This window comes from Amblyomma americanum, chromosome 3, assembly GCF_052857255.1.
Source record: "Amblyomma americanum isolate KBUSLIRL-KWMA chromosome 3, ASM5285725v1, whole genome shotgun sequence".
In the NCBI taxonomy this organism is placed as follows: domain Eukaryota; kingdom Metazoa; phylum Arthropoda; class Arachnida; order Ixodida; family Ixodidae; genus Amblyomma; species Amblyomma americanum.
In genome coordinates this window covers 59,683,696-59,827,874 of record NC_135499.1, presented here as the reverse complement: position 1 = coordinate 59,827,874, position 144,179 = coordinate 59,683,696, and the positions used below count along the sequence as shown (strand labels likewise).

Below are 144,179 nucleotides of genomic sequence, written 5' to 3'. Positions count from 1 at the left end.
AACAACAACAACAACAACAACAACAACAACAACAACAACAACGACTGATCTGGGCTCTGGGCCGTTTTCTACCAGCTTTCATCCATGAAGTTCTCACCTGTATTAAAATCATTTCATCTGCTACATTTTGTGCTAGGTGCTGGGTGAAAACGTCCTGGATTCGCCAGTACCCCGTCGCATCCACCGTGTAGCAGGTTTGCCAGCTTTATCGCCTCACTAGTTCCTTCTAATTGCTACAACGCAAGCGACGCAAACACAGGAATAGCGGGCTAAAGAAGAGACGACCTTGCACCATCTTCGAGAGCCGCATGCATTCTACGGCGAGACCGAAGAGGATGTTGAATAATGGCTCCGACATTGTGAAAGGGGCAGGAAGTACAACCGTTGGAACTCTACCACCCGCCTGTACAACGCTGTTTTGTTCATTGCTGACACTGCTCTGACTTGGTTTGACAACTACGAGGAAACTCTCACGACTTAGAGCCGGTTTGTAGAAGAAATCACTAAGTCCTCTGGAGACCCTCTTGCGAAGAAGGTACGCGTTGAACATCAACTTTCTCAGAAGCCCAGCTGCCCGGTAAAACATGCACGCGATACATCGACGAAGTATTCACATTTTTTCGCATTGTCAACCGGCATATGCTAGAAGATAGGGTAGGCCACATTCTCAAGGGGATTCCTGTGGACGTGTATAAGTTCCTCATTTCACGACACACCCTTGCATAAAGCAGTGCCGTGCATCTGAGGCGCTTAAAGCGCGCCGGATAGCGCCCAAATTCGGCTGCCTTTCCAATATGACAACCGTCGCCAGCATCGACATCCCCGAGCCAGAAGACATCGCTTCTATAGTCAGGATTGTACGCGAGGACTTGGCTGCTCAGCGACAACGTACAAATTTTGATCTACCGTACGAACAGGCATCGAGGTCTGTGCCATAATGGGAGCAGCGTACGGCGTGGACTCCACCAAATAACGACGAACCATCTTACAACTCCGGTATTGAGCGCTCCGAGCACCTGCATAAAATGTAGCGGATGAAATGGTTTCAATACAGGTGAGAGCTCGACGGATCATAGCTGGTTGCAAACGGCTCAGAGCCCCGATCCAGCCTGCGCACGCCCCTCCTTTCTCTTCTTCCTAGAATTCCTCAGTAAGACGCGGCTTAATGAAGAATTTCGAGGAAGAAGAGAGAGGCATGCGCAGGCTGATCGGGGCTCTGAGCCGTTTGCAACCAGCTATGATCCGTCGAGCTCCTCCTACCTGTATTAAAGCCATTTCATCCACTATAATATTGCAGGTTTTTTCGACCTGAAGTGACCTAAAGGTGAACTACAAGTCGCAGCTATCGTTCGTTTGATGAAACTGGAACCGAATCCGTTCGAGAGAACAAATCAAACTGCAAATTATTTAGTGGCGATGGGCGAATACCACGCGGTGATCGATGCATTTTAATGTCTAACGCATCTTTTGAATGAAGAAAATGCGCAGCTAAAATTAGGTCTCCGTAGTCCATGAAACCTATAGGGTCCAGGACAGGTACATTTAAGCCGATCATGGGAGAGGATGCAGTGATATATATTGACACTTAGACTGTTTTTATGTATTCTTTGATCTTTTTGCCAACCGTGAGAACAAATTGGCGTGGCTAGGCATTTAGAATTTTTTTGCTTAATTCTTCATATCTTCCGAAAATGAAACGCTTTTGAAATCTCAAACATTAATTCGAACATAAAGACAGTCATTGTCGGTTTTTGAGCTATAGCGGTTTATTCTTGGAAATTTAAAAATTTCCTAGATTAATCCTTTCTAGCTCGAAATCTAGAGCGCAGGTAACGTGTTCTGTTACTTTTCTTTTACCTATAAAACTGCATTCCCCACTGATCCCATACTTCATTCCTTCACCACTTTTTAATGCGAAAGCGTTACTAGGCTATGTCGACAAGGTCGTGTCCGCTAAACGTGTCCTCAGCAGTTGTGAGGAACTTATAGGAGATAGCGCCAAATGAACGGTTGTAATTAAAACACAATGATGTGAGGTTGATGTCCAAACAACAATTATGTCGATAAATTGCTTAGTTAATTAATTAGAGAAAAATGTCAAAAAGTGGGCGGAGCCAAAGCAACGTGTGGCACTAAACTTGAAAATGAAGCGTGGCGCCAAATTTGAAAACTCAAAATCGGCAATTGATGGAACTTAAGACAATTCATTGTGGCAATTGAGAAAGTGGATGGATTTACATCAGTGATTAACCGAGTAAATGTGGGGAGAAGGGACAAGTGAAGCAAAGAGAGGTGCGAGTGAAGCAAAGAGAGGCAAATAGAGACAAAGAGAGACAAGCGCAACAAGCTTTCGCATTTCTCCAATGCGGGTTACAGCAGTGACTTGAAACATTTTTGAAAACTGCTGTATCCGCTTCTATGCCTTGCTTTTTAAGAAATCGATCGGTGAAAGGCTTTAAAGAAAATGTTTCTTAAGCCGCGACGGCTCTTTTCTGCGGGGAAAGCTCGAATATGGGCGTTTTTCTCCATTACGGTTTTCTTCCTACATTTTACAGCAGTGTTATTCGTAACTGTTTTTTCTAGTTTGACTCCGGTTGTTTTGTTGCACTCCTAGAGCCGTTGTGCAGACAAAGACTTTTCTTGTTTTTCAGATTAATCAAATTTAAGTTTCTTGTATCAAATTTTCTTCTTGCTATCGGTGTCTCAATGGACACTGCATCACACACACACAAAAAAAATTCAACATCAAATTTTTGCTTCGCGAAGAATTCTGTCTTGACCTGTAGCACGCTACTTGCAACGCTAAGTTTGTTAAACCGACCTTCTGCCAGATCTTTTTTTTACTCTGCGGCCTTTTCACAAAACTGAGAGGAAAAATAGATATCAGAAAAAATTACCTGAAGATATAACAGTGAAACATGTGTAGAGTAGTCATAAAAGTGTGTCTTAAATCCTGAAAATAATTTTATGTAAATACATAAAATATAACAAGTTTTTGGTGAAACTCCGCCCTTAAAAGCTCCGTTTTCTGCGAAAGTAAAATATTTGTCGTTAGAACGTGGTATTATATCGGCACAAGTCATGTTCTATTAGTTCCTAGTCTTGTATCATCATCAGTCGTCATCACCATCGTAAGCCTGATGATCCCCACTGGAGGGCAAAGGCCTCTCCCACGTCTCTCCAATCAACCCTCTCCCGTGCCAGCTGCGACCAAAGTATCTCCGCAATCTTCTTAATCTCATCCGCCCACTTAAACTCCTGCCTCCCCCGCTGCACTTGCCTTCTCTTGGAATCCACTCCGTTGCCCTTAAGGACCAGCGGTTACCTTACCTTCGCATTACATGCCCCGGCCAAGCCAATTTCTTCCTCTTGATTTCGACTAGGATGTCATTAACCCGCGTTTGTTCCTTCAACCACTCTTCCCTCTTCCGGTCTCTTAAAGTTGCACCGCTCATTTTTATTGCGAAGCAATGCTACTTTAGGTCGCACTTCAGCCCGTTCCGTGGAGAGACGGTGGTAGGCACCATTGACCTTTAGCGTGACCTCGCTGCGTGACGTCACACCACGTGACCTAGAGTGACGTCACACCAGCTGTGTAAAAACGGGGCCCCATCTCACGCCGTCGCGAGGCTAGGCGGTAGCCACCAACGGCGGCCTAACTCCCGCTCCTCTCACCAGGGGCGCTACGGTCAGAGTGACGTCACACCAGCTGTATAAAACAACTCCGCTCCTCTCGCCAAGGCAGTCATACAGCCAGATGTTACGATGGTGCCAACGAGCAAGGCAGCTCGGCAGAATGCAAAGAGGAAGCATCAGCGAGCTACGGAGACGGAAGAAGAACGACTTTCTAAGCGGCGTGCCCAGTATGCAGCTCGGCGACAACGTGCAACCTCCTCTGTGGAAACAGCAGAAGCAAAGGAAGAAATTATGAGTTTGCCCGACAGTGAGTCTCCTTCTACTAGTTCAGAACGCTGGAACGCGACTAAACGGCAGAGGCGTGTCCAAGAAACCCCGGAACAGCGGCAGCAGCGGCTCGAGAAGGAACGTGCGTTTCGAGAGAAGGAAAACGAAAAGCGAAGAAAACAGCGTGCACAAGAAACACCCCAGCAGAGACGAGAGCGTTCGAAGAAAAGACAGGAGAAATCTCTCACCAAGGCTGGTCTTCGAAGCTTCCCAAACATATACGCCAGCTTCTGGTCATTCCTCCACTACCTCGGAACATGCACCCAGATTTCCACGCTGAACGTCGTACAGAGAGAGCCAAATCATTAGGCAAACGCTTTATTAATGATACCTCTGTGGTATATGTAGATGCGTCAGATTCTTCGGCTGACAAGATGGTAGCTGTGGTCACCACGGAACGTGGTACACTCATAACTGGGGGCACTATACGCACTCAGCACACACATGTTGGAGAAGAAACAGCCATCGCTCTAGCCATTTTGGGATCCTCGGCAGAAACCATTGTCAGCGACTCAAAATTGGCTATACGTAACTACACGTTTGGAAGAATCTCCCCACAAGCAGCACGGATTCTGCTAAAGTATCCGCCCACGCGGCGCATTCGCCTAATCTGGACGCCTGCTCATGCTTCCCTTGCTGGTAATGAGGCGGCTCATAACCTAGCTCGAGAACTGTCCCCCCGAGCTGGGTCGTGCAGCCCACCCGCCCTATACTCTGGCAAGGACAGGTTGTTTTCTTACAGAGAAATCCTGCAGCACTACAGGCTTGCAAGACTCAGATTCCCCCCAGCAGATAAAACGCTCTCCAAGCAACAGGCCAAAGCCTGGCGTAAACTTCAAACTAACACCTATCCAAATCCCCAATTGTGTAGCTTCTATTCGGAAGGACTCTACTCAAACAAATGCAAAAATTGTGATGCGAAAGCCGATCTAAATCATATGATCTGGAACTGCCCGCAGTCCCTACCCGCGAGTCACTTCATTACCGACTCTGCTCATTGGGAGGCTCTATTGCTCAGCCCCGACCCGGGGATACAGATCAAGCTCCTCCAGCTGGCTGAAGACGCCGCCGCTGCCCAAGGGATAGCGGCCGCCGTTTAAGCCGGGGGCGACTTCGTGTCGCTCCTCTATATCCGCTGGAAATAAAGTTTCACAACCAATCACCAAGGCTGGCCCTGCTTCGCAACAATCACCAGGCTTAACCAAGCTAAGCCACGGCCATTTTTCTTTCCATGGCTCGCTGAGTTCTCCTTAAATTAAGCTGTACCCTTTTCGTAAATCCCCCTTAAGATCTGATGAATGTAAGGTCATATATATATATATATATATATATATATATATATATATATATATATATATATATATATATATATATATATATATATATATATATATATATATATATATGGTGGAGCAAGTACAACCGTTGGGACTCTACCGCCCGCCTGTACAATGTCGTTTTCTTCCTTGCTGGCACGGCTCTGACTTGGTTTGACAACCACGAGGAAATTCTCACTACCTGGAGCGGATTTGTAGAAGAAATCAGTAAGTCCTTCGTAGACTCTTGCGAAGAGCAGCGGCATTCTCGGAGAGCTGAGTTCTCCTTAAATTAAGCTGTACCCTTTTCGTAAATCCCCCTTAAGATCTGATGAATGTAAGGTCATATATATATAGTGAGTAAACAGAGATACCAACGTTTGAAAACAATGTAATTTGACGTTTCGGCCGTTGAACGGCCTTCATCAGAATAACAGAATAGGAACGGAGGACACAGAATATGACGGAGGGTGCAAAAAAAAAGTACAAACATATAATGCACAGAAGATTAAAAACATATCACACACGGGACTAGAACGCGAATGTGGGTCACAATGGCTGAACAGGAGGGCTACATTGCGAAATTTAGAGCGTTAACACTCTTAGCTACAGAATGTGATGACAGATGATTAAACGTGTCATGCTTACAGTGCAAAGAAGAGAAACCAGAATAACTGGACAGCAAAATTTTAAGAAGCCAGAAGCTGTACACTCTAAAAACACTAAAATATACCGCCACTAAAAAACACAGGTCACGATAAAGCAGCATAAACGGTAACAGTATTAGCTTTTATTACATCCTGACAAAATAACTCATGACGCTATCTGCCTGTTCTGTCTGAGCACAAGAAAAGAATAAATATGAAGCATACCCGTGCGGTGAGGTAAAAAGATAAACATAGAGAAATTTTAGCTATATGATGGAGCAGCAAGTTAAACATACAGGCGCGATTAAACGATAACGCGGGGTGCGATATACATGAAGAAAGAGCACGAACAGAATAGCACTTAACATCGGTGGATATCAGGATGTTTGAACTGGTAGGACGCTCAATTTCCCCGTGCTTTCGTTCAAACCAGAAGATCCTGTATTAAACTTGTAGATCAGGAAAGACTCTCTAATTTCTCGGTCGTGATTAGATTTAAATGCAGATGCCAGAATAGTAGCTGTAATGTGATCAAATGAATGGCCTGGGAGCTGAACATGCCTTGATAGGGGTAGGTTTGGGAGGGATTTAACATGTCCTCTGTGGTTATTGAAGCGTAATCTAAAGGGGGTTTCTGTCTGGCCTGCATACTGAAGGTTACATATCGTACACTGGAGTAGGTAAATGACGTTCGCACTATCGAAGGTGAAGTCACCCTGAGTTTTTAAATGAAAGTTAGAACCCGTACTGCTAATGCTCTGAGACATAGTCATATGCGGACAAACTACAGCGGCTCTTGTTGCAAGGGTGGCAGCCTGTGGGTTGTGAAGGACTAGTTTTTGAAGAAGTTGGTATGTCCCGTATATTTCTCGATCTTCTATAAACAGCCCTTGGTGGCTCTACGAATATTTCCTTCAGGCGAACACTTTGCATGGGAATATTATAGTGTTTTTTTAAGATTGCCGGAACTTTTGGTGCGGATGCACAATGAGTGAGGAAAAGGTTGGTATTCGAGTGGGAAGTATCTGGTTTTTCTTTAGCGAGTAGAATCCTTCAGGATTGTGTATTTGCGTGCTCTATGGCGTCATCGGTCAGCTGAGGGGGGTAATTTTGTTTAATGAGTGCGCTACGATGTGTGGCGCAGTTGCTTTTAAAGTCAGATTGTTTCGAGCAGATACGTTTGAACCGAAGTGTTTGACTGTAGGGGATGCTTGTTTTAACATGTTTGACATGACTACTAAATGTGCAAATATTGCTCGCGGTCAGTAGCTTTTCGGTACACCGTTGTAGCCAATCTGTCTTCGTGAAGCGAAACGGTGACGTCAAGAAAATTAACTTTACATCTAGAGTACGTATAAGAAAATGATATAGAATGATGCAGGTTGTTGAAATCGGCTATAAATGAAAGCAGCTCGTTTTCTCCATGGGGCCAAATAAGAAATATGTCATCAATGTAACGCCTATAGTAAAATGGTACTAATGACCGGCTTTTCAAAAATTCGGTTTCCAACAAACCCATAAATATGTTTGCATAATTAGGCCCAATGCGCGTGCCCATAGAAGTGCCACTGGTTTGAACATAATGCTTTCCCTCAAACTCAAAGTTGTTAAGTTCTAATATCAGTTTAAGTAAGGTGGCCAGTGTACCACCGTCCACTATCTTTTCAATGCGAGCTTCATTGTAGACGGCCACGACTGCCCGGATACCATCTGCATGCGTAATGTTCGCATAGAGTGAAGTGACGTCGAGGGTGACCAGCAAAGAACCCTGAGGAATGACAAGATCAACGATATCGGACAGGAAGTTAGTAGTGTCCTTTATGTAGGACGGAAATGTGGGCGGAATTCTATTAATTAGCGTATCGACTTAGCGGAATTGATTTTCCGTAACAGTGCCGACACCAGAAACGATGGGTCGACCCGGAATGTTTAATTTATGGATTTTTGGTAACAAGTACAATCTACCAGCAACCGGGCTAAGCGGCATGATTGAGCGAAAAACGTTTTCTGTAATTTGGTTATCATTATAAAGGTCTAGCAACGTATTCTTGAGAATTTCTTTGAACTGATTTGTGGGGTCATAATCTAGAAATCGATAAACAGAACTGTCTGCTAGCTGCCTCTATGCCTCTGCGACATAATCACTCTTGTTCATTACAACCACACCCTCACCCTTGTCAGCAGGCTTAACGATGATTTCTTTACGAGATGCTAACTGTTCCATTGATCTAGTTTCGCGAACTGAAAGATTACGGTGGAAAGGTACCTTACTCTTGTACAGTTGTAGAATCTCTTTTTGCACAGCACCAATATACAACTCTAGGCACTTGTCCCGCTGTGTTGGGGGAGCGCAGTGCTTGTAAGACGGCAATGAATTTCGCTGGGCGTTAGAATTAGCTTTGTCGTAAAAAAAATTCTCGCAGGCGCAGGTTGCGGGCAAAATTGTCCAAATCTCTGAGCAGCTGGAACTTGCTGTAGCCGCCTATAGAGGGGCAAAAACTAAGGCCACGGGACAACACGTTGTTTTCTTCCAAGGTGAATTTGTAAACAGAGAGATTCATTACGGTCGAATTATTTTGACTATACTAAGACTTTTTGTTGATGGCGGGCACTTCCGAGAAAGCAGAGGGCCAATCTGTGGCTCTTGAATGAGGACCGAATTCATAACAATTAAGTTGTTGCTGGGTAAAAGAGCACTCCACGTTGTCACGAATCAACTTTCTTGTTTTAGTACTCTTTGTTAACAAGCACTTTGTTGAAAGCGGCATAGTGCTCTAAGACAACACTGGTTAGCTCAAGTTAAGCGGTCACAAGTATTGTGTCCCACTTTGCTTTATTTCTGACGGACATTTCACGTATAGCTGGTTTTACTGTTAACCGAAGGCTCTTCGGGGCGATTGAAGCTGCCAAGTAGGCGCTAAGGGTGGAAATATGCAAATCATGATTAATACGTTTTTCGGCAAGTTTTCTAAGCTTTCGAAATCCGAGTGAAAAAGATGTAGGTTCACAGTTACGGGAAACTAGCGTGGCTGGTCAGTCATGCTTCCCAGGCCAGGAAGAGTTCCGATTGGTACTGCGGAGGTTGTGGTGGCTACCTTGGGATGTAGCAGTGGTAGTCCGACGTGCTGCCGCGGAGCGTGGCTTAAGCTTAGAAGTGGTCGACGAACCACTTGAGGCTGAAATAGGTCCTACACTTGCACTTAGTGGGCCAGTCGGAGGCGCACTCGTTAACAGTAGTATGCCAGACGTGGAGTTCCTTGAGCGTGGGGCGCTCTGGGCTGAGGAAGCTACTGCATTTTTATTGTGTGGCTGAAGTGGTGTCTTGTTTGTCGACGTTAGGTTGCTAGTGCGGCAAGTGGATGGGCGGTTGCTGCTACTTGTAGCAGCAGGAGTAGCAGTTGTGGCGGCAGGCAGGTGGTTGGGAAGATGCTTTACGGAAACAGTGGACGCTAATGTAGGCCATTCGTTGATGCTGGACGGAGGAGCAGGAGGCTGGTGTTTTAAGGAAGGACCACTAGAAGTGCTGCGCGATGAAAGACTGTGGCTTTGCGGCTGGTTACGTGGAAGAGGAGTTTCAGCACCTGAAATTTCGGCGCACGGTTGAGGTGCAGGTGCGCAGTCATTTGAGGAAGGTGAAGATTTGTTGTAGAACGGCTTTTTACTATAGGCGTTACATTGATGACATATTTCTTATTTGGCCCCATGGAGAAAACGAGCTGCTTTCATTTATAGCCGATTTCAACAACCTGCATCATTCTATATCATTTTCTTATACGTACTCTAGATGTAAAGTTAATTTTCTTGACGTCACCGTTTCGCTTCACGAAGACAGATTGACTACAATGGTGTCCCGAAAAGCTACTGACCGCGAGCAATATTTGCACATTTAGTAGTCATGTCAAACATGTTAAAACAAGCATCCCCTACAGTCAAACACTTCGGTTCAAACGTATCTGCTCGAAACAATCCGACTTTAAAACCAACTGCGCCACACTTCGTAGCGCACTCATTAAACCAAATTACCCCCCTCAGCTGATCGATGACGCCATTGAGCACGCAAATACACAATCCTAAAGGATTCTGCTCGCTAAAGAAAAACCAGATACTTCCCACTCGAATACCAACCTTGTTCTCACTCATTGTGCATCCGCACCAAAAGTTCCGGCAATCTTCAAAAACACTATAATATCCCCATGCAAAGTGTTCGCCTGAAGGAAATATTCGTACAGCCACCAAGGGCTGTTTATAGAAGATCGAGAAATCTGCGGGACATACTAACTTCTTCAAAAACTAGTCCTCCACAACCCACTGGCTGCCACCCTTGCAACAAGAGCCGCTGTAAAGTTTGTCCGCATATGACTACGTCTCAGAGCGTTAGCAGTACGGCTTCTAACTTTCATTTAAAAATGCAGGGTGACTTCACCTGCGATAGTGCGAACGTCTTTACCTACTCCAGTGTACGATATGTAACCTTCAGTATGTAGGCCAGACACAAACCCCCTTTAGATTACGCTTCAAACCCCACCGAGGCCATGTTAAATCCCTCCCAAACCTGCCGCTATCAAGACATGTTCAGCTCCCAGGTCATTCAGTTGATCATATTACAGCTACTATTCTGGAATCTGCATTTAAATCTAATCACGACCAAGAAATTAGAGAGTCTTTCCTGATCTATAAGTTTATTACAGTATCTTCTGGTTTGAACGAAAGCACGGGGAAATTGAGAACCCTACCAGTTCATACACCCTGATATCCACCGATGTTAAGTGCTATTCTGTTCGTGCTCTTTCTTCATGTATATCGCACCCCGCGTTTGCGTTTAATCGCGCCTGTATGTTGAACTTGCTGCTCCATCATATAGCTAAAATTTCGCTACGTTTAACTTTTTACATCACCGCACGGGTATGCTTCATATTTATTATTTTCTTGTGCTCGGACAGGGATGTAATAAAAGCTAATACTGTTACCGTTTATGCTGCTTTATCGTGAGCTGTGTTTTTTAGTGACGGTATATTTTAGTGTTTTTAGAGTGTAAAGCTTCTGGCTTCTTAAGATTTTTCTGTCCAGTAATTCTGGTTTCTCATCTTTGCACTGTAAGCATGACACGTTTAATCATCTGTCATCGCATTCTGTAGCTAAGAGTGTTAAAGCACTAAATTTCGCAACGTAGCCCTCCTGTTCAGCCATTGTGACCCACATTCGCGTTCTAGTCACGTGTGTGATATGTTTTTAATCTTCTGTGCATTATATGTTTGTACTTTTTTTGCACCCTCCGTCGTATTCTGTGTCCTCCGTTCCTATTCTGTTTTTGTGGTGAAGGCCGTTCAACGGCCGAAACGTCAAATTACATTGTTTTCAAACGTTGGTCTCTGTTTATTCACTACTACTGACCGTGCCAAGAAGTCTTTTTCGCTGAATTATTGGCAAACAATGGACCACGGGAAGACCACGTTGAAACTTATTTTGTGGAAATTTCCAAAGAGTGAAGCCTCGACAACCATCGTCGGTGATTCCCAGACGAAACACCTTCATCACCACTTTTACCCACTACTAAGTGGCACAACCGCTTTCGTTTCGCAGTGCGGTGCGGTTATCGATGATGTACGGGCACTCCTGGATTTCGTGCCTCTGACGACAACAACGTTGATCTTCATGTCGGCACTAACGATATTACGTCAAGATCCGGAACAACAGCGTTCAAAAGGTATAGCGCCCTACTTGGTTACATCTCAAGAGAGCGCCCAGAAATAACCCGAATATATGCGAGCCTCATCTTATCAAGGACGTCAAACCGTCGTCGAGGGAACCAAAATGGCGCGTTCGTGCACCGTTGCAACCAAGAAGCCAGCCACTTCAATCACCTTCTGCAACACTACTGTCGGTGTTCTCAACTCGTCTCCTTCCTACAGCACGGCTTCGAATGGCTGCCGACGGCCCGTTTTCTAGCAGCTGACAGCCTGCACCAAAATTTAGAAGGCGTTGCACTACTTGCTGGTCATCTCGGAGAGATCTGTTTCAAGCCGTTCTACGACAAATCTTCACCTTCCTGGAATGACTGCGCACCTGCACCTCAACCGTGCAGCGAAATTTCAGGTGCTGAAACTCCTCTTCCACGTAACCAACCGCAAAGCCACAGTCTTTCATCGAGCCGCACTTCTAGTGGTCCTTCCTTAAAAAACCAGCCTCCTGCTCCTCCGTCCAGCATCAACGAATGGCCTACATTAGCGTCCACTGTTTCCGTGAAGCATTTTCCCAACCACCTGCCTGCCGCCACAACTGCTACTCCTGCTGCTACAAGTAGCAGCAACCGCCCATCCACTAGCCGCACTAGCAACCTAACGTCGACGAACAAGACACCACTTCAGCCACACAATAAAAATGCAGTAGCTTCTTCAGCCCAGAGCGCCCCACGCTGAAGGAACTCCACGTCTGGCATACTACTGTCAACGAGTGCGCCTCCGACTGGCCCACTAAGTGCAAGTGTAGGACCTATTTCAGCCTAAAGCGGTTCGTCGACCACATCTAAGCCTAAGCCACGCTCCGCGGCAGCACGTCGGACTACCACTGCTACATCCGAAGGTAGCCACCACAACCTCCGCAGTACCAATCGGAAGTCTTCCCGGCCTGGGAAGCATGACTGACTAGCCACGCCAGTTTCCCGTAACTGTGAACCATCTTTTTCACTCGGATTTCTAAAGCTTAGAAAACTTGCCGAAAAACGTATTCGTCATGATTTGCATATTTCCACCCTTAGCACCTACTTGGCAGCTTCAGTCGCCCCGAAGAGCCTTCGGTTAACAGTAAAACCAGCTATACGTGAAATGTCCGTCAGAAATAAAACAAAGTGGGACACAATACTAGTGACCGCTTTACTTGAACTAACCAGTGTTGTCTTAGAGCACTACGCCTCCTCCAAGAAAGTGCTTGTTAACAAAGAATACCAAATGCGCTCTCACTACAAACTCTTGTGTGTCGAATCAGCTGCATTAGAAAAATATGAACCCAAAAACTAAATGAACTTAGCGCTTTAAAAACAAGAAAGTTACTTCGTGACAACGTGGAGGGCTCTTTTACCCAGCAACAACTTAATGGTTATGAATTCGGTCCTCATTCAAGAGCCACAGATTGGCCCTCTGCTTTCTCGGAAGTGCCCGCCATCAACAAAAAACTTAGTAGTCAAGATACTTCGACCGTAATGAATCTCTCTGTTTACAAATTAACCTTGGAAGAAAACAACGTGTTGTCCCGTGGCCTTAGTTTTTGCCCCTCTATAGGCGGCTACAGCGAGTTCCAGCTGCTGAGAGATTTGGACAATCTTGCCCGCAACTTGCGCCTGCGAGAATTTTTCTACGACAAAGCTAATTCTAACGCCCCGCGAAATTCATTGCCGTCTTACAAGCACTGGGCTCCCCCAACACAGCGGGACAAGTGCCTAGAGTTGTATATTGGTGCTGTGCAAAAAGATATTCAACAACTGTAGAAGAGTAAGGTACCTTTCCACCGTAATCATTCATTTCGCGAGACTAGAGCAATGGAACAGTTAGCATCTCGTAATGAAATCATCATTAAGCCTGCTGACAAGGGTCGAGCTGTGGTTGTAATGAACAAGAGTGATTATGTCGCAGAGGCATACATGCAGCTAGCAGACAACGTTGCCCTCCTGTTCAGCCATTGTGACCCACATTCGCGTTCTAGTCACGTGTGTGATACGTTTTTAATCTTCTGTGCATTATATGTTTGTACTTTTTTTTAGCACCCTCCGTCATTTTCTGTGTCCTCCGTTCCTATTCTGTTATTCTGATGAAGGCCGATCCACGGCCGGAACGTCAAATTACATTGTTTTCAAACGTTGATCTCTGTTTATTCACTACTACTTACCTTGCCAAGAAGTCTTTTTCCCTGAATTATATATATATATATATATATATATATATATATATATATTAAGGTTCCAGCCACGTTGGCCGAAGGGGCACCGCCTATAGCAGGCTGCGAGGGGCGCAGCGGGGTTTACGGAGGTTCTCCCAAGCGGACACCCCTAAAGAAAGCCGGGCGCCAGGGGTCGGGGGCCGCTTGTACCCATTTTTACCGTTTCACTGCACCGAGAACTCTGATCTGAGCTTTCAGACACAGTAAGACCACGCTATAGTTTCAGAACGAGATAACCGTTCTCACCTTCTTTCTCAATTAAACGATTTCAATGTGAAGTTGCGTCATTGCTTCCAAGATGTCTCAAAGATCACCACTTACGGTCTTCGTTCCGTCAAAATCTGGTCACACCTCCACAACACAAGGTCCATATATAACAATGCAAACCTTGTTCATTGAAAACCACGCATTAGTTTCATGACCTATAAAGCGAAGAGTGTAAACTCACAAAACGGCTTCTTTCGGCCATAGTGCACGGGAAATGTGCGCCCGATCACTCTGGTGCGCTAGCGAAACACTGGGGCAGCTTTTGCTCACAAGGGAGTGACACCATACAAACTGGCGGAGGCTTTGAAGGCCAACCCGTACGAAAACTAAAAATGGCAGGGTTTTAACATAGGTGAGCCGAGTAGACGTTTTAAAGTGCGTGCTTTGTCTTATTGGCTCATGGTCTTGCTTTCCTGGGTCGTTGACACGCCTGGCGACGATATTAGACTCTGATCAAAGTCTGATCAGATCTGTTCGCCCCGCCGATGGAAGTTGCTGAAGACGACGATGCCAAATGCAGAGCGCGAGAGCTTGTCGCAGTTTGACACGAGGTATAGTGTGTATAGTGTGGGTATGTGCCATCTTTTGATAGGCTAACAACAACAACACTAGGTGAGATCGGCTGCGGCGATGGCATAGTGCTCTCGCGCAGTGGCCTGCGAAGCGGATCTGTTCGCGCAGCCACTGGTTCGAATCCCAGTCGAGGAATTATTTATTTCTTTACTCAAATTTAAGGCTTCAGCGATGAATTGGCTATTGCAGGTTTTGTGATCGAGTAGATTCAACACGATTGCAATGTGGGCGAGTTGGTGATACATATTTAAAAATTAACAGCGCGGAAAACGGGGACTTCACCCTTTCTGCCATTGAAGTCCCCGTTTCCCTCGCTGTTATTTTTTAAATATCGTCATGTAGTGGTGACGGCAGTCGAAGCAGCGATGAAGACGGACAAAAGGGTCTTCTAAAAGAACTGTTTATTGGGCTGACTTGCACCCAAAATAGACTGAATCACTCGGCGGCGGCGAAACGAGAACAGTGCTCGGCGGTCGTCGAACAGAATGCCCGCCGCTGTCGGCCGTGCTCAATTTAAAGCTCATAGCGAACTTTCGAGATAAAGCGTGCGAAGTTTGTAGAACATTTCGGAACAACTTAAAATCAGCTCTGCCTGGCTGCGATCAATCGAGATAAATCTAGTCGTGTGTTGCGTCGCAAACAAAGCGATAAAGTGGTGTGGCGGCAGATTTGAAAAGCGAACAAACACTGCAAATATTTGCGGCAATACGATCAAGTAGAGCTTTTCCTCTAAAAATATCTGCGTTCGGGAGCTCAGACAGACAGAAAATAAGTGGAAAATAGCAAAGAAAGCGATTGACATGCCAACGCTCCTCGTGTTGAAATGTCAAATCACGTGCAGTAACTGCTTTTCATTTGGCCTACGCCGCCTTTTCGAAGGAAAAACATTTTTGGACATGTTTATGACCCTGTGAGTGACCTTTTACTGTCTTAGAAAAAACGTGAACGGTTCCCCTTTACTTCTTGATAGTGTCTACGTGCCAGTATTTATTCCTAAATACGGAGCAGCTTCACACGGACAAGCTATTTAATAATGACTAATTTTGCACTTGACCAGCTCCTTCATTTAACATTCTTAAAATATAGTAGTTGCCTCAACGGAGTGTACATTTTGTCAAGTGACATTGTTATGTCGGACTATGACCAGTCTAAAATACATACACAAGACTAAGGAAGTCAGCAATCTAGTGCTACGAAATAGTGCCCTTTATAAAAAACAGACGACACGTCACACGGTAAACCTGCGGGTTATGGTAAGTCCGCAGCAAAACTACGGCCAAATCGTCTTGTGCCTAAATCATATATACCATGCAACCTACTTAGCATTAAAGTAATTCTGCCATAGTCTAGTTGTGCAACTCCGGCAGTTGTCCCTTTTCATTTTTTACTGCACGAACCCAACGCTTTTTTGTTTTGTTTCGTTTCTGTCATTCGCGCGGGGTTTTGCCTCTAGTACGAGTAAACTTCTTAAATGTAAGAAAGCATTTAAACAATTTTTAAGCATCTGTGTAGGAAACAATAATTTTCGATAATTTTAACATAACCATGAGATTAATAGCCAAGAGATATCACATGGGGTAATAATTAAACTGAAGATTGAAACGAGATAAATTAGCGAAGAAAGGAAAAACTGCGCTAAATGACGACGATGAAAGGCCAAGGAACAAACAGAACACCACGGGCCATCTTTTGATAGGTTAACAACAACAGAACACCACGGGCACAAAATCTGTGTTCGTTGCCTTGCCTTTCGTCCTCGTCATTTTTCGCAGTTTTTACTTTCTTCGAAAATGAACCAACTAGCCCGAGGGAACGTCATCTCAGATAAATTACGTTAGTAAATATTTTGCAAACAGTTCCCAAATGCTGTTTACTTGTTCACAGCATTCTTCGTTTTTTTATTCCTGTAATTGGAAAGATGCTTCCGTTAGCATTCATTCGCTTTAGGTACAATGAAAAGCGAAAGAAGGAAGACGCTGAATGGTGGCCTCCGTGAAGGTCTTGCCCTGCTAATCTCCCGTCGACAAACAAACCGACATCAAGCGCCCACTCTCTCCTGCGCTCTGTGCCGTCTCTGTCGTGAGCGAAATGACCTCAGTGGGCAGACTCCTTGCTTTGCCTTCTACTTTCACTAACGGGTTTTAAATGGCGTCCCTGAGTCATCTCCGCTTGCGCTGGAGCTGCCGTTGCCCAAACGACCTCCGGCTACTCCGTGCCGCCCTTTGCAACCGCGGAAAAAGACGTCGTGCCAGCGGTCGTGCTTAGCCATTTCCTTTTCAGGATACCCGCAACCGTCTTGTGTGTGTGTGTGTGTGTGTGCACTTGAGGCGGTTCATGCAGTTGCTTTTGTTTTGAAGGTGACTGCGGTGGAACGGTCACCAAGCTCTACACATCACCATTCCAGACAAAACGCCTCGTAAACCGTGCTGCAGGCGCGGCTAGTGATGAGTGAGAAAAGCGCCAGCGGACGTCCCTAGTGTCTTAGTGGAGTCAGGTAAAAACGTTTTCTTCTTATGACTGTTCTCGACCTAGTAAGAAACGCGAACCAGGCCAGGGCCCCGTGCGCCTTAGATTCAAAGGGAGCTTTCGGCGGCATACTAAACAGCCTTTACTCGGCGTCCTTTCCTCTTTCTAAAGTCACACTAAGAGCACACCATATATTCCCTGAAGGAGCTCCTTACTGCGTGCTTCGAGTACAGCCTTTGTGATTGATAGGTAGCTCGCAGTAAACAGGAAACATCTCACGGCACACGACCATATGAGAACGAAGGGAAGAGTACTAAGAAGAAAAGAAGAAAAGCAGAAATAATTCTTATCACTGTTTACTTTGATTAAACAAGGAAAGCAATTTTGTGGTGGCTTTCGATAGGAGATAATTCGACTGAGCAGAAGGGCGAACATGCCGCCGGTGGGAGGCGAACCGCTGAACTCTGTATGTCACGTATTCAACTACCAGGGACGTGTTTCAAAAGACAGTTTCAGAGGAACAAGAGGTGATTAAAAGTTAGTGGCGGAAGACTCAAAGCTCTGAGAGTAGTACCTGGCGGATTCTGAAAACGGCGTGGTTGAAGGTCAGAGTGCCTCGAAATAACGTCACGATTGCCGTGTTCCGATCACTGTAGCAAGAAAGCAGCTTAACGTGTTACTCGTGGTTCAGGACGGCTGCATTTTTGTTCGCAAAGCGCGGAATTATATTCGGCTCTGGTCGATGTATTCGTTCAGTGTACAGCTCCCGTGGGAATGTAAGAAAGCGGGTTCCCGAAGGCTGTAAAAAACCACTGAAACAGAAAAGAATAAAAAGCGTGTGGCATTTAAGAAGTTATGAACAAGCGCAAGTTTCTCAAAAAATGTTAGCATACTGCTCAACCGTTGTCATCGATCGTATTGCAAATTTAATCCACATTTATGCATTGAATGTTTAATTCCGCGACCCAGCCATATTCTTTGAGCACTGGGTGAGGGTAAGAGGTGGCGCTGGCGATTTTTAGACTTGCCGTGCAGTTATTTTACGGGAAAACAAGCGCCTCGCGTAGGCGTGATAATAAATAATGCAGCTAGTTTAACTATATACATTTTTAAATCTATCCAGGCGCATTTTTTTTCCAACTTTTTCAGCTAAGAAAGCGCAAGGTGCTGCAGGTCCGTATTCCATCGAGCTCAACATCCAGATTTTGAATCCAAGCTGATGATTGCCATCTTGACCTAATCAATAATTATTCAACTTAATGCCATTTAGGGATCCGTTGAATTCAGCGCATTCAGAGAGACCGAGCCGCTCGGACGCATCTTGCACCGTAGCGTCAGGCGTAGCCAGCACCGTGAGAGAGACAAACTTCCTCGTCCTCGCGTGCACCGTAGTTTCGGCGCATTCCGGCAGCGAAAACGGTTACAACTGACACACTACAGCCATTTTGTTTTTACAAAATATGATAGAGGTGAGGCTAAAAACTGCCTTTAGTCGCTTGACGGAACCTAGTCCCCTGCACACAACAGTCGGTAGCGCATGACATCCTGTGGCAAGTGTTACCAAACTGTTTAATAAAAAAAAACCTGAACAATACAGACAGGTAGACAGAATGATAAAAAACAATTTTTAAGCATTGACGAAAATAACTCGGTAACTAGAGCACTTACATCAACAGCCAAACGAGGATTATCCCACTTATCTATACAAAACATCACAGAGGCAAAGAAGGGCACAAAAAAACTCAAATGAAGGATAATTATAATAGCCCGTAACACACTTCAAACATACACACAAAAAAACAGAAAAAACTCTCTTATAGTAACATGTCGCACTAACTTAATGAATCCTGAAATTATTCTCTAAAAGTGGATAGAATTCAGGTTTATTCCGGGAGGAATTAGAAGCGCGAGGGACAACTGCGCCTCTCGTGTATTCCGGTTTATCGGCCAATCAACTGTGCCATCCGACAATCGGTGAACGGCTGACTTCACTGCTGCAGCCCGCTACAACAGCGGTGTCATTTGTCCTTCAAGGCGGGCAAGCTACGTAGGCTATGCTATTCGTGCCGTTTAGGGCACTATTTCGCAGATACAGGAGCCAAACCAGCATTTTATCGAGGCGTCCCATATCGTCACGTGCTGCTTCTCAGCGTAGGGCATGCAACTGTGCTTTTTCTACCATCAACACCGCTTTTCAATTTCGTGAACAGCTGACACAAGAACAAACTAAGGACCTACCAAATAACGAAGAACAGTGCCATGCGCGTAAGCCAACTAACTTTAGACTCATTTCATTGTCAGTATTCCCTCATTCAGGAGCTTCTTATGTAAGCATCAGTAGGGCTCGCCACTTTTCTCTCTTCGATTTCTAATTTGTGTATTTCTTTTGGTCTTTCTTTAGGAGAAAACGTATTTATTGTGCGGGTTCCTTAGAATAAAGTCACCTTAGACTTATCGCTGGTGTTGTGCCCTTGACTCGACCATCGTTTGTGCGAAATAGTCATTTTCAAGCACGAAACGAACAAGGCCGATTAGCCTTCCTCATGAAGATAAACTCGTTAATGCGATTAAAAATCCTACATGGCCTCCATTTCACTGTTTTTCCGCGCACGCGCACACACACACACACACACACACGCACACACAAATATTAGAATTTTCGCCACAGTCCTCATTGTCCCGAATGGCAATACAATGACCTATTATCCGAGCGACAAGAGAGGTGGCCAGTAAGTTTTAAAAGAGAAAGATATATCTGCAGCTGTTATGGGCCAGATAGCGAGCAACGCTGCAGCTGTTTCCATATAGTTAGACACTTTTCGAAAACACGTGAGACGTGCGTCATGGTTGTATAGAGGCGCTTCGTGTTTTGCTGTTACGCTCGGCAGAGTTGCGGCTGAACCCTGGGCATAACCGCAATCAAGTTGCGGAGCGAAAGGCTGCCACAGCAAGCCATGATGACACGGCGTGCAGCCTTCGTCATAACGAAGTTATGAGTGGCCTATCTCATATTAGAACCTCTTGTGAGACGTCAGTGGCAGCTCAAGCTAACCTGACGCAAGCTTTTGATGCCATAAAAGCCAGTCAAGAGTCCTCAGCGAAGAGTCTGACTAACCTTGATGCACGACTCGCTTCCTTTGAAAATAAAGTCAGTGCCGTTGGTAGTTTGGAATAAGAACGAGTTAACAATTGAAACAATTATAACGTGAGCCAACAAAACAGTGCCCCTCTTTTCCGCAGCAGTATTATTGAGGATAAGTCCCGCAGAAATAATTTAATACATTATGCGTCCCTGGTGATAATGAAACCTGTCAAGAAGCAAGAAAAAGTAGTTAATTTGCTTTCCTTCAATATTGGCACTGAATTGAATTTCGAAACAAAAGAACTAGCCCACCGCCTTGGTGGCTTCTTTTCTGGACTCCCAACAAGCTTTCAGGGACGGACTCTCAACAATCCTGCAGGGATTACCGTGCTGGAAAAACTCATGGAAGGGTGAGCACCACTATTAGGCACACTCTCTCTCTAACACTGAATAGCATGGACACCTGGTCACGATAGCCTTGGTGGAAACGTGGTAGCGAATGATCTAGCTCGAGCTAGATCCCTACATCCCTACCCCACCCCTCTCCTAGAACCGTATGGTGGCAGGCTGTAACGCCTTAGGCTAGAAAGACGACATTTCTCACCGCCACACAAACAATTAACTGTCCTCTCCAGATGCCATTGACTGGACGAGAATACAAACACATATCCAAGTCTTCACACCTTACACAAGATCCGACACACACAATACCCAAGTTAGTGTCCTTGGTGCTGAAGAAGCCCCACGCTTTACCATACATCTTGGAAATGCCATGACAAACCGAAGAAAAAATTAATAGTGCCACACCCTACACACGAGCAGTGGGAGGAGGCCCTGACCAGCGACAACCTGGACCAGCAAGCCTGAAGAATCCAGCTAGTCCGCAAGTCAGCTGCCACCAGCGGAGCCCTGGACTAGGGGCCCCAACCACGCTGCTCCTGCGAATTAATCACCTAGATAAAAGTTTCCTCACTCTCTCTCTCTCTTTGCCCAAGAAAACCGCCGACCTGTGACAATCAAATTTTCTAATTTCAAAGCTAAAGCATATGTGAGGGCACATCTCTGAAGACTACTGTTCCGTAAAAAAGGCTCGTTTGCAAGAACCTAGTTGCTTTCGCAGAATCGTTGCCTGATTCCCCAACTATTAAGCTTCGCTGCGATATAAGCTCGCTCTGAATCAAAAGCTCTATATTTATGACCACAGCACTGTCCACCGGCTGCCCCCGCCGCATCACCATTTTCTTTCTGATAGCGCAACTCGTGGTTGAGGGCCACGCGCAACGCCCCCTGTATTCGAGACTTCTGATGCATACGCGGCGCGTAGCACCTCGAGTTCAAAACGCGCGTGTCACAACTATAGCAGTCAGCGAGGGTCAGTGGTTATCGACGCCCTGCATCTGTTCTCTACACTAACATTCGGAGCGTCTTAGCAAAAAGAGACCGCTTCAGCGCAGCTATCGGCACGTGGTATGCCTACTTCGTAGCACTCACCGAAACATGTTTAAGTGATCGTGTATGTGGCTGCGAAATTTTTACTCACACGAAGCATTTCAGTGTCTATCGTTGCGACAGGGATGGAAGACAAGGAGGTGGAACATTGCTCGACGTTCCTGCCAGTCTAACGTCGTTCCCCATTAATATTCTATGTAATATTGAATTTATCTCGTGCGGTGTCATGTGGAACAATAAAACATACATATTCGGAGTATGTCATATCGTCCACCTAATGTTAACATCATTTTCGTGTATGAATCACATGACGCGAATAATGCATCATAATCCGGCACCCATCATACCCAGTAACTTTTCTAGGCGGTTTTAATTATCTGAGAATAAATAGGACATCAACACCACCATATTGCACACCGTAGTTTTCACATTACCTAGACTTTATTGATACTTGTACTCTAATCAATTTTTCTCAAGTCGTCAATGGTGCCACGAGTGTTCTCTGCAGTTAGAAGAATCTTTTTGACCTAATTTCGAACAATAACCTCGATATGGTAGGCACAATAGACTTTTCGCCTGGACGCAGTGGGCACTGTTCAGTTAATTTGTTCTTAGCTTCATTACATTCCCAGCAACGAGAAACCAAAAGGTTACATTTGATGAAAATAACGCAAACTTCAAAAAGGTCAATACAGAACTCTCGATTTTTCTAGATGACTGTCCTCCAGGCTTTGAACATCATTCTGTTGAGTAAAAATGGGACCTATTCGCAAGCCAAATTTGAAGTCTGAAACAGGATTACGTTTTCAAACAAATAATACGAATAACTTCACAAGCAACATGGTATAATACATTTAAATCGACTTCCTAACAAAAATAAACAAGTTATTTTGGAAAGCAAAATTGAGGCAAACCGAGCAATAGTGGCATGCGTGCACTGTCGCGTCCAACAATTGTGCTCAAACTGCCTCTGCTGTGAAATATAATTTTGTGGAAAATATGCTCCCATCTACGCTCACAAGCATCCCTCGAAAATTTTGGAACACTATAGCTAACTCGCAGAAAAACACATAGATCGGCAGGGTACACCAGGAAAGCTTACCTGTGCCTAGTCAGGAGTGCGCATCAATTTTAAACGATGTGTTTGGTCTGAATTGTTCTTACAAAACTAATATTCCATTGCCATTGCATATGTCCTTGGACTTCGTCAATATGCAGCCAATAGTAATAGAAGCGGCCGGGATTGTAAAAGTTATTGACGCACTTAAACCTTCATGTTCCTCTGGGGTTGACAATGCACATGAAAGATTCCTCAAAGAAACTAAGATGTATTCTTCTCTTTTGTCAAAAAATGTTTCAATAATGCTTAACTATTAGAGTTCTTCACGGGCAATGGAAGGTGGTGAGGGTGATTTCACTTTATAAATCTAGTAATAAGCAATCGCCCTTTAATTATCAGCCAATTTCTCATATTAGCATAACATGTAAAATTCTTGCATACATCATCTACTCACCCCTTGCTAGTTTTCTTGAATTTTTTTTTAATTCAGCACCGCAAGGTTTCAGGAAGTCGTACTCTTGCGAGACTCAGCTAATATGTTTCACTCACTGCATGTTAACCGCCATTGACTGTCATTTTTTGGCTTGAAGTGTCTTCTTAAATTTCTCTAAAGCATTTGACTAAATTAATTATAGCCTTGTACTCAGACTCGTGCCTAAATACTGACACAAATCTCCTCCACTGGATAGATTTTTTTGTGAAGACGATCACAGTTCATGTTTGTTAACAATAATAATTCCCCGTTATCTTCTGTCGCGCTTAGTGTACCACATTGTTCCGTTCTGGCCACTTTTATTTTCTTAGTTTTTTTTTCATAGCGTTCATTGATTACGAGAAGGCATTTGACTCAGCAGTAAGCTCAGCAGTCATAGAGGCATGTCGGAATCAGTGTGTAGAAGAGCCTTATGTCAGAATACGAAGATATAGTATATAGCAACTGCAGAGCTATCATAGTCCTCCATAAACCCAGCAATAAAATTCCATAAAGGAAGGGCGTCCGGCAAGGACACACGATCTCGCCAATGCTATTCACCGCCTGTTTACAGGAGGTCTGAATTGGTATTTAATAGAGAATAAGAGTTAATGTAGAATACCTAAATAACCTGCGATTCGCAGATTTCGCTGCCTTGCTGAGTCACTCAGGAGGTGAACTGCAAATCGTGACCAATGAGTTAGATAGGCAGAGAAGAACAGTGGGTCTAAAAATTAACATGCAGGAAACCAAAATGTTCAACAGTCTAGGTAGGAAACAGCAGTTCACGCTTGGTAGCGAGGTGCTGGAAGTGGTAAAAGAATACGTCTACTTCGGGCAGGTAATGCCAGCTGATCGGGATCATGAGAGGGAAATAACTAGAAGGATAATAAAATGATGTGGAAAGCATATGCAGGTTTTCTCAGATGGCAGCTTAACAATATTCCCCAAGAGAAAAGTGTACAACAGCTGCGTGTTGCCGTTACTCACCTACGGGACAGAAACGTCGAGGCTAACGAAAAGGGTTCAGCTCAAGTTAAGCACACGCAGCGAGCTATGGAAAGAAAAATGATAGGTGTCACGTTAAGAGAGTGGAAGCGGGCAGAGTGGGTGAAGGAACAAACGCGGGTTAATGACACGCTAGTAGAAATGAAGAGGAAGAAATGGGTTTGGGCGGGGCATGTAATGTGAAGGCACGATAACCGCTTGTTCTGAAAGGTAACAAGTGTATTCCAAGAGAAGGCAAGCGTAGCAGGGGGCGGCAGAAAGTTAGGTGGGCGAATAAGATTAGGAATCTTGCAGACATAGGGTGGGCGCAGCTGGCAAAGGATAGGGTTAATTGGAGAGACATGGCAGAGGCCTTTGCCCTTCAGTGGGTGCAGTCAGGCTGATGATGATGATGATTTTCTTAGTTTATGTTAACAACCTCCATAACTATGTGACTCCCTCTATCCACTTGTTAGGGATCGACAGCGTTATTTGCTGCGAAACCCTAGAGATGTTTCTGCATTACAAACTCACCTAAACACAACCTAGCTGAACGGTGTAACACGTGGGCCATGCATTTAAACGTTAAAATATTTCATGTTATGCGACTGTCACGTACCACAATCACCCCTGCTTGCTATGAATTTAATAACATTTCTTTGGACCCCACAACTTCTTATAAATACTGAGGTTGGCATATTTATTGATTTATTCATTTCCCAAATACTGCAGGCCCCTACAACGGGCCCTAGCATGAGGGGCAAGAAGAATGCAATATTGCACAATACAAATTATTCGCAATGAGAGCACGAAACTTAAGTAAAGACTCATTTGCAATGGACAGCAACAAGAGAAAATTTATTCAAATGCGAAACATCATGACATTGTATAATAAGTAATCAATTTGCCAAAAGATTCAATGCTCAAAATTACATCAGGAGACAGTTTGTTCCATTCCTCAATTGTGCGTGGATAAAAAGAGTACCTAAAGGCGTTTATTTTGGCGTGGTATGGAGTTAGAGATTGAGCATGATGATACCTTGTATGTTGAGTAGTAAGGGGCATAAGATAAGTTTGAGGACTCATAGAAACTTCGTTGTTTTTGAACAAAAATAGAAATTTTATTCTGGATTTTCCTTTGTGCTGGCATTGATGGGATGACATGTTTTTTCATTGAAATCGACGGAGAGTCGGTAGTGCAATATTTCGAAAAGATGAAACGTATGGCATTTCACTCGATTGACTCCAGTGCCTCGATGTTTCGTTGGGTGTCGGGGTCCCAGACCGTACAAACATACTGTAGTTTTGATCTGATGAGGCTTTAGTATAGAATGACTTAACTTGGAAGGAACGTTTATAGGTTGGTGGCGAAGTAGTTCAAGTTTCCGATAGGAGGACGAGCAAATATTGGCAATATGACTATTCCAGCTTAGACATTTGTTATAGGAACACTGAGATACTTACATTCATTAACTTCTATAAGGGGACGCAATGAAGGGTGTATGGAAAGAAATGCACATATTTTTCTGTTTCTTCGGCAAAAGCTGCATATCCCGATTCCTGCACCATGTGTCAATTTCCTGGAGGTTTGAATGATTGGAACCTTGACCACTAGGGCTTTTATTTTTTTTAAACAAAATGCAGTCATGGGCGAGCTGCTTAATTTCAATCGGTTCGATTATAAGCACTAATGATATCATTTATATATATATCGGAAATAACAACGGGCCTAGTACAGTTTTTTATGTAACACCTGTAGCGACTTGTAAACTGCTTGAATGATAACCGTCATTGTTAGCAAACTGTGTACTGTTGGTGAGATGTGACGAAACTCACGTCACTACAAATTTATTAAGAACAATTAGTTCAAGCTTATATATTAATTTAGCATATTATACATCGAATGTTTTTCTTCAATATAAAAAAATGGCTTTGACCTGTCCTGAGCGGATAAGGATTGTTGCAAAGCTATATATAACAGATGTGAGTTAGGTCACAGTGGATAACGTATTTCTAAATCCGCGCTGAACAGGTGAGCTGGTTGAACAGGTGTTTAAACACAATCATCTAGTAATGTGTCTATATAATTCGATTAAGTACGCTCTGCTTATTTACAACATATGGAAGTGAGCGAAATAGGACTGTAGTTAGAAACAAGCTCCTTGTCACAATTTTTTTTTTTGCACAGGCAGAACGCAAGCTGTCCTCCAGTAATAAAGTAGCCTTCCGGTGGCAAATGAGGTTTCAAAAATTATTGCATGAAATTTGGATACAATTTCAGCAAAAAGGCGCCGCAAAAACGTGTTCGGAATTTTATTTATGACAGGAAATGATTTTGTTTTGAGATCAAACAACATTGAAGCTAATCTTGGCAGGGATACAATCCCAGGGTGAGGAAAACAAAACGCGTCGCTGCAAAATGTGCATGGACTCGGAGTTCAGAAAACACTATGGAAATGCCTATTAAACTGTTCAACTATGGTAGCTTTGTTCACGATGAGTGCGCCCTCGTGCATAATTCGGATAAAAGGCTCTTTGTTTTCCGCTAAGTAGTTAAAAAATTAAAGTCTGGCAGTGTGTGCTTAAAATACTACCATTTTGCGCTCTTTATTGCTTCACCAAGGTTCGATTGCTGTTTGGAATTATGCATAGCCTGACTCCTTATCGTTTTAACCTGTTAATTTTTCTACTGAGGTGCACTATTTCTCGACTTATGCAAGGATTTCTTTTACATGTTTTCTTAATTTTTGACAGCACGAAATTTTCTATGCAGTGAAAGCAAAAGTTCTTAAACTTTTCCCATAACTAAAAAACGCCAGCACTATTAAAACTGTCAAGGAATACTGAAAATCTAGCACACTTTCTGATTTTGCATGCGAAAAATCCTTGAACGAAACTGTCTTAGTGCTGGGTTTTTCTTCATGTCACTGACAGGAAATGAAGTTTAGACAATGCTGTGATAAGACAAACGATATTCAACAGATACTGATAAATGTCTAATGGAACGACATAAAAATGCAATGACAAGCACAGACGCAATGTCAATCACATTGTACACGTGTTGGTTCTCTGACAATTTGTCGCAAGCCGTGACAAGGCATTATGTCACTTAACTTATCAGCATGCAAGCCAAAGCCGTAAAAAGGAGATGGACAGAGATGACTTTATCTGTCCTAAATCTAGACTCATGATCAGCGGGATCATTTAAGAATACTAATGGTGAGTCTGGAGGTCTATAATCTGCAAAAATGAGAAAAGAGTGATCGCAGCATGATGCTTTTAAAGCAATAGCTCCGTTACCGACGATTCTTTTTAACCTGTTAGCGTCACAGCAGGTTTTTACAAGAACCGAAACCTCGCCCCCTCGAGAAGTTCCATCACAACCAAGTACTTGATAGCTGGTATGGTACTTGGTAGCTGATATAACTAATGATCTTAGCTGGACGCAACATACTAGTTAGTTTATTATTAACAGTTATCCTATGCTTGACTACCTCCCCCGAAGATTTCTAAGCCACCTTTCTCTGCTAAATTGACTCTCTATAAGATTGAAGTACGCTCTAAATTATAATATGTTTCCGCAATTTGGGACCCCGGTTCTGCCAACATAACAGCCTCATTCGAGATGTTTCAGAATGATTCGGCATGCTTCACTCTTTCCAATTACAACAGCACAAGAAGCATTACTTCAATCAAACTAATGCTGTCACTACCATCTCCTGAGATCCGTATTAAATGGTGGCGCGTTACCCTTTTTCACAAAAATTATCTTCATAGCCAGTTGAAGCATGCATTCACTTTGCAGGAATCTTTGCGCTCGTCCTGCTTTGACCACAACAAATGTCACTTGTAAAACCAATGCCCTTTATCACTCGTTTTTTTCTTCTTTAAATCCGCCATTCAAAACCAAATTCGGACCAACCTCCTCCGCCTTTGGGCTTGGGACATTTCGGACGAGGCCGAAAACATCAACATAATGGGCTGTGGGGTATGAGCGGGGACGTATTTCAGCAGTAGTTTCACGCATTCTTTCACGCCTGTATCCGGATTAATGTTTTCACTCAAGCTATTATGTAGGGTGCCTGCTGACGTGACACCGAGTCCAACCACAAGATGTGACAGCGCGATGAAAGCACAACTTATTTCGCAGCGTGCGAAACGTCCTGACTGATTAGCAGGGCAGTGCGCCCTGATGAAGGCATGATAGACTTCTTTTTCGAAAGCTATAGACCCGAATTCTGACATCGAAAGTTTTCAAGCCTACCTGCAACATTTCGCATGTGCGACGGAATCGGCGGCTCTGTGTAGTGTTTGATGGAGAAAGCAGGTGAAGGCCTGCGATTAAATTTTCGATAACATTCGCGGGAGAGGAAAGCGGTCGTCGGCGATCCCACAGAGACCAGAGCGGAGTTCACGTTTTTCCCCTCTTAAGCACGACATGGAGGCACACACAAGCAAGCTATCCGAGGATTGCGAAATCAAAGCAGTCCATCGGGGTCCTTGTAAATAGACAAAAGCGTTCGGTACCGTCTCGACAGGGAGGCCCATTGAGCGTTACCGGCTGGTTGCATGCGCCAGTGGCAAGAACGCCCGACGTATCTCGGAAAACCACCCACTAAGCGCAGTGGCCGATTGCACCACGTCCGCTAGAGATTTCAGACGGCGCGGCCAGTCGAATGTACCGCTGGGTCTCATTAGAATTTGTTTAAGAAAACTGTTTCTTTTTTTAGAAATATTTCCTTGCACGAAAAGTATGTCAGACGGATGCCTCACAAGAACATGCTGTCTTACAGGCCAGAACGATGGCACATAACACAGGCACCTAAGAAAACATTAATGCTGAATTGAAATTGACGCTGAATTGAAATTAATGCTGAATTGAAAATGAATTAATGCTGATTAAGCACTCCGTCAAGCAACCCCTGAGTTATTTATTTCTGTAAGTCACACGTACCAGTAAACTATTGTTACTAACTACATGAAACTTGCTTGCATTCACTATAGAGCGAGGAGTTGCACAACATGCAGCGTTGTATGTGAATTATTGAAGGCAAGTATCCGCATGCACATATACGGCTTCATGTCACGTGTGACTGCCTGTGCTCCTTCTGATCTAAGGTGGGACTCTGTGATAAAGAAAAATGAAACTTTATGTTACGCTACATTGCCGCAGCAAACATATATGAGTCGTAAACAAGGATGTTACGAATTACTGGAGCTAGGTGCACGCTGCTCTTTAACACCGAAAGCGCATGTGGGAAAGTAAAGCTGTCGAATGAATAGCGTGCAGGCAGCGCTAACCAAACTGAAGAACTACGGAGCTGAGTAGTCGGCTTCCCTTACAAGCAGCTTTTCAATGTGAATTCTTGAGCGAACCTATGAGGCATCGCATATCGTAATAACTTCCCGCACTCCGTCGACGTCAGCGGACTCTGCACGGAAGTGACGGTTATTACGAATGTGGCGAACCACCCAATCTCAAGTCTAGGGAAACACCATCACCCGGTCCTCTCCGCTCCTTGCTATGCGTCGACCTTGACGAGGAGCGTAGGGTTCGGAGGCTAAAGCCCAAATGACTTTTTTGAGCATGATTCCCGCTTCTGTGCCTGTCGTGGCAACATCTTGTAAGCCAAGGAGCCTCGCGTTGCATGAGGGTGTCCAGGGAATACACAAGACAAGGAAAATCACTGGCTAATTTTGAGTATGTAAACCTCCGACGTAAGAGCGAAGCGGTAGGCTGTCGCCGCGCGCTTTGGAGATTGTTTAAACTGTGACTGGGAGACAAAGATTCTCGTGCAGGGGTCACTGATGAAAGTAGAAGGAGAATTTTGGTCTTTCAGCTCGAGAGGCAAGGGCAGTGAGTGATTGCCACGCTGGTTGCGCAGAAAGCAAGCAAGATAACATACTACCCTAGTGACTGTCGCTTGAGGTTCAACTTAATTCCCTACAACGCTGGTAACTTGACCTCCGTTAAGCCGCAATGAAGCGGCTTTTTCTTCAGTAATCCTTTTATGCAGTACTTTGTGCACGAAAATAAAATTGATTGGTTCATTGGTTGGTTAAACTTGTAAAACTGGTGGTGTTATTAATCGCATACGGCTTTAAATATCGGCGACCATTCCTAATTGTATGTGCAGGTGGAAAGCGGGAAGAGCGAGGTAACCTCCTCTCACGCATCGCTTTCTCGAAGCAATCGCACCTTGAGGAGCCAGTGTGGTGGCAAGCGGTGGCAGCAAGGCAATAATAAAAGAGAGTTCGCTATGACGCAATTCTATCTTTCCGGTTGCATTCTATCCCTGTCATCTGTCTCTCCGAGTAACTGGTCCCTGTGACAGCGGGTGCTTGGGACAGTGATGAACGACGTAAAGAGTTATAATGAAATGGAACTCGAACGCGGGGATGACAAAGCACCGCATCGCCATATACGTGTACGCTGTAATAGGGGTTCTCACTGCTGAGACGTTTACGTACAAAACTTTTCGAGGCGGACAAGTGCCCGCTAGTCATATGCACACAGTGATGCCTCTTTGCAAACACTTGGTTCTTTCACAGGCCCTCCTAGTCATCATCCTTCCGGGAAGAGGCTTCTTGTCCGAAAATAACGGCGCGGTCAAGTGCGCACCAACGCAAAATAAAATTTTTGCTTGCAAAACGTGGATACAGGAGATCAGCATGCTATCGTGGGAGGCTCCGGGTTAATATCGATCGCCTATAAATTTTATAACCTCCATCGAAACATCATTGCATAAGAGCTGTTATGAACGACAGCTGTTTATATCTCAGACAGTTCGTGTTGCGACACCGTCGGTTTTAAATCGCAAGTACAACGTCATGTTCATTGTAAATGTGCGTTATTTATTTATCTATTTATTTATTCGCGTATTTATTTACTCAGAGGTCCCGAGTATGAAGTATTACGGCATGTGCATCATAGCTCCAGGGTGATGCCTTCGATGATGCTCTTGAAATAGTTGGGGTTGATACGGCGTAATGCGTCGAGCGGTAGGTGACTCCAGTCCCGACATAACTTGATGAAAAATGAGCGAATGTGAGCGGTTTTTCTTGCAGCGAAGGTGTAGGCGCCATTATGGTGGCTTACTCGGCTGGAAATACGAAAAGCTCGTTATATGACGGACGTTCCTAAATGCGATTAATAAAACTTTTGAAAGAGACGCAATCGAGAAATTTTCCGTGGCGTTCTAGTCCAGAAGCTTTAGACATAAATTTTAATAGCCAGGCAGCTGCACAATACTGTAATCTACTGTTGAGGAAGTATTTAATGTAGTGGTCCATTCTGCCATAGCTCAGCAAAATACTCCTTTTAAAGTTAGTTGTCCATCGCTCGCATCGAGCTGCGAAGACTGCCATAGAAAACAAATGGGGGACATTTTTAACGACACCAAGAACACTAAGGGGGCTCTGAAACCCCCTCTGAGGAGAGCACATGAACTCGCTAAATCGCCGCATTGTGTTGTCATCAACAGCTAAGCTAAATAATATACCTCTACACGCAGCAGAGAACGTGCAAGCACACGCGAAAGTTAGATGCTCGCACCCTCCTCCGTCGCAGGCTTCTGCGCATGCCAGTTCAGAGATAGCTATTGGTTAGATTCTTTCGGGCGTTATATAGGCAGCCACCGTGGCCGCGGCCAGTAAGCCGCGTATCTCCGGCGGGTCAGGAAGCTCCGCGCCGGTGGGGTTAGCTGAGCAGGCACATTTGAGCGTGAAAAAAGTGACGAGAGAAAAGAGAAAGGAGCGGACACACTGAATTTAAAATTTGACTGCAAATAACTAAGCTTGTACAAAGCCCGTTAAAATTCTTGCTGGAGGATATTCGCGAAGCGGCGTCCTTTAACACTCCATGCATACAGCCACTTTATTATAATAAGGGGCTCTGTAGAACCCTTTTCACGGCCCCTTTAAATAACAAAAAATGCGAACATGCCCTGCGGATATCTGCGGATACCTTGATTGTTGCTGTGGAATCTCGCCAAATATGAAAAAATTGCGTTCATAAAAAAACTTCCAGTTGAAAAATGCGCTTGTTCAGAGCTTCTAGGTATGTCAAGGTCAAGTGGCTGGCTCTAGCTTTTAGGGCAGATGCACTAGTGTACTATGATTATTCACAAAAACGCCAGGTGGCACCTGACAGAAAAACTTACATGAAACGGATAACGCAATCTTATATCTTTTCTGACGTTGAAGATCCATAGCACGTGATTTTTGCTCTGTGTTTTCTTTTTTCAAATGATGCGTTAGAACATTATAAATGGTATTCCCCTATGACTGCAAAATAATTTAAAACTGAATTTCTTCTTGATGCTGTTTCGGTTTGATCAACAGATGGCTGTGACGAGCTGGGAGTGCTCAGGTAACGTGACGCACGAAAAAAAAAACGGCGATGAAATCGATTATACATGGTCTTAATTACCTAAAACGCTTAGTCCAGCCTTATTCAAAAGCTGTAAAAACCAAAATCAACGTATCACTTGGTTGCACATTGCGCGTCATGTAGTAAATGTGCGCCGTGTTTCGATAGCGCAAGAATCTACCCGCACGAGAACTCCTGGAGGCCTACCACGTAAGAAAGAGAGGCGATAACTGTACTCGACGCGTCAGTTTTTCTCTACGCATCGCAATTTGACCTTAGCTCGACAAAAAGATAACATGTTTCTGGCATCCCTTTGGGACGTGGTTGCATGTTTCTTTCTGTGGCGCGCAAGCGCAAAAACCTTTGTTTTCATCATGCCCTATTAACAATAATGCCAGTTGTGAGTACAGCGTTCGTCCGTGTTTTTTGTTTCTGCTCTATGTGAACGTGTTTTTTTTTTGAAGCGATGTTTATTGCCTCAGTGCATAAAAACTATGAAATGAGAGGTGAGTAAGGTGCTTAAATAAATAAAAAAGGTGGGCTGATCTGATGAAATCAAGAAGTGAACGATGATATGGACCCTGTATCCAGGCAATATATAAATCCGGATTGTCCGGTGAGAGACCCACTGCCGCCAGGTGCCGAATTCTCGTCGCCTTCAGCGCCGGGCAGTCCCACAACAGGTGGTGGATATCCGCCTCACAGTCTCTGACTTTGCAGACTGGACACCCGGGGCGGGGATATAAATCTTAGAAATGCGGCCACTTGCGTGTCACATCTGTAGTTAGCGCAACCCCGACCCGTATCCTCCGAAGCGCAACCTCCTCTGCACGGGTAAGACCACGGTTGAGGTTTACCGCACACGGAGGGATTCGAGCACGTGTGCGGCACCGGAGGTGTTCCTTTCTTCTTAAAAGAAGAGTGGTGCCATCCAGAGTGAGGACTCGAGGCAAAGACGAGGTTGGGGTCAAAAGGCGGGTCGCAGAATCTGCGCGGCTTTGTGCACTCAGGAGGTCAAGCGGGACCCACTCAATACGGATTTGCTGCGGGATGCGTGCCGCTGGACGATGGATGTCTTGGCAGATTTCTGGGGTGCGACAGGCTCGTCGTAGTAGGCGTGTGACGTGAAGTGCGTCGGTGCGAATGACAATGCGGGCCGTGGGTAGCATGGAAACGGCGGCCACAGAGCAAAGTGCCTCTTGAACCGCAATCATCTCCGCACAGAAGGAGGAAGGAGGTTCCGAGAAGCGAAACCTTGACGTTTTGTTCAGGGCAGGCTTGCAAGGACAGTAAACTGCCGTTGTTGTTTCGCAGGCCTTGATGCTTGCGTCAACGTACATATCGATGGAGCCACGCGGCAGATTCTCATCTTGCTCTGTAATTCGGTCGCGAAACGACGATGCCGCGCGGTAGATGATGGTCGACGTAGATCAGTTGGTTTGTTGTCGCTTAGCTGCACAAAACGCCAGGGAGGAAGAACTGGCGGGGGCGGCTGTAGAAGGGAGTGCGATGAAGCATATGCCCTGAGTGCACACGTTGTGTGTGTAAGGTTTGACTTTAGGTGGCGAACATCGCGTCGTTGCTGCACCAGCTCATCTAGTGTATTCAGCAGCGCATGTTCTTGGAGCGCCACGATCGGGGTAATGCGGAGAAGGCAAGTGATGACCCTCATTGTCTCTAGATTAACAGCTTCTAGATGATCCCATTGAGCCCTCGTCAAAAGCTGGAATTGGGCTTGGTAAACGAGGCGCGGGTGCACAGCCGCCCGCATCAACTGTCGTGCAACATGAGAGCAGGTGCCGCCTGTTTTAAGAGAAATGCGTTTAATCAGACCCAACGCCTGAATTGCTTGCTTTTTTTGCCCGAAAAAGCCAAGCAGTACCTGTTCCTGGCTCGTGTATTGTGAAGCGCAAGATTTTTACGGTCGAACTTTCTTCAATTGGAGTTCGGGATAAATGGAGACGAATTGGCGTTGCAGCGAGTTTACGGCGCCCCCAGCGGTTGGCGAATGACAAGTACGTGGTTTTGCTCACTGAAAGCTGCAGTCCACTTGAAGAAGCAAAAGTCGACGTAATATCTATGGCTGATTGTAGGCCGGCTGCTTGAGTGATCAGGTCGTTGTGAATGCTCCACACCGTTATGTCAACAGCATACAATAAGCACTTAATCTCATAGACATCGTGTAAGCGCCAAGCAAGGGGGATAAAAGCAATATTAAATAACGTTGGCGATAACACTTATCCCTGGGGAACGCCGCGAAGAGGGACAAACCATCCGACTGCCTCACCACTGAGGCGTATGACAAAGTGTCGGCCTTCAAGGAAGGATTTAACAAAATTGCGCACTCTAACGGGGAAATGCAGCATGTCAAGCGATTCCAGGATGGCAGCATGACTGATATTATCGTACGCCTATTCAGTGTCCATGGCCAGCACCGTACGTACATTGTGGCTGCGATTTCAGGCCAGAACTGCTAACGCCAAGACAGCCAGTCCATCTCCTGTACCTATGGACGTACGAAAGCCAATTTGGGCGGGATGGTAGAAACCATGGTGCTCAAGCCAACACGACAGCCGTAAGAACAAGCATTATTTCGGTAAGTTTGCATAATGTTGTCGTAAGCGATATAGGGCGGAAATTTCCGAGGTCTGTCGGCGGCTTCCCCGGCTTTGGTATGAGGATCACAATAGCCGATTTTCAGGTTTCTGGTACGACGCCTTCTATCCATACCTTGTTAATAGTGGCGAGGAGTTGAGGCAGTACAGCGGAACTTAAGTTCTTGTAAACCTCGTACGGAATGGAGTCCAGACCGGGCGCAGTCTTCCGACGTGCCTCGTCTATTGCTGCAAGCAACTCAGGCATTGAAAATGGGCTTGAAATTCCCTCGGCGTCGGCTGTAGATGGGAGCTTATCGACATATGCTTGAATGGCAGTCAAGGGGGCTCCTATGACCCTTGGAGGCAACACATCATACTTGGCTAAAAACTTCCGCGCTGCCTCACTGGCGAAATCAACCGGAGCTAAGTTAGCTGCGAAGCATGCTGTAGCCGCTGCGTCAGGACGACGGGAACCATGTTCCATTGCACGAAACGTTCACCAGAGAGCAACATTCGATGACTTTGTCGAGAACTGCTCACACCACGCATGCCACTGCCGTTGCGAGAGATCACATTCATATCAGCGAGCCTTGGCAGTAAGGCAATTCAGCGTTCTCCGTGCTTGCGCAGATTTCTGGTCTCAGGAAGCTGTCATCTCCACTTGTCAGCGAGCAGCCCACAGGTTAAGCAGACCCACATCCGGCGCCGGGCGTTCACGTCTGTCCAGGTGACAGTAGTAGTCTTACTCAGCGCAGTTTGTATGCAGCCCACAAGTAGTGTAGATGACTGCAGAGAGAGAAGTTCGACGGTGGTGCGAAACGCGTTCCAGTTGACCACAGAACACCTACGTCGTAATCGGCTGTTTGTTCCTTGATGGATGGAGACCGATGATGATATGATGGTGGTCACTACGCCAGCAGTCTGGCTCCAGGGGCCACGATGGAGTCCCGGGTCCTGACCACCACGTAAGGTGCGGAGCATATGTTGGACTGCGAGCATGGCAAACAGTCCGCGTTGCTGAATCTGGATGGCTGAGTAAAACAAACAACGCATCCGCGAATGCGTCCAGCATACGCTTAGCACGGGGGCTTGAAGTGGGGTACCCCCAGTCCGGATAATGGGCGTCAAAGTCACCACCGACTAAAATAGGCCCCCCTGGGTGCTGTCGTCGTAGAGTTAACAACAACCCGAGATTAATGCGGGAGGGAGCTCCACTGGCGTGTCTTACATAGCATGACACGACTACAACAGTTGCCTTGGCCAGCTTCACAGCCACTGCGACTACCTCTTGATTTGACGTGCACCAGTTTTCTAGAGAGAGGCGAACTTGAGGAAAACGCGCATCAACGTACACCGCCGCCTTTCCCGGAGGAGCAGCAGTGTGCACGCGACGGTCGTTCATTGAAGGAGACTAAAGCCCGGAATGGATGGCAACGCAATGGTCCCCTGCAGTAGCAGGGCCCACACCTGGAGCTTGTTCATGCGAAGTCAAGATTTGAGCTCTCCCAGCTTTGTGGAGAGGCCTCTGCAGTTCCATTGGAGCACACCACAACAACGTGTACTCGCCATTTTCGATTAGGTTTCCAAGCGTTGTAATAGAACTGATGTCAGGTTATATAACTGGCTTACCATAAATCGGAGGAGGGATGTTGCTGAGTTATCCTGCAGTGCTGCAGACGACCTGGTAGAGTCTGCGAAAAACGCATGAGGGCTGGACGTAGTCGAAGGCGCTGCAGCATTGATTGGCGTGGAGTGGGATTCCGCTGGTTGTCTACGGTGAGCAAGCAGTTCACGGCGTTGCCGTAGCTTAGAGACCTCGGCTAAAAGGCGTGCAATTTGGTCGTCAACTGCTGCCATGTCCTCACGCAGAGGTTCCAGTGTGCTATGCTTTTGTGTAGCTTGAAGGCGACGGCGAACCTTGCGCACTTTATAACTGTACGACTGTTGGGCAGGGGCTCCAGGTGGGTTGGACTCAGAAAGCTCCGGCCAGTCGTCTTCATCCCACTGAAGAGCCGCAAACCTGTTGGATGTCTGTATCGGGGCTGTGTTTTCATTCGGAGGCACTTGCTTACGGATCCCAAGCCGAACTTTCTCAGTTGCTTTCTGTTTTGTTGGGCAAGTTGAAGAGGTGATCTCGTGGTCGTCAGTCTTGCAAAGTCCGCACCTGTAAGACGGTGCGCCTTGTGGCCGAGCCTCATCTTGCGTTGCAAAAGAGCATGATCGGCGCATGTGGCCAGGTCTGAAACAGCTGTAGCAATAGACAGCACTCGGTTTGTAAGGGCGAGGCCGTAGAATACAGCCATAGTAGTAAAGCCGTCCTGGGAGAGTTGGTGGGCCTTGTAGTGTGACGATGCACGAGCGCCCCTTTCCCATATACCGCGCTTGGATGACACGGTGGGTTGGACAGTACAACTCACGCTGGAGGCTCATCTGGTCTTCGGCAATTTCGACGTTGTAAATAACATAGCGTTGTAGGTCCAAACCTGGACACCTGGACACCTGGACCGGCACCGAGATCTCGCTTGTAATCGATATGCACTCAGGCGTTTGCAGACGCTCGACAGTAGCCAAAGTCGGGAGCCACACAGCGATGGTATTAGATTTCGTTCTAGACGTTAAGCCACGAAAACCTTTGGTCCCAAGACACTCATCCAGGTGCGCCTGAAGAATCCCGTTCGGAATGTCTGTCAGGCTTTTGGCTGACCGAGCTTTAATGGCCACTTTATACGATACCGAACCCGATGTCGGCACAGCCACCTGGTTGGCATACGCTAGGCAGGAACGCTTGCCTTGTGAGCTGCAGTCGGCAGAAGACGAATCCTGTGCAGTGTCCCCTGATTGGCGCTTTTGAGAACTTCGGGAAGCCGGTGGCACGGATGGAGGCGCTGAAGACAGGTCCATTGGAGAGCTCTCCTCCCGCTGCACGGTTGAAGCCCCATCCAGCAGTGGAGGCTGAGCAGCCATTGCCGAGTTCCGCCCAGAGGGCAGATCGCTCACGGGATGAGGTGCATTTGGAGAAGGCGAGATGGGCGCTGCCGCTGATGGACCGGGAGCAGGGACCGACGCCGGAGAAGCCACCGCTGCAAGCGCGTCACCGGTGGTCCTAGGCATAGCCTCGGAGGCCAGTCCAGCTGCCGGGATGACTGAAGGACATTTGCTTAATGTCAAACAGTGAGACGGCGCTTGAGCTTTGGGAGCTTCCTCGGATGGTGTGAAGTCAGTTCTCTTGATATAAGGAACGTATTTACGCGGATGGCGAGATTTTTTCACTGGAGCGATGTGCAGCCACCTTAGCAGGGACACTTCGTCTTGCGAAAGTGTTTCTTCGCTGCAGTTATGATACAAGAATTCGGCCAACTAGCCCAAAAGCTCGTTTTACACAACGCATCACCGCTTATGTAGGGGTTTTTCAGGTGAAAGCCTTTAATGGCTCATCGTTTATTGGCCCCTCTGTAATGCCAAACGGCCCTGAGGGTATTAATAAATTAAATCAAATCGTTGTCCGTCCGTCCACGAAATCTGTCACACTATAGCTGCCAATCAAATGATATCAACTCGATAAGAAAAAAAAAGAGATGCTTGTGCACGGCGGGTTTCGACCCACCATCCTCCCGTTCCGCAGCGGAGCGTGCAAACGACTACGCTACTTCCTGCCAACAAATATGTACTTCTCCAGCACGGGTGGGGACACTTTATTTTCCATACTTTTTACAGTGTTACAATAATTTTTGTCTAGCGTAAGGACGCTGGAGAGTATTTGCGGAAAGGCGTCGAATCGGACGGATGCCTCCCAAACACCCTCCAGTGTCTCCAGCATTTAAGATTCACAAACAGTTGTGTACTTAATGTACATCTTAACCACACATCAGTGACACAAGCAGCAAAACCGTACTAAAGGCTCTCGCCTCACCGCAATTTAAGTCAACAAAGTGCCCCCACTGAGCTTTTTTTTTTTTAATGACACAAGCGACCGAAACAGTTGTTGCGCATCGCGGCCATCACTTGGTTCACAAAAATTAAACCCGGATAGCACAGGAGAAGAAATTCAATTAAAAATCTTTTAGACATCGTAGGTGAATACCACGTGCACGTCCATTTATTCTAATATCTTTTGCAGCATTACAGCGCAGTAAAGATGCAACTAAAATGAGGTGTCTCTAGCCTTTATAATTTTTTATCTGATGAAGCAGGTGAATAAATTCAATGTCTTTTTATTAGCTAGGGGTGCTTGTGTTACGTTCACTATGACACTCATTTACTTAAATAAGGCAATCTCAACGTTAATATTTTAACGTTAATGTTGGGGAAATAGAACAGCACAACAAGAACTAACTACGAACAGCGCCACTTGTCACGTATCAACTTGCCTCCTCTAAATCACACGTTTTTCAATTTCCGTCGCCAGAACAACAAAGGGAGGCTAAACCCGGCGGCAACAAAGAGGGCTTCTCTCGCCAATATGTAATCTTCATATTTGCATTTCATCAAGCACGCAGCGAAGTTGAGCCCGGACCACTGCGTGGCCAGTGGTGTAACAGGTGAAGACAGGTCGATTTGCATGACTAAAACACTAAAACAAGGCCGAGGCGTCGAAGGTCGGCACCTCTGATCGCTAACAGAAGAGCTGCCCCTTGACAACTGCGGCGCTGGTGAATCCCCCTGCGCGGCGACGGCAGCCCTGTCACCCAAGGACGCGTGCCAACCGCTTAACGACGCCTCCTGCCTGCTTGGGCGCACGCCCCTTGACCCCTTCTACTGCGCCCGGCGGCGCAATCGTGCAGTTTGGAGCAGCGGCCGGCAGGATCCTGTTTTCTCTCCGCCTCTCGGTGTGGGGACACAAAGGACTTTCTTCCGTGAGCGGCGCCGGCGCCCAGACGGACACCGGTCAGGTTCAAGGCCGGTGTCAGCCGGAAGAGCCCGGGAGAAACCCGCGCCGCACTCTTCCCGCGCTGCAGCTGCGGCAAGGTAGATGTCCGCCTTGGCTGCGGCGCGAAATTCGCCGGCGAGACACGTGCGCGGCGGGGATTTCCGACGCAACGGCGGGTGAAATGAAACGCACCGAGCGCCCTCGCTTGGCCGGCGGCGCTGCACGACGTCACGAAGGCGCGCGCGATTCCGGTTGGCGTACAACGAAAGCGAAATGGCGTCCGGCGCGTGCGGCAGTCGGGCGCGTGTGCTGCCGCCGTGCGCCGCTACCGAGTAAACGAGAAGACGAGTCCTCCAGCCGTGTCCTGCAGCCCGAGTGAGGAGTGGGATACCCGCTGCTGCAGCGCCGTTACTTGGACCGCCATCGAGTGGGGTAGTCGGACATTGTGATCGAACGAGAAACTTGCACGGGATTTTTGGGCTGGTTTCTTCTGCACCGGAGAGCATCTTCGTCCGACCTGGCTCCGTGAATCGGTAAGCGACGATCGATGATGGACACAGCTGACTGGATATTATGCCAAAGAGAAAGAGGAGATCGATTCAACGTGAAACCGGATCAGATGACAGCATCTTACGTCGTGTACTGAAAGTATGCCTCGCTATTAGACACGGGTATTTTGCGTGTGTAGGTCCAATTCAGTATCTGGCACGTGTGTTTCGGTTATCCTCTTACGCCCGTTCCAAGTGTTGACTTGTGTTCGTGTACATCGCGCCAATTTTCATGCCACAAATGATGCACCAGCTAACCGATAATGCATTCCTCTCATATTTGATTGTGTGGAAGGTTTCGAATAACTGAAATGTGTCCCTGTCACTCCTCACTTCTGCCTCGTTATCGACTGTGCGACCCAGTGTTTGATCATAAAGTAGCACTGCAACAATGAAATGCGGCAATGTTTATCAAGCAACGCCAACAAACATCGCTGCTCTCGGTACCCTGTCACGAAGTGGCTTTCAAGCTTTCAGGAGGTATTAGTGCACGTGTAGTCGCTCTCTATTCATTAACATGGGCATCGGTAGCGTTTGTCAAAGTAGCAACAACAAAGAAAAGAAAATGTTTTCGAGAACATCCGAGGCTGTCTCTCCGTCGGAAGAAGCGTAGTGCGAACGGAGAATCGAATTTCCCCACCTTCAATAATAAGGACTGTTGGTAGCAGATTACCGCAGAAGTCACCCTTTCCTACTGCCTGCCTCGCATCAGGAAAATGGTGCCAAACTTCGATGGTCTCAAAAATGTTCTCGACCAGCGCGTGTGCTACGAATCGCTGTCAGCGCACGTCCCATTAGCGATGCGAAAGTCAGTTCTGTACACACCGCGAACCGTGGAGGAGATATCCCCCACCCGTGCTGTGGGTTTCCTAAGGCCCGCCTATCTGGCCATGCATCGCTCTTTTTTTCTCGCGCCCGCGTTCTGGGCAGGCATCGCAAACGACACACGGACGACTCTGATCGGTGTTTTGCGCAAGCTTCTTCGGCCCCTCCCCGCACTGAAAAGGAATGTCCGCGGCTGCCAGCCATCCGGAGGGCGGCGAAGCCCATGCGCCGCGTTATACCATCGGGCGTGAGCGCGATCGTTTCGTCTCCGTGACTTTGGGCGGATAGCCTTCGTGCGAAGGCGACCCGTTCTACGGGCCTCCTGGCGATAACTGGGTGAGCCGACGGCGCGCGGCCTGCTCTGGCCTCACGCCAACGCGTAAACGTCACGTCGACAAGGTAACCGCCGCCGCTGCCGGAGAAGTAGAAAGGACGCGGCAGAAACGCGGCGGAACGGTCGGTTTTCGCGCCCCCGCTGCGCCTGGAGGCGCCGCAGAAGGTTGGCCCTTAACACATTCCGGACGACGACCCTGAGCCTCTTCTTTGAGCAAGTCATCCACGTGCTTTGTTTGCATTAGCCCGCAGTAAGAGGCGATTGATGAAGAATGCTTCCCTCAGTGTCGACTCCGAAGACAGAGTCACGCGGTTGATGCGTGGTGCACTAGCAGCAAAATACGGACGCCTATGGCATGCGCAGATTCGCTTGCCGTCGGTCGGCAGGCATAAATCGCTATACTTGGACCCGCTCCTTATAAATGCGTCATATTCCACGTTTCTGAAAAGTAGCTAAGCGTACCGCGGACAGAAGCGATCAGTGGTATAGCGAGTGGGGCAAATACAGCCAAGGTGAACCGTAGTGACGAAAGCGCAGTCCCACATGACAGAGAAAGTGCTCTGCCGGCTTTTATTGAGCTGCCTAACGGAAGGAAACTGTGCCGCCGTCGGGCTACGCTGGTCCATGGAAGTGTGCGGAACATCCAAGCTTCCTATATATTTACAGCCCGTCTTATCACACGCTTCAGTGTTTTGTCATTATCCTAATACTGTCGTCAGTATCGGCCGCGTGTACGCACTCCCGCCTAACTTGCAGCCTGCAGTGTGCATTTTGTAAGGATCCACGCGAAAAGAGGTCAGCTCAACGCAGGGTCTGCGTGACGACTCTTTCTGAACGAGGAGAGGCTCCCACTGAACGAGGAGAGGCTCTGGAGGCCTGTTTTTATAAACGGTGCTTTTCTGTCGGTATGCGCTGACAAGATTTAATATAAGTGCCCACAATGTGTAGCTCTATTTAAGAACTACGACGTCTGCATTGATTTGATCGCCATATTTCTCACGCCAACATTCACATCGTTGCTTATTCTTGGAGAGCGCATGAGTTTATAATTTTAACTGGGTGAACTTGAGCGTCATTTTTATTTCGGGTGCATTAGAGATAGACAGGAAACTCGCAGGTGAAATAATCACTCGCGGCTAAAACGTTCAGAAGTGAGGTAAATGCATTACGTGTAGGATAACGAAAAGGGTACAACATAAAGCAGCGAGCTATGGAAAAGAAAATTATAGGTGTAACGTTAAGAGAGAGGTAGAGGGCACAGTGGAGGGATTAAAGATGAGTTAATGACATCCTAGTTGAAATCAAGAGGAGGAAATGCATGGACTTGGGCAGGGCATGTAGTGCGAAGGCAAGGTAACCGCTTGTCCTTAAGGGTAACGGACTGGATTTTAATAGAAGGTAAGCATAGCAGAGGGCGGCAGAAATTTGGGTGGGCGGATGCGATTAAGAAGTTTGCGGGGATAGGGTGGCCGCAGCTGGTACAGGACAGGGTTAATTGGAGAAACATGGGAGAGGCCTTTGCCCTGCAGTGGACGTAGTCAGGCTGATGATGATTCTGCCTGACTGTCCATTTCGTGTCATGTGCAAAAAAAAAAAAACCTTAAACGTAGTTGCCTTCACTAGTATAAATCAAGTAAGGAAATTAGTTAAGTTGTTTGTCATGCTCTGCCACGATGTCATTTTCGATTTAAGAAGGCTGGCCATCAATTCTTCTCCTTCTCCTCAAGCCATCAATTCGCAATCTCAACTTCATTTTCCTCGCGGTGCAACTCACGCAAGCAGCTCTTCCGGAAATTCCCATCACGAAGAGTGTGAGTGCTGTTTGTCTTTCTCATTGTTTTTTCTTCGTCACCACTTCGGATTACTTCCATATCTCCGAATAACGCGGGCGAACGAAACGTGTGGGCAGCATAGCGTATTAATAGCGTATTATACTACACCGCGTTGTGCGGCCACCTATCGACTGCGCGGCCAGTGTGTCGCGTGGGACGAGTGCGATGACTCCTCTCCGGTGATGCAAGGCTGGCACGTTTCGTCTTGTTTTCTGCATGCCAGAGCAGGCGGGACTGTACGGACAGCCGTGAACCCGAAGTCACTGGCGGACGAGGATGCGCGGACGCTGCATGTGTGCGGGAGTGTCCCCTTCAAGACCCTCACCTTTTCTCAGAGAACTGGAGTCATGCGTCATACGTGTGGCGCGCTCATTCTACCGTGCCTGCATACTGATGCCGCAATTGGCAATCGCAGCGCTCCTCGTCTCTACGCGTACACGTATGGAGTGTATATATCTGTGCCGGTGGGGCAAGCGAGCCAGGTTCCCATCTTTTATAGGTACGTTCCAGCAGGAAGTTCTGCTCCTCGCTCTCTTTCCTCGAGTCCGGAGTTGTTTACAGCTTCGCGGCGAGCGTCGGTATGCGTGCCGCTGGGACAGAAGGTCGCTCGCTCCGCACTGCTCGGCGCGCGCTGGCGTCGAGGTACTTGACTCGGCGCACTGCGGCGGCCGTGAAGAAGTCGCCCAGCCGCCGATATCCAGGTCGCGGTTCGCTTCTCTGCGATCGAGAGCCGCCTGGGTCTGGAACGGAAAACGCGTCCCCACACATGCGACAGCGCCCGTGCAAACAGGCAGGCACCCGGAGGTTTGCATGCGGGCAGGGCTGAACCCCGCTATGGCGAAAGCGTAATTTGGAATCTGCTCCAACCCACTGAGTAAGTGGCATAATGAGAATCTTCATACGGGTTTTCGTGAACTCTAACGTCAGGGCGCTGGGAGCAGCAACATTGCTGACACTCTTAGGGTACACCAGCTGACATTCGTGACCAGCCAGTCAGCCGATGGCGGCAAAGCAGATGTGCACGCTGTCGTTGTTTGTGCTGTGCGCTCGGACTCGAACGGGAGGCAGCCCTAGACTCCTATTGGCTGCTTTTCTTACAACCCAATGCCTGCAAATGACCCCTTTTTGGCACCACCCTTGCCGATATAGGAATGGCAGCGTGGATGGGTGCACATCAGTTTGCGTGTCGTAGCAGCTGCCTTGGCCTCCAGCCGTGTCAGTGGCAGTTCTACAGCTTTTGCGAACTCTTGGCCCCCAGTTCGAATCTTTGAAGCGAATATTTCCGTGTCTTGTTCCTGTGGATTGGCTAAGGGAGAATATTCTTGTTGCAAAGGGGTTCAATCGTCAGACACAACAGGCCGTCACCAAATGAAGTTATGCTCCTCTTCCTCCCTGAGAACAATACTGCATGCGCATTATGCGTGCTCCTTGAAGCTCCCTCCTACCCACCCCCACCCCCTCAAAAAAAAAAGAACCGCCCACTCGTTGAGTTGTTTAATATTGTCCTGATTTGCAGCACTGGCGCCAACTCAACAGCGCTTATAATGACTATATACTTACTCGCCCTGCAGAATTTCGTTTTTCCATATACGTCTGTGAAATTTCGGATCGGTCATTTATATTCCGTGCAATGCCTGCACCAGTAGTACAGCCAAGTGGACACTTTTGTTCCGTAGTGTGTGTTTACTATTTAGAGGCCCTGTTGCAAAGCCCAAACCCTCTGGGATCCAATGTCACAGTAACGCATAGCATTGGGATACAGTGTCCCAGTTATGCCTTATTTTGTACTCAGTGTGGCGCTGGAGACTTGAACGCAGCTCACTGGGACACGGGGTGCCACTTGTAGCGGGGCGGGGAAGCAGAAGAGGCGCCCGTCCTTCGATCGTCTCCAATCGCAGGGGATTCACACTGCAAACGTTCCTTCATCTCCCCATAGCCGCATGTGGCACAAGTAATGATGTTGGCCGTGTCGATGCGGAACGAGTGCTGCTTTGCAAAAGCAACACCGAACCACAGACTGCAAAGCCAAGTTCCATCACGCCTTGCTAAATAAGGCAGATAAAAAATGTGTAAATCTCCGACTTCTTTGTGGGACCATCAGGCTGGGAGCTATTTTCGCTGCCTTTGAGTAGCTGCAAGAACTGAGTGGAGTGGGTTCAGAAGCTGCAGTACATTTCCTGCTTTTGGCACGTGCCGGCTAGACACCACCATACGCACGGTGTTCATACGCGTCTTCAGCATTTCGTGAACTTGCAGGTCTTGGCCTTTTCCTCCACTCGATCAGCAGTAGGCCCAGGACTTTGGAAGGACGGCACGTGCTCCGTCACTGCGGGTCTGCATGGCCTCGGTAGGGATGGCCAAGTCACTTGCAGGTTTCGGCCTTGGAGCCGACGTTGGCTTTGTGCTTGGATTAGCAATAGGCTGGGAACATTGCGAGCTTGCTACTTGCTCGGTCGCTGCGGCTTGCATGGCTTCGGTAGGGATGGTCGAGTCAAGTCTGTAGTAGCAGTTCAGTCCGGACCAGCCATCAGTCTCCCGGGGCATAAGGAGCTGGTGGACAGGTTGCTGAAACTTGTATCCTTCACAGTGGTGACTGCACTTCTAGATGGCCTTAGGTGACTTTGACGCTGTCTTCGCGCCATGCTGGCGCCCTCCCGTAAACTATCTCTCATCATTTCTTTAAGCACTGTCTGGTAAATCTTCAGACTAGGACATTCCTTGGAGGTAGCATCATGAGGGACACGACAGTTGGCACACTTGACGACAACCCACCAGGTGGCCCAGCTGTGTGGCCCACAACACCTTGGGCACAAGATTGAGAATCATTGTAAAACAGCGCGGAAGACAAAGGGCAAACGCTGACTCTCAGCTGAGGGCTTTATTTGCTAAAACCTTCATGTATAAAGAAACGCTCAAGGGGATGAAAACTGATGACACAGATATCAATTTTCACACTCTTGAATGTTCCTTTATATATGAAGGTTTTAGCAAATAAAGCCTTCAGTTGAGGGTCAGCGTTTGTCCTTGTATTTCTTTCTCTGGTCCCTGTACCTGTACCGACTAGCGCAACTCAACGCTTTGCTAAAGATGAAGAAGGTGCACTGGAGCAGCTTCAGATGAAGATCTTAACTTCGCGTCGGAAGTGCTCAACCCAACCTTCACGTACTATTAAAGACTGTCCGCCTGCAAAATCAATGCACTTTGCACATACCAAGGCGCTGGGCCTTTAGTATTTCAAGGCTCTTGGTAGGAGTCTTCACCTCTGCGCTGCTTTCTATTTGCCTTGTTGCTAAGGGATGGGACGAAACATCATTTTATGCCCGTGAGGTCAGCACCAAGACATGTACAGTGGCGCTCACCGTTACTATGATTACGCGAATATGTTCCTTTGGATGTTATCGTCGTACTATATTCCTAGATTCAAGAGAACTTCGCGTGTATCAAAGAACAAAACGTCGACGCGGTACCACAACGAACGACGCGAAAGCGCCTCAGTGAAGGGGTGCAGGGGGCACCGACGTTCACGACTGCGGTGATTATCGCAATCCAAGGACGTCGTACGTTGTCGTACGCTTTCACAGCGCTCCCTGATATAACATGTAGGTGAGAAATTTTTAGGCCATACAGACGCAGCGTTGCGGTTTCAACGCATTTATGACGCAGGTGAAGGCTGTAAAAGAGATCGGTCGACTCCATGAGACCTTGAATTTTGCTCTGTTCTTCGCGGTAGCAAGATATGAAGAAAGGAAATATGTACGCGGACAGAAGCGTGCACTGTTACAGAGTGCTAGCTAGCCCGACTCACGAGCCAATCTTCGTCGCTAAACAGTAAAACTGTAATAGTCGGTTTCATGTCGTAATTAGCTATTTCCGCCCTCCATAATATACTTGTTCTGGCATTATTTCCCTAGCAACCTGCAATGCTTACATTTACGGCAGGCAAAAGAAACCTCGCCGCTCGTGCATAGATCACCGGAGGACAAGCTGCACTGTAGCGATTAGACTATTGGCATATAGTTACTTTAGAATTTTGCCTCCATTTTCATTGCCTGAACGATAAATGAAAACCGAATTAATGGGGGACGAAGTAAAGCAAAGGTACTCGTTCGGGGTAGCCTCGCGCCTAATTAATGGCCTTGCACTCATTCTCACCGATGTTGGCATTCGCACAGGACGCTCTACAGCGCCGGCCGCCGCGGGCCTTCTCGCCGTCCCTCGGTGCTCAAGCACACCTGCGAGCAAGAGACGAATCCATCAACAGCCCTACCTTCTGTTTGCTCTGTTTTCGCTGGTCTGTGCACGAATGCTGTGAAGCCCTCGAGTGTTCTGCGCGATGACTATCCGCACGAGTTCCCCTTGAAAAATACTGCGCTTGGTTCCTGCACTTCGGTGATGACGCAGAGCATAATGAAATGCAACTCGAAGCGAAGCTCGAAGCGCTTATACTGTGGCTGTTTACATGCCTTGCGTGGACACCGAAGGCAAATGTGAAAATAGGCAAAACGGATAGATTATTTCTCCAGAAGGCTACCGAAGTTTTTACTGCGCGGAAAGGTGCCGTCGTTCTTGAGAAAACCGCGAATGAAAGTTTCCAAATCGTCGCACATTCAAAGCGCCTGCGAAAAATGAACTGCCCTCTGACGTCTTTGCAGTCCGACCGCTCAGAGTCACCACTTACAAAGACCGGAAATTCGCCCGGAAATCGAAAACCGAAAGTCACCGAATCACTGAATCAGTGTTCATGGCGAGAACGCGCACTCCAACTATATATATGCCCTCCCCCCCACCCCCACCCCTACTATTTTAACGGGGGCTCCCGGTTACATCGCGTGCGTCTGCGTCTCGTTGCAACTGGCAAGTTCCTTGGTGCGAAAGAAACTGTGTGAAGTTGTCTAGGGCAGCTGTAGACTGCTGAACGAACTGCTGATCGCGCTCACACATGCATGCACTGGCGACGATAACGCGAGCGTGTGGGCGTCGGTGCGCTTTGTGCCGTCTTGTACGCGCATTTCTCACCAAAACAACGCACTGTCCTGTCGATTATCGCGTGTTTGTTGATTCTCTACGCAGTAAGTATGATCGCAGACAACTGTTGTGATTGACTCTTCTGTAGTTGCGATTTCTACGTTCGTGAATTGCTTCCTGCGGGCTGTAATCGGAAACCAATGAGAGAACGTTGCGCCCGGCTGCAGTCTGCCACCTGCCGGCTATCGGCACGACATGCGCGCATAATCTTAACGAATACGCTTTATATGGCTGGACTTCTTTCTCGCAGAGAACACTGCCTTGCGTGCCGGCGTCTCATGTACTGCGTGCATGATGATCCGCTCTGGGAAACCTTTTTTTTATTTTATAAGGCAAATGAGAGGTGGCGGGCGTTTGCATGTGGCGCTTGCATATTTTTCACCGCATCTAAAGGCGTACTCACATTTCCACTGTTCAGAAAACATCGAAGAACACGCGGTCGCATCGTGCTTCGCAGTTTGACGATGTGCATACATCAGCGTAAAGAAACAAACACTGAGCAGTTTCGTAATCCCCGCACCCTGCACAAAGTAGCTGATTCGACGGCTGAAGTGAGAACAAAACCGCTTCGCCGGATGCACAGCAAGCACTCACTGTGCGAATGCCGTCGAGAGCTTGTGGCTCTCAACTTGCGTGCACGCAGCCTGAGTGCACAGAATGCGAGGCGAAAGCCTCAGCGCTCGGTTTTACGGCTAACCTTTCTCTCCGTCATCTGTTTTGAGCCGTTTTAACCGCGTGAACCTTCGCACTGTCGCCTGTGCCTGACCGCGCTGATTTCCTCGTATTTCGACAGTAACTGCACATGGAGACGGCGAAACGGCGTTGGCTCATGAATACGTCACCCGTCGCAGATGGACGAATTCTACATTGCCGACGGCATGCTTTCCTCGCTTTTACGCAGTCTCTGGCTTTTAAAACCGTAGTTTTTGGTACAAATGACGTATTTGCTATCACATGACCCCACCCTATAAGTCTAGCCTGGCTTAGTATTCTCTTTTAGTATCCCTTAGGCGATATGAAAACATTGTCTTTTTCTTCCTTGTTGATAATACTCCCTGCTGCCTCGTGAACTATGTCTTACACACGACTAGAAATAGCGCTTAAGGGAGGCTACCTCGAATTACTAGTAGAATTAGGAGGCTACCCAGAATTATTTCAGGTTACAGACTTCCGCCTTCCTTTGGGCGCTTCCTTGAGGTAAGTATGGCTGGACTTTATTAGGCTTTTTTTTCCTGGCTTTCTGTCCGAACTCTTGACGCTTATTGGCAACAAAATCGTGAAAAATGTCAACAAGGCAAAATATAACTTTTGGCCCGCGATCTTTCGATAAATTTCCCGTCCATTCACGCTGCACAGCCAATATCTTGGAAAACTCCTGGAGGACAAAAAGCTGGGCTGGATGGCATGAATTTAGGCCTACAGAAAGAGCGCTAACGACGGAGACCAAGAAATTTGAGGCAGGACAAACACGGAGCATGACTGAATCCTTTATTCAGAAATAACAGTTTTTGTAGGCTAGCTGCAGGAGGAGATTGTGCGTAGCCGAAAACGCGAAAACGCAAGCATATCGGGAATTTGAGGCATGCGATGCACACCAGGTGGCCGAAGTCAGTGGTAGAGGGTGGGTAGGCAGAAGGTTTCTTGGTACACACAAAGTGAACAAAGGGAGGGGGGGAAAGCCTCAGTGTGCTTGCCAATGTTTTGAGAAGAGGATCTTCGTGGCAGAGCCGGAGTTACTAGGAGGCCCTCCACTAACCTTCTTTGTTGGTTTGGCGCGTGATAATTTAAGAGCCTACGGAGCAGAAACGTAGAGGCTAACGAAAAGGGTTCAGTTTAAGTTAAGGACAGCTCACCGAGTTATAGTAAGAAAACTGATCGGTGTAACGTTAAGAGACGGGAAGCGGGCAGAGTGGGTGAGGGAACAAACGCGCGTTAATGACATCCTAGTCGAAATCAAGAGGAAGAAATGGGCTTGGGCAGGGCATGTACTGCGAAGGCGAGATAACTGCCGGTCCTTAAGGGTGACGGAGTGGATTCCAAGAGAAGGCAAGCGTAGCAGCAGAAGGAAGAAGGTTAGGTGGGCGGATGAGATTAAGAAGTTCGCAGGCATATATGGTGGGCCCAGCTGGCAAAGAACAGGGTTAATTGCAGAGACATGGGAGAGGCATTTGCCATGCAGTGGGTGCAATCAGGCTGATGATGTAGAATGTTAGAGCCATTAATTGAAATAACAGGCTATAAAACTCTCAGCCAGTACTCCTTTTACAGAAGGACCGAGGAGGATGACCTACTGATCTCCGCTCCCTCTTGTGGCAGCGTGTGCCATAGAGACAGCAAGATAACAGTGACAGCTGTCATCGCAGCATTCGGCATCGACTACGTTGTCTATGCTCCATGCACGCTGGAAACGACCTCAAAGTTATGTGGAACGGCCGGCCGTGTAGCTGACGCGCTTTGAAGTCGGTGGTCCGACTTAGGGCTGAGAAAAGGAACCATGTGGTCGCCTTCCAACCATTTTCGTTAGCGGCAGCACTTCTAGCGAGCGACACCTGTACGGAGACCGAGAAACAGCAACGCGGGGTGCTGGTCGGCGTGTGCTGCACGGCATAATACGGAACCAAGGCCCCGTGGTGTCAACGTTCCCCTTGAGGTCGACGCAAAGGCCTCGGAGCTGCCCCGCCGCAGGTAGGGTGGGTTAATAGATAACTCCTGCAGGAAGTGGTTGAGGGCCGGTTCCATATATGCACCGTCCATTTCTTGACATCCTTCACCGGGAAAAAAATGGTCGCTGTGATTCCTCAATGAAGATTTTCTAGCTTGGTAAGGATCGAGGGGTCGGAAAGGAAAATGCCTTGTCGCCGCAGCGCCTCACTCTGCGACAGGGCACCTAATTACATAACTGCGGTGTTTGAAGACAATGTCCTAAACGCTCGCCTTGCGTTCACTGTGAACATCAGTAAATTTTCTGCAAAGCGGAGTATAGCATAGCATAAACAGAGTGTGCAATAAACCGCAATGCAAGACAGGAATCGAGCACGCATCAGGCGCTAAGTGGAGTCATGAAGAGTAGCAAGACATCTAATATTAACACCGTAACCTCCTGTCCATCGTCTGAACCCTTACATACGATACAGTGTTCTGAAATGTCAGCAGAAACAAGAGTTGCGCCGCTATGAGCATAACTTAAGTGCGCTCCAAAACTACCCCGTTTCATAGGCGAACTGGCTCGCTCTGATGCAGTAGCTTCTCCGCGCAAACCAAGAATATCTGGTCTTGCACGTTACGGCTGTCGTGGCTTCATAACAGGGGACCTGGGGGTTCATTAACTGCGCTTACCCTCTCTCGTATTTGCCCACGGCGTCCAAAGTGTCATTAGCAGGAGCGTGGCATTGCGATGCCAGGGCCCAGAGGGCCTCTGGCGCAAGCGCCACAACAGTGCAGCACCGTTGGTCACGATCCATTTCCTCTCCTCACATCCGCAGGACACAGCCGTTTCTGGCAAGGAGTCGCTCTTGGCTTGCACCTCACAGCTTCTGCGGAAAGAAATGGGTGGCCGGGCCGCGAGGCTGTGCGGCCAGCGGCACTGCCTCGCTGGCTGTCGCGCACTGGCCCGGCCTGCTGCTAGCTACGTCTTGATGGGCGAGCTGCGAGCAGTGAAGGCAGAGAACACGGCGCACAGCGGCTTCGCTTGTTCTTACTAAACCCATTGAAGCCTCCAGATTGCGCAGGACGGCCTTCAAGAAGTTGTAAAGGCGAATATAAGCTGCGGCGATCGTTGGCGGACTGTACAGGGAGAGCGCAGAGATGATCGCCACCCTGTAAGGCAGACACCGCCTGGAGAACTGCTCCCAAACCTGCACTTAACCATGCTTGCAGAGCGCAGTCGCCTCTGCCCCTGGGTCACGGAAGCCGCACAGCCTTGACACCCATTTTGCTCCGCGAAAGCCTTCAACACTGGGAAGAGCCGAAGCAGCTTGATGGGGCCGCTGGCGAGCAAGTTGTTCTTTCTTCTTTCTTTTCACGCTTCCCATCTCTGTCCTCTTGGAGCCTTTCGCTTACTGCATCCTTTTAGAGTGACCAAACCGCGAGAACACTGCCAGCGCCGGAAAGCTTTTAATCCAACAGGGCTGGTTGAGACTATCGGTATCTGAATGAGAGTGAACCCTATCGAAGAAGTGTTTTTATGGTCGATAAGTACACTACTAGAAGCGCTGCACTGTTTCATCGCTTCCGGTGTAGACAAACGTCCACGTTTACATTGTGCTTGTTTCTTTTTTGTGTTCATGCCTCCCATTCTGTTCGCACCTGGGTTGTTTCACGGCGCTGCTAAAGTAAGCCTTCTGTTGAGGCACTACATACCGATATATTTCACTTGATTTTACAGAAGCATTAACCTGCATGTATTCTCAATCTGCGAAAGTGTTCTGCGGCTGCTACGTGGATTTGAGGGAGTACCGACCAAGGTATTCGGCTGAATATGTCTCTGTTTCATCTTGCCTTGTTTGTTAAGTCGGGCACTGAAGAAGTCTTGAAAGAGAAAATAAAAATGATGCTCTCATTCTTTGACCTTTGGCTCGTAACTGTGCGTTTATTTATTTATTTATTTATTTATTTATTTATTTATTTATTTATTTATTTATACATACCTCAGGAGATTGGGTGAGGGCTTTATATGAGGGGTGGGCTAGCAACCTGGTGTTAATACAACAATGTTTGGATGGCTATACTGAAATAGTTCGGGTTTGTGAGAAGGATGGCACTAGTGGGAAGACTGTTCCAGTCACACGCTGTTTGGATGAAGAAGGAATGAAGATGGGTCACGGTGCGAGCAGGACGTGGGCAAACGGCCTTGAGGTGGCTTGTGCAGCCTGAAGAACGATGAGTTGGCTGGATAGGACAGTTGTGAGGAAAGTTGTGGTACAACGGGGTACAAACACAAAATTTCGACCTACAAACAAACGATACGATTTGTTTCATAGGTGGCAGGGGATGCCTTGTATAAAGTTTCAGTCGCAGGCGTTAAGCGGAACATGATTTGATATGATTGTGAATGCTGTCCGAGGAGCCGTTCAGCATTGCCACCCGCATCGAGTGGCGTCAAGGTGCACTTGCCAGCAATTATTGTGACGTCATGAGCAGCGAGTATTTTATGACGACGTCGACGCCATCAGTATTAGTAGTCCAGATTGGTTGGTCGACCGTGACGTCAGCGTGCACTTCGGTGTTGGCGCCCACCGAGACCAAAACTGCCGGTAGAAAATTGTTTGTAATGAATTGTTAATGCTGTGCACGGCTGTTAACAGCCATTTTCATGATTACTAGGCCCATAGGCGCCTTTCAAGGCAAAAAAAGACAGTCACCCTAAAACTTAGCGTGTGTTCCCCATTAATAAACGGCGGTCTGGCTTTCATGTCCGAGAAAGCACTTCAGGCGCTGAGGACTGCTAAGAAACCTGCTGCAGGACTGCTAGAGGATGGAGATGCGGGTGGGTAGCGTGGTGCTGGCGCAGGACAGTGCGCGGGGCTGTTGGAACACAACGAAGGCTGGTCATAGTTATAGGGACTGCAGAGAGTTAGAAAATAAAACAGATCCCAGCGTCTGTAGAAATGACTTCCCTATCACGCCCCCCCAAGCCAAGAGAAGGAGGAGCTCAGTCGTGTTTTCGACGCCCCTCTCAGTGCGATAGTACTGCGGTGTCCCCAAGTCCGCGTCCGTTTGGCTTGCGGCGTCCTAATACTAAACACCATATTCTACTTCACAAGCTTTCTGGCCATCAGGTGTGAAATCTCAGCCGCGGAGCGGGGCCCAAGCGCACTCATGGTTCCGAAGCAGTAAGGACCAGGGTACTTTTCCCCATCTACAAATTAAGAGCGCTGCGCCACAACAGGCATTCGCAGTCGCGGCCTAGTGGTCTGGGCGTCCGCCTCGGCTGCGGGAGGTGGTTGGTTCGAAACCCACCGCCGGACACCCACCGGTAAAAATGGGTACAAGCCACCCCCGGCCCGGCGCCCGGCTTCTTCAGGGGTGTGTGCTTGGAGGAGGCTCCGCAAACCCCGCTGCGCGCCTTCGGGGGTAAACCCAGTTTCGAACAACTCAGCCTGCAAAGGTAGTTCGTGTTTCACTCCCCAGTGAAGAGTTCGACTCAAGACTCGTACGCTCTAACCAGCGTCAGGTTCAAACACTATGGTCCTTCGTCAGAAGCGATTCGGAGTATCACTACGGCCATGGGCTAGTCCGGCTTTTCGGCTGTCCGACTTTGTGAGAAAAAAACTGCAGCATTCAGCAGCGAACGCTGCGGTCTGAGCATTTTGAAATGAAATTGCATATTGAGAGCGCAGAGTATGCGTGTACCCTTATAAATCTTCCGCGGTGGGGCGCACAAAGTTCGGTGATATAAGGACGCAGCACGCCAGGTTGCGCTCCTTCCAGATAGTCTCCGCGGATGTCTTTCCGCTGCGGTCAAAGCGCTGCCCTCGCCTCCTGCGCGGGGGCCTACGTGCGGAGGTTGCGAGCAAGAGGCGTGCAAGGCTACGTGCTTCGCCCGACTGAGGGGCGCTAAACTTGACACGGTTCCGCCGGGTGGCTGAGCGCAGAGCTGACACGCACGCTGCTGGCGGCACCGGCGGTCTCGGTGTGCGTCATCTGGCCTCACCACGTCTGTGAGCACTGCTCGGCTCGGCCGATTCTGGCAAGCTCAAAGAAAAATCTCGCATATGCAGCCAAAGGCACGCCGCGTAACGCGCATCGCGTTAGCAACTCTCCACCCTTAGCGACAGTCGCCGCCAATGAAACTGCTGGAAACATAACGTGTCCAGCGCGGCAGCGCGTTGTTCCTTTGGCGCAGTTTCAGATAACTCTCACCGCACTATGTTTAGTCTCTCGTTGTAATGTAACACAAAGTCCCTCGTTAAAGAAGCGCACGTTTAAGGCATTACATGCAGCCACGAGCGATCAGCGCTTGATAGACTGCACAGTCCTTTCATCAACTTTCATGTGTACATATGCTCGCAAAGGAGGTTTACACAGACCTGTAGCCGGTGCGGAGTAAATGTTTGGCTATTACTTTCATGGCGGAGAGAACTGCTAAAATTTGTATGCATGAATATGGCTGTGGTGTCTGAAGAAAAAAAAAAAACTTCATGGGGAGGGCAAAAAGACACTCAAGGTCCGTACCGTTATCTTTCTAGATACAGGCACTGAAGCAGTTCGTTGAGCGTCTATTCATTAAAGAATTACATCAGACAAAAAACACAGTGGACCAAGAAAGCGAGAACGAAAACTTCCAGTGGACTACCGCGCCTGTAATCGCTGTCCACTATTCGAGAGCGGTATGCACGCACAGACTGCTGACAGGTTTCTGTGCAACGCGCGTGCCGAGTTTCCTGCTAGCGGAGTAAGGTCAGCTTGCCGCCGTTGTCGCGAACGCGCCAAAAAGAGGCCCCCTTCCTGCCAATTGGATAAGGAGCGACCTTCGGCAGCAGCAGTTTGTGGAAAACTCCGCCTGAGAAACGCGTTCCATGTCCTCCGCGCTGTCCGTTCGATCGAATATGTCGATCGCGATTCCGCTGGTGGCGTTCTCGGACCTGTGTCGCATTTTCTTGGAATAAGCAATTTGCTTTCGTGTACGCAGCGAATATTCATCGCTACAACACGATAAGTTCGGAGTTAGGAGGCACTCATCTTGTTGTTCCCCGCGCTGGTATCACGTACTCAAGTTTTGGAACATGCCGAAAAAAATCCAAGTCGCACATCACACTATACAGATATAGGGGAGATTAGCGAGGAGGTAAACCTGTGCCCCGCTTTCCTGCGTGCTTATTTAGAAGAAGTTAATCCGATAAGTGATCTTGATTATCGGCATATTGTATAAGTGTGTGGCTGTATATCTCGGTCTCAGAAAAACCAGCGCAAAAGGACAACGAACAAAAATGAAGGAGGATGACATGGACAGCAGCGCTTGGTGGCTATGTTTTCCAGTGAGGCTTACACGCAAGAGAATAGTATCTTTGAGGTTACCTTCACTATACGCTCGCGATTTCCACGCGTTCGCAGTTCCTTCTTACAATGCAAAATTATCCCGGATCCCTTGTAGTGACTAGGGCTTAAACGTGAGTTTTGCCGGGCGTCCCTTGGTACGGCTGTGACTCCTTCTCCAGTAACGTCCGCAGCACGGGCTGTCTTGTTCGATACATTGACGCCGCGTGCAGGGCCCCTTATGAGACAGTCTGCGGGGTCGCTCTCTTGGAAACGGCGGCGGCGGCGGCAACGACCTTGAAGTGGGAAGCCCACTCGGAGAGATTGCGGCACGGAAGGCCGGCATCCGGAATCGTTGCGATACCCCGCCAGCCAAGTCGCAGTTGTAGCGCCTCCGTGTGACACATCCGTCGCGGCGCCCCCTCTTTCGAGCGAGGTGCATCTTTCCTGTTGTAGGGGCTGCCGCAGCCACGCGTGGGGAGCGCCGCTGTGTGCTTTCGTCGCCCAAATCGGGGCGCCATTCGCAGCCATTCTTCCGGGAAAGCGCCGTTGGCGTCGGGCGACGCTCTCGCTGTCCGCTCGGAAACAGGCGCCAGTCCTTGGCGGGCTGACAGCAGCCCGCTCTGTCTCCGCGGCCAGCGCCGAGGTCTTTCCTCGGCTTCTTTATCGTCGCTTCTCTGCTGCGGCGCTTCTTAAAAATTGGCAGCCAAGTGTAGGGGGATAAGTTGGGGACGCGGCTGCGTAAAGAACTCAAGCCAGATGTTTTCCGCGAAGCGTCATTTCTAAAACTGCCATACCGACCACATGGAGTCTAGTGGACATGCAGCAGCCGCCTAGTGATGGGAGACTCGTTTAGCGTGTGAAAGCCTATCCCGTGAAAACCCTAAAAGAAAAAGCATGTACTGTGCGTAACCGCCCACATCGACGCGACAACTTTCTTGAGAAGCGGCTGGCAGAAAGAAAACACGCACTGGAACAATGATATGCTTTTGAGCAGCCCTTTATTGCCGACCGGTGTTCTTGTATTAAAAAAGTGTTTAATATCTGTATCTTTCATATTCCAGTCATTTAGTCCATGTTAATGCGTGGAGCCGTAAACAAGCTTCAACACTTTACTTTTTTGCTTCAGAATGAGTGCAAAGAGTAAGCATGCCAATTAAGCATAGCCATGAAGTCGCTGTATTGCAAGATCATCATGGCGGAGTCCATAATGGACTTTTTAGACTGTAATTACTGCCTTACTTGCGAAGCCTCCATAATCTAGTTATCCTCACCTCAAGTCGGACTGAGTGGAAAACTCCCATAGGGACTGATCTGGGCCGCGTCGTGTTTAAGCGAGCAGGCCCTGTAGACTTATTGCATGACTCGTATATAGCGAGGTTCCTCCTCGCTTTTCGTTCGCGCTGCCTAACGCAGTCGAGGCACTGATGCTCGCAGTGATAGTCTCAGGCACAATCGCTTCTAAGGTGACGATTGCGAGGAATACAAGTGATGGCCGACCGATGATCCCAGAAATCGGGGCTAGCGCAAACCGGCGCCCCTGTGCAGCGTATTGCCGCAAAAACACGGCTCCCATTTGCCAAGTGCGAACTTGCTCGCCCACAGCGTGACTACGTTAAGCAGCGCTCTGCAATGTCGCAGGAATGTCGGTATCTATGCGTGAGAGCCGTGTCCACCGCCGTGCATATTCTTGAGACAGCCACTCGTTAATGGTGGCAACGCGAAGCGCTTGCACGCAGACATGTAATTCGTGTTCGGACAAGCCACTAAGGCTTGCTCCCCAATGCTAGTCATGACCCTTGTAGGGTAGCTAAATCTCCCAAATTGGCATCTTCAATGAAACCGTGTTGTCTTCCTCAGAGCTAGCTTTGTATTTTGGCAACGAGCTCATAGTAAAGTGTACTCCTCTTACGTTATTGAGACGAACAGCAAGCCATGGACGCTTCAGATGCGCTGCACCGAGCGACCTAGCTGAACCCGTTACTTTGCACCACCGATGTCTGAGATGGTCTCAAACAGGAACTATTTTGTTCAATTCATCACATAAGATGGTTACTCGCACATCATCAGAGTATGGTCCGAGATTGCTCGGCTACTTTGTATCGAGACAGCACGCAGAGGAGGAGGCAGGCCCCGAAACTTTCACGGCGCTCTACTCTACTGAATTTTTGAGAGTCGCAAACTTGTTTGTAATTCCTTTCATTTCTCAGAACGTGCGCCTCGCCGCAGATCCATGACGAACATGTCTTCGGCACTGTGACAAAATGCGGAGGGGGGGGGGGGGGGGGGAGGGGGAGGGGGTCATGCATTCTCTATGCATAGACGGCGTGCCCGTGCCCAAACGCCGGTGCTGTACTGGCGCGTGCTGTGCGCTGAGAGCCCCGCAGACTACGGCAGCGCCCGAGGCCGCGCCGACGCGCTATTCGCTGCGGCCGCCAGCGGCAAACCCCTGGGAGACGCTGGACGGCCAGTTTTCCCGGGAGGCCAACCGGTCGACCAGAATGGCGCGGAGGTCGCCAAGGACAGCGGCCGCTGCACAGCAGCTCGTTTGCGTTGCTGCTGCTCGCGCTGCGAACGCGCCGCCTTATAAGTGTGCGCGGGTTTATTCATTTGGGGAGCGCAGTCGCCACCAGGCCGTACCCTACACCTCCGGCTCCTGACAGTCAGGCGTAGGCTACTTGCGTATATACACGAGGCGAATTGCCCACTCCTTCATAACTGCCCGGGGCATCACTGTTTCTCTTGAAGTAAATACGCACGCCCTGTAAACCTGACCGCTTCCGTAGGACCTACTCAAGCAGTGACTTCTCCTTGTGTCGAAGAAGTGAAGCGATATGGTGCGGCAAGCTGCGATATGGTGAGGAATGTTGCGGTACAATGTGGCATGGCACGATGCGGTGTGGTATAGTATCTGAGATTTAACGCCCCGACGCTGCACGAGGTCTATGAAGAACGAATGTATAGTGAGGGCTACGCATACACTTCCCCCTCCGTTTTCCACCGCTACCAGGCTAGCCTGTAGCTCCCTAGGTTCGGTGCACTTGTCAGCATCATCTGCACATGGACGACGCAGGCTGCTACGCGATCAAGTGACTACCGCGTGCACGCATCCCGCGCTTCGCGCTTCATTAACATCCTGCGTCGACATCGTGTGAGGCACGCAGTCGCAACGCAACAAGATACCCCCAAACGTCCATAGAAACGGCTGCTAGCAACGCACTCTGAACTTTGTCGTCCTCTCTCGCCGATTTCGACCGAACTGTACCAGTCATCCTCGCTGGCGACTGCAACGTCGGCTGCATAAAGCACAAGAAACTCGCTGTCGAAGTCGCACCAGGTGACTTCGGTGTCGAAACCAATTCAGTTCAGTTGACAGTATCAGGCAGCACGTTCACCGATCTGTGGTTCAACAGACAGCGCAGCCTGACCTCATTTGCCTGAGCACATTTCCGTACGAATATGGCGCAGAAACAATAGACGTCTGAAGAAGTGTGCGCACTATCACGTACTCTCGTCAATTAATGCTTAACTATGAAGTGTCCATTATCACAAAAATCATCACAAAACTTGTTTGGCATGAAGTCAAGACTTCGTAAATCACTCGGCGAAAGAGCTCGCGCAGTTTAGCGCCTCGCCGTATCAACGGGGAAGCACCGTTGTCTTCTACATTGTTATTGCGCTACTCAAGGTTTACACAGACAAGAACGACACATACAGACAGGGTGCAAACTATATGTATTGAAGCTCTTATTATAAGCACCGTTTTCTTTCTTCTCTTTTCTAAATGCTACTTTACCGAAATTCGGCCTCCGCAGGAGAAGCCACAGATAATCTCTTACTCGAGTATGTGCACCTTGGGGCTTACTTTACTGCCGTGACAGGAGCGGCGATTGGGAATAAAGCAAGCCCGCGAGAGCGTAGGCGTTGTAACGCTAACGCGCCCAGTCGCCTATACTCTCGACAGGAGTGGCTCAGTTTTCAATAGCGGCGATGTAGGCAGCTGTGGGCCTTAATGTACGCGGAGTCTAACGATGATATACCTTCTCAAGTACCTTTTTTGATACCACGTGTACCCGCAAAAATAAAAATACTCATATAAATGTTTTTCTTTTTGACACGTTCACGGCGAACTTCTCTGAGGTGAAACTACGTTTTCTAACTCACAAAAATTTAAGTTGCTTACGCAGAAACGATAATTACGCCATGTACACATTCGGGATTATAGTTTAATTACTGGACGTCTTTTTATATTTACGAGGCCCATGTTAGTGCTCGCAAACTATATTGATGTCGTTGAAGTGCTACATTCAAATACGGAACGATTGATATACTTGACTTGGGTACTTCGGCCTGTTTAGAAAAGAACGACCCATATTATGTGACCATACATGAGAACTATGGGAAAGCTGCTGCAATCCGTTTGAATTTCGCCCAGCAGCACCGGTGTTATTCTTTACCACCACGTTTAAACGACTCTCACACAATAAATATTGATTTACTTATTTGCCTTCTGGTAATCATAACGCTATGTATACGGACAGAGAGAATTTATACTTACCCGCAGCTTGTTTTTGTGCCTGAGGTTTTCTGTCCTCCACAGTTTTGGAGTTCTAATTTTATTTATTGTCTGTGTGATCATTCTTGTTTTCTAAGCGCCGCTTTTTACGCGGGGCAGGCGACTCGTCCAGCGGCCTACTGGCAGCGATTTTACTTCGGGTGATGAGAATAAAACTTTCATTAGGTTTTTATAACTTTGCACACAGTATAATGACACTTTGTAAGTGTTAGGCCAGAGTGAATCGCTTCGACTAAAACCGCAACAGGCACAAAAGGGAGCCAAGCGACAACACAGGGGGGCTATGTCGTTATGTGTCCCCAACTGGCCTACTCTCCTTAGTTGTTTTCACTGCCTTCCTAGAAATAGGTGGTGTCAGCGCTAAGCACTGTCGCGCGTAACTTAACTCACCTCTGATAACATACGCATTTCCCTCTCCTTTCGTTCCCTGTGCAGGTGTAACGCTCATACGGGGAGCATTATAACGCGTGCAATTCGAAAGCAACGCGTGTCACAAGTAGCGCAGCCTCCATGTTGCTTTCAGGAGGGCGCTTATCTCTTGACATCAGCACAGGCGAGAGGAACGGAGACCATCTGCAGCTACGAGAATAGCTTCACACCTTTTTTCGGTGCAGCCGAAACCTCGCCTGTTTATTTCCACATCAGCGTTTCCGCCGTGACGTTAAGGCGCGCTCACACTAGCGGAAAGCTTCCCGCAGCGGCACAGCGTCAACGTCGACGCTGCCTCGCAGCTCCTCGGCATGACGCTCACACTGGGCGCGTTTTCTCGCTGCGGTTGTCTTGGAATGTGGAGAGAGGAGGCGCTGAGGGAGGACCCGAACGAGCAGAAAGAGAAGGGGATAGTCTCGTGACACCAGAGAAGACTGGAAAGCGCGCCCTGTTAGAGACGAGGGGTCCTTGAGTGAGCTGACTCTTTAAGCACCGCAGGTCCCTTCTCCGAATGACGTTGTCGGACTTGGTTATGAAGGAAACTGTACAGGTGGTTTATTTTACATTATTTACAAGATTTTGGAACCCATTGCAGGGTGATGGGGGAAGGTCGGAGGATCTGAGAAGATCTGAGGATGATCGAGGATTCTTCTCTCACGGCACTCGTCGTCCGGTTTTAAAAGGGGTCCGGTCCCTAGGATTCCCCAGGTTCGAGGAAGTCTTCGCCAGGTTGGGCGTGGCCTAACTTGCGTTGTCGTACACAAACACACACACACACACACACACACACACACACACACACACACACACACACACACACACACACACACACACACACACACACACACACACACACACCACTTCACATAGGGACACGCCCCCGTCACATGCCTCGCCGGAGAAAGAGGGTGCCGCTGGACAATCGCCCCCACCAGAGAGAACGTTGTCTTCGCGTCCGAACGACAGTTCTCACGCTCCAGCCGGACACGTCTTCCGGGAAGTCCGAACGGGCGAGGCGCCGGCGAGCAGGAATAGTTGAAGGGGTGAGTCACCCCTGCTCGGTGCTGGCGGTCGCTAACTGCCTCCGTGCCGCACGGTAGATCTTCCGGGAACAAGGTTTACAAACGGCAGTGGAATCCTCCGTCTCGAATCCAATAAACCTCGCGAGGACCGGCCGTGGGAACCCAGATGCCTATCGCCGTGCAGGGACCCTGGCTGCAGGTGTCCTGGCCGAATACGCAGCTGAATCAGACCACCGGCTGTCGCCAAAAACCTTACAGCTCCTCCGCGGCCCGAAAAATCTCGAATGTCCAGCGTTGACGACCGCTGGGCAGGAAGAGATGAGATGGCGTCCGTGTTGGTCCCCTGGATTGCAATATCATCGCCCCCAAGGCAGAACCCAAAGCACCACCAACGAAGGAAAGCGCAGGTGGGACGTTCCAAACAGCAAAGCACTGCCCCACCCGCAAGCGCTCGGACTTCGCCAAAGGATCACCAGGCTTCTTCCATTGACTACAATACACTTTTTAAAAAATTGTGTTCAAATTTGGGTTAATGTTGTGCCGACTGAGCGCGAAACATCTCCTTTTGAAACTGCCACAGCCGGATTACTCGGAACAAAGTAAAAAAAAAACACTCACACAGGAGGAGGTTCCTCTTAGTTCTCCCGCTTACATCAGTCTGCTCAAGCCATCAGCATTTCCGTGCAGTTTCCCCTTCTTATAACGCACCGAGAAATTGTACTGTTGGAGAGCCATACTCCATCTGAGCAAGCGACCATTTTTGGGGGACATCTGTCGCAGCCACGTTAAAGGACAATGGTCAGTCTCAAATACAAACTTCGCTCCGTACAGGTAACACGACAACTTCTGCGCTGCCCAAACTAAACACGCGCACTCTTTTTCGGAAGCGCTGTACGCTTCCTCTCTACTGGTCAGTTTGCGGCTGATGTACAGAACTGGGTGTTCTTCATGGTCGTAGCCAACTTGGCTTAAGACAGCACCCAGCCCTCTATCACTGGCATCACACTGGACTATGAACTCTTTCCCATAGTCAGGGGTCCTGAGCAAGGGTCGGGACACGAGTGCTTCCTTCAGGCTTTTGAAGGCGTTTTCTTTTTGGTTATCCCAACCTACGTCAGTAGGTGCTCCCTTTCGCAAGGCGTCAGTTAAGGGACTAGCCCGCTGTGATTAGTTAGGAATATATCGCTGGTAGTACCCAACTAATCCCAAAAATGAGCGAATGGCCGTTTTCGTCCGTGGTTGCGGAAATGCTGCGATCGGGGCAATCTTTAACTCGGATGGGCTCCTAGTTCCCTGGCCTACAACGTGGCCCAAGTACGTCACCTGTGCGCAACCAAATCTACACTTTTCTGCCTTCAGTGTCAGTCCAGCCTGTCGTAAACTGGAAAACACGGTCCTTAGGTGTTCTATATGCTCTTGCCAGGTTTCCGAAAAAATTGCCACATCGTCTAATTAAGGGAGTGCAAAGCACTGCATGTCCTTCAGTACGATGTCCATGAGTTTCGAGAAGCTGTAGGGGGCATTCTTCAACCCAAAACTAAGCATTAAGGGTCGAAAGGTGCCCGCTGGGGAGATGAAAGCGGCATACCTGCTCGCGCTTTCTGAGAGGGGAACTTGCCAATATCCCCGTACGAGATCGAGGGTGGAAATGAATTTCGCGCCGCTCACCCTTTTTATCCTTTCCTCTATGTTGGGAATCGGGTATAGCTGATCCCTGGTAATTGCATTAAGCTTTCTATAATCCACGCAGGGACGAGGATCTTTCCCTGGGGCCTCAACAAGAATTAGCGGTGAGGTATAGTCACTTTCCGCTGGCTCTACAGCCCCTAACTCCAATATGCGCTGAATTTCCGCGTCCATTATTTCTTTTCGCCGCGGTGATACCCTGTAGGGTTTCGACCGTACCGGCTCATCAGAGGTGAGCTCGATTTCGTGTGTCAGGAGGTGTGTCTTTCCCGGGCGACTGCTAAATAGGTCAGCGAATTCGTTCAACAACTGCTTTAGCGCGTCGACCTGTGTCCCGCTTAGGAAATCTGCATTCACGGAGTGAGCCAGAATGTTTTCCACGTTGTCACTAGCGTCCGCACCTCCCTTCCAACCCTGACTCTCGCTGTCCAGCTCTTCAGGTTCATTTAGAGTCAGATTAACGATCCCGCTGCGTTACACGAACGGCTTCATCAGATTGCAATGATAGATTCTCACCTGCTTTCCCCTGCCTGGAACCCTTAGCGCGTAATTCGTGTCCGAAAGTTTTTGCAACACTTCTACTGGACCATCCCAGTGAACTTCCAGCTTGTTTTTTTCTCGATGGACGGAGGATCATCACGCGATCGCCCGCGGTGAAACCTCTAAGGCGAGCGTTTTTGTCATAATAGACCTTGGCGGTCTCCTGGGCAGCTTTTATATTTCGATTTACTAATTCCCTCGTGTTGTTAAGGCGGTCCAGTAGCTTAAGCACGTACTCAACCACTGTCTGGTTCTCTCCTGTCCCTTCCCACATTTCTCTCAGCATTCGGAGGGGAGAGCGGGGCTCTTCCGTACACGAGTTCTGCTGGCGTAAACCACGTATCTTCGTGGGGGACTGTTCGTAAAGCGAAAAGTGTGGCCGGCAGACAATCCTCCCAGTCTGCTTTATGCTCATAACAAAGAGCGCGTAGCACCCACTTCAGCACCGAATGCCATTTCTCTACACTGTTGGTCTGCGGATGATACACCGAGCTGTGCAACAGTTTTATTCCGCATCTTTCTAGGAATGTGGTCGTCAAGGCGCTTGTAAAGACCGTCGCCTGATCGGCTTGGATTTCGGCCGGAAATCCTATTCTCGCGAACACTAACAAAAGGGCATCAACTATTTCTGTGGAGCTCAAGTCCTTCAACGGAATTGCTTCGGGAAATTTTGTGGCGGGACATAGCATAGTAAGCAAGTACTTATAGCCTGATTTCGTGTTAGGCAAAGGGCCTACTGTGTCTATTACAAGCCGGCGGAAAGGTTCCGAGATCAATGGAACAATTTTCAGTGGAGCCTTCCATGTCTCTCCCGGCTTGCCCACGCGCTGGCACGCATCGCATGATTTTACGTAGCGTTCTGCATCTTTGAAACAACCCGGCCAATAATATTCCATTAATAGGCGCTCCTTTGTTTTATGGATTCCCAGGTGTCCTGCCCAGCCATTTCCGTGGCTGAGACTCAGAATGTCCGCTCTGTATTTTTCGGGCCCGAGCAGCTGATCAAATGTTTTGCCTTTTCTGTCCTGGTAGTGTCGGTATAGTAAGCCTCCCTTCTCATGCATCGTTATGTTGCGACTCGCGATGCCCTCTTTAGCTTTAAGGTGCAGTCTTTCCAAAGTGGGATCCTGCTTCTGTTCTTTTGTTAGGGACTCCCTGTTCACCTGCAGAAGGCGATCAAAACTAAGCGATGTTGTAGATAAAACGGATCCTTCAGCGTTTTCTCATTCCTCTACCGACTTAGTGGTTGAAGTCTCTCGTCGCTCATTTGCTCGGTCAGCTGTCTGGCTTTCATTCCTCGTTGGTTCACTTCCCTCCTCATTTGATTGCAACGATATGCTGGCTGGTGCGTCTCTGGCTACCTGAGGTTCGGGAATCTGACTTAGTTGAGATGCGAGCTGACGAGTTTTCGATCTTGTCAAAGCTTGTATCACCCCGCTTCCGAGTTTCTGGCCTCTCTCGCGTAGCAATTGGTCTGATCGATCCGAGAAGAGGTAAGGATATTAAAGTGGCACGGCCTTCGAAACTGCGGCCTCAGTGATTAGCTCTCCAAACGGTCCACAAATTATCACTCTGGCTATGGGAAGGCATACACTGTGTTCTTCTACTGTCTGTTTTATCCACGAGACTTCTCCCGTAAAATCGTCCACTGACACGTAAGACGGGTGGACAACGTCCATCGTCGCGGCGCTATCACGAAGCACCCTGCACGGTATCCCGTTAACGTGCAGCTCGTGCAGGTATGGCTTAAGGAGCTCTAGATTCTCGGCGTTATCCTCGACGCACGAGAACACCAAACGTTGCTTTGTACATTTGGCTGCAAAGTGCCCGACACCATTGCAGTTGTAGCAACGAAATGGCCTACTAGCCTCAAACTCTTTTTTCGTGGCTTTGTCTGCTCCCTGTCTCTTCGCCTGTTCTTCACGCTTTTCTGGCGCTACCTTCGTTGCCTCTGATTGCTCCGAACTTCTAGCACTTCGCGTCTTTCTGCTAGGCCCTTTATCTCGCATCGCGATTCGAGCGTGTGACGCACCCTCTTCAGTGCTCAACCTTCTGCGCGAAACATACTCCTCTGCTAGCTCAGCGGCCCTTTCAACTGTGTCGACTTTTTCCCTGTCTTGAACCCACAGTTTCACCACTTGGGGAATGCTTCGGTAAAATTGCTCAAGGCAAAAACACTCAATGATTTTGTCTCTTCTTTCATAAACCTCGGCTCCTTTTAGCCACTCTAGCAGATTCGTCTTTAGTCCATACGCGAAATCCGGATAGCCCTCGCTATCGTTTTTCATTGCGTTCCTGAAGCGCTGTCGGAAAGCTTGGGCTGACAGCAGGTACCTTTTTAGCAGGCTGGCTTTGACTTTTTCGTAGTCAGCTGCGTCTTGTGTGCTAAGTCTCGCTATGACTTCAGCTACTTCACATGGCAAGAGTGTCAGAAGCCGTTGCGGCCATGTACTGCGAGCAAAGTTCTCCCTTTCGCAAGTTTTCTCAAAGTTTCCCAGGTACAATCCTATGTCCCTTCCACTTTCATATTGCTGCATGGATCTGTTCATTCTATATGATTGTACATCGCTTGCTCTTTCAGGAGACCCGGCTCTCGAACTGTCGCCTTTTTTTTTCGATTTTCGCTTCCAAGCTGCAATCGCTTTAGATTTCTTTCTTCTTTTTCAGCTTCCCACTTTTGCCGTTCTTTCTCTTTTTCCCATTGCGCTTCCCTTTTTCTTTTTTCTTCCTGTACCAAATTCCACGTATCTACCAGCTGATCGTCATCTACGTGCTTTTGAATTGTCTTGCATATTTCATGTTTTGTAATTTTTCCCTGTACTTCTATTGACAGTTCCTCGCATAACAACAGCAAGTCCGACTTTGACAATTTCATAAGGTCCATGACAATGCCTTCTCCGCTTTGGCAATGCTATCTTCAAAATGTCGTGAGATTACCCTTTCTCAATTGACATACACTTCCCAGTGTTTCTAGATTATTCTCTCAAAATCTGAAGCCTGGCGAATCCTATAGCAAAATGGCGAAACGCTTATCGGTTGAGAAATCACGATGTCGCACAGTCCATCCCAGCTGCTGCCAACCAGTTGTTAGAGACGAGGGGTCCTTGAGTGAGCTGACTCTTTCAGCACCGCAGGTCCCTTCTCCGAATGACGTTGTCGGACTTGGTTATGAAGGAAACTGTACAGGGGGTTTATTTTACATTATTTACAAGATTTTGGAACCCATTGGAGGGTGATGGGGGAAGGTCGGAGGATCTGAGAAGATCTGAGGATGATTGAGGATTCTTCTCTCACGGCACTCGTCGTCCGGTTTTAAAAGGGGTCCGGTCCCTAGGATTCCCCAGGTTCGAGCAAGTCTTCGCCAGGTTGGGCGTGGCCTAACTTGCATTGTCGTACACACACACACACACACCACTTCACATAGGGACACGCCCCCGTCACATGCCTCGCCGGAGAAAGAGGGTGCCGCTGGACAATCGCCCCCACCAGAGAGAGCGTTGTCTTCGCGTCCGAACGACAGTTCTCACGCTCCAGCCGGACACGTCTTCCAGGAAGTCCGAATGGTCGAGGCGCCGGCGAGCAGGCATAGTTGAAGGGGTGAGTCACCCCTGCTCCGTGCTGGCGGTCGCTAACTGCCTCCGTGCCGCACGGTAGATCATCCGGGAACAAGGTTTACAAACGGCAGTGGAATCCTCCGTCTCGAATCCAATAAATCTCGCGAGGACCGGCCGTGGGAACCCAGATGCCTATCGCCGTGCAGGGACCCCGGCTGCAGGTGTCCTGGCCGAATACGCAGCTGAATCAGACCACCGGCTGTCGCCAGAAACCATACAGCCCTTTTCCCGCGTCGTCGTCTTGATCGTCTGCTAGCTCTCCTCCCGTCGCCCATTTTGTCTCGAGGATGGCTGGTTCGAACGATGAGCTGTTGGCTACGGTAAACGTACTTATACTTTTGAAAAAGACAGCGCATGAAGACAGGACAGTGCAGAGACTGCTGCAGGTGATCGAGATTCGAGCCACGTTGGCCGAAGGGGCACCACCTTTAGCAGGCTGCGAGGTTGTCCCAGACTGGGGCTTCGCCCGCGAGGGGCGCAGCGGGGTTTACGGAGGTTCTCCCAAGCGAACTCCCCTAAAGAAAGCCGGGCGCCAGGCCGGGGGACGCTTGTACCCATTTTTACCGGTGGGTGCCCGGCGGTGGGCTTCGAACCATCCACCCCCCGAAGCCGAGACGGGCGCCCTGTCTTCATGCGCTGTCTTTTTCAAAAGTGATGCACCAACAAGCCCAAAGTTCCACCCTATTAAGTACTTATACTTGTTTGTTCGCTGCTTCTGCACCGTCGCTTCTGCACCGTCTCAAGTAGCATGTCCATGCTGGCAAAGCAGCCGCCGAGTGCCCGGCCGGCCGGCCGGCCGGACGCGCGCAGCCTCCGCCTCCGCCGACGGGGTCACTGAGCTGGGACCGACGTCACGGTTCACGGTCGGCGCCCATTGGCTGTTCTCGTCAGCGGCACGGGAAAAATAGGTACCGGACCCATCGCTCTGCGGGACGGCACAGCAGGCTGTCCGCGGGAGAAAAACCGGCTTGTGCGGGAAACGGCGCCCGGAAAACGTTCTGCGTTGCGCGTTTTCCCGCTAATGTGAGCGCGCCTTTACGCACGCGCCTTCAGCGTCTTCGGGGAAGGAAACTTGCCCCTGCCTTGCTGCCGGCAAGTACTCCGGACAGCCGGCTAGCTTACAGGAGGAGCCGCGGGCTATCAAGGCTGCGGGCATTCAGTAAGTGACGAAACAGCCGCAGCGTGCCTGCCCCCCTGTCCGACGTGAATGTATCAGCGCCCTCAGCGTGCACAGCCGATGCAAACACTGCAGTGGATTACGCCGGTGCAGCGAGAAGACATTGGTTTTGAGTTCGGGCAGGTCTGTCGGACTAATCAACAGCAGGCAGCAGCCCCGATGAGGGCCAATGCCGAAGTTCCGTGGCCTTGTTCTGCTCGGGTGCCCACCAACGACGCCTTCGTCGCGTTTCGCCGGCGAAGCGGCCGTGGACACCGGGCGCTCCGAGATGCAGCGTGGAACACGACGGCCGCGGACCGGAGCTGCGACGAGGAGGTGGTGCGGTGAGAGGGTGCTATCCGGTGGTGCTCGTTCGTTTCGGCAGCCGCGGCCGCCGTTCTTCATGGAGCGTGGCGATTGATTCCCGCGCTCCCCGTGGCACCTAAAGCGTCGGCGGCCTTGACACGCTTGCGGGCGCAACTGGAGCGCGCACTTTCCCTTTTGACGGCCCCGCCGTGGGCCGCCATGCAAGTGCAGGCTTGGTTCCCGAGCGGCGGCCGGCTTCTTCGCGCCGTCCACTCACGCTGCTACCGCGCTGCCCTTGGCGGTCACAGCGACCGCGTTTCTTGCGACCATCGCCAGACAGGCGCTTTGTAGCACGCGGAAGTGGTGACATAAACCGCTCCCCTTGGGGCTTACGGAGCGCGACAGCCGCGCTCACTTTGCTTGTTGCTAGGACAGGCAGCAGTAGATTGGTTGGCCTGTTCAGGCTGCGTCGGCCGCTACATCGTTCCTTGCCGGGTGCTTAGGCGAGGAGTAATCCAGATTTCCTTGCATTCCATGCGACTAAAACCATAAGGAACAGCTCTACACCGGAACCATCGGCCACTGAGAAAACAGTGCGTTTCTCTGTGTTTCTATGCCATTTACCCGTTTTCTTACGACAGAAAAATGCAATTGCTGTGGTTTCCATGTCGACACGCGTTTTGTACCATATACAGGCTGTTTCACCTCAGGCTTTGAACAAATTTTAAAAATAGGCTTTTTCAGTTAAAAGAGCGCTTTTTTCGGCATAGTATTGTCAGCGGTGTACTACTTCAGCATAAAGCTAAGACGTGCTAACTAGCAGGCTAGTTGACTGAAATTTAATAGTGAACTTTTTAACTCTTATTGTCATGCTTCTTAATTGCTGAGAGGCGTGTAGCCCACTGTAAGTAATATACATGTCAGTTTTTAGAAATTCCAAAACGCGCTTACCCTCGGCGTTGTGGCCGCAAAAAATTTTGGCTATTCCGACGAGTTGCGTGCACTGGATAGGTTGCTTTGCCTGTAGGCTTCTCTAAAGCGTATCTGTTTTGGCGCGATGTAGCTAACATTTGTTTAGCCACAGCGCAGAGGGTAACCGAATTTTCTAAATTCTAAAAACTGACATGGATATTGCTTACAATGGGCTGCACGCCTGTCAGTAGTAAAGGAGCCTAACAGTGATACTCGGAAAGTTAGCTATTCAGTTTTAGTTAACCAGCCTGCTAGTTAGCCCGTCTTAAATTTATGCTTATGTACTATACTGCTGACAATGATATGTCGAAAAAAGCGCTCTTCTGATTGCAAAAGCCTGTTTTTAAAAAGTGTGTAAAGTCTTAGGTGAAACACCCTGTAAATGCGTCACCAAATCAAGAAGCACCCTAGGCTCCAGCGTCCGTTGCTCAATATTCGAAGGATCAGCGCTATTCTTCGGTGATGATGGCCTCTCATTTCGCACTTCAGTGACTGCCATTGCGCGGTGCGTAGGCTGCAAGTCTCCTCTGAGGGCAGAAAGAGCGCGAACATGAGAGCTGCTGCGATGGGGAGACTCGTTTTACGATGCGGTTCTCTACGGCAGCGGTCTCTTCGAAATCGAAACCTCGCCGCTGCATGAGGCGTTCCTACGCGCTTGGGAGTGGATCCCGCTGGACCTGAATGAGCAAGGCGGGGTGTGACGTGGATGCATTCTGCAGCCTCATGGGTCTCGAATTCTGCAATGAAATTAACGGGCAGGAACGCATAAGGGCGCGTTGTTTGTACAACACTGTCAAAAAACTGACGAGATCAAGCGCTACATATTGGGCAGCAAAATGGCACGAATGAAAGCGCCCGTATAAGCGCCGTATTTTTATGCGAAGGTGGCCACAGGAGAGGACCATGCTCCTGACAACCTTGGATCCGTGCAGAAGAGTTGAGCACCACTCCGACCTTACGTGTAGCCTTTGATAAAAGTATGCTGCCCGTGGGTTACCTTTAAGCCGCAGAGTGAGGCTCTGTTGAACGCCTGAAGGCGCTTATCTTAAAAGAAGTGGGCACGAGAGTACCTCTTGCTTTTTCTCCGATTACTACGGGAGCCGTAGGGCATGCCCTTACGTAGTCCATTTTTTTACAAACCTTGTGATAGGGAACCTTTAGAGCCCCTGGCTTCCTAAAGGGACTCGACGCATTCTGCGCATGCAATTAGCACTCATTGCGTATTACTGCAGTTTTCGACGCAATTATACTTATTTAAGGGATAGTCTACATCTACGTGATATAATATTGGAATAGATGCAGTCGCTTGGTTAATATCGCGCCTCGCTGCTGACCGCTGCTGACCGCTGCTGTCGTCTGCAACATTCAAATGGGGTATGGGAGCGGTATGCAAAAAAAAAAAAAACTGCGGGGAAGCCTATGGTGGCGCTCTTCTCTAAGGCATGCTTTCGGCGCGCGATGTTTCTTCATTGCTTGTTTCGAATTATGGGACTGCGCAGCTTTCGGGGGAAACCACCCCATTGCGCGTTAGGGTCTTTGTAATCGGCACTGGCGCCTCGGTGGAAAACTGGTTGCAAAGGGCGCAAATCGACTCCCGTAGAGGAGCTACCTCTCATCAGGGTGCACTCAAAACGGCAGCACGACACAGCGAGCTCCTCTCGCAGACGATGCCACCGGCCCCGTCTTCGACCCGAGGTGTCTCTCTTTTGCATCGCGTGAGGCGAATGCGGAGGCTGTCCTCCGGCGCTCCCTCTAATGACATCCCGGCGCGTGGTGGGCGGAACAGCTTTAATGGCCGCGAGCGCGCTCACCCCTTCGCGGCTAATCGCGCAATTATCTGCCGCGGACGTCGCAACCGCGATGGGAAAGACATCGAGCTAGCCCCGGGACGCGTATCGCCCCCTTGTTCGCAGTCGCGGCCTCTTCAGCTCTGCGCCTAACGAGCTTAAGGCTGTCCATTGGTGCAGCCTTGGCGGCCGGTGTGTCCTCCCAATTAGGCCGCCCTCGTCTGGTCCACGAAGAGAGAGCCATCGGATCGGAATCTGTGCCACTGCCGCGCTCGCGGGAACGCGTTCCGGCAGGTGGCAGGCGTTCCTCCAACCTGGCGCACGCCGTGGCCATGGAAAAGCAGACGAACTACAAGGCTGCTGCTTTGACAGCCGAGAATTTCTTTTCGCCCTCCCGCCGCTTTCCACAGTGAGCTGCTCATCAGCAGGAAAGGGTTTCGGCCGCAATGCTTTACCTTCGGCCACGCTGCTTCTGCAGACAAAGAGACCTGAGATCTCGTGGAGGAAATGACTGGATGGAAGTGATCCCCTGCAGACGGCGCTTTCTTCATGAGAAATTGAGGAAGCCTGCTTTTGCGGCCGAAACAAAATTATCGACTGCAAGGAATGGCCCCCTTCCTCTCACACACTTACTCACCGTTGGTGGTCGCTTATTCGGGAAGGAGCACGCAGGCCACACGAACTCACATTTCACACTGGGTTGTGTTTGATTGCTGTGATCTTATAAAGTTTTAATCGATATGCGCTCTAAATGGTAACCTTGCAGCTGCGAGCGTTCCATCAGCTCGGCAACACGGGTCCTAAAGCTATGCCCGCTGATACTTCTGCTGACATGTAAAGCTACTTTGCCATTCTCTATGTGCACGGAGAGAGTGAGCGCGCGGGAATACTAACCCACCGCCAATTCTGCTGAAAAGCAGCACTCACGGGCTGGATTTGTTCGCCTCCACAGAACACGTGGGATCCGAAGCTTGCATTGAGCAACGTGCTTTGAGAGAACTAAGCGCGTCCTTCATTCTCCTTCTCGCCCTTAGCGCTCTAGCGCGGGAAATGTACCAGGTTCAAGGCATGTTTCCGAAGTGAATGGCCCTACGTTCATGCTGAAATTATTTTATTTTGTTCCTTGTTCCTTAAGCGAGGAGGCGCGTTGCTTCTTTGTAATTTTCACTGTCGTTTTCTGTCTGCGTGTGCGTTCGTGTCAGCAGATTTCGGAACAATGTTCGCTCCTATCATGCGCTCATGTCCGCAACCGAGAAAGAACGAGCATAATGCGAACGGTGGCCATATTGAACGCAGCGTCAAAGTCGCCCTGCAGCAGCGCCCCGTGACCACACGATCGTCGTACTGTACAAGGACAGCACACTTAGCGAGTGTTCTCTGCAAGGCGTCCGGCTTAGATACGAGAAGTGGGCCAACGCATTGAGCGATTTATCGAGGCAACGCGTGCGCCACTGCAGCTTCAGCTGCAGTTCCTTTGCATGTGCATGGACGTTCCGATGGTCAGTGCTAATCCATCCTCTTCCTAAATGAGCCTAACTAGCGCTTTTTGGGTTGACGACTTCTAGCTGTTTTCTTTTGCTCGTTACCGACCTGCGGTTTTTAGGCAAACATAGAACGGTTTCTTCCTCACTGTATGAGCAGGTTGCTGATTTCGGGTTGGTGGTGGTGGTGTAAACGTACAGGCGGGATTAGCCATATACAGTGGCCCTTCGGCAACTGCTCCGCCTGAGTCGATTATTTACATGATTATGTCTCTACCACTGTTCCATAACGCCAGTGTGCTCTAAAAACGTCAATAGTGATCGTGACACTGATCGCCGCTCAGCTCGGGAGCCCTCATTGTACACACGTGAGTGTCCTCAGGATGGTTAAACACGCTCAACTTTTTACAGAACGAGAGACACAACAACCACACCAACACAGATCGCGAATGTCTCTCATTCTGTAAAAAGTTAAGCGCGTTGAACCATCAATAACCACCTACTAGTCCCAATTCTCGCCATTTTAGACTCCTCAGGTTTTCCCAGAGTGTCTCACGCTCAGCACAAAAACGCGGACAAGCTAAAATGGAATGGTTCACATCACCTTCAACATGAGAGAGAACATCAGAGGTGGCGCGGTGAATCTTGTGCAACTATGCCGGCGCTTAGGCGGATACAAGTCGATACAAGGCAGTCGATACAAGAGAGTGGCTCTGTCGCGCAACAAGCCACTCGTATAGCAAGGGGGGTGCAAAGGTGGCCGAAGTGCAGAAAAGTGCAGCACCACTTGGTGCATAGAGAAGTTCGTCCTTTCGGATAGCCACGGAAGATGGATAAGACCGGGCTTCCTGAGCAAGAAGCTCTGCCGCCGCGTTACCAGCGCCTCCTACGTGAGATGATAGCCACTGAAAGCAAATTCTTAATCCTTTCAACTGTAACTTCCTCAGCCAGGTGAAAGCACAGAGGCGAAATTTATCATCAAAAGTTCCTTGTTGCAGGCGCTGTAGTTCAATCTTTGATACAGACAGGATCACTACACTCTGTGGTATGCAGAAAGACAGACGTTTAAGCGACCTTGCAAGGACCAAAGATTGAGCCGAAGTGGACGACACTATAGTCTTCGCAAGCACCCAGCCCAAGATATCACAAGGCGAGGCAACACAAATGCACCTGACAAGTACTTTTCCTGCCTGCTTACAGAACCATCGGTGTAAACTTGTAGGTGGCATCGCACACACTGTTCAGATGTCCAGGAACCAAGGATTGTACTTCCGCCAGAGGTAACTATCGTTTTGTACGTATGCCTTGGAAATCGAGGCGGTAATGAATGTCGTCATAAACCCATGGCGGGCTCTGCTGTCACCTGCGTCCCGTGCGTGTCCAACCCATTGTATTTAGGAATTGAGGGGCGCTGCAGAGAAGTGACTTTGGGTCCTAGATCGCAGCCGATCAAGCAGCGCCTGTCCTGTCCGGATCTCTCCAAGGCGAGCTAATTTTAGAAGCAGTTTTTGGAAGCCTGCAGACGTAACGGGCTTCTTCTAAGACTTCGCTAGAAGAAGTCTGGCGTGGAAATCCCAGCGCAGTCTTCAGGCATTCCCTGTTGCTGACCTCAAGGCGCTTATACTGGCTTTATGATGGCGACAGGAAAGGCAGAGTAAAGAATTCTGCTGATGACAATTGTTGAGTGTAGTTTTAACACGGTTGAAAGAGCACTCTTCTTAGGTTTCGCTCCCTGGCTTTTCGTGTGACAATAGCCCTACACAATTCTGGTAGATTTGCGCGGCAAGCGTCCAACACCACATTTTCAGCTATACAGGGACTCACGACAGCAAAGACAAGATTGCCAGAGTGTTCTACAAAGCCCACAGAAGGAAAACGTTGGTGTCTCTGCTATGCTAGTTTCTAAGACGCAACCACGATGTCTACAGCTGCAAGACCTTACACATGCTGCACCCTCAATAAAATTGTAAGCCACCAACCAAATGTCCTGTTTTTGTCAGGGGTCAAGTAACGTGCTTTAGCGGCAATTACTGACGGCTAATAAGAGGCTAGAGATTTCTCAAGCTTAAAAAGTGGTACCGAGAGTAAAATTGGACAGCACATGAAAAAATCAATCCAACCTAACTCCTGTCTATTCAATATGTTGGTGGTATCTGCTTCACTATCCATCGCAAGAACGCACGCCTTGAGCCTCAGCTGGTCACCTCGTGAAGTTTCAGGAAACGAGCGAGTTGTAAATTCCTGGATATGCTGTCGAAAGGAGACACATTTCTCTTCTCTTTCTTTGTTAGTTTATTTGTGTCGGCTATGCCGCCTCCATGAGCATCGACTTGACAAGACTGCGTGGCTGAAGACAGTGTAATTTCGTACAGACTTGCTCCAGAGCAAAGTTTCTGGCGCTATTACGCAATTATGGAGCATCAGCGCTGTCGTGGGAGCCGGCGTCGAGAAAATAAAAAGAAAACAGGCGAGGCTTAAGCAGCAGTTATAAAATATACACCCGGGGAGGGGAAATTCAGGCCAATGTTTCCTGAGACACTCTTGGAATTTCTTTGCAAGGAGATAGAAGGTATGTATCTACATGTGCGGAATGTCGTTGCGAGGCAGGAGTCAATTTGTTTGAAACGAAATATTAAATCGCCGTTGGTGCATTTAGGCGCTGAAGCCAGATTTTGTGGTCTGAACATTGCCAACTAATGCTGTCGTTCTTTTCGCGCCAGGTCTCTGCAGCCAGGCGCGCACTTGCGTCGACAACACGCTAGCACCAATGCGTGTTTCCTGTCTTGAATATCTTATTCGAAATTTTTAAAGAAGGGGTTTGGCGGGAGAGTGCAATTAAACCAGACAGATTACGGCCCATTTTAGAGCGGCCTCGTCCTTGCGCACTTAAATTAAGTAGACTGTCGCCGCGCAGCTATCAGAGTTCGCGCGGCGTTTCTGCGAGAGTCGTAAGCAAAGGGGCTCCAGCACCGTCGCGTGCGCCGCCCTCTGAATGGCGCGTCCTTGACACACTCAGCACAGACGGTTGCGTCGGCAGGAATTTCGCATCGGCTCATAGCTTTTCAGCGGGAACGCTCCGAAACCTGGCTGAAGATTTTATGGCGCTAGCAACATTAATAGCGCGGCGGTAAGCTCTGGTTAGCGATTCCTTTGAACGCGATTAAAGGGCGATTAAATCTCGAGGAGTCCTATCGCGAGACCGTAAACTAGCGGCGATTCGGCCGCGCACTTGGAAGTTGGTGATAGCTGCAGCGGCGGCACCTATGCGGCACTTGGATTTTCTGGTCGCATTCAAAGGTGCTGCGCAAACAAGCCCATAGATAATATAGCAGACACTAATCTCACGATGTTTCCGTTCATCGGCTTCCTTACTCCTGATTCCTGCTTGGCGATTAAAAAGCAAACCAAGGTGGTTAACTGGCAAAGAGGGCCGAATGAAGTCGTCCCACTTCAAAAGCATAAAATATGCTTCGAAGTTTAGACATCTATGTCAAGTGGCGGAGCAACGTAGCAGCTGCCGGAGACAAAAGTCCAGTACAGCAGCCACAATGGCTGTTTTTTCACTCATATTTAGCCGCTGAATTTTGAAAGCGCTCGTTCATAAACACGCGTTTCTCTCTCGTCGTCTTCTTTTTGTTATTGTTATCATTCGACCCTAGAGCGTATAGCGCGCACAAAAGCTTCTCGTTCACTTGAATCGGGCCGTTACAAGGGCGGCGGCAATAGCCAATGGGCTCCTGGAGTGACTGCCCGCCCAACTGCGATTTTTTTTTTTGTGGCCGATTCTTTTCTTCGACAGGACGTGCAACGCAGCATCTGACGATCTACGATGTCTCTCGCAGAAGTAGGGTTCTTCTTGTGCTCGCAAAAAAACAAGCACGCAACATGCAGCGGCTGAAATTACCCTGAGAGTGCACAATTATACTTCTACGCGCCCAATAAAACAACGCCGCAATATTGCCGATACTTTGCATACTTTTATGCAATAAACGTTTTCTCAATCACTCGGGCCGTTACACGTTTGCAGAAAGGGATGGGCATTTTTTTTTAATTCGTTTGTTGCAGTCGTATATAGTCGTGTTGTACCTTTACTGCATTCACTTAGTTCCTAACGATTTTCGTCGACCCACAGGCCTCTTACGCTGTTGCGGTGAAGGCATGGCTGTAGATAAGCAAGCGCTTTCAATTATGGGCGTGACTCAAGTATCGGCAATATTGCGGCGTTATTTTATTGGGCGCGTGCAAGTATAATTGTGCACTCTCAGGGTAATTTCAGCCGGTGCATGTTGCATGCTTGTTTTTTTTTTTTTGCGAGCAAAAGAATAACCCTACTTCTGCGAGACACATCATAGATCGTCAGACGCTGCGTTGCATGTCCTGTCGAAGAAGAGCATCGGCCACACTGTATCGCTTCTGCGTTTCAGCCATAATGCGTGATTTGCTCGCAGCGAGACACTGCTGTCAGCTCTGCCAGCTTCGGTTATGGTGCAGCGGTGCAAACGGACAGCGACAACGCGGCAATCGTGCGGACGTGCTTCAAGTCACGTAGCTCCTACCCGAGCAAATAAAAAAAGAACTCTGCTTAGCATGTACCTCAGTCTTTTGCGTACTAATGAACCGCGCTGCTGGGTAGGGAACGGACAGCCCAGAGGGTGTTCTTGAACGAAAAACACTCTTGCTGGCGCACTACGCGCCATCCTTGCTGCCCCGAGGCGCAAAGGCACTTCTTGTTTATTAAAGTGTTGAATCACTATTGCGAATACTCTATTGCTCACAACTGCGTTAACATTGCGGGGCAGATCTAGAAATTTTGTATTTGTGCCAGCTCTGGGCAGGGTCGTTCCGCAGCCGCCGAGTACCTGATTTCAAACACACCCATTTTTTTTTGTTACTCATTAACAACGCCTGCGTTCAGACGGGTAGGGTGCAATGTCTCGTCTGTGAACTCTTACTATGAATAATTGAACACTAATTCAACATTATCATCTTCATCATCAGTCTAACTACGCCCAATGCAGCAAAAAGGCATATACAGTAAATTGCCCCTGTCCTGTGCGAGCTTTGGCCCCCTTATTTCCTGCAAACTTCCGAACTCCTCCGCTCACCTTAAGCCGCCGCGGTGGCTGAGTGGTTACGGCGCTCGGCTGCTGGCCCAAAAGGCGCGGATTCGATCCCGGCCGCGGCGATCGAATTTCAATGGAGGCGAAGTTCTAGAGGCCCGTGTGCAATGCGATGTCAGTGCACGTAAAAGAACCCCAGGTGGTCGAAATTTCCGGAGCCCTTCACTACGGCGTCTATCATAGCCTGAGTCGCTTTGGGACGTTAAACCCCCTTAAACTAAACCAAACCAACCATCCTCCGCTGCACGCTGCTAGGCTTGCCTTCTCTTGGAATCCACTCCGTTACGCTTAAAGGCGATCGGCTACCTAGATTCCCATTACATGCCCTGTCGAAGCCCATTTTTTTGTAACAATTTCGACTAGGATGTCTTGAATTTCCGCTTGTTACCTGACCTATTCTGCTCTTTACGTGCACCTTCACGTTACACGTATCATTTTCTCTTCCTTAGCTCGCTGCGTTGTCACTTGTCATACATTTAAATAATTCTACATAGCAATTTTTAAAAATCGTCAGGAAATTTGTATGAATCTGGTGGCTGCGCATTACTTAAGGTGGGGTTAAGAGCAGATCTCTGGGAGAGCTTTTGGTGCTGAAATGGTGTGAACGCGAAATGTGATAATAGTGCTAACGAATAACGTGCGCATCTCTTGCATTTTCTCCTCAGTGATAATTAATTTCTCGTTATATCGGGTATAATCAGTACGCCAGGGGTACGATGAGCAGTGCTATTGTATTGCAAAAAAATAAAATAAATAAAAACGACGAGAACCTGCCACCATTATTTGTAGCCTGATAATTTTACTCCGCTTTATTTTAGTCAGTGTGCACCTTTGTTTGTTGCTGCTTTTTGGTTAATTCAGAATAAGTGTCTGTGTTATATTGTCACCTCCCGCAATATACCCGTGGTGGGGGCTCATTGGTTAGGGCGCTCGGCTACTGATCCGGAGTTCTCGGGTTCCAACCCGACCGCGGCGGCTGCGTTTTTATGGACGCAAAACTCTAAGTCGCCCGTGTGCTGTACGATGTCAGTGCACTTAAGGATCCCCAGGGGGTCGAAATTATTCTGCAGCCCTTCACTACGGCACCTCTTTCTTCCTTTCTTCTTTCACTCACTCCTTTATTCCTTCCCTTACGGCGCAGTTCAGGTGTCCGCCGATTTGTGAGACAGATACTGCGCCATTTCCATTCACCAAAAACCAATTTAATTTATTCCCGCAAGATAGGTCAGCTGACATTGAGGTGGGACATATTTAATGAGGCGATACTCTGGGATGTTTTCAGTGAGGTGAAATACGAAATAGAAAGAGAGCTTGAGCAAGATATGTTGCTGGGCGAGTCGGTTAAGCATCATTATCAAAACAGCAGCGCTGGCAGACAACGGACCAGGACAAAGAGGACACACAACTGCGCTGTTGTGTGTCCTTGTCCTCGGCCGTTGTCGGCCAGCCTCTTCTTCTCAGAAAGAAGGCAGGAAGCCAGGAATATTCTTGAAGACGAATACAAGTACTCTTCTCTAAACTTCGGCTTGCGGACTGAGGCCTTCCCTCCATCCTTGTTCATCTTTTTTACGTTGACAAACACAAAGCTGGTTTCAAAGCGAGAGTCTGATAAGGTCACGGCGGGACGGAATTGGCAGCCGGAGTGTTTTGTTTGCAAATATGATTGTGCTACCAGAGGTGCTAACATTACCTTCTCTTCTACCTTGGATTACAGGTAACCTGCGAGGGTCGGTCACAAATCATCTCTAGGAGGGCTCCTCATTCACTGGGCGTCTGTGGTGAGTAAACTGAAGCTGCCACAAATGAGGTGTTGGTTGTGGGTGGGGGAGGGGTTTTGAGAGGAAGTATCATTAACCTGCTCATAATGAAACTCCATTGAAGCGTCCCGAAAAAATGTTCAAGACACTAAACCTCTCCGCTCGCCTTGTGAAGTTCGCGCCGTACAGTTCCTACACCAAGTATATGTAACTAAGATTCAACAATATTTTCCTTAAACCACTAAAAAACCTAAAACGCATCAACAAAGAGAACCGTGTTGAAGGTTCATTTCCCTCAGGTTTTTTGCTCTCGTAGGGAAAATGAAGCGGTTGGTTGCACGAGGCAGTTTTTTTGGGTGCCCAATGTTCGAAATTTCCGAATATTCCATTCGCTGAACGAGTCAAAATGTGTATTTTTAAAATTGTGTTCGTCTTTCGAATACTTTTGAATAATTTTTTTGAAGTTACAATTCTTTGGCGACTTTTTCAAAAACAGGGGACACTTTGACGCCGCACAGCAGATGCTGCGATCGGCCTGCTATAGAAAGGAGGTTACAGCGCCGCAGCGGTGACCATTCATGCGGCATCGTTCATAATGTTCAAGCATTGCTTCAGAGATTCGGCGACGCGGAGGGCTTAGGCAGGCTTAGCAAACCCTGTCTTGATGTCGAAACCCGGAGGTCATGGCTCATACGCAGTTTACGCCCCTCTCACATACCGAGATGTCGCAGTGGTTTATTCGCTCTCATCATTAGTAGCGATGTAGTATCGGACACCATGACTTGACAGTCATGCAGTTGATTTAAATCGGGCGGTGGCTCAAGCCACCTAGCCATGACTTATGAAATTTTACTCTTCTCTTGATTTTAGCCACCAATCAGATAACCGTCGCTTGGTTATTTCTACCCGCTTAAAATCTACGTTCCCTTCACTGTCCTTAAACCCCAATGCCTTGGATAAATCAGCCCCGCTGCTTTCCACTGTAGGGTGAAGCCCTTTACCGAAAAGTGTCAAGTGTTCAGCCGTTTCCTCCTCCTCTCCGCACGCAACGCACAACGTGTCTATCTCGTGGTACCTGACTCTATACGTCTTAGTCCGCAAAACCCCCGTCCTGGCCTGAAACAACAAAGAGCTTCCCCTACAATTATCAGATATTTTCTTTGGCAATTTCCTGCTTAAAAATCCTGCATGTTGCCAGTTATGTTTTCCATTTTCCATTCTATTTTCCCAGTTCTATGCTCCATTTACTAGCTTTGTGATGCACTCGCTCTAGCGGAGATCTGTGTTGCGTAATTTCACTAGAATTACTCTAGAACATACCACCGCACTGCCGCAAATATTTCGTTATTTTGTGCTATTATTCGTTTGGTACGAATTTTCACAAAAGTAACGAATATTCTATAAATGTTCGGTTCCGATTAGATTCCGTTCTACCACTCTTCTATACATGTTCGTTCCGGATTTTAACTATACTATTCGTATTCGAATCGGTAACTAACCTACTTTATTCGCAGTCGATTTGGTTCTGAAAAAGCAGTTTTCGCACACTCCTACCATTCATTTTGTATGTCGCCTTCGTGACTGGCTTGGCCCTGAGCATGGCGTGGTTCGATTCCATTTAGTAGGCCAGCTTGAACGATTGGACACAATCCTGTCCGCTTCTCCAAGGCGTCCGTGTCCCAACGTTCAAACCGATCAGCCCGAATGCCTTCTTGACGCGGAGATCATTTCAGAGACACTAGCCACATTACCCTCCATCCTTGTTGGCAATACAAGGACACCTCGCCTCAGTCGGATCAGCTGCACATGACACGAACGTCACCTTTCGGAAAGGAGGCAGTTCCGCGAAGCGGTGCAAGGCAGTGTCGTTTTGCAGCACGACCGAAGGGCCGCGTTTCAGGGCCCAATTCTCGGGCGCAAGTTTTGTGGTAGCTTGCAGTGCGTGAGTGTGTGCGCGGTTCGTTCCGGACAGCGCGGACGCACGCCGCGGTCCGAAGGCAGGGACGGCGACTCGGGCGAGGCCGCCGCAGACGGAGTGGGCGTCGCTCGAAGACCTTGGAGGCGCAAGGACCGTCTCGGCCAGCCACGCCGCGGTTCTCCTCTGCTAGACTGCTGAGGAGAGGAGGGTGGGGAATCACGGGGTGGAAATGACATTCCTGGAAGTGAATTCGCTGAAGTTCACCGCTGCCGTAATAAGCAACGATGCGTCCTGGGCGGACGACCGGACGATGTGGTTCTTCTTTCCGATGAAGTAATCATTTGAGTACCTGTCTCATTTTGTCCACAAATCAATTGTTGCCGAAATTATAAAGGCGTGTTTCCTTTTAGTTTTACGGGCGTTGGTGAGAAGCTGGAGCTCGTTTCTTTCCCGTGTCTAATCGGAGAGACGTGTCTAAGGAACACATAATCTTCACAATATTGCACAAGATACGCAGGAAACACGATTTAAAACGATTTTAAAGGCATTTGCTAATGCTTTATGTTCTCATTTATTGTGAAGTTAAGTCGTTCGAAGCAATAAATTTAGTGCTTTCTAGTTATGTTTCTGATGTAGTGAAATTTTTTGATTCTGCTGATCACTGTCATCACACACAAAAAAAGAACAATAGTCCGGAGGAGCAGACCACCTCAGTCCGCCAGCCAACATTTCGGCAATAGAATATATTGTCATGTGATTCAAGTGGGAAAGAGGTAACAGGGCACTAACGGGGCTAGTTGTGTGTTCATTGGACTGGGAGCCGCACCAGAGTGGTCACCAAAAAGACGAGGACGTAGACAAAGGTGCAGGCAGACAGTGGTGCGCTCCTCTGCCTAATCTTTCCGTTGTGCATGTCGTCGTCTTTTACTAACCACTCTGGCTCGTTCTCCTGCCCACGGGGGAAGGCACATTTGCAAATAAAGGTAGAGAAGTTGGCCCGAGCTATAATTCTCTGGCTTGCTGCTATGCATTGGACGATGGGGAGAAGGGAAGAAGGGAGTGCGATGGAGGGTGACGATGAGGACACAAGAGAGGAGAAGGCGTTTGCAAACATAGAAATATGTCTGGCAACAGCTGTCAGTCGAGCTGCGCGCGAATGAAGCGATCTAGCTTATGAAGCGTATGAAAGCGCAAACGGAGCGTATGAAACGTATGAAGTGAATTAGCGTGCTGACTGGCTGGAGGGCTTTCCAAGCCTCTGGTCATGTGTCTAGTATGACGTCCTTTGACAGAGCTCTGTGGTCGGGACGCGGCAATGAAACGGTCGATGCTCGCCTTACGCCCGCATAGGTGGGGCCAAACGAAGTTACGTGGTCTGCAGCATTAGTGAATGCGACAGGCAGAACATTTTCTAGAGTCCGCACGTCCAATTAAATGGCGGTGGCGCTGAGTGTAAGCGACGCGCGGTCTCAGCCTATGTAGAAGGTTTTCTTGGCCACGCTGAATTCTACGCGGAAGTCTGAAAGTCATGTTGGTACGCAAGCTTACCAATGGCTCTGACGCATTGCTGGTTATGGGCGGTGCCTCGCTCTTGCACTGGATATGAACCCAGAAAGGAGGCATCTGGGTTCTGGCTTTCAAAACGGATTTGCTGTTTTTATACCATCGCTAAAGGTGATAATTTCTTTGAGTTCACGCGCTCTCTGCAGTGGAGGCCGTCGTGACCTGGGATCCACTGGAACACAGCGTGGAGACAATTTTCTTGCGCAGAAAGTGTAGTTCAGCGATGTTAAAAGCCAAAAGGTGGCAAAGTATGCGCTTTCGCGAAGGAACAAATTTCTGCTTGAATGCGATGTTACTTAAGAAGGAAGTGGCAAATGCCCCTAAATGGTGGCCTTCCAGCCAGTGGCGCCAACCGATTCTCATGACACCCTTCGACCTGCCAGCATGACATCACCTGGTGTCGGCGATGAAAGGGAGTTAACAACGGCTTAATCAGAGCGACGCAGCGTCATGGAAATCAGTCCACGCCGTCGGCTGGAGGGCCTCCCTTGAAGAGCATCTGCCCCTTCGTTCTTCAGTTGTACCCGACTGTTACGAGCGTAATAAATCGAACTCGGTACCTTTTCCACGAACACGGGCCTGTTCCTGCCTCTTTAGGAAAGGAAGATCATGCAGTATTTCAACCGGGGCACCTAAGAGATGACAAAAGCCAGGGAGGTAGATTAACCCTTCCACAGCCTTTTCCTGTCTGGAAGGCGTGTGTCAGAGCTTTCCGAAAAAGGCGAACAAAAGCGTGTAAGTCGCGGTCTGCTTCCCGGATTCACTGATAGCGATCGTGTCGTTAGCCATGCGCTTTGTGCGCTAGTTCTTTTCGCATGTCGCATAGTGAAATCTCCGACGTCGGTCGTTCCATACCCTTTCTTAAAATTCAAATTCACTTTATTTCCGTCGAAAGAAACAACGGAGGAGTTTTGAACAAAAAGTTAAGCAGGTTCACTTGGTTGCGTTCGAGCCCCCTTTTTTCATGGCGTACAGTAACGACAGGTCAGTATTTCAATTAAACATGCACACTTGAATTTCGCCGTATAAGCCGAACAGTGTACGCAACAGCAGAATAGAATAGTACAAAGCAGTGAAGCAATAGGAAATAACTCTTAAAATGCCTCGTGCAGAATTTATACAATTCTTTTATTAAGTGCAGCAAATGTTTAGTAGAGAACGAAGTACTTCTTAATCACAACACAAAGTATATACACATAGTGATAAGAGCAATCGGTTAACATAACAAGATGGCAAATACACATCTGGGAAGTGTAATCAGATTCAGCTGTCCCATACTTGTTCAGAAAGAACAAATTTTATTTTAGAGATGTTAGTGTGGCTAATGTCAACTCGATTGTATTCAAGTTTGTTTAGCAATGTTGGTAGGCAATGACGGAGCATTTATTGACCAAAGCATGTCCGTGAGTAAGGAAGTTGATATATCCTTGAAGTTTAGCCTCGCACATGCACTGCCTTGCAAAAAAAGATAAAAATTGCTCTTTGACCCTGATTTGCAGAGTGAGTGTCTAGCGTATCCTATCAGGCACTGGAACTACAGGCCGATTAGTCTTCAGACTACGACCATGAACTATACATAGAAGATTGGCTGCCCATGCACAAAACGTGAACAAACTGCGAGGACTTCACCGAAAGTTCATCATGAAAACGTTAAAACAATTACCGAATTTGATTAAACCTAGAAGCCATTTTACGCTCCGCAGCATGACTTGACGGAAATGCTTTTTATATTGGTTCATTGGTTCATTTTCACTATTTTTATCGCACGATAATCATATTATGCAGCGTGAAAACCGTAAGAGCAGGTCTATTCACTAGAACGCATATACAATAATGCCTGTCTGAGTGTACAGGTGTTATTTTGGACGGCAAGCGGAGTCAAGCGGAATAGCTTTTGCTGCTCTAAACGCTGAATTGGGCCCAAGCTTGGGACTACCCTAACTGGTAGCCCAAAGAGGCCCGAATGAGGAGTCCGTCACTTTAATTCCTTCCTTCTTTCACGTCATGCGGTGTGTGGTTCTTGAACCCCTCTCGAGTTCACGCTCTCCGTGTTCTTCGAGCCCGCCCTACTAGTGGAACGACTTGCGGAGTCTTCGTGCCCACGTTCCATCTCCGATCATAAGCTTATCCGCCGAAACAGCGACCATGAAGGTCATTCATGAACACTTGCTGCTTACTGCGCCAGTACGAGGAAGGGCGACGGCGAGTTGATGGGCAAACAAAGGACAACCACCAAACTGTTGACGTATACAGAGAAGCAGGGCGCACTGCCGAAGCGCGCCCGTTTGTTTTTCGGCAGTGTCTGGGATTTTTCGCTTCGGCATCTGTGCTTCCGCATGTGGAACAGTACTGGCAGAGTTGGCATTAATGAAATTATTGTAATTCATTTACATTTCTCGGCAATTTGTAGCGTAATGAATTACGTTTGGGCAGTAGGCAGTAATTTAGGGGCGAATGTAAGTGGTTATGGACGAAATTGTTTTATTAAGATGCAGCGCTGGTGTTTGTGTGGGCAAATGTTTGATCTCTCGTTTGCCTGGTCGGGCTGCTCGAAAAAAGGAGCAAAGCGCGAAAAAACTGGCCGACAGCAGGCCAGTGAAGTTGCGCACTCGGGCAAGTGGCGATGTGCGCGTGGCCTTAGGCGCCACCTCCAGCCCTAGACAGCTACTGGGGCTTCATACGAGCACAGAAACACCTACACGCGATTTCACGGTTTTACAGCGGGGCTCCTAGGCGGCCGTTCCAGCGTTCCGCGTCGTCGTATTCGGCATAACCGGATGTCCCAGTAGAAGAGGGAAACGCCACCTGGAGGGTGGCCGGCACGGGAAGATCCCGTAGGGCGGCTAGCAGCGTAACAATTAGGCCACCTGCCACTGCGTGTTTGTGCAGTCGACGTGACACGCCCCCTGTCAGGTCACCTGACATATATGGCAGGTTGTGGCAAAGCGAAACCCGACCTGCCACAGAAAAAGCGGAGCAATGGACAGCTGGAAGAGGGCAAAAAGTTGGGCATGCTGGTGTATAGATGCATCATCGATCCCCGAAGGGTGGCTAGCAGCGTAACGTGCCACCTGCCAGCGGTGGCGCGTGAAGAACTGCGCTCAAACTTCGCACCGCCGACTATCGTAATCGTCTGTCAATTTTCTTTATTTACGCCCAATGCTGAAAAAAAAAAATCATGTGCAGAACCACGTCGCCCTAAAGTCAAGGCCTAAAATATGGATTCCAGGCTGTGTGCACGCGGTGTTAAGTAGCGGTTCCTGCCTTCAGCGAGGCGAAGAGCGACGCGCCGCTGACTCATGGGTGCCCTCGCGCGGTGCTCGGCTCAGCGCCGCGCTTGCCGCGGTTTTCTCGCGCCGTCCCTCGCAGCGAGCGCTCTTGATGGCCGGCACGTGCGCCCGGATACCGGAAACGAGCGTTTCAATCGCCACAGCGGGGCCCCCCGCAGGAACGGCGCCGCGGCTTTGGTTGCTGCAGCGCGAGCCACGACGTCGTCGTCTCGCTGCCCGGCTGATAAGAGGAAAGGTCGGGCAGCTGTTTCCCGGAATTCACGTTCCAGACAGCCACGGTCTTCCTTGTGCCGGTGCGTTGACACTGCGTCTCTAATTAAGGCGGGGAAGCGGGCTCTGTCGCAGCGACCGCCGGCGCGTCGTGAGACGGCTTCGACAAGCACGTTGGAACAACGATCCGGCTCATTATGCTGCGACCCCCAAGCCAAGCGAGCCGTTTATACCTGGTGTTTCAGGGAAGCCCGCCACTCATTTATAAGGTAGGGTTTTTGAGCCAAAGAGAAGCTGTTTGCGGCATAGTGACACCACTGCTGGCGTACGTCAAGTAAACAAGCGAATCATGTTAAGTAGCAAACTGATTAACTAAATTCTCATAGTTATTTTTTTACTATTAGAGTTAGGCGTCTGATCTGATTGCAATAGAGATTCGTAGTCGGCCTTTAGTGCTAGCCAAATCAGTTTTTAGAATTTCGAAAATGCAATTACCCTGACAGATGTCACTCAACTAATTTGGGCCATTTCTCGCGCCATTCGAAGACCACGTGCCTGATGGGAGCGCAAAGCGCCGTCAATTAAATCGCGACGCTCTGTGACGCTCCTACCACGTGTCATTCTCCGCACCGCCCGCGCTGGAGCAGCAAACTGGCGAGGAGCTGGGAGCACCACAGCGGGGCAGCGATTGTCACGTGGTACGTGCGTCACGGAGTGTCGAGATTACGTCGTTTTGCGCTCACCCAGGTGCGCGGTTTTAGGATGGCGCCAGAAATGGCCCATATTAGTTGAGCCACAGCGGCGAGAGTAATCGTGTTTTCGTACTTCTAAAAACTGGTACGGCTACTACTAACGGTCGGCTGCGAATCTCTGGTTGCAGTCGTGGGCCTGTCGGTAATAGTGAAGAAGTTAGCTATTAAAATTTAGTAAGTCAGTTTGCTACTTGAAAAGATTCGCCGGCTTTCCGGCGTCTTCCAAACTGGTATTACTATGCCGCAAAAAACTGCTGTTTACCTCAATTATTTTTTAAAATTAGTGGAGAGCTTCGCTGAAACACCCAGTACTGCGTCGGCACAAGCCATGTCCAGCAATGTTGGACAAAAAATGTGAACAATGGCATGTTGTATTCCACTGGTGAAATGTTTAGAGGAATACCCCCAAGATGGAGTAGATTTCTAGGAAGGGAATAATTGCTCATTGGCATCCGCCCAAGCGCAGCCATACGGCTACACAGGGAACCTATGCAGAAGCTGCATAGCTTCTTGTAAGGTACTGTAAGGTAGTACGTTCTCGTAAGGTAGTACCTTATTGTAAGGTACTGTTTTGGAAATGTTGAAGTTAATGGTCCATTCTTCCGGTGCGTCGAAAATATTTGTTTTAAATGTTTTTCCATGGATGGCATCGAGCGGTTAAGACTGCCATATAAAACCAACGGGGAACATTTTTGACGAAAGCAAAACGTTATTAGAAAAAAAAATGCAAGCCTGCTGACGGGAGATCTGCGGAAATATTGGTTTTGTTTGTAAATCTTAGAATATATGAAAACTTGCGTTCATAAACTTTTTCCCCTTGAAAAATTCTTTCGTCCAGAATTTCCGGATATACGTTGCGTCTCTATCGCTCCCATGTAAATCCCGCTTTTGTCCACGTCTAGCGTCGCGGCAAGACAGTGGGCTCTTGCTGCATCAGTGCCTGCGCTTCAACGCCTTCCGGCGAACTTTCTGTCACGCATCCAGTGCATGCACTATAGACACTGTTTGAACGCGTGTTTCAGGCGGTTGAATCAGGGCAGTTTTACCTAACATGTTCCCATGAACTTGACACGAAAGGAGTATATTTTAAAGCGTCGGCATCCGTACTCTTCGTTGGCCGTCTTACATTCTCAACGCGATTTCTGACATGGGCGGGTGACTGGTCTTCCTAACCGGTTCCTCACCACTTCAAGGGCTCAGTGCCGGTCTAGTTCAACTAGGTTTCAGGTCCTGAGCTGCAAGCGCATTCACGTGTCGTATTTTCTCCTCAACGCTCCTAAGCAGGCGCGCGATGTCATCGTTGCCTTCGCACCTTCGTCGCGTTCGAAATGCGACCGCCGCCACCACTGCGGACAAAAGGAAAGTTACAGTGACTAGCGGCAATATACTGCGGGACGCGTCAGGTGGAGCCCGTGTCGGCAGGTAGCAATCGGGATAGACGGGTAGTTAAGTTAATCAACCCGCCGCCGTCGTTCAGGGTGTGACCTATCCATCTCGGTCTTTCAACTTACTGGTACTGGCAAGTATACGGTCGGGCGCAGTGCAAGCGAGCCAAATAAGAAGCGCGTCTCTCCGGCCCGTCCTTCTGGCTGGAAGCCACGCAAGGCAAGGCACGAAGTTGACTCCGTTGTCACAGATTGCGAACGACCGCGGCGCTTTATTCACCTGAAGAGCATAGTCACCCTGGGTAATAGTTTGCCATCTCTTTATGCCCCCTCTCAGCCGACAGCCCTTGAAGATCCAACAGAGACGAACACCGGTTGGTTCATGCAATTCAGTGCGCAACCACAGTGCACTGAGGTTCAGGCTCTGTGGGGAAAGAAAACAAAGAAAACGAACCGCTTCGCTGCACCCTCGATCCTCAAATCCACACTTCCCATCAGTTCTACATTTCAGGCAGTGCACGTAACCCAATGTCGGGCAGTCATTTCCAGCTTTCTTGGGAAAAGATATTGAAAATTAGAAAATTGTAAGACCCTAAAGGAGATATTGAAGGTAATGGTCTATTATTCTGATATGTAGCAAAATACTTCTTTTAAAGTGTTTCCATCGATCGCATCCAACAGTTCGAAATCGCCATAGAAAACCAATAGGGAACGCTTTTTGCGATAGCAAAAACGTGAATAGAAAAAAAAATACAAGACTGCCGTAGGATGATCTTACATTATATGAAAAAAAATTGCGTTCATAAACGGTTTCCCGCTCGAAAATGCTTTCGTCCAGAATTGCTCGGTATGTTTGCTGGTACTGCAAGCTGCAATAGTTTCAGTACCGCAGAAGTGCTCATGCTATGGCCCCAGCCAACCTAACTGCGCGCTTAGGGACGTGAGAAAAAACTTTAATCCAAGGAGGGCACTCAACCTGGTGCTTATCCAATTTTTTTTCTTCTTTGGCCTGGTATGTCACTCACCTGGCCACGTACTTCTGATCCTAATGCATATTTAGAAGTCATGGATAAAAATTTCGGGTAATGCCAAAAACTCCGTCCACGAGGGATACTTTCCCCATAAATACTGCAGGCTTGCGAATGGTTAAACTACAGTTATCAAAAGAATTACGTCAAAGAAGTAGCACGCTCTTCTCCATCTCTGCGCATTTAAAGGGCCGTCAACTCAGGCTGCCTGCGTGATTCTTCTATGGACGCCTGGATTAAATATTCCCTTGGTCTCTGGATCGCTCTAAAAGAAATTCCCGCCAAGCCCCGAAGCTGGAAGCTGCAAGGGTGCGAAAAGCCACATCGTGCATAGGTATAAAAATTCCTCTTCGCTAAGAAGCCGTGTTTTGAATGCGTCTCGGCGTATAGTTGTCTTTGGAGAAGAACACTGCCCATCGCTCGCTGCTGCTTCCAATGCTGGTGGATGCAGCGGGGCAACAACGATTGGCGCGTGAGCCCCGCTTCGCCGTGGTCGGGGCCTCGACGAAGGCTTTCCGCTCCGGGCGCCCGCTTTTTCCTCGGCGCGCGAAAGGGGTTGAGGTTAGCGCAGTCAATAATGTCCTCTCGCTCCGCCTGCTGAGCCCGGCCTTGGATTAAGCGGCTCCCGCCTCTGCTGCGCCCCAAACTCACCAGTTGGTTTCGGCGAATTTTCTTCCCTCAGTCTCTCTTTGCGTCCTCGGATTTGCCTTGCCCTTTGCGTCGCGTGGGCGTCACTCCCTTACTACTAGTTTGATTCTCTCTACTTCTCCTCCCTGCTCTCTGTGCCAAGAATGCTGGGTGCGCAGCCAATGCATCGAGCAACGGGACACAGTGAAACAATGCATATTGCTTCGAGGCCGAAACCTCGTAGTATCTGCTGTCGCTTTGCTCACTCTGGAGATTCCAGAGTACGTGTCAGGAGAGTTACCCGTTTGTTACTTTTGTTGACGCGTTATCCCATATTTATCTCTCGAGTGTTTTTAGCTAGCTTCCTCTACTAGGCGTTCAGCCTTCTAACGTTCTCCTTATATTTCTTGCATGCCTTCCTGCCGGTTTGACGAAATCTAGCTTCAGCATATAAAGGGAGCACGCGAATTTGCATTATGCAGGAAAATGTTGTCAGCCGCTGCCCGCTTTTCATTGAATGGAGGAGCTAATTCTCTTAACTTTTCATGTTACGCGCCAGGTTGCAATTAAAAACTGTACCTGGCCATTGGTAATAGCCATGTCAGTATCTAGAATTTCGAAAGCGCGATTCTGTTCCTTTCTGTGACAATAAAAATCACCAGGGGCACTTACGGAACTTACGCGTGAGTATAATGAGAAAGCACTGCATTTCTATTCAAGTGTTTTTCAACTAAATTTTAATTCTCCGATACTATTCAAATTCTATTCGCCGTTGCGGTTGCTCTGTGGTTATGGCGCTCGGCTGCTGACCCTAAAGACGCGGGTTCGATCCCGGCCGCGGCGGCAGAATTTCGATGTAGGCAAAATTCGGGAGGCCCGTGTACTGTGCGATGTCGGTGTACGTGAAGGCACCCCAGGTGGTCGAAATTTCCGGAGCCCTTCATTACGGCGTCTCTCATTCCCTGAGTCGCTTTGGGACGTTAAACCCACATAAAACCATAAAACCAATCAAATTCTATCCCAATTCTGTTCCAGTTCTATTCAAATTCTGTTCCAATTCTGTTACAGTTCCACTCAAATTCTATTCCAATTCTGTTCCAGTTCTGTTCAAATCCTATTCAATTCCTTTGTAGTTGGCGCACTTGTAAGCACTACTGCTACTGAGTATTACTTGTTAACATTGCGCAGTTTCTCGCCTTTGATAACGTCGCACCGCTTCGGCCGATCGCGAGTTTCGTGACGCAATTTTTGGGCGACAACGCGTTTCGCTGCAGATGAGACACCTAATGCTTTCGCTTTTGATGTCCTCGCCTAATCGAAACCGCGCGGCCGCTGACCGCGCGCAGCCACGCCCACAAGCAAGCTTCACTCGGCGGGCACGTGTGACCGGGAGAGGGGTGTGGAGTAGCGAACAGCGGCCGTTGTTGGTTAGGGTAGGTCAGGTGAAAGCTGCGGCGCCGGTTGTGATCTGCTTGCGGATGTGGAAGCATGGGCTGATCAGCCACTCGATTTCCATTTGGCGCACGGAACAGATCATGGCACAGCAGCGAGCAGAAGGTTGTTTTCGAAATTCTGAAAACTGACCAGACCTTCACCAACGGTCGGCTCCAAACATCTTATTTCATCCACACGCCTAACTGCAGCAGCTAATAACTTAGCCATTTACTTTAGTAAAGCAATTTTCTAAATAACGCAATTCCCCTGTTTTTGTACCCCACAGCTGACATTACTTTGCTGCGGCCTTCGCTGACCCACCCCGTATTGTGTGAAATGGAAGGCATTGAAAAGGTAACCTTAATTATTTTATTCGGCAAAAGGACACAGTTAGGCATAAAAATGGTTTATCATTTTTCAACATCGGTACCTAGGGCGTTCAAGAAAGGTGCGCCACCGCATCACCGACGCCTTGATTCTAGAAGGAAAAAAATATCTTTGTGGACCCAGCCGCCATGAGTGAGCCGCTTCTTACACCTCATCGACCGTGCGGAAGTTACTACCACAGAGCTCTTCCGTAAGAGGCCCCAAAATGTAGTCATCAGTAGGCGCTAGGACGAGCGCTGGGTTCGGAAAAAAGTCTAGAAGGATAATTGTTCAGAAGCGCTAGTTACTAGCAGAGACCAGTCAACTAACACTAATTTGCTTGTGAATGATCAACATATCTACAGTAATGCGGAATCGTAATACTCAAGAAAACTTCTAAAATGCAGAAATTTAGTGAATATAACACAAATACTCCAAAACATATCCAATACCATGGAAGAAAAAATTGGAAATATGTATTAGACGTACGAAACGTTTCGAATTCAATTGGCTAGAAGCTGGCCATAAAGACAGTTTCGCTTCAATCATGTATTGACCGGGAAAAGAAAAGCTTTTGTTATCCAGAGATCACGTGCCACAGCGTGAAATAGATTTATAATGTTGAAACACACATACAGATGTCTAACTACTCATAACAGCAGTAACTGCCTTGCAGACATTAACATAAAAGGATTTTAACGCCGATGCATGCTCATTTAGAGCATGCCATCGAAGGACGTGCCACACCGACATTTTTTATTGGTTACCATGATTGGGTTAATGTTTCTTGTTCAGGAAAAGCGTCCGAAACACTTATTCGTGTTGACTGAAGTAGTGAAGCCTCTGTTGAGAAAAACAGCCCAAAGACACCGCTTCACCTCGCCATCTGTTTAGCTTCACTGCGCAATGCCACCGCTGCAAGTACTGTCCCTGTACAGACAGAGGGACCAAATCCTCGTCAGATATTGTAGACACACGGCAGATAACGGCCATAGCACTTGGAACATTAATATTAAGTCTCAGGCAGCGGAAAAAAATATAAACTACTGAAGTAAGAAAAAAAATGCTCGCCTGCGGACAACAGTTGATGTTTTGGGCTGGTTTCTAGAAATCTTCATCATCCCGACGAAAATAATACTGTGCGACATCATCCCGAGGCTCGCTGCTACGACTGGCATTAAAAATTATCTCGAGTTCCTAAAGAATCACCACACGAAATCGCTTCCAAGAGGGTCCGGATATTTATTTATTTATTTATTTACACAATACCTGCGTCGCCTAGAAGGCATTATCGCAGGGGAGACAGTTTGAAAACAACGTGTTCATTCTCGTGGAAAAGGCAACAAGAACATTAAGCGAATTTAACATCAAAGTAAAACAAAACAATAAATGAACATTATTAAAGGTAACAGAAAGCTTGAGCAAAAGTAAGACAGGAGTAGATTCTCAGGAATACAGTCGACAGAAGAAATCGCGATTATCAAACACTGAAACACACTCTTCCGGCAACAAGTTTCAGTCTTTCACAGTTTGTGGAAAGAATGATTCAGAAAAACTGTTTGTATTACAATTGTATTCGCGCACCTTCTTGGGAGTGATGAAAACTCGCGCGCCGAGGCTTTTCATTTCTGTATCAAAATTTACCACTTTGTAGCGAAGTTGCAGATTGATTGTGAGCATAAAGTCGACTTCTAAGACTATATTACTCGTAGCTAATAAAGTCTCCATGTACTTTGGTAGCTTTGAAACAGAGCGCGAGCCTGTGAGCTATGCTTTATGGCACTGTCAGTTGAGAGCTTACCGGCGGACAATACGATGTTTCTCTGTATACTATAGACGTCCAACGCTGCACTCCTCGACGTCTCACCTAAGTGAGACGCTGCGCGGAAGGTGCGCCCGCAGCACCGCTCGCCATGCTCTGCTACGGCGGCGAACGATCGCCCCTGCTGTGCGTGTTTGCGGGCGTGGCTGCTTGGACAGTTCCGTCGATGGAGAAACCGCGCCTGCTTGCTGGTCGTCCTTGGAGGCGCGCCGACGTTGGCTTCCTGTTGAGCGACACTTCGCACAGCCGTAGCGGAACTGGAAGCAATAGCTGTGGCTTATGACCGCCAGGCATTTCTTTTCTCTGCGCGGGAGTCTGCTCCCAATGTATACTGAATGTTGCCGCTCTTTGCAACCTCGACGGGCTAAATTTATCTACCAAAAATACTGAAATCGGCTCTAGTCTTGCGCATTGTGTCGAAGGTCCGCTTCTTTTTGTAGTTCAACATTTTCGATCCACTTTGATGGCTCCCGACCACAGCGTGTTTTGCTGCTTGTAACTAGGCGCAAGCATCGAGGAAACGAGATTGCTGAGTGAAACGTCAGTAGGCTTCTGCAGAAGTTTAGCCTTTGAATTAACGCATGAGACAGAGCTCTGCAGTCGCGGCTGTGTCAAAAACTTCGCCGTCTCGTTGAGTGCACTTTGTACTCTGATTTTATAAAAGCACACCACAGAGCGAATTGAGAAGTACTGAGATTGTACTATCTGTGACAAATGTGGTATGCTCCACGCAGCGGGGGCCGGAGCAACGGAAAACTGGTCGTAACGCCATCTACAGGCGGCGTCTGGGATCGAGACAGCCAATGGTAGCCGTTTATTACATGCAGGCATGTCGCTTGACTCGTTTCAATGTTTCGTGCTTTAGATGGCGTTACGGTGCAGTTTTTCATTTCTCCGGCTCCCGCTGCGTGGAGTAAGCCACTTTTGTCCCCGATAGCACGTTTACTATTCCGAAAATTCAATACGCATACAGACATATTTAATTTCCTGGAACAGTAAATACGCACTCGCAGGGACAAAAAATGCACTAACAGACGACATCGTTCTCAGCCCGCTCTTCTAAACGCACCCTTTAGAGGCCCCAGAACATCGTGGTCGGTCGTATTATCTTCATACCTTCTGGAATGCTACATGGTTTCCTGTGACCGGAACGCTCTCCGCTGGTCAGGGGACATTTTATCTAACTATAGGTTGCAGATAGGCGGGAGTTTAATTTGAAAACAATTATGCTGAGTTGCGAACCAGAGGATCATGTACCCTGTGTTAAAGTGTGTTGCGGTTCGGTGATCTTCAAGTGCATGCCACCTTCCCGCTCTTACATGTGTGCAACAGATCGACTAACGCGGGAGCGGTGCGCACTGTAGTGCCTATGGAAATTCAAAGCTGCTGTCTTTCCTCGCAATCTATGGTGGATCTGTGTGAGAGGGCGACCGAGGCACTGTCTTTAACGTTGGGTGCACCGCTCTGCGTTTGTAGAGTTGAAATGCACCCCTGTGTTCATTTAATTGAACTCGTGTAGCAGCATTGATCCTGCGCGTATTTTTGTTTTCCCCAGTCATCGTCAGTTTCTTTTGCGACATGCTACAAATGACATTAAAGACTGCACCTCTTTATTTTATCTGACACAGAGGGAAAGCTAATAATGCACCAAAATGCCGTCCAGGTCTAAATAATGTGGGTTAAGGCAGCATCTATTCGCAGCCTTTGCCACCTTAGGAATGAGCCGTTTAGGAATGCGCTCACTTATCTCAACATCACAACTCTACACACGCTTTCCCTTACGCGGGGAACCTTCGAGTGCAACTGAACTTGAGCTCTTCGACCGCAGTTGAAGTTTCTCTTTGCCTGCTATCCGACAGCACGTAGCCGGTAAAGCTTCTCGGGGCTCTGCATTTTTTCGCTTTTGATCTTCGCCCCATGAATATCAGCGATAAGTAGAATAAAACTGATAGCGATGGGTTCATGTTCTCTACGGGGCTCCATGCAACCAGTCTTAAGAAATAAACCGCCTGTGCAGCAGTGGTTGCCTCGTGTTATCTACCAGGGATCGGCCTCAAGGTTTATTTATTTTTCTCTGGACTCACTCCCTCAGAAAAAAAGAACATTTCAAGACAAAAGCCTCAGAAAAAGCCCACGTGCAGCGAACCTTTTGTTCATGTTTAGTTGCAGACTGAATGGCGTGGCATGACTCGGGAGAGGGTGGAGGTCAACCGCGCTGCCTGCAGCGATGTCAGACGCGACTGTTGTCGGCCGCGCCGCGAGATTCTCCTTGGAAATAATTATGCGCGGAATCTGGCCAGACTTTCCTTGTGCGGCACGGAGGCGCGCGCTGTTCGTTCGCCTAGAAAAAAAAGAGACTCGACTGCATCCGAGTGGGGAGCCACATTATAGTGTAGAAACACTATAGCCGCATATACACTATCCGCACTCAGTCGGTTTCGCCATTGTCCTTTTTTAACCATTCTGTGCTGCTGGTTAGCACTGACAGCGGTCAGAAAAAATTGCAACAGATCTAGCCTGTTTGGCCAAACTGGAAGTATCTGTGGTAGCACGCGTCGCATTTCATTTCGCTTTCGGTTCGAGGCTAGGGTACCAAGGTCAGGTTTGAGGCAAAGATCGCCGAAATCGTCGATTGGGAACCTTAGGGGTAGTGCACTATAAAATTTTGGGACCGCTTAACATACCTTAAAGGGGCACTGTGATAGCGGTGTGCCCTGGTTCCACTGCGCAGCATGGAAGTTGACGAAGATGACAACATGAAATGCACAGCGCGAAAGAGTCTGCACCAAACCCTGGCCAATCCCCCACCGTGGGTATGTGCCATCGTATTTGAGGCAACAACAGCAACAGTGGCAGTGCAGCTGAACACGAAGGGTGATCGGTTGAGGGGGCGCGGGGTAAGGCAGGCTCGTGTTATGCAGCCCCGTCATTTGTGGCGTGATCATATTCAGATTTTCCTTTTCGGCAGTTTTTCCATCCAATAGAGAAAAAAATTTCGTTGGAGGCACTTAGATATCTCTTAACTGCGGGAAGATGAAAGCCGTTTGCGACTCACTGCCCTGATTTGAATCTGAGCGGTGACGTCACGCTGCGCATGCGCAGTTGTTGCTTGGCGGCGGACCACAGCACCCGCCACAGTGGGCAGTTTGCTCGCAGTCCAGTTGGCAGGTTGTGATGACGTGCAAGGTCACGTGACCTGCGATGTAACGGGCGGACACCGCGAGGTCACGTGTCCGGACGGACAGTCACCCGAGTATGAGCCATGAAAGGCTTTCGCCTTAAAAAGTGGCGGAGATAGCGCAGTGCTGTCGTGCAGCAGTCAGCGAAGCTGATGTGCTCGCGATGCTGGGGGTTTTAAACCTAGTCTCTGTCATATTCATTTTATTTCTGCAGGTCTAGCTGGCTTCAGGCAGATTGCAAGCCTTAGTGCTACCCAATAAAATGCGGGCCGCAGCCGGGTGATGACAGATGCAGGGTGGAAACGTTTTAGTGCGAAGGATAAGACGGAACGGACGATTGCGTCGTTGCTATACTCCATTCCATAACTAACTTGCAGCACTGCCAAAGACAGAGACCTCCTCGGGCAATCCGGAAAGTGCGTTAAATGTGTTCCTTCGCGCCAAGTCCTCTGAGTGTCGCCTGCTCGTGGCGTACACAGATATCGTTAGAAAGGAGTATAAATCGACGCGGTCTACATACTGCAAGCGCAAAAAGACCCAGAAAGGAGTAAATGTCTCATCGCCTAGCGCACTCCCGAAAAGGTGTTTCTCTTATTCCTTAGGAGTATTTGCTATACTCTCACGTACAGAGAAGCATTATTGGTGTTTCCTGCAGAGTAAAACTTTTACTCCTCTCAGGACGGGGATTCTTTTTGGAGCAAATGTTTTGATTATCAAAGACTATTATTGCTCATTTTAGTACCTGCTTTACACTCACATACACAGAGGTATCTTTGGTTCCCAGACGAGTATATTTCATTTGATTATGTTTATGTTTGGTTTATGGGGGTTTAACGTCCTAAAGCGACTCAGGCTATGAGAGACGCCGTAGTGCAGGGTTCCGGAAATTTCGGCCACCTGGGGTTCTTTAACGTGCACTGACATCGCACAGCACACGGGCCTCTAGAATTTCGCCTCCATCGAAATTCGACCGCCGCGGCCGGGATCGAACCCGCGTCTTTCGGGCCAGCAGCCGAGTGCCATAACCACTCAGCCACCGCGGCGGCCTATTTCATTTGATTATTAACCCATTTGAAATGCTGTACTCCTATGGAAGCATTATTTTAGAGCTTTGAGTTACACAACAAATGCGACAATGAAATTGCAGTGACTGATTTCAAACAATATTTATATTGACTACAAAACGTTCGAGCCAAGTGTCCCGGAGCTTGTTTTCGATGTTTACAGAGAACCAACGCCGTGGCCCCTGTAGATAATAAGAGGATTGTCTTTATCCACGCTCTCTTTGGACATTCAATTTGAAATACCCAAAAGAATGAAAATAGAGATGCCATAATTGCAAGCAAGCAGAGCACGTTGAAATGCTTTGCTGTCAACCTACAGGAATATCATGTTATCTGTGGTTAAAGGGCACAACGTCAAAGGAGGCTTCTTCTGATAGAAAGATTACAAGAAAAAATAAGCGCATGAACGCAATTACACCTCTAAGATTGAAGTATGAGGTGTTTCAAGTGTAGTTTAAGTCAATTCAGGGTGCATTTTTAAACAAATTAGATACTGGTAAAGTTTAAACGTTTTTCACTGCAAAATATTGACTAGTATAGGGCGTAGTAGCTAATATAGTAGCTAGTACACATCTGTACCTTGTCTGATGACAGCGGCTGAACGCGGTTATCAGAATATTACGAGTTGCGGAGAGCCGCTTTCGTAGCCGTTAAGGCAATACGGCGACTAGAAAGCAGCGTCGATCGGGAATCTTTTCGCCATAAAGCATAAAACTGAAAGAAATAAAATTTTCTTACTGAGGAACTTGCGCATTCCCATTGCCTATGGTTGCTTTCCTGCGTTGAAAGGGGCATTGTGATATATTTTGTCTTCACTTGTCAGAAGGTTCCTCACGCGTTCCGCTTTGCACATATGCAATGGAAGCTTTCATGCAATTTCCTTGCAGGTGGAACCCGCAGCCGCGTATTTTGAGGGCGTCGTCATTCTAATACAGCAGGAGGAGCGAAACTTGATTGTAATTTCTTTGGCGTTGTTAGGAATAGAACGTTGCCATCAAATCGCGCCCTCCCACCCCCATCTGTCTTCTGTTCTACTTTGTCCTTACATTCGTGGCCAGAGTTCAAAAGAAAAGATTCGACACAGGCCTGTCGGCTTGGCAAAAGGAATTTGTCAGAAAAAAACGCCAACTAAAAAAGAAACGAAAACACCCCAGCGTTTCGGAAACTACTCGGTTCCTTCATCAGGTGTAACTGCGGGCGAGTTGCAGCTAGCTTTTTTTAAGCCGTCGGTTAGTCATCCGCCCGGTCACTGGATAAATGACATAGACCGTGGATGTGAGGGGGGAGTTCTGGGGAGCGGTTAACATTGCCCCGCTTCTGCTGCATATTAATATTTTGAGCACAGTGCGTGACTCTCGTCTTCATCTGTGAATATTCATCATCATCTCGCATCTTCGTCTTTTGAGGAGTGGCCGCCATATTTGCCAGCGGGAATAAAGAGCTCGCTTGGTCCACAGTCTCACAAGTGGTGGAGGTGCTGGGTGGCGATGGAATTAGTAGTTGGGAGCGATGAAGCAACAGGAGGAGAGCACAGAGGTTCGGCGGAGGCGAGGGGGCAACGAGAGAGCGCATCGGCGTCTTTGTGTTTTTAACGTAAAGAGCCACAACTGTACTACCACACTTTCACTTCCAGTTGTACATATTAACGTAGAGAGCCACAGCTCTACTGCCACACTTTCACTTTCAGCCACACTTTTTTTCAGCCGCATACAATAAATTCCTCAGAGACTTAATTAGTGACCGGTGTGTGAGTTGGCTCCTCGGGGCGACGATGAAGCGTTTCGTCTCTGTGCACACGGCGTTCACAACAAGTCTTCGCACACTGAAGATGGAGTGGCGTTAAGTGCATGCGCGTCTGTGGCATCAAAGGAGAGTTTGATGCTCCTTACCCCGATACACGACGATGGTAATCCGGTCTATTGTATCCCTGTAAGATACAGCGAACGAACTAGGGGCCGTCGGTGTCGAGAAAACTGATGCTTCACACACACACACACACCGCCATGTCGACGCGGCGAAACGGCAGCCGCCAACATTTGTATGCTCCGTAGACAAGGAATGACCAGTCGTTGCTTCTGCACGTATGGCCGGCTTGAGTGAGACGTTCAGTGCAGCATGTTGCTGCCAAGGTTAAAGATGCCCAGTCTTTTATGTCACTGCAAGCGCGCTCAAAGGAGCGGCCGGTAAGACGGCGGCTGCGGGGGGAGGGAGGGAGGTCGACGCGTCACACACCGCCATGTTGGCTCGACTGAGCTTGGCTGGCTAAGCCTCTCGCGGACTGCCGTCGCAGGCGATGCAGCACCAATCATTCCGCGAACACGCTGGAGGCTTCAGAGGCAGAGTCTGCGCAGCACATTGCTGCGCAGGGCGGCGGCGGTCCGGTGTCTAGTAGCATGACAAACGTGCACGAAGCAGCAAGAGCACAGGCGGAAAGCAAGCAAACAGCGACGAGCGAGCCGTCGTCGTCACCTGCAACTGCAGCGAACAGGAAGCTGCCACTAGGGGGCGGGCAGACGCTAAAGGAATTTAACGAAGAAGTTGACGCATGTGCTGTGTGTGGTAAATCTGTAGAAACAATAGAACACCTCATACTAAAATGTGATGGTATCCATCCCGATGTCGATGGAGGCACAGTCACTCTTCCTGAGGCCTTAGGGTTTAGAGATAACAATAGTCATGTAAATAAATCTGTGGTGGAAATTAGCAAAAAGCGATTGGAGGATTGGTGGATCAAAAGCAGAGAGGTGACATAAGTTTTAAAATGTAGGAAGACGTATTTTAAAGAATATGGCGAATTTCATTAACAACTCACAGCAGAGTTGAACAAAAATAAAGGAAAAAACTGAGCATGGTGGCAACTACCACTGCCCCCTTTCAAAGGGAATGCTCCTATGCTCCTACCTTCCATCCATCCATCCCCAGGAGTATACAAGCCGACGTACTCCTGTTTGGAAAAGTAGTAAAATTTATTTTACGCCTTGATTTCGTGACGGCAGTAAAAATGGAGAATTCCTCATTTTCACCACTTACAGCCGGTCACACTATTTTCGATAAGGAGCTTAAAAACGGACGGTAGCCATTTATACTCCTGTTCAGGCTAATTTATGTTCACAGAACCATAATCGTAACCACATTTGCGTACGCTTAACGCAACCATATTTTGGGATGTTGCGTTATTTGTTACATTCGCACTTTTAGTTGAAACCTATGCAAACGGAGATGCAACGATAACTTCAGCCTAGTGCGGTCATCTGGCTGTTAAAAAGAGGCATTTTTCTCAACAAACCGACGGTTCACTTTACGACTACAACCGGCAGAATCATCACTCTATATAAAAAATAAGGCAAATTTATCGCTCATACGTTTTGTTATAGGTGAGATGAGAAAGCGAAAGCATGGTGCCTCGTTTAATGCCAGTGAACGTACTGAAAACAGCAGTAACAGTTAAGAAATCAGTCCTAGGCGAGAGGCCCTCTCCTTCGAAGGGCACCGCCGTAAGACGGAAGTTGGCGTACGTAACGCTAGCGTGCGTTAAGGCCCGATAATAAATAGCGTTTGGCACATGTACTTTTTAGAGAATGCTATCCAATATACCCGCAAGCTTATTTTATAGCGGCACTACATTCCCCAGCGTCAGAACGTTGTTTGTGCACCCATCGCAGCTTTGGTGCTGCTGCGAGGAACTACTGGGATGGAGCTATGTGTGAGCCGCGGAATAATCCTTGCTTAACGAACCGCGAGCAAAGTGCTTGAATGAATGCCTGTACGTAAGGCTGCAATGAAGGAACGTTTCTTTTTGGTCGCAGTAAATGATCAAACACTTCCTGTCCTGGACCCAGTAACAAAATGGGAAATTCTCAGTAAATACCCGAGTCTGAAGACTGCTATATCTAATGAATGGGACAACCTGGAAGTGTCGCAGCGCGATGTGCAAGAAAAAAATCAGGATTCCACTTTCTTGGCGCACATGAAAAATCGACGACCGCGTAAGGCGAGCGCTTTTGTAAAACTCGTGGTATGAACCATTCGTACTCATCTTTCTCTCTATTCTGACTGGCTCGTCGCTCAGAAGCGTTGCAATATATATGTGTACACATTGCCGGGATTGGGCTTCTTGAGTGACCCGACTCCGGAGCGCGCGGCCGTTGCTATCGTTTTGTCCATGAGGGGTTGTCTGCGAGCGGAATGCTGGCGGTCGCCCCGCCTGTCGCCTTTCGAAGAGAAGCTCCTATGAGCACCACTGTAAATCAACCTCGCTTGCGTTCTTCCCGCTTCGACCTCGCGTCCCCATTGGGTCACTCAGAGTGACAGTTGGGGGGCGTTGTGTCGGTGAGAGGTCGCGAGTGGGAGGGAAATGAGCGCGGAGACCGCCCGGGCGGCAGCAGTGCGTGCCGAGTTTTCATCGCGGTTCCCTGGCATTTGCCAGCGTACTGTGCGCCAGTGGTGATACGCGCTCTCCTTGTGTGTGTGATCGAGTCCGGACCCGCTGACGCCTCAGAGTTTGCCAGGGCCTAATCTGGTTGGTTTTCCATCACTTCCAGCCCCTGCCAGTGGCGACGCCGATGCGATGTGCGACCCTTGTCTCAAGAAGTGTTCGGCGCATTGCCCATCCTTGCTTGTGCTGTGTCGAGAGTCAAAGAACTGAATAGAGAAGGGCTACATTCAAGCCGGGGAATCGAACTCGCAGCTGCTGCTGAGCCGAGAACCATAAGTGCCAGCTGATGCTTCTTGAAGATAGGTGTACAAACCATTCGAAAAGCATCGCATTACTTTTGTGACATGTGAATTAAAAAAATGCCGTGCCTGAGTTTTTGAACAAGGACGGCGCCAGGAAATTTTTGATGCGTGTCGCGGAAAAGAAAGCGGTGGGAAGAGAGTGGGGAGGAGTGTAGGTACGATGCCACTGCTGCTTAGTTCCGCAGAAGAACAAGATCGAATGAAATGAATAAAATGGAGCCGCGAGAGCATGATATACTGTCAAGTGAGCGGACCTAATACGGGCTGCGTCAGCTGGAAGCATCCTACCTGTCAGCGATTGAAGGCAGTGCTAGGACAATTTTTATGCGTTCTAGCGCATTTCCGGGATTCCGGCCATACCTCCCGTGCCCATAGCGTTGTCACTATTTTTGAAGTATGCATAATGCGCCAACTGATATTAGGTGAATGGCTCATACATTAACAAGTATTCGATAATGTTGCGCCGAGACCTGCCGAAGAAACTGTGCTGGGTTGCACAGCGAGGCCGTAATAAGAAGTGCAACCGGTCCGTGATTTGGCTGGACAACTACGGTTTACCGCGTTCGCTTAATTCGGAAGAAAAAAATCATTAGGCTGATCAAGCTAACCTGCGCGTATCATTGCGTCCACGGCATTGTAGGGTTTAAGAGGAGTCGCTTAACATGAAAGCAACGGTAGTTTTCTTTCTAACTGGCAGCCTATCGGCAATATGGGCCCGACAATGTCGATGCATCCTTATAGATGTGTTCGCCAGAGCAGCTTCGCAGGGTACGTCATAGCCTCATATTTTGTTTTAACAGAACCCAGTAACCGAAGCAGATATATTCATACGGCGTCAAGCTCGAGTCCCTGAAGGTGCAATCCGTGGAATTCGCCTCTGGAGCGGTTTATAAAGTTCGCAGTCCTGCGCGGCATGCCACGATGCCACTTCCTGAAAGCGAACACGTCACCCTTCTGTGCATCCCGCAGTGGGCAATTGGCCGCCACATTGCCTTGATCGTGTACCCACGCGCGCGTCGATACAGCGGCGGCGCGGTGTCTCTGCGCTTGCGTAACTCCCTCGCCGGGAAAATTACCGGCCATCGCTCGGGGCGCCCTGTTCCCAGCTGCGCCCGGTGCCGGCGGTTTATAGCAGCGGCGGGCACCATATCTCGCGTCGATCTGCTCCCCGCGGGTGAAACTCGTGCATGGCCCCGTTCTGCTGCGCTTTACCCGTCAGCTGATCTGTGAGAGAAACGAGTCGCCCTTTCGCCGTCACCGGCTGCTGCAGCCAGCCGGTCCGCCTTGGACGCGGCGGCCAGTAATTTTGAACCGCGTGCGTTGCAGCTGCGGGAGATGAGGGCGAACAACGCCAGGGAGGCACCTGCCCTTATTGTTTCGCGCAACAGCCTTTCAGCCAGGAGCCAGTACAGTAGAGCTAATAACGTCACAGTGTGAGTTTGATATGCGGCAATATGCTTTTGAGTCAGTGGAATAGTGCTCCTGGCAGGCTGCCCGATTAATCACCGCCACCGGCTTGCTCGCAGTCCTGGCTGCAAAGGCGATTATTGTGGCGGTGCTCAGCTGGATATTTCTTTGTCGCGCCCTAAGAAGGAGCTGGAGCTCACATTATTTTAAACTATTCAAAGCCTGCCTGATACTGTGCTGCGATATGCGACGTTTTATTTGCCATCCCTCCTTCTGTGCGCACACACAGTGAGAAAGAATCAGACTCAAGTTCCAGTTACATACTTCAGAACTGCAAAAACTGTGTTATCAGCTCGCGAAGCGAGGATAATGATCTCGCGGTAGTATGAAATTTCCGCCAGAATGAGTGCAGCATGGTAAAAACGACCAGCAGACGAGTTTGTTCGGTAGCAGCTTGCAACAGCTTGCGAGTTTTGGGGCGACGCGATATATCGCCGGTTTCTACGCAGCAAAGCTGTTGTTTGAGTTCTTCGTGCTCATGTCATGGAGTCTGGTCTGTGGGCTCGGGGCAGCGATCTCTGCGCGAACTCCGTTGGCGGTGTCACAGCGGAAAGCCAAGGTCGACGGTCGAAGGCAGCACTGCAGACGGTGTACTCTTTACAGGCCATCTTAAGGGTGACCACAACGCAGTGGTGCTGATGATCACCGCTGCTATCAGTGTTCCATTGGTGTGCTGTCTGCGTTATCGCACCTTTCAGACGGCCATGGAGCAAAGTGGACTAAATTGAGTGCATTCCAAGCTTTATAAAGTGCGTTTTGCGTGTCCTTCGAGGGAAAGCTGTCGGCGGTACACTTCATCCACCATGTAGAGATGCAGGAATGCCGGGAAGACTAGGTTTTTGCTTGGTTTGGCTCTTATTGGGGATAAAACGTGGATTCAGCCTTAAATATAGGACTCTCCTCGAGGCAAACCTCGAAGAAATGCCGTATAAGTTTCCATACCGGCCCGACAGCAAAATTTCGCTTTCGTTATATGCATTTTACATACATGTACCGAAGGACTGAAAAGCGTTTAGTGTTGAAACAATTTAAGCTGCGCACAGAGGAGAGCTTCGCGGCCCGAATACCAAATTCGAGATATATTTCAAATCCACAATCCGCGTCACTAGCCCAATACTATCCAAGCCAGATGCGCAATTAACCTCGTCTACCAAGCATTCCCGTGGTAGATGAAGTGCTGTTTACGAAACTCGCATAGATGGTGGCGCCAGCTTTCCCTCCAGGTAATATTTAGAAACTCCATGGTTATTGTGCGCAGTGTTGCATCACCGTATAACATGATGCACCGGTCCAGCATTTGTTCTGAATTACGTGCTCGCTCTTACTGCGGAGGAAAAGTTAAAGAACGAAATACGTTTAGCGCCGCCGAAATCGCACAACAAATAATACAAGGAGCAAAAAGCTCCACTGGGACGAGAAACTGATGTTCGAGAGTGCGCCTTCGAGGAAAAGAGGGTATGCAACGAAAATCACACATTGCGTCCTCTCTTGTGATTTCAGGTTGCCGGTTTTCGAAGCGGATAAGTGTACCTTAGCGAACGAAGCCCGCTTGATAGGTCAAAGGTGCATCACGAGAGGCTGTAATAGGTGTTTGCGCGTTTGTACAGAGAGGAACAATGGCTGTGAGGAATTGATGCCACACGCGCGAAAAGGCAGCTGAGTTACCCAAGAAGCTGCAACCGATGGCGAAGGAAAACAGTCGAGCCAGGGGGGCCGTTTATCGCCGCCCTCTGTGTTTAATTATGTACGCGCGTGCTAATGGCGCGCCCCCGCCGTACCTCCGAGAACAAAACACCCCTGTCCGTGAGGAGGCCGCGCCGTGTTACAGGTGAAGGTCTCCGCGAGTGATTCTCCACGGGCCTGACGTTTGCCTCGTGAATTCCGTGCACTGAGGTGGCAGCTGACGCCGCTTTTGGGGGCATACAACTTGTGCCACCGCCAAGGCACAGTCCTGCTTTGAAGAAAACACTCGCACTCAGCGTCAACAGCGTTGAGAAATCGGGCTAGTCGCATGGTGCGCCTTTGGCCCGTATGACGACTGCGCAGTCGGCACTTAATTGCCGAGCTGTGCGTCGTCCTTGCGAGTTCATTATGAAGTGTCAATGAGCACGAAGGTTGAGCCCTGGAGTAACCTCAAAGGTAAAGTTTATTTAGGGTACGCAGCTTATAACCTCATCGGCACCCTTAAATTACGCACATTTATTTACGCGGTTGCGTGAGCTCTAAGCAACGACGTCACACTGCCAGATTTCTGAAGATGAGAAGCACTGACCTGCAAGATGGAACAGAGACGAATACTTTGCGCTGTGACAGCTTAATAACGATCCTATTTTCTGTGTCTTACCAATTCATGGTACAAATGGCGGCGGGGAACATGATTATATATAAGCTTCCATTTGGCAGCTAGACAAAGCAACCACCCCTCTCCCTGCACACACACAAACACACTTGGCAGTAACACAATAGGCTGTCAGCTGAGCAGTATTGGGCACAATACATCGCATATGTACAGCCCCCTTCAAAAGTATACAGCCTGCAGCGTACCTCGTAATGCACACACTCAGTGACCATAATTTCTCGAAAGAGGAATTGCTTCGCGTCCTCAATCCTCCTAAGCATTGGATGCTAGATGCGCTAGGAAGCCGCGCTAAACAGCTTAGAAGCAAATCGCTTGGGCTGTATACTTTTGATGGCGGCTGTACTTCAATACAAGTCGAAAACAGAGGAAAGCTCTTCACTTCATGCATACACTGGTGTAACACTTGAAGTGATGATGTCGGGGCACAACATACGCCTGACAGACGCCTCGGACAGCACTGACAACTGTCACCCCCGCAGTGAAACTTTCCCATCGTTCTCCCTCCTTCCTTCCGCAGAGCTGCAGCCTCCGCTGCATTGCACGCAACACTCGGCATCCGCGGTGCTCAGTCCGCTAGGCGCTCGTGGAGTCTTTCCTGCTCGCCCTAATGAGGCCAGAGTGCGGCGCCAATGTACACGTAGCGGCCTTCTTCTTATAAGGCAACAGCGTATAGGCAGAGAATTCATATACGCGCGTCGTTGTTCTCGCGAGAGATCCTTATCCCTCGCGTTTCGATAGCGTCGTCCATTAATGTTTCGTTTCGCGAGTGTCTTGGCACAGCACCTCTTGCTGGATTGGCGCGTTGTGGAAGTGTGAATATGGCCATCAAGGGCTGCGCTCTTCATGGTAGGTTCGCTTCTCCGCTGTGTTAGTGTCGTTGATGTTCGTCAGATGCCAGTTATCTGACAGTCGATTGTTCTGTCGCGTAGTGTCCTTCCGGCATCTTTCCTGTTCCTCCCATACGATTTGTATTTATGTTTAGTTCATTGGCTTTGTTCAAGCCCCCACACGTATTTTCTCAATGTTTCATCTCTTTGCTGTAGCAGCGTTATTTTGTGTATCTTCCTATCCCGCTGCACGGCGGTGCAGGCGAGTGGTAAATGGCGGCGCAGCGTGGTTACGGCAAAAAAAGAAGAAAAGGAACCTTGGGCGCAAAAAGCGCTATTGGATCGCGGAGCCAATAGATAGAGATAGATAGATAGATCGGGAGAGATAGATAGAGAGGGATAGAGGCGCACAGCCAACCTCTGCTGTTGTTTATCGCAGGTAGCCCGAAGTATTATTTCGCAAACCGGCGGGGATAAAGCGAGAATGAGGGAGAGGTCATTGCCTTAGCGCCTGCTCTAACGAGTTCACATTCGTTTGCAGTGAAGAGCGCTACTTGAAGCACTCCGGCCAGTCACTGACACCTTCAGCAAACATGTGCCAAGGGCTTTACGTGCGATCATTGCCACGCATTTCACATACAGAAGTATCGCAGTGCTTTGCCCCACGTACACCAAAGCGCGTTTCCGCGTGCCTTGGAACAGCTGCGACAACAGGCATTCTACCTACTGTAAAAACGTCACTCGGCGCCGTCATCGCACAGCGGACGAACCTGGTTTCGGAGGCGTGCCTTTCCTGCGCGCTGCCCTGGTGAAGCAACTTCCGTTTTTCGTCTCGCTGCTTTTTCGTCGCCCTTTCACAAGATGGCACCTGTTTCGGAGAAGAGACGACTCACACCGGTGAGGGGCGCTTCTCTTCCGACGAAGAGACAAAGGACGGAGCGGTCCGTCCGCCGTGGGATCTCCGCGCAGGACGCTGGGCCGGAAGAACGCGACGCAGCGGGAACGGCGCCGCCTCGTCGCGGGCGAGCAAACCAAAGAGGCGACACGTGCGATCTCCGTGAGAGAGTGAGCACCTGAGATGCAATCCTCCGTCGTCCCGCCGGCGTCACCGCGGTATGCCTGGAACTTGCTCCGGCGTCAAGGGTGGAGCAGGGAAGTTTGACGCCGGGGCAGTTGCAACGAGGCGCATTACCGACGCGTATAAACTATAGGCGAGCGCCGCGAATTGGCATTTGTAACAAGACACTTTGTGTGGGACGTCGAGCTTTTGATCGGCCGCTTGTGCGGGACGACGAATACGCGCGCCACCTGCTCAGACTCCGGAGAGCTCGTCAAGACTGTAAGCACCCAAGGCGAACTCTGTTTTCGCACGGGACTCTTTTTCTGTTCGCGAATCTGGGTGAATATACTTCGACATTATGATCCCACTACAGTAACAGCGCACTGTGGCGTAACCGGCAATTTAAGCCACTAAACTGGCACTCCGTTATGGTGAGTTCGACAACTGAGTGGTTAGCGAAACCATTGACAGGCACGTCACAAACGGTGTCTGAGACTCTGGAATTGCGAATGACCAGTTTTGCGAGCTTGACTCCTAGAGGCAGTTAAGGGAAATCGACAGCAAAGAGAAAGACCTGGCCATAGCAACACTCATTAGACGCAGAGGAGAAAGTCGTCCTGTAAGTGATGCAGGTGCTACAGCTCCATTGCGGAGTTTGTACCGTCTTAACTTCTCTTCGTTATAAGCGCTGTCGCAAAGAGGGGGTTCGGCTTCGCCGTGTAGTACTTCTACATGCCGTCTATATTATTACTTAATCTGTGCGCGTGGCAGTACGGATGAGGCTAACTACGGATGCAGTATAGTGGACGGTGTGCACAGCGCACACAGCTCTACAGGGCGAGACTTCACAGGGCAACGACGGGCGTTGTCGTACCAGCAGTTGCAAAATCTTGCTCGCTGCCAAGAGAATGTATCGCCAACCAGGAGTTCAAGGCTCACTTCCTTATGGGCCTGCCCGGCGCTCCGACATCAGAAATCTACTGATTGCAATTTCTTGTTGCCCGTTAATGGAAAACTGCCTCTGTGAGGAATGTGCTGCGCATTTGGCAGGAACACTGATTAGCGTATCCAATGGTTCTTTGAAGGCTGAAACACTCAGAATGATGTAAGCCCTGCGTAGCAATATTTTAAATGAGATCATGCGTTGAATTAAGAGTGAACTTCAGAATCAGCCCTGCGCTAAAAAATAAAGTGAGCCTTGTCGTCCTCGTAGGCAGATAAGTTTCAAAGGACACTTACATTCCCTGAAATAAATGACCAGAAAGCTTCAGGTGTGAGTGCAGCTATGGCGACTTGAATAAAGTGAGGACCGTCAAATTCGTGCTCTACTGTGGTCCAGTCAGTTTTCTCTAAAACGCGTTCACGTCCTTAGCCTCCAGGATCTATCCGCCAGGGGTGAATGACCAGAAGAGCAGAAATAAAAGAAGATACAGTTTTCATATCAGCCTGCCTAACCATTCACGGACGTTGCACTTAGCTTGAATAGGCGTTTCTTATTTCGTAAAATAGTGACTGTATGTATATTTAACTATTGCGCACATCGCTCGGGGATCTGTGCAAAGGACATGTGGAAAAAGACCAGATCGAAAAAAAGAAAGTAATCTTTGCATCCTGTCCTTAAAAAATTTCAGGGATATTTTGGATATATAATATCAGAGTGTACGTATTTTACTTAGTTTGCGTCTTTCGTTTACCCCATGCATTGTGGAGCAGCATGACTGCTGCTTCGACCGAAGGTCACCTGTGGGCTCAGTCGCGTATGTCCCAGCGACCAGATCCTGTTTGGTAACAACGCGCGCGTGTGCGCGCGGCCAGCTCAGCCTCGCAATGGGAGGAAAAAACACAAAGCGGCCACAGGGAAATTATCCCCTTCGCCGCCGACGTGGGCGGGGTGCCGGACGCGGCTGGTGTCCCAACGTGCCTGAAATGGCGGGCACGTATTACGAAGCGCCCAGTGGAGAAGATTCCCCCTCGCTTATAACTCAGCGTATGATGCGACGTGCACGCGTATTTTACGCAGAGCAATGGGCGTTACACAAGTGGCTGGTATAACGCGGCTAACGCTGCCTCAAGCTTGACCCGGCGACGTACGCGTGTGACGCACAGTCCAACGGGCGTCGTCATTATTGTCTCCGGGATGCCTGGCTATATATCGGCCCGGGCAACATCTCTCCACAGGAGCGAATCGTGCCCGCGGAGCGACGGGCGGTGTGTCGGCAGCGTCTGTGACCGGACGCCTGCACGCCTTTCCGTTTTCTCCTTTCCACTTTTGCTGCCCGGCATTCCGCGTACGTTGTGCCTGTCAAGGGTGCGGTTTGTTTTCGAGTAACCTATTTCCACGTTTACGCTGCACGTGTATGAAGGCGAAACGCGCGCGCACCACGAATTCCGAGGCAAGTATCGTGTAGCGGCCTTTTTTCTAACGCAGCTCGGCTGAACGAAGTTACCGGGGAGCAACAGTATTGTAAGTTCCATATGATTACAGCGTTGTGTGAAATGTTGATTGAACTTTCTTTTCGCCTCACTAGGGTCAGCCAGAGTTTGATAAATCATGTATGCACAAAAAAAAAAGGGCTTACCGTACAGAGAGACCAATTGTGGGCCTTTAACTTGCAGCCTTCAGTATTGATAGCAATGCGCGCTTCTCTATTAGATCTGCTCTAAAGACATAACTGCATCGCAAGAAACGCATTCATATTAGGAAGAAACACAGACAAACGCTGTCCGTGTGTGTGAGGGTTTCTTCATAATGTGAATGCGTTTATTACGCTGCAGCTGTCAAGGAAATTCAACCGCCTTGCCTAGAAGCTCGGTTAACTGAAGAAGATCTGCTTCTGTTGGAATGAATCGGACAACTAGACTTAGAAGCCGACCTTTCAATCCTATTTCGGTTCAGCGCAGCTAATATTTCACGAGCTCACCGCAAACGTCGCCTAATCCTGACCAGATTTTGCTTACAATGCGAGGCGTTATTTGTGTCCAATGACTGAGTCACACGTACTTTAAAAGACGTACGGAATTCTTTTTCCTGCATAGTGTCATTTGGAACACCAGTGTGAAATACGTCTCAAAACTTGCCGCTCGTTGTTTAGCTTTAACCGGTCCTAGAAGTTATCTGCTCAGAAATTAGCACGAAAGTATAGCCGTTGTATGCTTGTGAAGGTACTGTAAAGTATCCGCAAGCTATATTTTCTTCGGATTTGGTTTCTTTGCCAGCGACTTAGAAAACCTAGTAACTGTCCAGAGCCAGTACAGCGGTTAACGACCTTTGAAGCGCTAACAGCAAATGACTGATAGAGAAGTCAGGCCACAGCTATATCGTAACTACTGTAGCGCTGTAAAAATTTATATTCACATCGCCAAGCCTCAAGGGCCTGATAATCTGGAACCGCTCTGAGTGCTAAAAGATTTCAACCCATGATTAAGGCGTCCCTGCCGCGGTTTCGCAGCGCTGGTCGGTTTTAGAGCAGTTCTCGGGAAGCAGTTTCGATGAAAACGAAAGCGGAGACGCGAACGGCAAAGCTCCTTCTCTAGCGAAAGCCTTGTGGCTGCTGTCTTGTTTTTTGGGCGTTGGCATTTCCCTGGTGTCTCGCGAAATTTAATCCTATATCTTTGTCGGAAAACAATTCTAGAGTCTACTTTCTGAGTTTTCTGCTGTTTAATCTCTGTTTTTTTTTTTGAGAAATTGAACTCTTCCAATATATCCTTGCATTTCCTCCGAGCTTATATAGATGGCTGGTAGCATAGGATGAACGGAAATGCCTTTGACTGCGTTTGCTTCTACTATTCACGGTCAACTGCAGGATTGCACGCCTTCTAGCGAAAGCTGCTAATACACTGTGAATTTCTTCTAGGTCTGTTATTACGCAGTCTGGCTCATTCCATACCGTATAACTGCGCTTATCCTCAGTCGGAGGCAACATGACGTGGTCAAATTACTGTTTTAACTGATTCCCATTTCACAATGCCCAAGGAGGCATCACTTTCTGAACAAGTGTCAGTTAAGAATGGAAGCGTAGACGCGCGCTTTAGTCTGAAACAGCCGAACCTCTCAAGCAAACTGGCTCCGCGGAAAGCGGTGCTCGCGTTCGTGCTCGTCGAACACGTGGCTGAGTTCTCGTTCGTCTCTTGCAGGACGCAACGTGGCAGACCGTGACTGCCCCCCGACCTGCGTTGACCACTGACTCTGCCACCGCGGTGGCTGCGGCGTCTCGTGGCGCTCGTCGGACGAAGCAGCAGCAGGCGAATGCGAGCAGTAGCGGACTGCCGTAGGATCCCACCATGCTGAGCACGACGGGCTGGTTCGACGCGTTCCGCGAGAATGGCGGCCCGACGCTCTACACGAGCGACAACCGGACCGCCGTGAGCGCGGACCGCGCCGAGGTGCTCGTCTACCTGGCGTTCGTCACGCTCCTGGCCGCCTTCCTGGCCATCGTGCCGGGCATCCGCAAGGAGCGTGCCACCACCGTCGTCTGCGTGGTATTCAGCCTCTTCGTCGGCGCCGCCATATTGATCGGCGTGCACGGCTCCCGCTGGCACGTCGGAGAGGGCCGCACGAAGACCTACTACAGGTGAGACGCGCTGTGTCGAACAATTACCAGAGGCTCGACAGTTCATCTCCGACCACTCTCGTAGGCGTCTGCTTATGTGACGCTAATGCACGCTCACTGTGAATGCTCTGACTCTCATTAAGAATTGCGCGGCTGTAAGGAGACCCGACAGCAGGATTGGGATGTCCATTAAAAACGATTGCTGTGTGGTCACAATGATAGCGTTTTGCCCCAGTGACACACACTGCACGAACCTGTATCAAAAAACCTATTACATGTCAGCAGAAACACCAAGTGAGTCGCTGCTATGTAGTTTGCCGGCACTGATATAGCTACAGTTCTTTTAGACGGACCACGTAAGAGGTCACCATTTGCTGTGCATGATTACGGACCTAAATACGCTAAGCACAACGATGGGCTTAGAAATTAGATTAATAAAATAATAGTCATCACTTTGAAAGGCAAACCCATTTAAGGTAGGTAGCCAGGTATTAGAAGTTATGAGCGCATGTATCTGCCCGCGCCAGGTGGTGACCGCAGATCAGGAACACGAGAAAGCGTAACCAGGAGAATGAGTACCGTGGAGACCTTCTGGCAGGCGACGTGAGGTTATAAACTCCTCAAACGAAAACTATGCAACATCCTTATTCTACTGGTATCGCACATGGTCTGAAGCTTGCAATCTAACGAAAAAGCTCGAAGTGATTTGAGGACACCGCAGTCAGCTATGGAAAAAAAATGGAAGGGCGTTGTAAATGGCAGGCTGAAGGGGAATTACGCCCAGCTTGTTTTGGAGATATGTGATAAACGACCGCAAATATGTATTTTTTACAGAGAATAGAGCTTGCATAAGTCAGGAAATTGTGTAGAAGTAAGACTATATAGCCACACCTCCAAAGGATAGCGATAATTGCACTGGTGAATTTCAGGGGCGGAATTATAGAGCTATGACGCTGCAGGTAAAATTGAGGGCGCTTGAGAGCTGTGAAATATGCAACATAATAGCTAATTAACTGTTCTCTCGCTGTCATCCTGGTTCATAGAGTAGCCTAGTGCAAATGATGCAGTGAATTAAGTGTCGAAGCAGCGATTATATCGCGCCTTTTATATTTCAACTATATTGTACCCGTTTAGCAGCGGAAGCGCGCGAGCGCCCGTATTATTTCTGATTTGTACGTGGTCTACACCAGTTATCAAAAGTCACAGTTGGGTCCATATTAAAATCTGGAGGCGGAACAGTCAAGGTAGAAGCCTGAAAGCGGCAGCCACTTCAAATGTAGGGCCAAATGTCAAGGCTGTAATCTTCTAGAGTGCTGGTTTGGCCATTCACGTCGACTCGAGATCGGAGTGGCGAACCGACACGAGCGCGTCGAGGTGAGCTCGTCTTGGCGTCCAGAGCGCTGCAGCACTTTTCTACAGAGGGTCTCGCGCCGCGTGGCCTTGGAGGGAGGCGCGTCTGAGCGTTCCGGATTCGACTCGGTCTACGTGCTTGGAGGTGACGGGCCGTCTTCCAAGGGGGGCAGCTGGCAAGCAGAGGGAAGCGCGGGGGGATACCCCGCGACCCTGACGGCTCTCTGACGAGATTGCGGCCTTCCATGCGCGGGGCTTCGCAGGCGAGTTCAGCCTTTCGCCGGCAATCCTGGGGCGCGCGCATTTCATACGCCAGCCCGGTTTCTGCGAGCGGTCCAGGAGCCACGCACAGATACGAGTTAGTTCATCGCTGTCACCGTCGTCGTTTGCGGCTTAAGGCAGAATGCGCGTAGATTCGCAGCAAATACCACTCTGTCGCCTCGGTGGTTTCCTGAATGGTGGGCGACCATGGCATGTGTGCACTTGGGTGACACTCTCCAAAGGACAAAGCGCTGTATTGATAAACGGGTCCTTGAGCACCCAAGGAACGGCGGAGACTGCGAGGCCCACATATTCCGGATTAATGTCGACCTCTTGGCGTTCTTTAATGGGCACCGAAATCCCAGTAAAAGAGGCATTCTTTAACTACGCGTACATAGAAACGCGTCCGTCGCGGCCAGGATCCAGGACATGCATCTCTTTTTCTCTGTAGCATTAACAACATTAATGGTTTAAATGGGATTTTTCTACTTGAGCCGTTTATGACCACGTCTTGTCGTTCGAAACGTGTCGGTTTGCAAGATAGCAGCGATAACCGGAATATGATGATGATGATGATGGAGTTTTATGGCGCAAGGGCATCTATGGCCAAAGAGCGCCATGGCACAAGGTATTTTCGACTTCTCAAGGTGGTGTCCAAGACCCATTTCCCAAGCATTGTACCCTAAATAAGCCGAGCAGCAGACCAGGGGAAAGCTTGTGCCCATTGTATCACCGGTGGGTACCCGGCGGCACTGGGGAGCGAATCCCGCACCTCCCGCATGAGAGGCGGATGCTCACCCATGGTGGCCAAGTGCAATATAACCTGATTATTAATTGGCTGTCAAAACAGCTTTCATGAACCGTGACGGCAGGTAATATTAGGGCAACTGCTACCATTATATGACTAACAGGCGCACCTTTAAATCATACATCTATGAATGCGCACAGGAGTAAAGAGGACCTGAGCTGTGTTTATATCTCGTGTTGTCTAAGCACTGGACCGTTATTCCTAAGAACTCCTCAAGGAAAAGGCGAACAAAGAGTTTAAGGGCTGTGCATAAAAAGCGTACAGCCCATGTCCTGAAGGTGTAAGAATCGACGAAGGAAAGTACCACAACGTGAAACGGTTTACCGCATTGTTTTGTATTTTTTTGGAATGAAAGACTTGATGTCTAACTATTTGTGATTTTTGGACAGTCGTTCTTTATAAATTAATGCCTCAGTGCACAGTCGCTGCGCCGAAACTGAGCCACAAATTATGATAAAAAAAGCACCTCAACAGCTGACAGGAATGGAGAAGGCATGCGCGCAGACGACATTTGGCGCAAATTCAGTTCGGCTCGCGCTCAGCGCCTGGTGGGGTCGTCTGCTGAAGTATTCGTTTTGGTTTTCTTTTTTTCAAACTTTATCATGCAACAAGCTATTCATTGAAAAATTCTTCCGAGTCACAAGGCTCCCACTCGAAACACAGCTGCATCTTTCGTTTGTCAAGTGCATGCCGCGACGTGAACTGCGCGCGACAAGTAGCTGAGAAGGCTTCCCATTTACGGTGGGAGCTGTACAAAAATACAGCTTGCTTTCCACAGCCACCTGCTGCAGCCACTTGCTGCCACCCACATCAGCCTTGAGGTTCAGCGCATAGCTCTCTTTGGCTTCAGGCAAAGTGCACTGAATCCCATTACAGTGTTGCTCCGCCCTTGCACGGTTATTTCGCGGCGACAATGACAGCTTACTACTCGCTCCGCGTCCCGAGTCGCAACTCGGCGGCCTCGTGGCTCCCGCTGACCAGCTCGGCCCGCGCAGGTCCTTCTCGGCCGAGCGGCTTCCGGCGGTGCTGGGCGTGCACGTCGGCCTCTACTCGGTGAACGTGACGTACGTGGTGGAAGCTGGCGGCAACGGCAGCGCAGACATCCGCTTCAACGAAGAGTTCGCCTGGCCCAAACCGACCTCGCTGCGCAAGGAGTACCACGACGCCCTAGTCAAGGGCCTCCCCTTCCCCATTCTCACGGTGCTCGACTACTTGAGCCAGGTGAGTGGCGATGCTCTGGCTTGCGCTTCTGTGCGCAAAACAAGCGGAAAAGGTGAGGGTGTTGTTCGAGAAAGTGCAGCGTTCCTTGCCGCCATCTTCGGTTCATTGCATGGTCCCGGAGGTAATCGGTCTGCCTACAAGTCATTTCCTTGTGGACTTCGCTAAACAGGCGTTTGTCTCTTCGTCAGAATTGCGGGCAGAATAAGCAAGGCAAATCCCACCTTTAGCATTCAACACCTCAACTCAACCCTTCGTCAGGCGGGTTGGTTATTGCATATATCGGCAGATGAAACGCTGCTACATTTCCTTAATGAGGACGTAACAGTCTACAACGCACAATTAATGCTTTTTGTTGGAGTTTCGATAGCTGCGTTGCCGCGTTGCAGAAGCGCTGTGCACAGAAGGACTTAATTGGAGAGACAGCGCATGGATCTTGTTCATATTATGCAGACAATTTATCATCTTCTGTCCACCAGTTTCTTTCATGACACTGTCGAAATGCGAGCCAATTCATCCGGTCGCATTCGCGTCAGCGTCAGCACAACTACTCATCGAGATGTTTTAAGGGAGTGTTTCGAATTAAGTGAAAACAAATGTCTCTCCACGGAATTTTTTCACAAATTCGGCCTTATGCTACTGTACTTCGTTTTGTAAATTCGTATCTGCGGCCCAGAGAGTACCAGTAATGAGGAAAATCTCAAGTGAAGAAGGAGAAAATTGATGAAGTGTGTTGCGTGCAAGTTTGATTTTCACTTGGTAGTTGTCTAAGCATTTACCACTGAATAAAAACAAAACAACTCTATATGAGGCGGATTGAACTGATTGCGCTTTGCAGATGGAATACTCACTTTCATGTTAGCTTTTCGGTACCTTTAATTGAGGGAGTAACAGCTCAATAGGGATCGAGGGAACAGAACCTTGTTGCCATAAAAGAGAACTAGTATAGTTTTCTCAGGACCAGTTACACTAATATCGATCCTTCACTGAGTTCTTGGTCAATCCTTCCTCGCCCTGCAACTTTCCTGATGTCCTGTGGCCTTTGGACGGACTATGGCTGCTTTGGACGGACGGTAGTCTTGAGTTCAAGCACCGCAGTAGGGCGACAGTTTCCTCAAATGCAAAGCTCCTTTCTTTGTGGTCGCAGGCTGCGCTCATGTGAATGTTAATGAGCAATGAATCCCTTAATTGAAATCTGCTCTGCCTTCTTTTCTATATATTTATTAGACGGATGGATTCAAGGTCGTCAAAATAAGAAAAATAAAACCCCTAATAATCCGGTGTCCTCGGTCTGAAGTCTTCATAGTGTGAGCACAGTGCGTGACCCTCGTCTTCATCTGTGAATATTCATCATCATCTCGCATCTTCGTCTTTGGAGGAGTGGCCGCCATATTTGCCAGCGGGAATAAAGAGCTCGCTTGGTCCACAGTCTCACAATAAAAAAAAAAACTTCGGCAAGGACACTTAAGACTGCTTGCGTATGCGAATGCGAAAGCATTACTTTCCCTTGGTGCATTTCCACCCCCACACACACACTCACACACACACATACGCGCGCGCGCGTGCGTATGGCACCACCTTGAACGCTGTACGACGAACGGTTGCACTACAATTTTGACACGAAAATGATGCATTGATGGTGCATATGCCGTCGGTTCGAATCCCTCTCGCAATCTAGCCTTCAACTTGCCTAGCACATGTAAGCTATATGCAGCGAGAAATCGTGGGACACCACCCGGAACGCTGTACGACAAACGGTTGCGCGTCACAATTTTGGTACGAATGTTGTCGGGAAAACAGGCGCCGCATGACGGTCGGCCAGTGGCGAGTATATAGGCGAACGACATGTATAGGATTGTCTGAAGTGGCAGTGCACGGCTTGCTGTACGTGTCATACAGCCGCTTGATGACGTCACTTGCTGTTTCTGGGCATCGCTGGGTTTTTGTGGGCCATCTGCGAGTACAGACACTAACACACACACCACCCGCTTTTGTCGTAATGGGGCTAGTAATGCTTTCGCATTAAAAATGTCGGAGCAGAATCAATATTATCAGTTGGTAATCTAATAAAAATATTCATGTTATTTTATTATCAAAAATGGCAATTCGCCATCGAAGCAGGAGGCAGAGGAGAACAAAAAAACTACTTCCACGGCTCAGCGACTTTAAAGCGCAGATATTCCCAATGCAAAACGAATAAGAAAAATTTAGTACAGGTGGTGACGAGAGCACGAGAGCCGAAGAGGTCGCTGCCAGTCTCCGCTGACGGCCACCTAACAAGGTCAACAAACCCATTTAAACTCAAGCCGATAATAAACGTTTTCCAATCCAAAATGTAGGCCATTTTTTTATTCGGAAACATTGAACAGCGTCGTTGTTCGTGCTGTTACTGAGGTACTGTGGGACGAAAAATTCATGCAAGTGACTCACGTGTGACCCGCGATCCCAGCCCCGAATAGCGGTCGCGGTCTTTGGTGCCACTTGAGTCAGGATGCAAGGGCTGTGCGCAGTTATGGGTGACCATCGAAGTCTTAGAAAGCAGACAGGGGGAACGGTTCAACCTCTCTCACTGGTGAGGGGTGTTTACTAAAAGTTAACTGACCGGAAGGAAGGGGGCGTTTTAATGGCAGCTATACCCCGTTTCATACATCGGGTGCAACGCTGTGAAAGGTACGGAAATAGTCCGGACGGGAAAATAAAAGGAACCGTGTTACTCCGCGCTTGTTCTATGCCCTAGTGGTCTATGGCCCGAGAAAGCGACAGCGTCTTGTCGGCAATAACAGTGCACTTAATCAAGATCATGACAAGTGTGTCATGTTGTAAGCCTACAGGCAAAACATTCACTATGTTTCGCTCACCACAAATAACGCATTACTTTTTCGTCGCGGATGCAGACAGAGCAAACAAGAGCGCGAGCTTTGACAGCGTTGCACATGTTGTTTGAAACGGAGTATAGGCTTGGTGCACTACGTCGTGCCGTCAGTTGGTGGCGTGATTTTAAGTACACCAGAGTAATTATAGCTTAGAGCTAATGCCTGCTTCGAGCTGCCGACGCAGTGAATCACGTCCAGAAATGGTCATCATCATCGGCTACCTATGTCTTCTGCAGGACAAACACCTCTCTTACTGACCTCCATGTTAACTCTTCTGTGCCAGCTGCGGACAACTTAACCCCTCAAATTTCATAATCTCAGTTCGCCCATCTGACTCTACCGCCCATCTGCTACGCTCTGGTTCCCTTGGAATACACTCCCTAATCGTAAAAGGCCTTCGGTTACCTAATTCGTTCACATTTATTTATTGCCCGGCCCATGCCCATGCACTTGCCTGTTCTTGATTTGCACTATAGGTTACCGTTAGCCCACGCCTGTTCCGTGACTCACTCTGCGCTCTTTTCGTCGAGAGCAACGTGAACAATGCATTTCTTCTGCCCCGGCGCAGCCTTCGTACTGGACGCAAGACGCCGGCGGCTTCCTCTGGGGCCGCATGTATCGGCGCGCCGGCGACTGGACGCAGCTGTTCTTGTGGGCCTCGTTCGCCGCGTGGCTGCTGGCCGATGTGCTGCTGTGCGCCGTGCCTCGCTACGGCGCCTACTGCACGCAGCTCACCGGCGCGCTCATGGTGCTCTCGACCATCATCTACGGCAGCCTGCTGCCTGATATGCCGCTCGTCATTCCGCTCGAGGGGGACTTCCTACGCCTGTCGCTGGGTTGGAACTTCTGGCTGGTGCTCGTCGTCGGTGGGTGACACATGGCGTTGCACTGCGTTGCGAGCAGACAAGGTGGCAAAGTCACAGCGTATACTCGTACCATAGCTACCCATGCTCTCTGAGCAAGCCGACTTTAACTGCAGACGCCTGGTCTAGCAACATGGGCGTCGACGAATATGTCACGGCATTAGTAAAAAGTTATGGAAAGGTTATTTCTACACCCCAGTAGCCCTTCAGCCATTGTGTTTTCCACAGCAAACTTCCACTACCGTTTCATTCATTCCGCCTTGCAGCATGAGGAATCATTTTCGGTGCCAGCGTCTTGCTGTGAAAAGCATAAGGACACCGATGACAAGTTGGTATTTAAGTTGAACTATATCAACTGATTACCGCGTTCTAATGACTTTTAATGGCTACTGTAACTGAAAGCGGTGCATTATAAGCTAAAAAAACGAAAAATATAAATTACTCTCGGGGTCAGTTGTCTCCAGGACGCTCGAAAGGCAATTTTCAGGTATGTATACGTAGTGTGTCTGCCTAAGAGCACCCTATATCACCACCACAGCGTTAAAGGTCTTGTTTGGCGAAAAACGTATCTTGGCGTCAGGAACATCCTGTTTGGTAGAGAAGGTAGTTACATAGAAAATCAGTTTCGCTGAAAAGAGACAAGGTGGTCAACCGGAATCGAACCGCCGACCCTTGGGTCGGTAGCTGGGATCGACACTTGTGCACCACTGTGGAACGTTCGGTCTCTCGAATAAATGAAGGCCTTGTACGAGTACCTCGAACCGCACAGTGGCGAATTACTTTGCAGGAACATTTAGTTAATTAGGGTCCCTGATAGGCGTCACTAAATCATATGGGTGGTGATGTGTATTGAAGCAGTATATCATGGCAACAAGCACGTGGATGTCAGCGAAAAGGTGCGCCGGAGGCCCCCAAGTGACTGCACGGACCCTTTAACACTATCGCGGTGCACTCTTAAGGTGAAAAGAGTGTCCCCCAAGTTTTTACTGTCATACATTACAGTTTGTGAATTTTACTTTGTCGTCTGCAAGTATGCTACAAACATAGTGCGATGAATTCAAGTAGACTTTGTAAGGGAATCTCTAAAGGTAGATCGAACTAGAATCCCATTCCAGCTAGCGATCAGGAAGTCGATACATGTTTCACATCATAATTAATGTAACAAGTTTGCATTGTGGCGGAAATAAATTTTGCTTTTTAGCTCCAAATTTCTCAGCTGTAAATGTGTCCTTGTGGTGCCGCATATGTAAGTGCATATAAAAGCACATATAGAGCTGCAGAAAACCAAACAATTGAATTTTATGAAGAATGTAATAGGGTGAAGTTGTCCTCAGTGTGTGTTTAAGCATTCAAAGTAAATGATTTTTACCATCGGCTTTAGTCACAATAGCATTCAACAGGAAGACAATTATCTGTTCCGACAACTAATTTTTCCCGAGGGGTAGAGCGAAACAACCTGTTGCGCTACTTGCAGTTTGGTGATACTAGGGGACACCTATCTTTGCACAGATGTTGGTGGTTTGAGACGGGCGTCGGGACGACATATTCCTTTAATGAGAGATCGAGCGACTGAACGCGAGTGAACAGCAGCTCAGAAATGCTGAGCAATGATGATGGTGTCTTCTTAATCTGTCGACAAAGAAGTTCCAACATCTAGAGAAATATATTCCAACTATCCCATTTGCGCACCTTGGAGAAATACAACTTTAGTTTCTGAAGTTTCAAACTTAGCCTCCCGAAGAAAAAGATTGGATCTTTCGTGAACACATTTTAGATATAATTTTTGCTGGCAAGCATTACTTTCTCTGAGAACTACTATGTCGGCTTTATACGCTTCGTACGCGTAACGTATGACCCTTGTCGAGAATGCTATCGAGTTTGCCATTCGTTCATATTGGTCAGATCTGAATACACTCTACATTTCCAAGTTGAACAGAGGAGAGGGAAAAAAACCCACAGGACGGTTATGACTGTGTAACGCGTGATTCAGCGACAGCTGTTTAGAAGTTTAGTTTGGGGAATATTTTGAGGTAGAAAAGGTATAGTGGCCTCATATCGCATTGGTGTAGTGGTCAAGTGAAGCACCCTTGCACTGGCAGGTGGCTGTTCCAGACAGAGCCACCCGTAGGCTTATGCGAGCCAGGTTGACCGTGATATAAGGTGAGTGCGCTAATGACCGCTGGGTGCGTTAGGGACATCCACCCAGAGGATGAATATCATTAACGCACTCACCGGTTACGCTGATGGCGACGACGACGACGCGCAAACCACGGACGGGCGCCTAACAGCTATCGCTGTAAAAGTATCTGCCTGCTTAGAGATACTCCACTTCCTTTTGATGCCTTACGAACGAGGCTCCAAGGTCTGGAAGTACTACTGCTTGCCTGGGAATGCGGTACTTGTTATAAAATATTCACTGCTGATATCTTCATTTCATGTTCCAAGTTCGACAAATCCCATACTGTGTTTTAATGAAGACGAGAATATTTTATTAGGCCAACTTTCCTATGAAGAAGAATTTTCCGGATGTCATCAGAAACTCTAAAAGGAGAATGTTTGCTGGGTTTTTCATCGGTTGTATCAAGTGACATAAAAAGTTTACAACTGTACATTTCATTTTTACAAGGAAAATTATGGATTTTTACGCTACTAACTGCAAGTAAAAAAAACATCATTTAGCTTCGAGTGGCCTTTGAGGAGCATGAAATGTGAGCCATATATATGCTGAAATAAATTTTCATGATAGTGGTGACGTCGATTATGATGATGATGGACTCGCGATGTACATCTTACCAAACAGAAAGGTCCTGAGTAGCAACTCATTAAGTGAAATGTGATACTATTGGTGCATTTTTAAATTCTCCTTATGTACAGAGATTTGTGGAAACAGGTCTCAGTGCTTTGAACAGAGTATATGTAAACTTTCGGGGCATTGAATGCTCGATTTCCATTCTTTTAAGCTTGATTGCATATTGTTTATTTTTCTCCAGGTATACTGGCCATCATTTTTGGCGGTTCAATGGCAGTGGTGGACATACTCTACCCAAGCAAGTTCCCCACCATTCTGGAAGTAGACTACGACACGCCGTACCGCTACTTCGTCGCTCAAGGAAACCAAAGCAGTCGAAACACTAGCGCTGCTAACAGCACAGCCAACACTCCTGTGCCGCTGCCAAAGTACCAGAAAATGGGCTCCAGTGAGGACTATAGGTAAGGGGGCCATGAAGACGACAGCTGCTGATGAAGGCAATCCTGTATTCCGTTTTAGCTGTTATCTAGCTAGCTCCAGTTATGGTGCGGATGGTCTTTTTGGGAGTAGATCGTGGTACACTGTCGCTACTGTTCGACTTCCATTTGCCCTCAGCAAATAAATATTATTGAAAAAGAAATTTAAAAACAAATATGTATTGGAGCGAACAAAGCGAGCAGGTTGATGAGGAAACGGTGCTAGAAAATCTTATAATAATAAACAGTTTTGCATAGGAAGTATTTATGTATAAAATACAAATATTTCATGTAGAAATCTGGTATCTAAAGCAGGGATTTTGCATCTTCTGCACTAATGATTTCCATACATAATGATAAGCGATGTGTTGATGATTTATATCTGGTCAGACAGTCACGATTCTAATGCATCCATAAAGCCTTTTTGTTTTCCTGCAAAACAGGATTTTACCTCTTTTGCATCCTGAATACATTCATTAAAAATCGCGTTAAACCCGATTTCTACAAACATGTGAAGGAAAGGAGCGGCTCGTTAATATATACGCATGTACGAAAGGACATAAGAGAACGTGTTTTTCTGTATAGAGGTGAAGACATCACCCAAAAATTTGCTAATATTTTGTGCTTATTCTAGAGGTGTGCTCGGCAAACTGTTTATCTTAAACCTCCCTTAACGCTTCTTGTTCATGACGTGGCTTGGTTTAGATCGTCTCTTGATTTGAGACTGTGTCATCCTTTTCTCTTTTTTGCGCTATGTTTGCAAGAAACTTGAACAGACTAGCCTAAACCAAGCTTCTGTTAATTCGGGGTTATGTTCAACTGTTAGAAGTGAGACACTAACACAGAGGCACTGACCAGGCATTTATTCGGCATAATGTGTCGAGCGCTATTCATGCTATCGTTATCCCATTTCAATGCTCACGCCTGTTTAATATAGTCTCTTTGATGTTTAATAACTGTTTTTCAGAGTGTACAAGGCAGGCAGGTCTTGCATGCATGCGAAGTGCTGTGTAGGAGGCTGACAACTTTTGCGAGGAAATAATTGTAATACATGAGAAAAAAATTGAGTTTGGTGAACAGTTTTCTTCTGCGCAACCTGTCATTTTCATGTTCTTCTGTAAATTTAATGAAATATATGGCATTTTGTGTCCCACACAAATACCAGCGTTTAAAGTAAATTTTATTCAATGCAAAAAAAAAAGGAACCTGGAAAACCCGATTTACAGAAATTTTGCCCGAATAACACTTTTTGTCCTTTAATTTTCGCTAAGAGAATATCGGCAGATTTTCACCCCCCAATTCTGCAAAAATAAAACCCAAAAACAAGAGGCCCTATGCATACAATACATCTTTGGGCCGGCATGAACTTTGGGATGCATCAATGTAGACAGACACATGGAACACGGAACACACGGCTGTGTGTTCCGTGTTCCATGTGTCTGTCTATGCAGATGCGTCCCAAAGTTAAAGTTCATGCTGGCCGAAAGATGGATTCATACCAACTGGCGCAGAGGAATGCCATTACACAATACATTTCTTCGCCCACTGTTGCCCGTTTCATGCCATACAGTAACAAGTATAGCTCAGTGCGCTAAAAGGGCATATATGATAAGCCGAATAATTTAAGGTGAAATGAGCAAAATACCATACATAAATGAGTGAAAGAGACATACATGAAATAACAAGAAAAATATGAAATAGCAATGAGCATAGCCATACAGAAAGAACAGTTTCTTTCGTGGTATTATGCTGGCGCTTCGTTTATACAGAATTCTTCAGAGGGTGTGTGTTTATTGCAGTGACAACACGTAGGAAGAGAATCAGGGAGTGGGCTGCATAGCTCGTTATCCTCTGCATTTTATTTCATAATTCATTAACTACTTGCGTCACTGCCTAGGGCATTATATCAGGGTAGTTACAAATGGTGGTTTCCGTTCCGTTCCGTGGTTTCCGTAAGTAAACAGATAGGTCATTTAATGTATGATAAAAAGCGAAGCTGGGGTAGGTACAAACAATGCTTGATTGCGTATAATTCCAATCTCTAAGAGTTCGAACAACTAAAGGGTAACAGAAAAAGTCACCCGCCAAAAAAGTTCCTTGATCTTCAAGAGGGGACCTTCATTTTTTTCGATCTGGTGCTCGTCACGTCCTAGTAAGATGATCGTGGATGGATAGTTCTCAACTTTGTTTCCACATTTCACAACCATTGCAGAAATAATGACGGGGAGGGGTAGAAATGCACTGTCAGGACACTTTGCTTTAAACGATAGTGCTTCTTGTACGTTTCTATTTTAGTCATGGGATTCATTTCAGTACATTGCAGATAAATTTGGATAAGAAAATGACAATTTTACGTTCGAATGACTAACAATGAGACGAGCCGCCTCTTACGTTCGCTTTTCACACGCAGCGGCCCGTCTTGCAGCGGCCTCAATCAGCTGGGAACTCTGGCGCCGTCCGACGATGGGGACTCCATCACTCACATCATCGACGAACAAGACGGAGGCATCGACAACGTGGCCTTCGAGCAGGAGAGCGACGACGGCTGCGTGATGGTGGACGGGAAGCGCGCGGTGACGCTGCAGGACTTCGGGAAGTTCGCGGATGCCAACCGCGGTCACAGCCCCGCTGGGTCCCAGTCCAGCTCCGTGGCAGCTAAGAGGCGTGTCTTCGGTTCCAGCATCGGGTTCAACGTGAAGGATGTCACCATTGACATGCACGCTGAGTCTTCGAAGTGGTGACAGCTGTGCTCTCGGTGAATCATCGTTCAGTGCACAATGCTTGTGTTCCTTGTTCCAAAACTGTGCCATTGGGTTCAGCACACCAGAGAAAACGAGGGACCATATGCGATGGCGGCCGCCGAGGGACAGAGTGCAGTATGTGAAGGTGATGCCTAGTCCAAGAACATTGCGAACGCACGAATGATATGTGGGCACATTGACGCCTGATGGTGGCATGGCTAGCCCACCAACGCTTGACACGTTCTGTTTGGGCCTGCAGTGGGGCAGTATGAGTCGCTCTGAAGGTTTCGTCTTTTAACTCGTCCTAAGATTGCTTGTCATGTCTGTGGTGCGAAAAGCTCTGGAAAAGAGAAAATCTTGGCTATAGCATCCCAAAAAGATGTAGTGAAGTGCAAAACAGTGTCTGGAAGCTCTTTTCTTTACAGTAAATACCATGCTGTTTATCATTTAAGGATAAATGCTGGTATTCACTAAATCAAGATAAGATTGTAACACTGGTGGCATTGAAAGTAACATGATACATGTGAAAGTGTAGATCATTGAGGATTTTAGGAACACTTACTAAGCAAGATATTTTTCTCCTTTGGTTAAGGCTGCTATATTATATCAGCTTGGCTTGATAACATGCCTCCCTTAGCCTGACATATGTGACTGCAGCAGGCATTGCTCTTCTTGCACTCAGTGATATCATAAAATCTATTAATTATTTATTAGCTGAGATATAACAGACTTTGAACACAAGTTGCACAATTTTTACCGGTGCATAATGATGGATTGTCTGGCTGTGGGAAGTATTCTAATTAAGAGGCAAAATATCAGCGCCAAAAATGGCTTTGGAAACCAGGCACACTGTATATTGTCGAAAGATATTAAAATTCATTCCTCTTCAATGAGTTGAAAAATGCAGCAACTTCAACATTTAATTCAGCAGCCAATTGTACACATCAGTGCTGCTGAATGTAGCACAAGGAATATTTTCAGAGGCATTTAGACTGAGTTCCTTCAGTCTAGATCATATTTCCAGAAACAAGTCTCTGTTTCATCTTCTGTACTAAATAAAAAAAGTGATTGCTCACTTCTAATGAAACCTGCAAGATTTTGGCATTTTCATGTATCTAAGTGCAGGGAGCAGCTGCAAAACTCAAGTACTGATAACAACGATTACAAAAAGCAGATATGCTTGATGCATACATAGTTGGAATGACGCTTTCACAGGGAATTATTTTTATGCACTAAGGCGCTTGAAGGAGCCATTAAATAGGGTATCATTCCACAGGGACAGTTCTTTTACCTAAAAGATGGCATTCCTTGATATCTCAACTTTTTTTGTACTAAATGCGAGCAATTGATTTGGGGCTATGATCTTGTGCTGATAAAAAAAAAAGAGAAATTGCTTTATGTCATTTGCGACACGAACGTGAACCCAACTAAACAGTTGAGAAAACTTTTCCTTGATGATTCCCGCTAATCCTCGCACAAGCTGTGTGAAGAGAACGCAAGATTATTTTTATTGAAGCTCTATTCTTAAAAAGAGAGAGGACCGTTGCTTTCTTTATAGTCAACCATTAACGGTTGTATGCTCTTCATGCAACGCATGTAACATACACATAACTATTGCATTGCTCGTTAAGGACGCGTTAACTTGTACAAGAGAGTATTCTTTACGACGAGATCGGTGCAATGCCTGCAGCTCGTTGAAACACAAAAACATGAATTTGCTTATTAACCGACTGTAAGAAATATTACCATAAAACGTGGTTTCTGTGCATGTACCATACTGTGAAGCTTCTTTTACTGTTTTGCAAGGTGTCACCGTTCACTGCAAGTTCCCTTGTCATAAAGACGCCTCCGCATGCTTGTTGAAAGGTTGGAATGTTGTTGCATTGTTATCGCATTTTTTATATTTCATGCAAACATGTTTTGTCATCATTTTTTGTCACAATTTCATCACCATTTTTGTTATATGTTGTTGTAGCTACCACGGTCTGTACGTATATGTTATTTATTGCCGGAACTCGAAGGATTGTATTGGTTGGATGCCCCTTGTTTGCTAGGTGCTGTTTACTTCAGGGCGCATTGATAATGGCCACCAGATTTAAAGTGTGTGATAAATGACTCTAGTCGCTGTAGTGCTTGTGATACCGCTGTCATGTGAGCCAAGTCAATGTCATTGCAAGATGATGCTTCTGTGTTGTTCAGAAGCAAATTGCACGAATGGAACTTTCTTCTTGCATTGCAGTAAAATTGTTACCACTGAGCTAAGACCGCTTTGTTGTACTCTATACGAAAGAATGGTGTACCTTGCAATTTGCCCTCACTTAATGTGTGGGGTTTAAAACACGATTTATAATCTCTCATTGTGAGTCAGTGTGCACATGAACAAAGGGAAAAAGGGGCGAAAAACGAAGTCAGTGAGATTTCGACACATAGACAATGTAACATGCAATATTACTTGCTTGAAAGGCCCTGCGCGTCATATAGAAGCATATGTCAGTGTAACTAGTAGTGGTAAAAAACTGTCCTTCGGACTTCTGGTGGCCATCACAAAAGTACAGCATTAAGACAAATGATTCAAAACTTAAGTATTTCAAAGCACAATTAACGCTTTTCTGCTGCTAACTTAGTTACTTATTCATACGGCGTGAAAAGTTTGTGGAAGGCGGTCGAAAAACAGAATATGCTTGTTCATCCAAGGCATACTGCATGAGATTTACTGCTGCACTGGGCAATATCTAGAAGCACATTAAAACTGCATATATCGCTCACCTTGCATGGAAAGACAGCGACGGCCGCAGCTGGCACCGGACAGGGTTAACTGAAGAGATATCAAAGAGGCCTTTGTCCTGCAAAGGGCATAGCCAGGCTAATGGTGATTAACGTTAGAGCGCCCATCACCTCAAAAAGTTTCCGGCATTGACATGTTAAGCCGTGAATGACGGGAGGCCAAGTGGAGAGGTGTAAATCGCCTTGTTCACTTTCAGGAAAGAGGAGCGAAAGAAGAGTGTGAGGGAGGAGGATGACAGTGTGGGAGACGACAGATGTTGAGAGAGACACCGTGGTCGCCAATCAAAGTTGAAAGGTGGGGAGAGCGGAAAGGAGATGCGGCATGTCGCATGGTGACTGATGGCTTGTATCATGCCACTCGCTCGCAGCCTGAACCCTTTAGCGGCACCAGCTACTTCGTTTGGGGGGAACACTAATGCTGGTGCGTACTTTGCCGCATGAATCACACTGCTCGTCTTTGAATTTTTTCTCCAGTACCCTTCCCAAACTTTTGGCTGGGGGTACATTGCTTCTATTATTGAGCATTCGTTATCGCAGTAGGTGAGAGGTGTGCAGAACATATTGGCAGCGAGGTGCTTAGCTCACTTCTAAATTTTGATTTCATAAGTATCGTTGAGCATTCATCAGCTTACTAGCAAAGTGCTTGTTGCCTTTGTTAGGATTTGACATGGCTATTGCTCATATGACAGCGGTGTTAGTTTCCCAATCAGTGCGATCGTGGCCATCATTTTCTTTCGGGTGTCATTTTTTGTAAGTTTTTGTTACTTGTGAATAAAGTGTCAAATATGTTTTATCTACTGTGTCATATTCCTTTGCTAACCTAATAACTGAGTTTTAAGAAAACTGTATTATAGTTTGGAAAACATCAGCACAGGAAACTTAAAAAAGGCAGAGGATAATTAAGGCTTAGATTCTGAGCTATCTATTAGTGCACAATGCTTTTATGGACCTCAAAGCACCATTATCTAGTAGCACAGCGAGAGCAAAAGTGCAAAAAGTGCAGTATATATTTTTGCCAACTCGTCCAGTCAGAGAAAGAAGCGTTTCTTTTCATCTCCTCGGCAACGTTGCTGGAAATAAATTCATGCACAATGTCTGCACCGTATTCTTATGCAGGATGAGCTCGACAGGTGTCATATCTCAGCAACGTAATGCTAACGTGGGCGGGAAAAATGCTATATAAAATAGAACGCACTTTTTTGCAGACAGCCTTACATTGCTAGAAAGCTCTTTTGCATTTCATAAACATCGGTGACATGGTGTCTGGACTTCAATATATGCAAAGCTGTTTTTTAGTCCTTTTTATGGGGCTATTTTTCATCTGTTACATCATTTATACTGCCGCGAATCTTTGCAGTGTTTGTTCCTTCTTCAAATCTGCCACCACGCTTTTTATCGCTTTGTTTGCGACTCAAGACGCGAGTAGATTTATCTCGATTGATCGCAGCCAGGCAGAGCTGATTATACGTTGTTTCGGTATGTTCTAGTAACATTGCACGCTTTATCTCGAAAGTTCGCTATCAGCTTTAAATTGAGCACTGCCGATAGCGGCGGGGATTCTGTTCGACGACCGCAGAGCACGCTTGTCGCTTCACCGCCGCTGAGTGATTCAGTCCATTGCAGGTGCAAGTAAGCCCAATAAACAGTTTTCTTTTAGAAGACCTCTTGTCTGTCTTCATTGCTCCTTCAATTGCCGTCACCACTACGTGACAATACCAAGAAATTTTATTTGTTTATGTGCGGGCATTTTGCTCGCAGCAAATTAGTTGCGAGCCACCGCAGTCCTGTCGGTATCTTTCATCTTTTGTTTGCCCTTCGTGTGCGGTTAATACTACCAGTCACCGCTGCTAAGTGACTAAGTCACTTAGCAGCGGTGACTTGTTCCTTAGCAGAATTGACAAAGCAATTGCAGGACAGTTACCAGATGGTGTACTGAAAGTACGCAGATACATGGACGATTACCTCGTTTTTGTTGAAAACGAAGGATGCACGCAGGATGTCGTGAACACATTTGTCAGAAATGGTCGAGGACTTGCTTTCACCACGGAGACTGTTAACCAAGGTAAGGTACAATTCTTGGATGTGGAGCTGAGACTTGAGCCCGGACATGTATGATGGCTGTATTTGCCTCGTTCCGTCAAGCCCTTACTCAGCTTTAAGTCTGGGCATTCTAATCTGGTAAAGGATGACATCACCTTGTCTTGTGTTCGCGCCGCCCCCACCAAGTCGTGTGTCCATATCATTGAGGAAGGTGTGCAAAGCCAGATTTCCAGGCTTAAGGACGCTGGTTTTCCTGAGGCAACTATCAGAAGGTTATGCGAAAGGCTGATGGCCAAAATCAAATCGGACCATAAGCGTTTTCCTCAGGAAGGTGAAGTCTCAATCGAAGCGCGGGAAGATTGCTGTTATCCCTTACGTCCACGCATTATCACACCGTCGGAAGAAAGTGGGGCGAAAATTTCAAGTTGATGTTGTATTTTCGTCTCGCAGAAAATTAAGCAACATTTGCCGAGCTGTCCAGCGGAAGCGAGAGTCCCTACTAGGAAGGAGGATTGGTGGTGGTTGTACCACAGCACACGTAGAGATGAGGGTTGAGTGCGTCGAAGGTGTAGTATACAAGATCCCCCTTTCATGCGGTGGATGGTATGTTGGCCAGACTGGGCGATGTCTTCACAAACGCCTTAGGGAGCATCACAATTCTTTGGACTGGGCAGCCAGTTTGAATTTGGCGCTGCACTGCAGGCAACCTAAGCACACATTGCTTCACACATTGCACATTGCTTCATCAGACATCCGTCATCTTCAAACATAAAGATCAGATTGTATGGGAACTAGTAGAGGCATATTGACATTGACATTGACAAGGGGGGTGCAGCATGCATTAACAAGCCCCCATTATCACTGGCTAACCGCGAAATCACCTTTCTGGAGCATGCATTTGCAGAAAGGTAAATTTGAGATGTACAGTGATGACGCTGTGTTTCTTGAATATTTTTTGTTCTGTTTAGTGTTTGGCGAGAATAGTATATGTACACACGTGCGTAATAAAGCACCAGTTGAAAGTCAGCGCTCGTGTCGTCGTGTTTGTTCCGTCCTCGCGTTTTTCCGCGCTGTTTTACCATGGATAGTAGTAACCAACTTGCTCAGCTTACCGTACTTCTAAACGTAGAGGATGTCCGGTCTGCCTCTGTTTAGCTCGAACCCCATCGGGAATGGAAGGGGATCGACAAATGTAGGGCCAGTGGTCGTGGCGAGGAAGTCAGACAGCGGCCAGTGGCTACAGCGAAAGAGGGCCCGCGAAACAAAGAAACAGATGCTTGAAAAGAAAGAGCCGATGCGAGGAACGGAGAGATCAATCGAGGTCAGCAGACAAGACGGTCGGAGAGCAGGGCAGAATACTAGGGTGGCACCACGACCTGAGAGCCCGTGGTCTAGCCGTCGCACGAGTTCGACCTCCTCCAGCGCGTTCCCACGCCTGGTAGCCCGGCGTAGAACGACCAGCTGAAGACGAAATCATCGCAACTCCAAGGAATCGCCAGTCTCTCCGAGGCAGGCACCGAGCCCTTCATCACGCCATGCCGGCGCAGTCCCATTGGCGACGAACCCAAGAAGTTCCGTAAGCGACATCAAGCTAGTTGATTCAAGTAAATCTATCTAAAACCATTTCTTGAGTCAGTGCTTCCATCTTGTCATGTCCCGTAGGACCCGGGACCATTTCAAGAAACCGCTTCATCACACTGGTGCGTGGGTATTATGGAGGTTGAGGTGAGCTTAAAAGGTGGTGAGCTCCAAGCGAATGTTTCTGGCGGCTGTCTTCGGGATTTTGAAGGTTGGTTTCTTGTCGCTGCTGTGTATGCTTCTAGTAGATGAAGGCTTATGGAGGGTGGAGGCCTTCTGATTTGGAGGTGAGTGTTATGCTGATGTAGGTGTATGGGTAGCTGGTGCTTCTGGAGAATGGTGGCTTCACTCCTTTGCTCTGAGGTGCTGACGCCGCTATTTGTAGAAACGCGTCTGTTACTGCAATCGCAGTAAAACAAATCCGGTGGACTGGTGCAGCTGGTGTTGCAAATGGGTTGCAAGCCCCAAGGGTAGCGTTGGCCTGGCGGCCTGGGGCAAAGCTGGAAACATCCGAAGGTCCCGGCAAAGGATGAGTCGACTGGCAACAGAACAACTTGTTTATTCTGGCATCGCAAAAGAGCAGCCGGTCAGGGCGACCACGTTACTCGAAGGAAGAAATCGAAGTCTCTCGTTGGCGTCCGGGGCAGCTCCCTTTATACCCACGGAGTCGAGGGCAAGAAGGAACGGCTTGGGAAGAGGCGTCCGATACGGCGACGCTTGAACATGTTCAGACGTGACGTGCGCGTCCGCCGGGCCGGCGCCGGTCAGACCTCCTCGCCTCCCAGTTGGGGAGCTCCTCTCCCCGGCTGCCGCGCTTTGACAAGCGTGGGCACCAACATGCACACACACACACACGCACACACGACGACACGTGGCATTGAAACCTGCCTGGACGCGCTTGGCGGGAGGCGTTGCGGCAGCGATGAACGGGCCCAAAATGACCGCCACTTTGAACGAAGCCGCGGCGTCCGTTGCATCCGCGCCGGCTATACCGCGCGTCGTAGGCGAGACGTAACAGACCGCCCCGCCGGGAGAAGGAGATCCCGATGGTCAGGGGACTGCATCCGCTGTCCGGAGGGATGTCGCTCGATGATGCTCGTAATCGAAACCGGTCGTCCCTCGACGTTGCTTGAGCGCAGCGCACAGAGAAGGCCTCGTTCTCAGGTTCAGGTTCACACAGGGCACTGCAAAGTGACTTCGGGAGAGTTGCCATTTTTGTGCTCGTTCCCAGCAAGCGTTAGAACTACGCCGAAACGCAACCGCTCAGTCAGCAAGCACGAGACAACCCTCACTAAGCTCTGCCAGGCTCTTTCCCCTTTTATACTACTGCCTAGTTCCTTACAGTAGTCAAGCAGCACTCAGAACGCGTCCACAAATTGGAAAATTGCACAAGAAAGCACATCATCACTTTGAAACACTAAACAAAAGCAATATGTTAAAAATCCTGCTTCAGGAAGAAAACATCAGTAACAAACAACTTTGAGGCGGATTCCTACGTTAGGGGCTTCGACTTAAGCCATCGGCGTTACCGTTGAGACTCCTCTTTTTGTAACGCACCTCAAAGGATTATTGTTGCAAAGCGAGGCTCCAGCGCAGGAGGCGGCCATTTTTGGGAGAGATGGTCTGCAGCCATTGGAGAGGGCAGTGATCCGTCTCAATGATAAACCTCGAGCCGGCTAGGTAGCATGACAATTTCTGAACGGCCCACACGAGACACGCACACTCTTTCTCGGTGGCGCTGTACGCCTGCTCACGACAGGTCAGCTTACGACTAGCATACAGGACGGGGTGTTCCACTTCTCCATTTTCCCGTTGGCACAGTACAACGCCCATGCCTCGAGCATCGCACTGAACAACGAACCCTTTTGTGTAGTCTGGCGATCGTAGCACAGGCTGGCTTGTTAGGGCGCTCTTTAGGGCGCTGAAAGCTCTTTCCTTTGTCTCGCCCCAGACGACTGTTTGGGGCTCTGTTTTTCTTAGAGCATCAGTCAGGGGAGCCGCGATATCGGAGTACCTGGGGATGTACCTCTGATAGTAGCCGGCGACACCTAAGAACGACCGAATATCGGTCTTCGTACGCGGTTGCGGGAAGTCTCGCACAGCGGCCACCTTTATTTCAGAGGGCCGGCGACGACCCTGTCCAATCACGTGACCAAGGTAGACAACCTCGGCCTGTGCTAATTGGCACTTGGGAGCCTTGACTGTCAAGCCCGCTTCGCGCAGCCGGGTTAGCACTGCCCGCAAGTGTACCATATGCTCAGACCAGGATGCGGAGAATATCGCTACGTCGTCTAAATACGGTAAAGCGAATTCTTCCTGTCCCCGCAACACTTTGTCCATGAGGCTTGAAAAGCAGTATGGCGCGTTCTTCAAACCAAAACTCAAAACTTTAGGACGGAATGTTCCCATTGGTGAAATGAACGCCGCATACCTACTAGCCTCTACTGTAAGTGGAACCTGCCAATAACCCCTGACAAGATCTAGGGTGGAAATAAACTGAGCGCTACTAACTTTCTCAAGGCGCTCCTCGATGTTAGGGATCGGATAAATTTGATCCTTAGTGATGGAATTAAGCCTGCGGTAGTCGACGCAAGGACGAGGTTCCTTGCCCGGTACCTCAACTAAAATCAAAGGGGAGGTATAATCACTCTCACCCGCCTCAATAACACCGAGCTGTAGCATTTTCTTTACCTCAGCCTCCATAATATCGCGCTGGCGGGGTGACACCCGGTACGCCTTGGATCGTACTGGCTCTGGGGAGGTAAGTTCTATATCATGAGTAAGGACAGAAGTCCTACCAGGCCTCTCAGAGAACTGACCTTGAAACTCTTGTAAGAGTTGGTGTAGTTCGGTTTTCTGCTCAGCCGACAGCGGTGCTTTAATTATTAAGTCACTAATGACCTGATCAGTGTCTTCCCTGTTCGTCACTGAGCCTAGTCCCGGAAGCTCGACCGGAAGCTCTTCTAACTTTCCCGTGTCGGGCATTTCCTCTCCAGTACCTGGTGCCTTCAACGCTACAGGCTCAATTTTATCCAGTTCGGACGTGCTCGGAATATCAGCTTGCTGCGCCTCCGACCCTTTTTCATTGTTCGACAACGTCGGCCCCGCAACTACCGCCTTTGCAGCGAGCTCCCGAACTCTCGATCTGGTTAAGGCCTGAACGCTAGCCTCACCAAACAAAAGCCCCTTCTCGCGCAGGAGGTGATCGGACCTGTTCGAAAATAGGTACGGGTACTGGGGGGGGGGGGGGGGGGGCAGCATAGATGACACTACGGCCTCCGTCTCAAGTGCTCCGAAAGGTGCTTCAATAAGCACTTTTGCTACGGCCAGACACACGCTATGAGCTTCCACGGCTTGCTTGATCCTTGCGCACTCGCCCGTGAACATATCGGCTTCTACGTAAGAGGGGTGAACTACATCCATTGTAGCTGCGGAATCACGAAGCACTCGGCACTCTTTCCCGTTCACGAGGAAGTCTCGCATGTAAGGCTCGAGAAGCTTCATGTTCTCGTCAGTGCTACATAATGACAAACACACGACTTCTCTTTTTGTTTCTGGACACTGCGCCGAAAAGTGACCCGGCTTCTGGCACGTATAACACACGCGCGCTTGCCTCGTCTCGAACCGCTTTCTGCGTTCGGCTTCGGCTGCCGCCGTCTCCTTACGTTCGGTCGGACTGCTTTCACTCGCATCCGCACTACGTGTGTCCCCCCTTGCTCTCATGGGTGTGAACTTCGGCCTCTCAGACTTGGAGCCAAATTCACCCTTTTGACCGTCCTTAGCTCCGCGAGCCCGACGCGTCACAAACTCCTCGGCAAGCTCGGCGGCTTTAGCCACTGTACTAACGTCTGGCCTATCCAAGACCCAGTACCGCACGTTCTCAGGTAACCGACTATAAAACTGTTCTAGCCCGAAACATTGCAGAATTTTCTCGTGGTCACCAAACGCTTTCTCTTCTTTGAGCCACTCCTGCATGTTTGACATAAGCCTGTAGGCAAACTCTGTATATGACTCGCTTCTGCCTTTTTCATTTTCCCGAAACTTCCGACGGAACGCCTCCGCTGACAGCCTGTACTTTTTTAGCAGACTCGATTTCACTTGGTCGAAATCCTCTGCCTCCTCTCTCTTCAAGCGAGCGACTACGTCGGCCGCCTCGCCGGGTAACAAAGTGAGCAAGCGCTGTGGCCACGTTTCCCGAGAGAACCCCTGCTTCTCGCACGTTCGCTCAAAGTTAACCAGGAACAAACCAATGTCCTCTCCAAGCTTAAACGGCCGCATCAGGTCAGTCATTTTGAACGATACCCGTTCTCCTGCACCGTGTGCCTGACTTCCATTACGAGCGCGTTCCATCTCTACCTCGAGACGCTTCATTTCCAAAGCGCGCTCTTCTTTCTCTTTTTGCTCTTTACGTTCGCGCTCGTCTTTCTCTTTTTGCTCTTTACGTTCGCGCTCCTCTTTTTGCTCTTTACGTTCGCGCTCGTCTTTCTCTTTTTGTTCTTTACGTTCGCGCTCCTCTTTTTGCTCCCTCTCCTCAATGGTCTCAAGGCATTCCGACAGCTCGTCATCCTCAGCCTCCAACTCAAGAATAGCCCTTAGCAGTTCTGGTTTTCTGAGTTTGTCTGAGACATCCAGACCCAACTCTCTTGCAAGCTCCAGCAATTTCGGTTTGCGCAACGACTTCAAATCCATGGCTGCTCCGAATGCTGCTTTCTCTACTGCCTACTATTGTCTTGCCGCAAACTAACCCGGCAGCAACGACAACCACAATTACCAGCTCTGTTTCTGACACTAACAAAAGCCTGGCAGAACTCAGAAGAAGAAAGTCCAGCACTCACCAAACCTCGCAGCCAAGAATTCAGCGCAGTCGTTCCGCTGCAGGCAACCAGTCATCACACAGGGCTCGTTGCACTGCTCCCGGATGGTCGTTGTGCTGCTCAGCATACAGTTGACCGCATATCTTCGCTGCTGGCCTCCGTTGTCGCGATCCCACCGCTGCCACCAGTTGTTGCAAATGGGTTGCAAGCCCCAAGGGTAGCGTTGGCCTGGCGGCCTGGGGCAAAGCTGGAAACATCCGAAGGTCCCGGCAAAGGATGAGTCGACTGGCAACAGAACAACTTGTTTATTCTGGCATCGCAAAAGAGCAGCCGGTCAGGGCGACCACGTTACTCGAAGGAAGAAATCGAAGTCTCTCGTTGGCGTCCGGGGCAGCTCCCTTTATACACACGGAGTCGAGGGCAAGAAGGAACGGCTTGGGAAGAGGCGTCCGATACGGCGACGCTTGAACATGTTCAGACGTGACGTGCGCGTCCGCCGGGCCGGCGCCGGTCAAACATCCTCGCCTCCCAGTTGGGGAGCTCCTCTCCCCGGCTGCCGCGCTTTGACAAGCGTGGGCACCAACATGCACACACACACACACACGCACACACGCACACACGACGACACGTGGCATTGAAACCTGCCTGGACGCGCTTGGCGGGAGGCGTTGCGGCAGCGATGATCGGGCCCAAAATGACCGCCACTTTGAACGAAGCCGCGGCGTCCGTTGCATCCGCGCCGGCTATACCGCGCGTCGTAGGCGAGACGTAACACTGGTGATGAGCAGGTCGCCGTCTATTAAACCGGTCGTTCTAATAAAACGCATTCACTTCTAATTTCTTTCTCGCTCTAACGTCGTTGTGATGTCGTTGTGATCACATATGTCGTTCTGATGTCCTTGGCTGCAAAATTTGCATTTGCATAAATCATCAAAATAAATGAGTATATTTGAATTAACACGGAAGCCAATTAGTGTGGTTTTAGAATGGCTGACGGCTGCTGCCGCCGCAAATTTGTTCCAGCAGAGGCTTTCCTTCTTTTTTGATTATCCTATGTTTTAAGAGTTATTGAAACTCCGCGCTGAAAGACACAATTCAAGGCATGGTGCCATAAAACCGCAGGGTCAAAAGTGGAACATCTTCGGCTAATCGCTGGATGCTTGCGAGTAGTGGCCTCGTTACGAAGGTAGAGCCCAGATCTTCACTGCTCATCGCTCCACTAACCACGTCGTCTACATTTTGACCTGGCACCTGATTTCTGGAGATGCGGCCATCACCAGCGGCAAATTCTTCAGAGCGGTCCCTTGAACGCGAGAATATATTCTGCGGCCGCGTAAATTCAAAGGAAACGCTTAGACAGTATTTTAATTCTTGTATTATCGCAATGAGGTTTCACTGAAGACAGGCAGGTTAAAGGAAGAGAGTTCTCGGGAAGTATTTTGTGACCTTTCGTTTCGTTTTACTTTAATTCGTTCGCGACGTCAGTCTATCAGACACTTGCATTAGGCTCCTCTGGTAGTGTAAACTGTAGATTCTCATTCTTTAACATTCTCACCATGTGCAAACAAAAAACTGAAGTCGACACTTGAACTTCGGCAAACCGAAAAATACGTATTATAGAACAATTTCAGCTAGACTAGAAAGCAACAAGCCAAGTTAAATGTTAACGAAGCGTTTCAAGGTAATAGGTCATATACTTGTCCCCGCCTGACTCGCTTATTTCTTTATTGACTTACCCTAATGGCCCAAGGGCAATCATTATTGAGGAGAGCGGGTGAATCATAGCAATATAAAGCAAAAAAAGCAAAACCATAACATACGACTGAATGGTCATGATGCAGTAAACTACTGCCCAACAAGATATCAAAGTGCGAAATCAGCATCAACCCAACAAAGCAGTAAAGGTGTTATAAAAAAAGATACTAGAAGGGAAAAATAAGGTCTGCCTTAAGTATATGGAACGATAGCGTTAATCGGTTAATTTTCACCCCCACACCCGGGACTGAGCCGAGCGGAGGCGGTGCTGTTTAGACAACTACAAACTGGTTCTTTACGAACCCCGGTGTTAATGACTCATCTATACCCAAACTTATATGAAAGTGATGTGTGTCGCGTGTGCCAGCGGGAGAGGGCAACTCTGACGCACATCCTATGGGACTGCACAAAATTCCCCGACGAGGCTTCTAAAAGCATAACGATTCCGCAGCGACTCGCGGCTGCGGCGGAATGCTCTGACCGTGACGTGCAAACCTGGGCCGTCCAGCAGGTCTCGGCGGCTCTTGAGCGACAAAGGCCTCAGATCCTCCGCTGAGTTGCCGCCTGGGCCCCCGTCACGGCGCCATTAGGTCATGATGCCATTAGGCCATGACGTAAATAAAGTTGTTCCTCCTCCTCCTCCTCATATATTTTGAATGACTAATTCTCGACATAGATTGCTGGGAGTCATACTACATCTGGCGCAATAGTGCAGTGGCGCAGGCTAGGCGATCGATGCACCACTGCCCTGCTATGGCGGGTGCTGCCATAGGTGGGGCTTGTGCGAACCAGGTTGCTCTCCCCGAGCAACCTCTAGCGACCAATCATTAATTTAACTGCCACGCGTCCCGGTAGACAGTTTGCTCAGAATGCGGTGGGCAGGCTGTGATGGCTCACACAAGGCCATGTGACCTAAGTGGCCCAGCTAGGCTGCCGGAGCGGCCACTTGCTCCGGCCGCTCCGGCTGCGAGCCTTCAAACGGTCGACGCTCGAGGAAGGCGATTTCAACTGTTAGAACTGCTGGGAATGAAGGAATTATGGCAACAATCAGTGTGAAATGACGGAATTCCTACCTTGTGACGGTGATCAATGCGTGAAGTGTAGGATGGTTGTGTTTAAAGTGCATGTCTGAGATGAAGATTGCAGGAAAAAAAATCTCATGAAATACACTTAGCCGAAACAATTTCCTACGTTCCATTACAAGAAACATTGACAGGGAAGCTTTCGTGGCAGTCACGCTAGCAGTACGATTATTGTTAGACAAAAAAGTGCAAGGGGTTTAACGTAGTTAAGCCGAGTAGACGTGCGAAGCAGGTGTTCATTCTTCAATGGAAGGGGACACTTAACCTCCACCTTAAAGGTATGACGCGATAGCTTTAGTGGGCTAATGCCCATATATCCAGGATTGGTCATTGCCTACTAACATCCACAGATGACGGCGAGTCCTCATAAGACTACCAGCGCAGTGGTGCAGCGGTTAAGCAATGCGCCACTGAACAGGCAGGTGGATGTTTTTATCAGAGCCACCGGGAGGGATTGTGCGACCTATGTTGTTCTTGCCGAGGAACCTCTCGCGAACAATGATGAGTTTAGCTGCCCCCTGCCAGGGCAGGTTGTGATGACGCTTCCACCCATTGGCGGCAGCTTGCGTGACGCTCCTCGAAACTTACCCGAGTAACTTGGAGCACAAGACAAGACAAGATGACAAGATTCTTGCTCGTGGTTGGTGCATCTGAAGTAGTGCTTTTCGCACTAATATAAAGCGAGATGCACGATTCTGCACACTTTCTAATACAGTGACTGGTCCAGCGACTGGTGCTGGTAAGCGATATTGGACGATAGTTATTAGGAGAGTGTCACCGGACTTGTGCAGAGGAATTACCTTGGCAACCTTCTAGCCATCGGTTACACAGCCTGCCTCAAGCGACTGCTCAAAAAGTTTAGTAAGCACTAGAGAAGAGCACATCCTTGAACTTAAGAAAAATCTCTGGTAGGATAATCACTGAACATTGTCGCGATTGGATTGACAAAAAATGGCGAAGAAAATACGAAATTTAACACAGGAGGACCTTCATCACACTCTATGAGCTGCACCATCTGTATATCTAAGAAGGAGAGCAGAAGCATCTTTCTCGTTGACTACATGCCTAATTTTTTTTGCGTTATTTATCAGCATCGAGGGTAGTGTGTGATTAAAAATGAGTCGTTAGCATTCTGTTAGCTGTTTTGCATGACTGATATACGCCTCCCACCGATACTGAAAATTCAATCTCTTTGCTGAATGAAAGAGATGTTTTTTCTCGCTTGTGAGTTTTTTTTTTATAGTCTAGGTAAAGAACGGTGATTTCTTATTAGTCCTCACGGTTCCTAGCGGTACGAGTGCGTTAATGAGCGAAGCAGCCTTTACTTTAAAGAGATTCCAGTTCGTACTGGCTGCCCGTTCCAAAAACACTAGAAACCATTAGCTAAATTGCGGTCAGGTATGTGGGCCCGCGGCGCTTTTTCTTCCTGGAACATTCGTTTTTCCCCGCGCGAACGGAACGCAAGGGCATATTTTTAGTTACGCTGCTCGACACGAGAGGACGCCACTGCCGCCGAAGCTTTTTTTGCATGGTGGAGACACGGGGAGATCTTGACAAGTCGATAATTCAAGTTATCATCGGTGTTGTGCAGGCAGACGGCGACGACAGATTGCTGTAACCATGTGAAAAACACGGAAGTTTTAATGAAGCAGTCGAAGAGCATGTTTAGGCTGTCACACGGAACGACTGGGCGGCAACGCGTGAAACTCCATTACTCACAATGTATCCCAGCCATTTCAGAATATTGTAGCAGAGGAGACGTAGCTGTGACGGCAAATAAAAAGGAAACGGAAGTTTCAAAGTAATTAAACGTTCACAACACCAACTGCAAAAAGGTGCATGAGATAATTGCATTTACGCAGTAATTGTAGTGGACATTATTATCTTTAGGATGACTATCGAAATGTAGCCTGCATGGTTGATAACATTGAATAAGGCCACGACACAAATCTAATAAAAAAAAACTGCTGACCAAAGAAAATGGTGTAATATACAAAATAGAGACATAAAATAGAGCTCATATGGAACCAGTAATGATCATGGCCAGGATTCTGGTTCATCCGCTCCTAGTTCACAACGCCGCCACCACGGGCCGCATGAAGTTGAGCTCCTCCTCCTT

At 48.4% G+C, this 144,179-nt stretch overlaps 1 protein-coding gene across 3 annotated transcripts; it reads left to right on the top strand.

Moving 5' to 3' along the window:
- Positions 1-40,219: 40,219 nt before the first annotated feature.
- LOC144124615 (dual oxidase maturation factor 1-like) lies at positions 40,220-131,584 on the top strand. Of its 3 annotated transcripts, XM_077657412.1 has the most exons (7): positions 40,220-40,579; positions 80,988-81,051; positions 114,253-114,689; positions 118,083-118,308; positions 121,747-122,044; positions 125,032-125,251; positions 127,677-131,584. In XM_077657412.1, exons 3-7 carry the CDS (start codon positions 114,400-114,402, stop codon positions 128,005-128,007), a joined length of 1,365 nt encoding a protein of 454 aa, XP_077513538.1. In that variant the 5' UTR covers positions 40,220-40,579; positions 80,988-81,051; positions 114,253-114,399; the 3' UTR covers positions 128,008-131,584. The 3 variants fall into 3 exon arrangements, with proteins under 3 accessions (XP_077513538.1, XP_077513540.1, XP_077513539.1); XM_077657414.1 differs by lacking the exon at positions 80,988-81,051; XM_077657413.1 differs by lacking the exons at positions 40,220-40,579; positions 80,988-81,051 and adding an exon at positions 110,246-110,397.
- Positions 131,585-144,179: the final 12,595 nt, after the last annotated feature.

Excerpts from the sequence above, each read along its gene's own strand:
- LOC144124615 (XM_077657414.1), top strand. The coding sequence starts at position 114,400 with ATGCTGAGCACGACGGGCTGGTTCGACGCGTTCCGCGAGAATGGCGGC. Across the intron at positions 114,690-118,082 it reads CGCACGAAGACCTACTACAG|GTCCTTCTCGGCCGAGCGGC; the intron begins GTGAGACGCGCT and ends CGGCCCGCGCAG. Across the intron at positions 118,309-121,746 it reads TGCTCGACTACTTGAGCCAG|CCTTCGTACTGGACGCAAGA; the intron begins GTGAGTGGCGAT and ends GCCCCGGCGCAG.